Source organism: Onychomys torridus, chromosome 2 (genome assembly GCF_903995425.1).
Source record: "Onychomys torridus chromosome 2, mOncTor1.1, whole genome shotgun sequence".
Lineage (NCBI taxonomy): Eukaryota > Metazoa > Chordata > Mammalia > Rodentia > Cricetidae > Onychomys > Onychomys torridus.
Genome location: NC_050444.1, coordinates 16687784 through 16815373, shown reverse-complemented (window position 1 = coordinate 16815373; position 127590 = coordinate 16687784). Strand labels below are relative to the sequence as shown.

Below are 127590 nucleotides of genomic sequence, written 5' to 3'. Positions count from 1 at the left end.
TTAGCAGTAAAAATTAAGTACTGGTGTGTGCTTTTACATGGATGAGCACTGCAAATGTTATTCTTGGAAGCCAGTCATATGATTTCATCTATATACAGTATTAAAAATAAGCAAATCTTTATTGAAAAATAGAAGATTAGGCTGGGTTATGGTTGGCTTTCAATATATGACCACAATTTTATTTTTCTCACCTGCCATCAAGAGATAGAATGTGGGATGAAGTGCCAAATGGTCTTATTAAGTAAAAAATCATGGAGCCAGAAATAGGGGTTAAAGCTGAGAGGTCAGAGGAATAGGACAAGTCACAAGCCAACCTTACCACACCAACCTTCAGTCTCCAAAGAGACCCACTTCCTGTATACCCATGCCTGTGTGCCTTTCTGTTCTGCAATCTCATTTCCTCTCCACCCAACTACATCACTTCCTCTTCTAGCCCAGCTCTGTCACTTCCTGTCTGTACAGACCTCCAGACCTCTATGGTTAACTAGTGTTGGAATTTAAGGCATGTGCCACCACACCTAGCTCTCTTCCCAGTATGGCCTTGAGCTCACAGAGATCCAGACAGATCCCTGCCTCCCAAGTGATAGTATTAAAGGCGTGTGCTACCATGCCTGACTTCTGTGTTTACTGTAGTAGATGGCTATTTCCTCTGATCCTCAGATAAACTTCATTGGGGGACACAGATAAAACATCACATTTTCCCTTTTTTTGTCTAAATAAAAAAGTATAAGAAAAACTACAGTAACTATATACAATATATACAATTAATACATACATCAACAATGTCTAGTCCATTTGCATTTGACAAATTAAGTGAAAATATTCTATTCTCCATCCTATTTTGGTGAGTCCAAAATGTACCTAATTCACTTTCTATACTATCTTGTATTACCAACAGAAAACTATCTTATAATGTCTTTCAAATTTATACACTTTACATCTCTTTAGTGAGTTTCTTTTCTGAATTTTGTAACAAGAAAAACAATAACTATCTAATCTTCAACTCAGAGACCTGAGAAGGAAATAATATTACCTAATGAAACAGGAAGTACAAATAAGGGACTTCCAAAAATGTGAGTTATGACAGAAACAGCCAGCTGCCTGGACAGGCATCTGAGGTTTCTCTGCAACTTTGGGGTATCATCTTCAGCCTACAGGCTTAGGATATCTGACAGATTCATTTGTGAAGCAGGATGTATGCCTACAGCTCAACCCCACATTTGATGTGAGTATTCCATGTACCAGATAAACTTGAATTTCGACAGTGTCATGTCATTATTCAGGATTTTAAATTTTGGAAATAGCTGGTGTTTTTGGAATTTGGCTTCCCATGCTTCTCGGCTTGTGGGTGGTTTCATCTCCTTTATTAAATGCCAGTCTACCATTGAAAGGTTAGATTCTATCATCCTAGTTACTTCTTTAAGAAAAACTGCTCCAGCTACTGTTTCACTGCACACCAGGGGCAATGGGCCCATTGCATGCTCAGCTGCCTTCGAAGGAAGGGGAACTACACCTTTTCCAGATTGCAAAGCCACTTTAACGATGGTTCCATATTGCTCTGGCCTCAGAGGACGCCTGTTGCCAAACCTGCAACCACAGTTGTCTTGGCAAGGACCAGCAATCCTTTGTTTTGTGTCCAGCTTGTCCATTTTGGATAGCATACTATGAACAGTTGATGTGAGGGCACTTTGTTGCCCAGTGGCTAACTTTGGCCACAATGAATGTTAACTCCATGTGGAGGTTCTCCAATGCCCATATCTTCTCTGAAGTACATTGGTACTGCCAGGAGCAGATATGTCTCAAAAAAGAAAAAAAATCTGTGTTATTAAAACATCTTAAATGTCATATTCTGATGAGTGGTGGTGGTGCATGACTTTAATCCCAGCACTCGGGAGGCAGAGCCAAACAGATCTCTGTGAGTTCGAGCCAACCTGGTCTACAGAGTGAGATCCAGGACAGGCACCAAAACTACACAGAGAAACCCTGTTTTGAAAACAAAACAAACAAAAAAGCCATATTTTGTAGATCTCTGAAGGGTTTGAAGATGACCTATCTAATTCTGCTTGACCTTTAAAACATACCTACTATGACTACAAGTTTGATTGTAATGACTAACTACTAACTTTCATTTCTTTTAATATCCTAATAGTTGATAATAATAACTTTCAAGGAATAACAAATTGCATTACATTGTTAAGTGAACTGTATTGGTACAGTATCTTGAACAAGATTAGAAATATACAAAATTTTCTAACAAGCATTCTCAAATTTGTATCAGTATACATAATTTGTATACAATATACAAAAATCCAATCCAATGTACAATATTTAAAACTAGTAGTTGCTTTCTAAAAGTGGATTCAATAATCTACCTTTTTGTCTTATATCTATATGAATCAATACAAATTTGCATCATTATACATAAATTCGTATACAATATACAAAAATCCAATCCAATGTAAAATATTTAAAACTAGTAGATTCAATAATCTACCCTTTATTCTACCATTTCTATACCTCTTTTTTTCTGAGTAGATCCAATCTACCTCTAATTATATCCTCTTTTTTCTTTTTTCTTCAAACAAGAACCTTAAATCTAATCTCCTTTGTTTAGCCTTTTTCCTGACCATTAACAAAAATAACCTGTAACCAACCATCCTAAACAATGACAATTACCCCAAACCCCAAATCCATTGAAAGACCAAAAACCATCCACCTCACCTCTTGGGAATGTGGATATCATGTTCTTAAAATTACTTCCTGATGTTTGGTGGCAAAGGCATCTTTAGGGGAATACTAAAAGAAAAATTTTTAGTTAATTGTCAAGTCCTGGGAGAGGTAGCTGTACCTTTTACCATTCAGTCTTTGCATAATGCAAAAGTGCAGGGCTTATCTCAAGTCCTTGTTTGAGTAGTCTGTGAGGCTGGATCATCTCAGCTAGCCATCTTGAAATTGTCCTGAGCAGTTTGTAGTCAGTTTGTCAGCTTAGTGGTATTACTTGTCCATGTGGGATCATCTTTTTGGGGCCCCATCATCATTCTGGAGACTTCCAATTTGTTATTAGGCATGGTCATGATTCCCTGCAGAAAAGAGACTTAAACACAAAAACATGTACAGATAGCCAGATGAAGCCCCTCCTCCCTTTTTTATAATTAGTTATTACTCTATATGACCATTAATATCATGATAAAAGTATATATATATATATATATATAAATCTTCTAAATTTTGATATAAAATTTATACCTTAGAAAAGTTTAAATCAAAATAGAACCAAGGAATTAAGAGATTAGTGGCAATAGAATAGTCTCTTAATTTTGATTTTCTTTTGTCCCATATCAGATGGGTCTTCTGACATGATACAGAGATTTTGTGTTTTCTGTTCACATGTTTGGGTTTAGAGAAGGAGAGAGCCATTCTCCAACTACAAAGCCAGCTTTAATTTTTAACTGAACTGGGACTACATAAAGAGCATTTGTGTTATGTGTCTGTAGAGAAGAGCAGAAACAAACACTTAGGAGGACTTACGAAATTTTACATGTGGTTTATCAATAGGCCAATTTACTCTTTTTCTTGGGACATTTTTTCTTCTGGATGACATTGGTGCAGGGAACTAAACTCAGGTCTTGACTATTGAGCCTTCTCTTCAGCCCTCAGAGTAAGACTTTTTAAAGAAAGGCCCCCGCAGACATCTTGTTTAGAGTCTTACTAGTTTATCTTATAAAACTAAGGTTGAAAGAAAAAAGGTAGTGCTTAAGTACCTGGAAAAGGTTTTATATATACTAGCAACTGGAAGTCACTCATGGCCAGCTTGTCTTATGATGATAGTGACATTTGTTATACTGTTGTTAGGTTAGTGTTCCTGTTTCAGAACTGTGGTATCTGCTGTACTCATGTTGGAAACTTATCATCGCCTCAATATCACTTCCCAGTGAGGCCTTCCTCTATTGTCTATATTTAAAATTGTAAATGCCCTCTTACTTATTTCTTTTTCTTCTTTTCTTTTTTGCCCATAGGAACTATGCCCATGTACTAGACTAGACTAGATAGCTTTACATCATTATAATTAGTTTTCTATAATTATACTTTCTTTGAGAACAGAGCCTTTTAACTTTCTCATTCACTCCCCCCCCCCCTTGTTTTTCTGTGTAGCCCTGTCTGCTTTGGAATTAGCTCTGTAGACCAGGCTGGCCTTGAACTTAGAGATCTGCCAGCCTCTGCCTATGGAGTGCTGGGATTAAAGGTATTCACTACCACTGGCTGCCTCTCATTATTTGTTTATAGTCAGCTCTTTCACTAGAGTTGTGTTCTGAAAATTTTGAGGGCAGAGTATCATAATGTTTAAATATTTGAAAATCATAATCCAAGTTTGCAAAATATCTAACTCAAGTACCTCCAAGCATCCTTATATCTAGGTACAGTTGGGGTTCTAATGATCAGAGGTCACTGACTATACCTTTCTCTTCTTTCTGTCATCTTGAACATATCCCCCCAAACAATGAGTTCCCTATAAAGAATCCCCTGTGTACCTGTTCCTCGGCATCAATAATTACCAACATTTTGTCCATCTTGTTTCTTTCCTTGCCTCCTCTATCCCTAGACTATTTTAACAATTTCATCTGATAATTTCAGTGTGCATTTCTAAATGTTGGATACATGTAAAACAAGTCCTACTCTTAATACCATACAATTTTATATACAAGAAGACCAAGGATTACTATCATAATCCCCATCAATACATTCTCTGATTGATTCCTGTTTTTACTGAAATCAAGATTCTGTCCAGGTGCACAGATTGCAGTTTGGCTTTTATTTAACACTTATTTTTAGAATAGTGTCCTTTTGTAATTATGCATTTGCTGAATCATCATTTTATTTATTTTGCCCTTATAGAGCAGTGGTTCTCAACTTGTGTGTCACAACCCCTTTGGCAAACCTCTATCACCAAAAATATTTACACTATAATTCATAACAGTTGCAAAACTACAGTTATGAAGTAGTAATGAAAATAATCTTATGGATGGAGATCACCACAACATAGTTGCAGGGTCATATGGTTCCTAAGGGTTGCAGGCTTAGGAAGGTGAGAACCACTGTATTAAAGGGTCACAGTGTTAGGAAGGCTGAGAACCACTGCTCTAGAACTTGCCTTTTTTTTGTTGTTGTTGTTTGTTTTTTTAATCTTTGGCACAGTGGCTGTGCCTTAATCTATTGCTATCTCAGCTAGCAATTGCAACTCCAAAGATAACCAGCCTGCTTCTCTAGCAGCAGCCTGGTGAGAATTCTGCTCCTGCAGGCATCAGCCCTGTTGTTGTGGCTAAAGCTAGCTTTAACTAACTCTCATTGTTCTAGTTGTCAATAAGACTCAAGTTTCAAAGGCTGGGGTGAAAACCTGTGAGCTCAGAGAGGCTGAGTAGCAACTATCTAACCCTATCTTCTTTCTAGCATCCATGGAAGACCCATGCTTCTGCTTCACCAAACCAGAAAAAGCTGTGCTACTCCAACTCCACCTTACTATTTCCTGTGTCTCCCTAGCTTTCCCAGATGCCCTCTGAGGCTTTATGATTATTCTCTGACAACTAGTTGCTAACTCAGCCTCCTCACCCAAGGTTAATTTTATTTAATTAATGCAAATGCAAACTTGGGGTTCATAGTGTGATCAAATAACCCCAAACATTTCTCCCTTTTTGTCTAATAAAAAATGTTTTAATTTTAACAGAGTAAAACTATATAAAAGAGGAACAATTAGCATGTATTGTTTAAATAAAAAGAAAAGGCTTTAAATTTAACACAATAAAACTATATACAGTAAAAACAATTGTCAAGTAAGGTTTACATTCACAATGGCCAGTCCCTTTGTATTTAGCAAATTCAGAGAAACTACTCTATTAGCTATCCTCTCTTGGTGAGTCCAAAGTTTTGTACCTAATTCACTTTCTAGTCTAACTTGTATTACCAGCCCAAAATTATCTTTTTAGATCTCAAAACATTTACTTAAATAAATTAGGGGTTGGGGATTTAGCTCAGTGGTAGAGCACTTCCCTAGCAAGCACAAAGCCCTGGGTTTGATCCTCAGCATCCCCCCAAAGAAACAATTTAAGCTTTTATATCTCTCAACCTTATAAACTTTACATCTCTTATGTAAGTTTCTTTTCTGAATTTGAACAAGGAAAACTGTAACTATAATTATCTCATTTTCAACTTCATTAGAGATAAGAGAATATATAATATTTCCTGAGTAAACAGGAAGTGCAGAGCAAGCAACTTCCAAAACTATAGAAATGACAAAAGCAGCTGGCTGCCTGAACAGTCATCCAAGGTTCCTCTGCACCATTGGGTCATCCATCTTTGGCCTACCAGCATAGAATATCTGATAGACTTCCGAGAAGAAGGAACTTTAAAGGACTGTCTGCTGTGGAATGTTGTTCTGTATGCTGTGAATGTGTGTTGCTCTAATTAGTTGATAAATAAAATGCTAATTGGCCAGTAGCCAGGAAGGAAGTATAAGCTGGATAAGCAGACAAGGAGAATTCTGGGAAGAGGAGGGCTGAGTCAAGAATCGCCAGCCAGACACAGAGGGAGCAGGATGACAAGGCAGAACTCAGAAAAGGTACCAAGCCACATGGCTAAACACAGATAAGAATTATGGGTTAATTTCAGTGTAGGAGCTAGTCAGTAATAAGCCTGAGCTAGTGGCCAATCAGTTATAATTAATATAAGCCTGTGTGTGTTTACTTGTGGGATGCAAGTGGAGAGATTTATCTCTACCTCTGGCCTGCTGTGACACAGGAAAACTTCCAACTACATTTGGTGCCCAATGTGGGGTGAGAGTTTTCACATAAATCCTCAGAAAGCTTTAAAAAATTATTCTAAAATGGAGCTAAAATCAGTTTTTTAGTTGTGTCTTTCAGGCAAGCTATGAGCTACAGTATGGTGGGTTCACAGTTTATGGACTTGACCTGCAGCATGATGGATTCCTGCCATGGTACCCAGTGGCATCTGCAAGTCACACAGCATGGTGTGTAGTGGATTTAGCTTTTCCTAGAAAGAAGAAGGAAGAAGAAGAGGAGGAGGAGGAGGAGGAGGAGGAGGAGGAGGAGGAGGTGGTGGTGGTTGAGGAGGTTTTTGGGCTACATGCTGCTTGATAGAGGCTTCCCATAGTCAGCAGAGAGCATGGCTCCCAGAGCTGGTGGTGAATTACCTCCACCATATTGGGAAGCTGAGGTGGCAGGAGTCAGCAGCTTCTAGCCACGTTGCAATTTAAAGCAGTAGATTCACAATAAGATAGACTCAGACAGAATAAACTTCTAAATAGTTTACAATGTGTGTAAAAATGTAGGTAGGCCTGGAAGAGAGAAGAAAATGGATATAGACAGTTATATAAAGAAATAGTTTTAAAAATAAAGTCTTTAAAGAGACAGTAAAGGTAATATAAAAAATAAGCCATGTAAAGATGGATATTACACAGAGAGTCTGGATTATATTGTCTTTGGGATTTTTAACTGCAGAAAAACATTTGACTCACAAGGCTACTCAGTTAAACCAGTATGTATATTTTAAAGGTATCTTGACTTCAAAACTTGGGTCTAAGGTTATGTTACTTTGGATAGGAGGTTCTGCTTTTGTTTCCACAGAAGATGAGAACCTATGGATTGCTTCCAGTCTAATATGGTTTGATCGAGGAAGACCCCCTGAGAGGTCTCCAGATGATCCAACATCTACAACAGCTTCAAGGCAACTGATTCAGAGAATACAGTGTCACAGACTATTCCAGTCAGGACTTGACCATAATTCTTAATTTTCTCATGATCCCCATAAAAATACAGTGCCCTGAATTAGCAGGAAGAATCCTAGAACACATGCCCACATTGCCAAAATAATGGGTTATAGATATTTGTCTTTGTTAGAGATTAGTTACAAATTGTGATTGGTCATAGTCAATATATTTCTAAAAGAAAAAAGGGGGATATGATGTAGATATGATAGGATGGAAGGGCAGATTATTGAATCTACTTTTACAGAGCATCAACTTGTTTTAAAATGTTTTACATTGCTATGGATTTTAGTTTTAAATTTAAAGTTAATTTTGTTATACTATATGTATATTTCTACTCTTTTTAAAGGTATAATGTTTATACAACTCATTTAAAATTGTAATGTATCATTTAGAAATATAGATTAATAGTTAATAATTTATGATAATCAAACTTGTAGTCATGTTAGTTAAGTTTTCTAGATATACATAGATATATTTCAATTGTGTAGGTAATCTTCAAACACTTCAAAGACCTACAGAATATGGTATTTAAAATGTTTAATAACTTTGACTTTCTGGACATTGAGACATGTCTGCTCCTGGCAGCACCAATCTCCTTCAGAGAAGATAATGGACATGGAAGAAACTCATTATGGAGTTTTCTTTTTGTGTGTGTGTGTGGCAAAAGCCACTGGTTAAAAACAAAAAGTGCCCTTGCATCGACTGCTTGGCAGTATGTTGTATAAAATGGACATGCAGGACCCATAGGAAGGTGACCACTAAACTTTGCAAGATGAGATGTTTCTTCAGGTTCATGCTTCACAGAGAAGATTGCCAAATATTCTACAGGACACAGGGAGAAGCAACTAAAGAATTCTAGACCTATTGCCTGAAGATGGATGCCTCAACATTACAGAGGAACTTTAGGTGACTGTCTAGGCTGCCAGCTGTGTCTGTCATTCTAGATTTTTGGAAGTTGCTTACAATGCTCTTCCTGTTTACTTAGGTAATATTATATCCTTCTGAGGTCTTTGATGTAGTTGAAGACTAGATAGTTATAATTTTCCTTGGTTATAATAAAAGATAAATTAGATATGAAATTTTAGACTCACAAATACAGCATAAATATAATATTTTCTTTAATTTTGCAAAATACAAATAGACTAGATATTCTAACTGTAATTCTTGCTTGATAACTATTCTAGTATATGTAATTTTACTATGTTAAAGTTAAAATCTTCATTTTTGATTAGACAGAAAAGGGGAAGTACTGTAGAATGTCATTCTGTATGCTGTGAACATGTGTTGCTCTGATTGTTTGATAAATAAAATGCTAATTGGCCAGTAGCCAGGAAGGAAGTATAGGCAGGATAAGCAGACAAGGATTCTGGGAAGAGGAGGGCTGACTCAGGATTCACCAGCCAGACACAGAGGGATCAAGATGACAAGGCAGAACTCAGAAAAGGTACTAAGCCATGTGGCTAAACATAGATGCTAATTATGGGTTAATTTTGGTGTAAGAGTTAGTAATAACCCTGAGCTAGTGGCCAAGCAGTTATATTTAATATAGGCCTCTGTGTGTTTATTTGGGGGATGTGAGTGGGAGAAATTTATCCCTATCTCTGGCCAGCCAGGACACAGAAAAACTTCTAACTACAACTGTCCCACCTTGTCTTGGCAAAGTTTGGTAATCTTTTTCCTTTATGTCCTGCTTGTCCAGTTTGTACAGTATTCTGTCAGCAGTCAAAGCAAGGGCAGTTTCTTGCCCAAATGGCTATGTTTGCCACAATGAAAGCAAACTCCATATGGAAGTTCTTCAACACCCATCACCCTTTTATGAAGTAGATTGGTACTACCAGGAGCAGATGTGTCGGACTGTTATAAAAAACCTTAGGTTATTAAACATTTAAATGCCATATTATGTAGGTCTCTGAAGCATTTGAAGATCTATCTAAAATATCTGTTTAACCTTGAAAACATACCTATCATGAGTAAAGTTTGATTGTTATAGATGACTACTAACCTGCATTTTTTAATTATCCTAAATAGTTTGTAATAATAGCTTTCAAGGACTAAAACTTTATATTTCATTTTTAAATGAACTGCATAGGTATAGTATTTTAAACGAGTAGAAACATATATGGTATAATAAAATCACTTTAGATTTGTATCAATATACAAAAATCCATACCAGTGTAAAGTATTTGAGATGAATAGTTGTTTTTTTAGCTTAAAGTAGATCTACCCTTTTATCGTATCCTTTCCATATCCCCCTTCTCTCTTTTTTTAATTCAGAAGGAGATTATTAAATTAAACCTCCCTTGCTTAGTGTCCTCCCTTACCATGAACAGTAACAATTTGCAACCAACCCTTGTAAACACTCACAAACATTCATAACCCAGGAACAACCAGAAACCACCCACCCTATCTTTTGGGAATGCAGGCTTCATATTCTTAAAGTTACTTCCTGTTGTCTGGGGCCCCTGAGAATGTTGAGATAATGGTCAAGTCCTAGGAGAGCTGGCTGTATTATTTTTGTTCAGTCTCTGTGTGATGGGAAGTGTAGGTTTATCTGAAGTCTTGGCTGGATGGTCTGTGAGGCGGGAGCATCTCAGCTAACCATCTTAAAATTGTCCTGAGCAGTTTGTAGTTCAAAGCTGATCATGGGGTGTGTGTGTGTGTGTGTGTGTGTGTGTGTGTGTGTGTGTGTGTTTGCCAGCTTAATCCAATTATCACAATCCAGATGGAATTGTCATTGTGGGGCCCCATCCTCCTTTTGGAGACTACAAAGTTCACTGTTAGAAATGGTCACGATTCACTACAGAAAACTTAAAAATTTAAATGTCACATGCAGCAGATCCCAAAGAGATTAAAGGATCACAATCTATTAAGTGTATTTGGGTACACAAACTTAGTTCCTACTTATCTGATTGAGACTCAAGCTCAGAATCATGTACAGGGAGTTAGATGAAGCCTACTTCGAAAATTAGTTAGTATTCTATATGACCACTAATACTATGACAGAAAGTTTAAATATATGTTAATTTTATAAATTTAGAAGTAATATTTATACCTTAATGACAATAGTCACTTAAATTTGGTTTTCTTCTGTGGTTTTCTATCAGGTGGTTCTTCTGAGATAAGACAGATTTTGGATTTTCCTTTAACAAGCACGCTTGGACTTAGAGAAGGAGAGAGCCATGCTCCAACTCCAAAGCCAGCTTTGATTTTTAATTGAATTGGGGCCACAAAAAGATTTTTTGCTTTTCATGTTTGTAAAGAGCAGCAGAAACAAATATTTGGGAATATTTATGAAATTTTATCCTCTTAGAAATGTGCTATGCCATTAGGCCAATTCTCCTGTTTGTCTTGGGACATTTTTTTTCTGGATGATTCATCCTCCTTCAGAGAAGGAGACCTCCTTATTTGTCCAGGGGTCTTCAGATTCCTTAGTTGGATGATTTCATTCTCCTGGAAAAACAAAACCAAAACCCTTCCCCAGTCCTAACTTTGGAGAATTCTTTTTTTTGTCAGGCTATATCTTTGTTAACACAAAATGTTTTGGACAACAGAAAAAGTATTATCTTTTAATAATAAAAAATTATTTTTTCTTACCTGATCAAATGAAAGGCATTTGTTTGTTTTATGTTACTTTGGATTGAGTGACCAAGCTGTTTGATGAACTATCTCCCATTGTGAGGTCTCTCCTGTTTGATTCTAATCTTTATCAATCTTGATGGTGTCCATAGCTTTTCTTCTCCTGTGGAAACAAAAACAAACTTCTTCCCCAATGTAACACGTATCTTGGTTTCCATTTTGAGGTAAACACATCTTTAAAGTATACAGGTTGATTTAATTCAGCAGTTTTTTTTTTTTTTTCTATTATCCAGTATCTCTCCACAGGCATTGTTCCTTCTTCATTGGCATTTAAAAATTTAAGGTCAGTAAAGCACTGTGTAATCTATCTCTGAGTCTGTTTATTAAACATGTCTTTTAAAGTGTGATTAGATCTTTCTATAGCTGCTTGTCCTGTAGAGCTGTGTGGGATACCTGTAATATGCTTTATGTTGTAATATGAAAAAAAAAAAAAAAACCAAAAAACAAAAAACAAAAAAAACCCCACCTGTTTCATTTTACTAGAGACATGCTGGATCATTGTCAGTCTTAATTTGTACAGGTATCCCCATAATGGCTATGACTTCTAATAAATATGTATTACAGAATCAACCTTTCCAGAACTTAAAGTAGTTGAAATCCTGAATATGTACCTATGCTATAGTGTACATATTTTAATTTTCCAAACTCTGCAGATGAAACATATCCATTTGCCAAATTTCATTATTTGGAGTACCTTTTGGGTTACTTCCTGCTGGTAGTGAAGTTAGTTATACAAAGAACAAGTAGGGCATTCCTTTATAATTTCCTTGGCTTGTTCCCAAGTGATAGAACAATCTTTCTTCTAACCTTTGCTGTTAACATGATGTTTCTTATGAAATTCTGAGGCTTCTAGTACATTTACCAATAGTTGATCAATCTCATCATGACCTAGTACTAGAAGAACTTGTAGACCTGTATGAAATCTGGTATGTGTTATATAAAAAGGATAATTTCTATTTCTGATTACTTGTTGTAGTTGAATAAATAATAAAGTTATTTCTGAATTATCTGAAATAAATTCAGCAGGTTTTTTTTTTTCAAGATAAAATTTCTCTGTGTAGTTTTGGTGCCTGTCCTGGATCTCGCTTTGTAGACCAGGCTGGCCTTGAATTCAAAGAGATCCACCTGGCTCTGCCTCCTGAGTGCTGGAAGTAAATGCATACCCCACTACCACCCAGCAATTTTCCTGACTTATAACCTGCCATTTCTGATTTATTTGTGTCAGTATAGAATGTAGGACTCCAGAAATTGGTGTTACCTTTGTTGTATAAGGTAGAATCCAATTAGTTCTTTTTATAAACTGAAGTCTCTTGCTTTTGGGATGTTTGTTGTTAAACTCTCCCAGGAAATTACTGAAAGCTCTTTGCCAATGTTCATTTGCTGTCCATAATAATGCAATTTCAGCATTAGTAAAAGGTACCACAGTTTCTGTGGGATCTATTCCTGCTAAATTATGAACCCACAATTTTCCTTTCAGAATCAATTCAGAAACTCTTTCTACATAGGTTTTTAATTTTTTTACTCACTTTTTTTGTAAAAATACCAATTCTAATATATTATCTTCTCTCTGCATAAGAATTCCTGTAGGAGAATGAGTAGAAGGGACCATAACCAGAATACAATCAAGCTCTGGGTCTAAGTGCTCTCCATGTGCATCCTGTAATTTCTTTACTACCAGAGTCAATTCTCTCTCAGCCTTAGCTGATACTTGGACTATTTAAGTTCCTATCATCTTGTAAGGATTGGACTAAATTGCTTAGTTCTTGAGTTTTTAATTCAATTGTGGTCCATAGAATCTTCTCTTTGTATTTTTCAGGAGCAATTTGTAATCCTAACAAGGCAAAATTCTCCTTACCTCATTGAATACTTTTTCTAAATTATCTGTGGCTGAATCAGCCAATAAGACATCATCCACATTATGGTAAATTGTAGATTGAGGAAACTTTATGAATCAGTTCTAATGGCTGTTGTACAAAATATTGACATAAGGTTGGGCTGTTTAACATTCCTTGTGGAAGGACTTCCTTTTTTTAAAGATTTATTTATTTATTTATCTATCTATCTATCTATCTATCTATTTATTTATTGTTGAGCTGAGGCTCAAACCCAGGCCTTGTGCTTGCCAGGCATGCACTCTACCACTGAGCCAAATCCCCAACCTAAGATTTATTTATTTATTATGTATATAGTGTTCTGCCTGCACGCATCCCTGCAGGTCCAAAGAGGGCACCAGATCTCATTACAGATGGTTGTGAGCCACTATGTGCTTGCTGGGAATTGAATTCAGGACCTTTGGAAGAGCAGCCAGTGCTCTTAACCTCTGAGCCATCTCTCCAGCCCCGTGGAAGGACTTTCTAATAGTACTTTTTAACATGGTGGGAGTTATTATAAGTAGGCGTTCTGGAAGCAAATTTTTTCTGTATCCTGTTCTTTTAAAGGTATAGTGAAAAAGTAGTCTTTTAAGTCAATTAATCAATATAACAGACCATTCCTTATATAATAAAAAGACAATGGAATTTTAGGTTGTAAAGAGCCTGTTGACTGAATCACATTATTTGTGGTTCTTAGACCTGTTATCATTTTCCATTTTCCAGATTTCTTTTTTAATAACAAATATGGAATTACAAGGACTGATCAGTTTTTTAATATGATGAGCATTTAACTCCTTCTGTTCCAGCTGTTCTCATGCCTATAATTTTTCTGATGTCAAAGGTTCCATCCATACATTTTTTCATTTAACCATTTTAAATGGGGCTTTGATACCTTTGAAAGATCAGCAGCTGTTATGCCCTGCTTATGTACAATAGTAACAATCAGTGAATGCCCTTGATAATGGTTTTTAATATTTTTCTCAGAAGCATACATTTACAGTTTGTCTCTGAGATTTGAGGAATGTAAATTTGTATATTCCATTGCTTTAACAATTCATGTCCCCATAAATTTATTGCTAAGTTAGCTGCATATGGTTTTAATTTTTCTATCTGTCCTTCTGACTCTATACCCTTGACCCATCTTGCACTTTGTTTTACCTGTGATCAAGTTCCAATCTCTAGAAGTTGGGCATTTGCCTTTTTTTTTTCAAGACAGTTTCTCTGTGTAGTTTTGGTGCCTATCCTGGATCTCACTCTGTAGACCTTGAACTCACATAGCTCTGCCTGGGTCTGCCTCCTGAGTGCTGGGATTAAAGGTGTGCACCACCACCGCCCAGCTACATTTGCCTCTTGAAGAGGTCAAATGCCAAGATTTGGGGGAAATAATTGTTATATCTGCAACTGTGTCTACAAAATCCTCAATTCCAATGCCATTTATTTGTAATTTTAGCTTTGGTCTTTGCTCATTTATAGGTGTTTGCTAAAATACTTGTTTTGTGGTTTCTCCTGAAAATTTTTATCTACTGATACTGTTCTGTCATCCAAAGCAGTATGGTTTTGAACAACATGCCTTAAGTCTTTTAATTTCTCTGTGGAGGGATTTCCCCAGTGCTGATTGGGAATGATTGAACCAAATTTGATATTGGGGCCTGTGAGAGCCCCCCTAATGGCAAAGGGTTACCTTGCCTGTCCCTGTTGTTCTGCATTCATTAGTTCAATGCTGGTGTTTGTCACATTTTCTGCATGCTCCAGAAGGCTGTGTATTTCTGTTAGGATCATCCTTAGGAAAAAAACATTGTTTCTAGGAGCACCTCATCTACAATAACTTCTCAGATGTCATAGTTTACCACAATTAAAATAGCTGGCCTTTTTTTTTTTTTTTTTAACAATTTTTAGAAATCACTTCTCCCATCGAAGTACCATCATAAGACTGAGACCAAGTATAAGCTGTATTTCAGATCAGTTCATCTGTGGGTACTGATCTTGCCCTTAATGGGCCCCTAATCACCCTTTTACATTATGAATTAGCATTTTCAAAAGCCAAAGTTTCAATTAATATTTGTCTATCATCTAAATCTGTTATTATTATATTTACAGCTGATGTCAATCTTAATAAAAAAATCAAAGAAGGCTGTTTTTTGGCCTTCCATAATTTCAGTAAATGACTCAGTCCTCTCTCCTGATTCTTCACCTCTGTCCCGAGCATTCAAAATGACTATACATCATAGACTCAAGGTGTTATCATCAAATATAGATTGACTTTGTAAATCAGCATACTGGCCCTCAGTGAGAAGCTGGTCTTGGGATATCTCATGACCTGTAGCTCTACCTTGTTGTTCTAGGACTCTAGCCTCCTCTCTCCACCATGTTCTCCATTGTAACTGAGGACCAGCTTCCAATACTGGTTCAAATAATCTTCTCAGTCTTGTGGGATAATTCTGTTCCTAATGGCCCATGAATTTAATATCTGTTTCACAAATGGTGAATGTATACCATATGAAATGATTGCTTCCTTAAATCTATTCAAATCTAACATTTCTACAGGATTCTAATTAACTTCTGCATAGCCATCTGGTGGTTATTCTTGTATGGTAACTAGATAAGTCAAAGTTAGTGTTCTATTGACCTTTGGCCTCTTTTGTTCAGTTTCATAATGCAGTGGTGTGGTAGGTTCTGCTCCACATTCCTCTGTCTGTGTCTGAGTATTTTTCTTATTTTCATTAGTATGTCTTCCTAAAGCTTGTATCTTTTCAGTCAAATTATCATATTTGGCAGTTATCAAGCTACTTTTTAAAGGAGAAAATATTAATTACTAAACTAATAGTAATTATAATTGATATTATGTCACTCCCAGCAAAATAATTTATCCCCTCAGTTAAATTTTCCATTTTTAAACTATCTGTAGTAGCACTATACAGGATCCTAGAACTCTACCTTGTGATGTTCCTCTTTTTTAATGTGGGAAAAAATTTTCTTTTTAATATTATTCAACTCTCTGGTAAAAGCCTTCCCAGGTATCTCACCCAATCCTCTGACTTCTCAGTAGTTTGTCTTAGGTAAACTCAAGTCCCTCCTACAATTTCTGCTTTCTGGAGTTCTGGCAAGTGGCAGCTGACTGCTGTGGATGCTTGCATGAAAAGGCCCAAGGCAACTGTGGCAAATCTGGCTGGTGTGACTTCTCTGTCCATGTGGTCATCCCACAAGTTGGAGCACCAAATATTGTTTTGACATCAACACAGTTGCTGTGCCTTAATATATTACTAGCTCAGCTAGCATTTTCAACTTCTCAGTTACTGGCCTGCTTTTCTAGCAGTGGTCTAGCCTAAGGCCACAGCCTTGTGACAATTCTGCTTCCACATGCACCAGCCCTGTTGCTGCCATTAGAGATATCTATAACTAAATTTCTATGGTCTAATTATGAATAAGACTCAAGATTCAAAGGCTGGGATGAAAACCTGTGAGCTCAGAGGCCGAGTAGCCCTTTCTCCTTGCTGGCACCTGTGGCACATACGTGCTTCTGCTTCTCCAAGCCAGAAAAAGCTGTGCTACTCCAAACCCCACCCTACTACTTCCTGTGTCTCTCTATCTCTCCTGGATGCCCTCTGAGGCTCTATGATTACTTTCTGTCAACTGGTTGCTAACTCAGCCTCCTGAACCAAGGTTAATTTTATTTAATTAATGTAAATGCAAACACTGTACTTCCCATGTTCTTGGTTTGGCTGAATGATTCCCTGAGGGTCACTTCAGCTTGTTCCTCACTTTCTGTAGGTATTGGTTAGACCACAAAGCCTTGGTTTGCTGTGGATATCGCTCTGTGTAAATAAAGTTCTGATTGGCCAGTGGCCAGGCAGGAAGTATAGGCGGGACAAGAGAGAAGAGAATTCTGGGAAGTAGAAGGCTGGGGAGAGACACCGCCAGCCTCCGCCATGAGAAGCAACATGTAAAGACACTGGTAAACCACAAGCCATGTGGCAAAGTATAAACTAATAGAAATGGGTTAATTTAAACAGAAGAAGTAGATAACAAGAAGCCTGCCACAGCCAAGCAGTTTGTAAACAATGTAAGTTTCTGTGTGTTTACTTGGTTGGTTCTGAGCGTTTATGGGCCTGGCAGGTGACAGGGATTTGTCCTGACTGGGCCAGGCAGGAAAACTCCAACTACATTGGTTAGATGTGTGTTTTGTTTTATGCATAAACATTTCATCTGTACTCTCTGCTGCATCCCATAGGTGCTTTCATTCCACGTGGTGGTTTCAGTTTTAAATGGCTACAATTGATTAATGGCATTATTAAACTCATTCCTGTCAACCTAGCAGTCAAATATAATTTTTATAGGTTCTGTATTTCATTAGAACTTGGAGAAATGATGAATTTTCTAATACTTTTTTCATTTATTAGCTTCAATTTACATGTGAATGAAAACTATGAACTGTTTGAATATACTAACATGTACTTTGTACTGGAATAATGCTTGATTCATTTCCCCTTTATTAGTTTCCAGATTGAGCTGACGTCCCACTCACTCCAAGTATCATTAATGAGTTTTCCTTTCCTTTTGAAAAATGTTGTTACAAACTCCAAGGCTTCACTGTTAGGAAGTGTTTCAGTTCCCTCTAGATACTTCCTCCCTCCCTGGATGTTTAGTGTTCCTCCTCTCAAACTAGTGGAAAACTCCCATAGCTGGTCTTGGGGCCTGGTGTGATCTTAGTACTTGATAATTTCCGTGTCTGACATAAGAGACACAAGCCCTGTCTCGTATATTTTCTGGTCCAACCTACAGTGGCTGTTTCCTCTCTCTACCTAGAAAATCATATGATACCTCCTACCTTCATCATAATGGGGAGTGGTTTTGCTTTTGTGACATAACAATTATGCAATTAGATGCTCTGAAGATATATAATAAGGAACTCTCCTCCGTAATGGTCACCTCTTCAAAAAAAAATCATGAGTGAGAGATTGTTGCTAACAGCACTGAAGGGTGGTAATAACACTAAGATCATTACTTTGAATGGGAAGAAGATGAAAAAAATGCCCTCAGCACTATCAAAGTTGCCTGGCCTGAGGACTCTAGACCTTCAAAATAATCTCATCTGCAAAGTGTGCCCAGAGCTAAGCACCTTGACCCAGGTGAGGAACCTCAGCTCTTCTTGGGGTTCAGGATGGAAAATAGATGAAAGTGATGAGTGACAGAGCAATGACACTTTGATCTCTGGAGACTTAGCTCTCTGGAGACAACATGGAGTGCTATTGGATGGGCATGAGTAGCTGTTCTCGCTTAAGGCATTACATGTGGTAGGAAAGATGTTGCAATTTACTTCTGTGCCCTTTGGCCCACATCTGGAATCAGAGTTAGATCTTTGCTATGCTCATCTTCCTTTAGGCTGTCATCTGGAAAGAGGTTGGAAGCCTGGGTCTGGTAGTCTGTCTACCTTGGGGCTCACATCTGGAAGTAGGCTTTGAGGTTCCAGGCGAGACTGGGCCTACCCCCCTGGGGGTGCTATCCTGAAGTCTTTACATATGGAATTAAGACACATTTAGCATGCTAGGGAGGGAGTTACTTTTTCATTTCCTAGAACTGGCTGGAACTTCAAGTGCAGGGCTGATAGGAGTAGGAAAGAAAGGGATTTCTCTTCCCTAAACAGCCTTTATAAGTTGGTTAATATTTAAAATAAGGAATACCTTCTTAAAGAGAAGCAGTTGACATGGATGAGTCCCAGATGCTTATGGTAAACATTTCTGCCTGGTAATGTCTGACACCAGCTGCTAAAAATCTTAAGATTAAGAGAAGGCAAACCATGCAGTTTTCCTTCTGCTAGTTTCTTCACAGTCATCAACACAGAAAGAACCTATAAACAACTGTCATTGCAACTTATTAACAGAGTAAATCTATCACCTCTACAGTGCCTCCTTTACCTTTTATCAGGTCACTTACGCTTGTAGTCTTAACTATATCCTGTGAAGAAATGGGCTAATATTCAATAGTAATAGTTACTAGTAGCTTCAAAAAGTGTGGTTCTAGCTATAAGACAAAGACTCAGACTTTTCTAATGGGACAGATGAGTTTAAAAGAATGTAAGCTTTCACTAGAAATCATGAACTGATTTGTGTTCCTGTTTGAATTTCTTTCTATTAAAGCAGCTCTTCATGTTACAAGAAAACCATTGTTTAAAAGTGCATACTAAATTACCTTTTGTGACACTTTCAGTCCCAGTCCTCACTTCCATGTACAATTACTCTCAATTATAATTTATTCTCTTTCTTGGCTTGTCCATTTTGATTACTAGTCTTCAAATTCCAATTGCATGCACATGGTAAGCTTAGTTTCTGCAGTTATCTTTTCAACCTGGTGTGATGACACATTTATATCTTTCAATAGTAGCCCCAGCCTCACCCTGCTCCCACTGTGTAAACAGCCATTACCATCATGCACTCCACTCTGGCCTTGCTTTGGTGGCCTTATCACCTTTTATAAGTTTTATAGAATTTACATCTTGTTCAATTATAACCGTGTTTAGTTATAAGCCTTTTTCTTTGCCTCTCAGGGAATTCTACAATGTGCATTGTTAATGAGTGTCATTCAGAGAGAATCAGTTAATATATTTTTGTTCCCTTGTTCCTTCTCATGGTTTTTTCTTTATACTTAAAAATTAGATCATTTTATTTTATACTGCCATATTTAATCCTTTAATTCTTGCATCTTTGCATTATCATGGCTTCATTTTATTTCGAAATGATGCTATATAATTTTCAAATGCACCTGTTCTCTGTGATACGTTCCTCCAGGAACCTCCATTCTTCTGCCCTTAACTAAGCTGACTGCCCTCTGGTTTTGCTGGATGCTGTCAGTCCAGGACATCCCTGACTGTCATCCTCGACTCAACTGTTTTCTGTAACCTGTATTTTCCTCCTCACTCTCCTTCCGTCATTGCCTCTGCTGGATTGTTAGAATTAGAACCATGTGCCTGCATGACCAGCAGGTCATCATTCTTTTTCAGTACAGTAAGTCTCCATATACCATCCTGGTCTCGGTATGTTGTAGTGTCTTGCATTTCTGAAAATGTCTGTATTATGTCTCCATATTTGAGTAATAGTTGTATAGTTAAAAAGTCATGATGTAAAACATGCTCCTCAGGAAAGGTTCCTCCAGAACTAGATACTACGCCGCTGTCTTCTTTCTGTGGTGCTGCTATTCCTGTCTTATTCTTCTACCAGCAGAGACTCTATGTTTTGACTTCATTTCCCTTCAATTTCAACTTTCAGTAGGAAACTGGCTTAGCTTAAAGGTGTTTGTGTTTAAGAAGAAGCCATTCTATTTTGAAGCCAACTGACTAGGTTCTTGTCTATCTTTAGAGCACATTGTATGTGTTTCAGGCTAATGGCTTTATGTAATTTTGCTGTTCACAAAGTAACAGTGCTTCTTATATAAGGTTAGGAAATTAACAAAATCTATTTCTCCTTTGTATGAGGAGCGATAGAAGCAAGCAAAATGTGCAAGAAACTTTCAAAGAATGAGTATAGATGAACAGTTTAAGATCTGCTCACTCATTCTCACAGTTGTTAATAGAAAGGACAAATGAAAGTGAGGGAAGAGTAAAGGGAGAGAGGAGAGGGAGTGGAGGGGGAAGCATGGAGAGGGAGTGGAGAGGGAGTGGAGGGGGAAAAGCATGGAGAGGGAGTGGAAAGGGAGGGGAGAGGGAGTGGAGGGGGAGAAGCATGGAGAGGGAGTGGAGGGGAAGGAAGGGAAGGTAGAGTGGGAAGGAAGCAGGAAATGAGAGAGTGAAGGAGAGAGAGAGGGAGAGAGAGAGAGAGAGAGAGAGAGAGAGAGAGAGAGAGGGAGAGAGAGAGAGAGAGAGAGAAAGCTGACCCTGATGTGAGTCTAGGACTGTTGTCAAGCTCTTACCAGGTAAAAGTAAAGCACTTGGTCTTCAGTGCTCACCAACCTAAATGAATAGAAGATGGCCATCCAAAGATGTGTACATTTGTTTGGAAATGGAAGAATATTGAAAGGGGAATACAGTAAACTACTCAAAAGGGTCAGTCAATGGGAAGTAGTTTTGTTTTATTTTTTTCCTTTTGTTTTTGAAGTTATAATGATATAATTTCTCCCCTTTCTTAATTCCAAACCCTCTCATATTACCTGCCTTGCTCTCTTTCAAATTCATGATCTCTTTTTTTTTCATTGATTGCTGTTACATGCTTGTATGTATATGTGTATACATATATGTTCCTAAATAAAACTAACAGTGAAATAATGAAGATTTTGTAAATTACTGTGATTAAAAAATCCTTGGCTTAACAAAAAGGGTTTAAAAAAGGTTTGGTGTCCATCAAATTTGAACCAATTACTGAACAGTTGTCCTTGCAGAAATATTCTTTGTGTAAAGTTGTTATGGCTTTTTTGTAAGCTTGTGATTAGAATAAGATTTTCTGTTTTAAGTAAGTGAATATGTACTGTCTAATCTCCTAGTAAAGCTCTGAGTAAACATTTCTCAAAATAGATACACAGGGTTAAGAATGTCTATGAAACCATTCTGAACACCATTAATAATCAGGGAAATGCAAACCAAAGCCAAAATGAGATGTCACTTACATATGTTAGAATGACCATAGTTAAATGAAATCTGGTAAGTGCTGGTGAGGATGTGAAGATGGGGGATTGTCTTTGTATATAGTGGGACTCTTATTTTGTGTAGTCATTGTGGAAAACACTCCAGAGTTTCCTCAAGAAATGAAAATGTGAACTAGTTTATGATCCAACAGCCCTACTCTAGGTCCATGTACAGAATTAATGGTATGAATGATGAGGCGAGACATTTCCATTACATGCTCATTGTGGCATTATTCATAGCATCCAAAACAGAAAACCATCTGCAACTTCTATCAATGTATAAAAAGAAAAGGTGTGTATGTATTTACAATGAAATGCCATTCAGCCTTAGAAAGGAGGGAATTCTACTTTGACAGTAAATGAACCCTATAGACATACTAAGTGAAATGAGTGGATATCAAAAGGAATGTTACATAATAACTGGGTGTTATGTAATTTTAGCACTTGCGAAGTAAAAGGGCAGGAAGATCCATATTAAAAGTCATTCTCTGAAACAGTCAGTTCTAAGCCAGCCTGGGATACAAGAGACCTTATTTCTAATATGTATGTATGTATGTATGTATGTATGTATGTATGTATGTATGTATGTAGATAGAACCACAACATCTTTACTAAAACAACATCCACTCTAAACCCCTAACCACATGTTGCATAAATCACTTTTTATGACATCTGAAACTTAAACTCATGGAAATGGATGTAGAATGGTAGTTACAAGGGTTTGGTGGTGGTGGTGGTGGGGGAGATGATAGGAGATAGACCAAAGGGCAGAAATTTGTTATGTAATACAAACAAGTTCTGGAGATTGAATATGCAACAACAGAACTGCAGTTACTGTTATATACTTGAAACCTTCTAAGAGCAGATTTAATGCCATTATGTGTGTGTGTGTGTGTGTGTGTGTGTGTGTGTGTGTGTGTGTGTGAGAGAGAGAGAGAGAGAGAGAGAGAGAGAGAGAGAGAGAGAAGAAAATGTTTATATATCCTTGGTAGATACCATCTAGCCAGTTGAGATGGTACTTGGCTCTGATGGATTGTTGTCCCATCAAACTTGTATATTTAAAGTGTTAAAAGTATTTAACTTTAAAAAAAGTATTGTAGCTGGGCGGTGGTGGCGCATGCCTGTAATCTCAGCACTTGGGAGGCAGAGGCAGGTGGATCTCTGAGTTTGAGGCCAACCTGGTGTCCAAAGCAAGTTCCAGGAAAGGTGCAAAGCTACACAGAGAAACCCTGTCTTGAAAAACAAAACAAAACAAACAAAAGTATTGTATCTATTAGCCAAATACAGCTTGTATGTTTTAATTCAGTAGCTGGATTCCATTGCTTTGTAAGTGTTAAAGCATGCAAGAATGTTCCTCTACAGCACTGTCCCCTTTGGAGGTGGAATGACCTTTTCCAAAGGTCGCATATCAGATCTCCTGCATATCAGATATTTACTTTATGACTCATAACAGTAGCAAAATTACAGTTATGAAGTAGCAATGAAATGACTTTCATAGTGTGTGTGGGGGGTCACCACAACATGAGGAATTATATTAAAGGATTGCAGCATTGGGAAGGTTGAGAACCAGTGCTCTAAAGTATTCCATTTCAAAAATGTTTAAGTATCTATTAGTTTCAATAAGATATTTGTCTTTTTAAAACTGTGTTTTATAAAACATTGTGACTTTGTTAATTTGGCCAAACATTAAGAGAAAACAGGACAGCTTTTATTAAACTGTGTCCCAGTTACTTTCTCTAGACTGTGGCTGGAGTTGTATGAGTAAGCTGACGGTGGAATTTTAAGTGCCCACAAGAATGCCTGTGTCCTGGAACGCATAGCTGATCTGGACAGGAGAATAGTGTGGATGCTTCCGAGCCCTTATACATAGGGCTCCTGTTGTTAACTCTCATGGGGAATGAATATGTAATTGTAGGTTAATCACACTTTTAATCTAATTAAACTCCGTGTCCCAATCTCTTGTAAAAGAGTGGCTGTGATTACAGAAATATGTGAAAAGATGAGTTAGAGTTATAAATTGTTAAGACAATGAATAAATTTAAAAACAGTCATTGAACTCTCAACTTGTATGTATGTATTTATTAATCACCTGCTGACATTTTAGTACTGTGCACTGTCTTCTGGGCCTGAACAATTATAGTTAATGTTAAATAATTGCTGTCATTTGCCAAGCATCTTATTGTACTATCTTTAAACACAACTTCAAGAAGAATAATAGACATCATTATTGCCATTTTTAAAAGAAATAGAGGCTTAGAAATTTGAGTGACTTGCCCTAGATCACAAAGAGCCCAAGAGACCCACTTGTTCTCACACTCAAGAATCCCATACAATACTGAATTGGAAGCCATAATATAAACTCAGAGGACCTGGTGCCCTGGTGCAGACCCGTGCAATCCTTTTGCTGTTTTCCTGACTCTGTAAGTTCATATGAGCCTTGCTCACACTAATTTAGAGGGCCTTGGTTGATTTTTTTTTGTGTGTGTGTGTGTTATCTCTGCTGGGTCTTACTCTTCCCACCTCCTCTTCCAAGGGGTTCTCTGAGCTCTGAAAGGAGGAAGTTTATGGCAACATCTTATCTATCTATCTATCTATCTATCTATCTATCTATCTATCTCTATCTATCTATCTATCTATCTATCTATTTATCTATCTATCTATCTATTTATCTCTATTTATTTATCTTTATCTATCTATCTATTTATCTATCTATCTATTTATTTATTTATTTATTTAGTTTTTTGAGACAGGGTTTCTCTGTGTAGCTTTGTGCCTCTTCTGGAACTCACTCTGTAGCCCAGGCTGGTCTCTAACTCACACTTCCGCCTGGCTCTGCCTCCCAAGTGCTGGCTGGGATTAAAGGCGTGTGCCACCACCAGCTGGCTGAGACATCCCATTTAGGGCTGAGTATTCTAAGGTCTCTCTCTGCATAATGTCTGGGTCTCTGGAAACATAGCATTTGATGGGCAGATCTTCATGGACTGATTATTCAAACAGTTGTTCAGACATCATCTAGTAGGATTAGAAAGAAGGACTTAAGTAATGTTATAGCACGTTTGTTGTAAATTCAGCTGTACTATTTTAGAGGCAGCCAGTGAGTAAGTGTAGGTACTAACAGAGTGGTTGGAATGGAATGTGAGACTTGCACCTACGAGAAATTTTGATGTTAAGATTTGATTACTGACTGAATTCAGAGAAAGGAGAAAAAGAAGTTCCAGCTGATCCTATACTTTGGCCCCACAGGATTATAATAATGGTAGGTATATTATCAAAAGTAGGGAAGGGAAAAGCTGACCTACTTTGTTTATGGGGATCACCACATTGTAGAATCTGACCTAAGCATGATCCATGGGAGATGTCTTAGGAGCCAAAACCAACAAGATGCAGTTTTTACAGGGAAAAATGTAAATTCCTGCATTTAGATTAAGACAGGGGTTCATTGCACAAGCTCAGGATGTGGTTTATATGCTTGACAGTTAGCATAGGTTTGTTGTTGTTCTTGGCCATGGGGTGTAGTTTATGCACAAGTAATGTGCCTCATTGCCAGTAATGTATGACATGTTAGACTACATTAATGAAAGTATACTCTTCTGCCCAAAGATTCCACCATCCCCAGCGTTTGTGTCATGGATTAATTGTCTTTGTCACCCTAGGCACTGTGTTTTCTGAAAGGAGCATTCACAGTGATTAGAAAGTGGCCAGTATGGTCAAAGGGTCTGGAAACTATGTCCTAAGGAAAATAAATGGTTAAGGAAAAGATGGATCAAATTTAAAGAGTACAATAACAATTCTTCAAAAAAATTAAATACTATGTAAGAGGAGTGGGAATAAAACTATTGTTTATGGTTGCTGTGGGAAGAACTGGGTAAGGGGTACAGAGAGCTAGAGCTTAATCATAAAAAAATAACAGATGGGCCAGAGACATGGTTCAGCAAGTGAAGGTGCTTGCCTCTAAGTCTGAAAGCCCGTTTGATCCCTGAGATTCATGTAGTAGAAGGAGAGAAATGACTCCAGCTAGTTCTCCTCTGACTTCCACAATGACTCTGTGGCATGTGCACCCTCCCCTGATTAATTAAGTATACTACACAATTAAAAAATAATGGATGGAAGGTAGATATTAATGGCAAAGAGCTAGTTGTTGCATGTTGTGATCACTGGGAAGGTATATATTTTCCCTTGCATGTATGGTAGACTAGGTGACTTACACAAGTTCTTTCTAATTGTTAGATGCACTAATTTCCACACAATGTGCTAACAAGAAATAGGAAATTGGCAATGCTATCACTTGGGGATTGGAACCAGATCGGACTGCAGAGAGAATACCAGTAGAACGTCCTTCTGGAGATAATATTGAAGTAGTATAAACCGAAGAACATACAATTGTTTGCCTAAAATGCTTCTTTAGGAACCATATGTAGGATCAGCTTTGTTAATGGACCCCTAATTTTCCACTTCACACAACTCCTTTACAAAGAAACCTCTCCCCATGACCCTAGTCCAACTCCAAGTTAGTCAGCATCATGTTGCCCTGTTTTCTTTTTTAGCAGTTAATATGAAGAGAAATGAATTAGGTTCCCTCCCTCCCCTCCCCCCCTCCCCCCCCCCCAGACAGGGTTTCTCTGTAGCTTTGTAGATCCACCTGCCTCTGCCTCCCGAGTGCTGGGATTACAGGCGTGTGCCACCATGCCCGGCTAGTTTTTTTTTTTTTTTTTTTAACTTGTGATCTGGCCTACAACATTAGATTATAAGAATTCTTGAGTATCTTTTTTTTTTTTTTTTTTTTAATTTATTTATTACGTATGCACTGTTCTGCCTGCATGTACCCCTGCAGGACAGAAGAGGGCACCAGATCTCATTATAGATGGTTGTGAGCTGCCATGTGGTTGCTGGGAATTGAACTCAGGACCTCTGAAAGAGCAGTCAGTGCTCTTAACCTCTGAGCCATCTCTCCAGCCTGAGTATCTTATTCATGACAACACGGCTAGCATCCAAGAGAGTAACAAAGAGCAAATAAGTCCAAAGTAAATACAAGTGAACTAATGAAACAGCTAGGCGGTGAGGCATTTTTCAACCATAGTTCAATCCTTGACTTAGTCTTTAGAATTTTATATATAATTTTAATTATGCTGAACCTTAGCATATCTTCATGGAGACAGAGCATGTTTGTTGCTGCCTGACATCTAGGAGATGGTTACAAATTTAAAAGCAGCTAATGTCATCCTTTTGGGATGGTGGTGCACACATGTAATCCCAGACATGGGAAGCTGAAGCAGGTGTTACAATGATTGGAGACCAGCCTGGTCTACATTTTTATAGGTCAGTCGGCTACAGAATGAAATTTTCACAAAAAATGAAACAACAAAACTTGCTTTTTTTTAAAAAAAAAAAAAATCTATTTTTGAGGTCATAAATTATTTCTCCTCTTTCCTCCCTCCAACCCCACCCACCCAACCCCCTTACTGTCTCTCATATTCATGGCCTCTTTTTTTGGTTAGTAAAATCACACACACACACACACACACACACACACACACACACACACACAAACACACAGAGTGCATGTGTAGAAGGCAACTTGGGGGAGTCCTCTCCCCTACCACCTTGTGGACTTGGAAATTGAGCTCAGCTTGGCATACTTTTCAGCAAGTGTCTTTACCCAGGACCATCTCATTGGTCCTTGTTAATAATAGTGAAATTGTCTCAAAAGGTGTCTATTAGTCATTGTTTTTGCTCTTTTGTTTTCTCCACAGGTCACTCCTACAGACTTTATTTCCCAGGACTCCCCCTGCTATCACAGTCACTAATGAATTTTGTGTTGCTACATCCAGTAGTTATTTCTTATGCTTTGATTTCATTTCACCTTCCCCTGGGATTTGACTCACACCTTTCTTTTCAGAAGAGTTTTCATTTTCCCCATGAATTTATTTTTGAAAGCCTTAGACACAGATGTCTGTAATTTACTAAGGCAGTTCTCTTGGGGGAATACACATATGTATGTATGTATGTATGTATGTATGTAGATGGAGGGAATGGAGCTGCTAAGTCAAGGAAGAGTCCAGGGCAAAGGTGTGTGGTGAGAATGAGTTATGCTAGTAATATAAAATTAACACAACTGCAGACTCTCTATCACATCTTTCCCCTCAAATTGCTAATATATTTTAACCCTAACTTCAAAATAAGTTGGCTAATATGTCAACAATATTCTCAATAATATTCCTGCAACTTGTACTCATGATCACATTCAAAAGATTCTACACTATGGCCAAGTTGGTTTTATCCCAGGAATGCAAGATTGGTTCAGAAATTATCCAAATCAGTAAATAAATATAGCACAACACATAAACATAGAAATCACATGACCATCTTAATAGATGCAAGAAAGGCCTTTGACAAAGTTCAGTATCCTTTCGTGATAAATGCTCTGAACAATCCAGGACTACAAGGAACATATCTTAACATATTAAGAGTTATATACAAAAAACTATATCTGCTATTATGAACAGAGAAATGGAATTTCTTCTAAATTCAGGAGTGAGACAAGGACATTTACTTTTATTCTTATTCAATATAGTGCTCAAATACTTTTTAAAATTATTATTGTTATCTCACAGTGTGGCCCTGACTGGTCTGGAACTCACTGTGTAGATCAGGCTAGCCTCAAACTCACAGTAATCCACCTGCCTTAGCTTCCCAAGTGCTGGGATTAAGGGAGGTAAGCCACCATTCTTGGCCTAGTGCTTGAAATCTCAACAGAGCAATAAACAAGAGAAAGAAATCAAAGAGATACAAAAAGAAGAGGAAAAAGTGAAAGTATTATTATTTTTATGACATGATCCTATCCTTTAAATATCCTTAATGACTGACTCCTCCAAAACCTTCTTAGGAACTGATAAACACTTGCAGTGAAGGAAATAATTATCAGTGAAGATATATAGGTTACTATAAAATTTCTTCTCTAACTACATCAAACATAGGATAACATCTAAAGCACATAAAGAACTGTAAAATCAAACACCAAAACACCAAGTCTAACCAGTAAGTGACTGATAAACTGAACAGACACTTCTCAAAAGAATAAACACAAATGGTCAATAAATATTTGGAAAATCTTTAGAAGTATGGAAATAAAGGCTGCTCCATGAGTTCAGCTCACCTCATTCTGAATGGCTATCACTAAGAAAACAAGACCGAACGCTGGCAAAGATGTGGGAGTACTGATTCACTGTTGGTGGGAGTATAAAATGGTGTAGCCAGTATGGAAACGAGTATAGAGGGTTTTCAAAAAAGTGAAAACAAATAGCTCATGTCTCTGCTGTATCACTACTTGATATATACCCGCCAAGACTGTAAGTAAACACAGCACGGAGGAATTGCACATCTATGGTGATTGCTGCATTATTGACAAGAGTTTTAAAAATGGAACTATCAGTCATTAACTGATAAATGGATAAACAAAATGTGTTGCATACACAATGGAGTTTTATTTATCCATAAAGAAACAAGGAATCATGACATTTTCAGAGGTATAAGTGAAACTAGAGATTATTATTTAAGTGAAGGAGGCAGCCTAAGAACACAATTTCTCTCATATGCAGAATCTAGGTTTGTGTGTGTGTGTGTGTGTGTGTGTGTGTGTGTGTGTGTGTGTGTGTGACTGAGAGAAGACTATGAGAGAAGAGCAAGTTGTAAGGAAGGAGCAGCTGGGTTGGGGAGAAGGTAATAAAATACATGTGAAATAGAAGAGGGGGACAGATGTGCCAGAACCGGAAATAACAAAGGAGGGCTGGAGAAGGCTGAGGGCTGTGGGGAAGAGGGATGAATAAGAATAATTAATGTGATGTACATGCTTGAAATGTCATAATGATATTACTTTGTGTGCTAGCCTAAGAAAATGGATAAAAATAATGTCTTTATGTTGTCTTAGGTTCTATAGATCTCAGCAGAGTCTTAACTTACTGCCTTTCCCATTTAGAGGTTGATAATGTACAAATAACTTAAATCTCTATGTTGACAGTTGACATTACTAAATCTGGGAAACAACCAGTTAGAAGAAGTTCCCGAAGAGATGAAATACCTTATGTCCCTGAAGAAGCTTCATTTATTTGGAAACAGGATTTGTAGATTTGCTCCTGGAGCCTGTGGTAAGTTAGTTAAGGAATGCTATAGCATTGCATTTAACTCCTTGAGTTTAATAATTTGACACAGAAATGAAAAAGAATCCCATCCACTGTACAGAGATTAAGGAATTTCTGAAGCAAAACTTTTCAATGTTTTTAAAAAAATACACTTTTCGAAATTCTCATACATGAATACAATGCGCTTTGATCAAATCCATCCTCCATGTTTTCTCCTCCAGCCCCTTGTGTTTTATAACCATATCCCCACTGGGCAGCATAGATAGATTCACCAAGGTCACAAGCCTGTCCTAAAGCTAAGTCAACTGTAAGCTTTTTTTAGGATTATGATAGACAAAATGGCTTTTTTTTTTTTTTTTGAGAAAAACCACATGACATGAGACAAAACCGATTCACAGGATATCCAGTTCATGAATAAACTGTTTGTCTTCTGTTAGTATTTTTTAATATTTTGAATTGGGTGCCATAATTTTCAAGTTGGAGCATCGGGAAAAGCAGTCTAGATCTCTGGCCCTTTGTTTGTTTCAAATAAAGATTAAGCCAAAATGTTTCATTCCTAAATGGGACCAATTTCCAGGAACTGGTTGCATGGTGGTAGCCCTGGATGATGAAACTTAGAGAAATCATGATTAATGGAGGAACCTGTCAGTGAGAACTTTGTCATGCTAGTGGCAGTAGTTGTAGGGTGACTATACTTGACTGGAAAATAGAGCCAGTTGGTTCAAAAGAAAGGTTGTGGCAAGACAGAGACAGAAAGGCTGTAGGTGTGAAAGCTGAGGGAAGCTTTGGTGAGAAAGTGGACTACATCCCGGATCTGCCTTTTAGTTCTCAGGTCCAGTTTGTGGTGAGCTTGCTTCTATTCTTTGTCCTCAGATGCTGTGGCTTTGGTTTGTAACATGGGATACATTTTCTCTTTTTGCCTTAGCTAGAAAGCATCTGTCTTCAGCAACCAACAGAACCATGGCCAAGGCAAGAATCCAAAAGGAACTCAAAGGTGTATAAAAAGACTAAAACTTTTTCCTGCCAGATGGCTAAATGACATATTATTTTCTAACAGATGGCTTACAAGAGTTGATTCTGCTTAATCTGAATTACAATCAACTTAAGAGTCTTCCTGAAGAAATTGGCAGGTAATTTATTTATAGTGAGGCTTGGTTAAACATTACATCTCTTTCCTTACCCAAACTCCATCCCATTCCTTTGATGGTGTTAGGCCTAGCATCAAGTAGTCAGGGGTAGAGGTGGTTACAAATAGCAGAGGAAGATTAGAAGTATGAAGTAAGCCACAGAAGTTTTTTTCTTTTTCTTTGGTGTGTATATGGCGTATGCATGTGTGGGCACGTGTATGGTAGTATGCGTAGAGACTACAGTCTGGCATCAGGATATCTTCCTCAGTCTCTTTCCTCTTTATTTATTGACATAGGGTCTCTCACTGGACCTGGAGCTCATCCTTTGTGTTTAACTGGGTGGCAGCAAGTCCCAGGGATCTGCCTATCTCTGACTGCTAGCTCTGGGATTACAGACATGTGTCACCATGCCAGGATGGAGGAGGTCCACACTCAGGTCATCATGCTTGCAGAACTAGCATTTTACCAAAAATAACCATCGCCCAATAACTAAGTTTAAGCAAATAATTCTTGAGCTACTTTGAGAAATGAGAAATAGTGGGTGATATAAGAGTAAAGTTGGAGTATAAAACAGAAGACTTTAAGGTGATGCTATTGATAGGCCAGCTCAGTTCTTGGAGCTTGCTCCATCACAGATTGGGGACATTAAATTTTATTTCACCAATGTCATAAACCATTTTGAGTTTGATGGGAAAAGCTCATATAAAAGCAAAGGATTTAAAATTACGATGTCATTTTCATTAAATAAAAACCAGCACATTTTATTATTATTAGCAACAACCAAAACATGTCACTTTCCCTTATCCTGCACATCTGCGCAGACAGATCATTATAGTGTTTCTGCAGCCAGCTGAAGGCCTTGTCCTTCTGAGCTCGTGGGCACTCTTGAGCTGTTTCTCTGACAGATGGAGAGAGCTCTGCTCAGGTTGACGTTGGAGATTCTTCATTGCATATTGAACAGGAACATATGCACTACAAAGTAAGAGCAACTAGAGGCTTCAGAGAAAAAGTGACCCTGCTAGCAGTCCTCAGCACAGGACTGTCTGTCCACAAAGTCTAATGTGTTCCCATTCACTTGTCTATACTTCTTTCCAAATCCTTTTAGAGGGGCCAGTACTTTAAGTAGAATAAATAGAAAAAAATGAACAGGGGCTGGAGAGATGGCTCAGGGGTTAAGAGCACTGGCTATCTTCCAGAGGACCTGAGTTCAATTCCCAGCAATCACATGGTGGCACTCAACCATCTATAATAGGATCTGATTCCCTCTTCTGGCTTGCAGGTATACATTCAGAGCACTCATACATAAGATATAAATAAATGAGATTAGAAAAAAATGAACAATCTCATGTCTGTAGAAGAGAAATACGTATGATAACTAAAATGCCAGTAGTTGCTTGCTTTTCCATGGTTTTAACTTACCAATCAATTGATGTATGTACTGACATTGATACAGTGAACAGAAAAAGATATATTGAAGAGAACTGGTAACTCAGGTTCAGAATATAACTTTGCAACTAGCCTTGTGACCATGGACTAGCTAGCTAGTTAACTGCCCTAGATCTCACTTTCCGCCCCTTGTGATGTGAGATTTTGAGTAGCTGAACTTGAAAGCCCTTGCGTCGGCGATATGACTCCACAGTTTGAGAAGCTGTGTTTGGAGCTGGGTGCACACCATTTGGAGATGCATGCAGATGAAAGGTTATATACGGAAAATGAAAGGATGGCTTTCATTAGAAAAAGTGGGCTCCTAAACCTGTGGGCCATGTGGTTCTTATAGCTAGCTCTAGCTGGGAAACCTATTTCAAGGTGCTGGTAGGTGCTATATCTGCTACGAACTCACTTCTTTTTTATTATTATTATATTTGTGTTTTAATTTTACATATCAGCCATGGGTTCCTCTCTCCTCCCCTCTCCTGCCCCCGCCTTCCCCCCAGCCCTTCTCCCCCATTCCCATCTCCTCCAGGGCCAAGACTCCCCTGGGGATTCATTTAAACCTGGTGGATTCAGTACAGGCAGGTCCAGTCCCCTCCTTCCAGGCTGAGCAAAGTGTCCCTGTGTAAGCGCAAGGTTCCAAACAGCCAGCTCATGCACTAAGGACAGGTCAGGGTCCCACTGCCTGGGTGCTTCCCAAACAGATCAAGCTATTCAATTGTCTCACTTATCCAGAGGGCCTGCTCCAGTTGGGGGTTCCACAGCTTTTGGTTCAAAATTCAAGCTGGATAACAGACGAACTCACTTCTTGATTCATAGAATGGTTCTTTTTTTCCCTGTGTGACCTCGCAAGGTAGAATAAGTAAGATAATTTTGGGGGACTTCTTTGATTAAGGTGATAATTTCATTTAAGAAGACGCCACCCACAAGACCTCCGAAAAGTCCAGTTTCACAGTTCTATGTAGGAACTGGTTAGGGCAGGAGGGCCCAAACAGGTCCCAGCACTGTCATTCCCCAGAACCAGACACTGTGGCTGTGCACATTGAATCAAGTAATGTGACTTCCTTTGTTCAGTGCTTTGTTCCTTTTAATCAGAATTTTTGGCTGTTTGATTCTTTAAATTTCTAAATTTTGAAATTTTAAATTCTTAACTTCTACACAAAAAAGAAGCTGTCTTTTTGAATCTACATGTCTTTATCAGTACTACAAACATTTTTTTCTTCACATGAGTATGATATAATTCTTTTAATTAGAGCCTCTTACATGTTTTCAGGTCTCCTGTGTCTTTTGTTAAACATTTTCTTATTTTATATATGTTTTTATTATTATGTCATCATAAATGACATTTATTAAGTCTTTTCCATCCAATTATTTATGGCTACATGTAGAGATTATAATAGGTTTTTGTACTCAATACTATTTTGTACAAAATTTTGTATGTGTTCTCTCTCTAATTTTAGTACCTTAAAAGTTTTAAAATGTGATTTTATTCTTGAAGGGGCCAGTGTTTTTATATTTTTTATTAGATTACAGTGAATTAGGTTTCATTATGGAAGTTTCTCAAGCAAAATTTGGTTTTGTTAGTTTTCCCTGCATTTCCCTGTCTCTTACACGCCTTTCCACATTTTCTGTCTCTCCCTACTGTCTCCTAAACTGTTTTGTCCAGCAGGGCAGACTTAGTGGTCAATCCATCTTTGCATCTTCTGCAACAATTTAGCATTACACTCATTTCCACTCCCCTCTCTTTCTTTCCTTTACTTTGTAGTTGTTGTTGAGACATCAGTGTAGCCTTGGCTGGCCTGGAATTCACCATGTAGACCAGGCTGGCCTTGAGCTAACAGGGGCCCACTTCCCTCTTCCTCCCTAGTTGTTGGGAATACAGACATGAACCACCACATCTGGCAGAATTCTCTTTTGATTAAATCTAGATATTACATAAGTTTCTGATTACAATTTATTTTTAAAAATTAGGTTACTCCAAAGACCTTTATTTTCAGTAGGTTCCAAACACTTGATAGGATTCAGAGGGGTTCCAAGAAAAAAAATGACATTTAATAAGTGGCACTTTTACAATGGACTTTCTTTGTCCAGTGAGGTTGAGTCACACTCTTCACTTGTTTTTTGTTTTAGGCTGAGGAATCTTACCTACCTAAGCATCAATCATAACCAGCTCACCATGATCCCTACAGAGCTTTGCTCCCTTGCACATCTTTCTGGATTGCATCTTAACTACAATCAGCTCACGTGCATCCCTGAAGAGATTAAGCTTTTGTGCAATCTTCAGCAGCTTTTTCTGGTCAAGAATAACATTGAAGTTTTGCCAGAGGTAAAGAAAAGAAGGCCACTCGTTTTATTATTGTTGCTGTTGGCAAAGAACTCGTTTAACGTGACGGGAACTGGTTATATACCATTGTTCGTTTTAGCCTGCATTATAAATGATAACGCACTTAAAAGTTCATTTGTTTTGATAAAGAAAGAGGCATGAATCATTTTCTAATACATTATGAATTATGTGTCTGTGTACACATGTGTATGAATGTATATTTTCTGTTTATATTTGTGTTACATTCCTCTTAGGCTCTATTTTAATTTCTCTAAAGAGGTTTGGGGGATATGAAAAGAACCCTTTGAATTAAGAGATGGATCTAGCTGGGCGGCGGTGGCACATGCCTTTAATCCCAGCACTTGGGAGGCAGAGGCAGGCGGATCTCTGTGAGTTCAAGGCCAGCCTGGGCTACAGAGTGAGTTCCAGGAAAGGTGCAAAGTTACACTGAGACACCCTGGGTTGAAAAACCAGAGAGAGAGAGAGAGAGAGACAGAGAGAAAGAGAGAGAGAGAGAGAGAGAGAGAGAGAGAGAGGAGAGATGGACTTAGGACTTCTGAAGTGTAGTCTTAACATAAAACTGTCACTGCTTTTGTGATAGTTGAAGTAAAAATAGTCTCTGGATTTGAGTGTGTGTATGGATAAACAGTTAAATGAACAGAAACAGCATGAGACAGCTTTGAGTTTTGTAAAGAAAGCTTCTTTTTACTTTTAAAAGATTGCTTTCATGAAATTGATTCAATGGGTGGAAGTAGATATTGGGACAATTACTACTTAGAAAAACATTTGAATCATAGACTTATTAAATATAGATGGATATTTCTTGCTGTTACAGAAAGAAGACCATTAGGTCTGTGAGCTGGTCATAATGACATCAGCATTTAAAAATCCAACAAAGAATTTCAGAATTCATAAAAGAAGGCATACATTTAAGAAGTGGAGTGGCCAGGCAGTGGTGGCTCACGCCTTTAGTCCCAGCACTCAGGAGGCAGTACCAGGTGGATCTCTATGAGTTCAAGGCCAGCCTGGGCTACCAAATGAGTTCCAGGAAAGGTGCAAAGCTACACAGAGAAACCCTGTCTCAAAAAACCAAAAAAAAAAAAAAAAAAAAAAAAAAAGAAGAAGAAGGGGAGTGAGAGTGCTAGCATATGAACTAATGTGTCACTTCTCAAAGCATTCTACTGAAAGCCTAAGTCCCCATATTCCTTTGTGGCTTTATGTGGCCTAAGATGCTCATGTACTGAGTGAGTGATTCATAACTTTAGTGTGATGGAACGGGAAGTGGCAGCATTGTGAGGAAATTAGGTCATGAGAGTGCATTCCTCATGAATGAAACTATCATCCTTATTAAAGAGGTTCCAAAATTAAATATGCTAGTACACACCTGCAAACCAATAGTCAGGATCAAAAATTCTGAAGCATCCTCAGTTACATGATGAGATGGAGGCCAGCCTGCTGGCGTACATAAGACTGTATCGTAAGCAACCAAACAAAGCCAAACCAAATCGAACCAAAACAAAGCATCTTGAGAGACTTCGTAGGGACAAAGAGCTCTTTCCATCATGTGATGGCATAGCAAAAAGTTGGCAGTTTCCAACCAAAAAAGAGCACATCATAGTTCTGCTGTGCTGACACCCTGACCTTAGTCTTTTTCAGGTGAGACTACATTGCTATTGTTTGTAAGGTTTGCTATCAGTAGTTTTCTGTTATAGAAGACCAACTTATCTCCCCTCCTGGAAATTTACAAAATATATTCACATATTAAAAGTACAAGTCCAAAATAGCCAAACGAATGGAAGCACATGAATTATGAACTAAAGGCTGTGGAGCCCCCAACTGGATCAGGCCCTCTGGATAAGTGAGACAATTGAATAGCTTGAACTGTTTGGGAGGCCCCCAGGCAGTGGGATCCAGACCTATCCTTAGTGCATGAGCTGGCTGTTTGGGACCTTGGGCTTACACAGGGACACATGCTCAGCCTGGAAGGAGGGGACTGGACCTGCCTGTACTGAATCTATCAGGTTTAAATGAATCCTCAGGGGAGTCTTGGCCCTGGAGGAGATGGGAATGGAGGGGAGGGGCTGGGGGGGAAGGTGGGGGTGGGAGGGGGGAGTACAGGGGAACCCATGGCTGATATGTAAAATTAAAACACAAATATAATAATAATAATAAATGCCCCACCCCCCCAAAAAAGTACAAGTCCAGAAGCCAAGCTTCTTAACTTTGTTAAAATTTCCTGAAACAATGCCTTGGCATTTGCGTTGGTCCTAGTGGGCAAATGAAAATTGTTAAAAATTTCAGTGTAATTCAGATTCTCCTTAGTCATGAAGAATGCCAACCTTTAGCTTGGTGCCTACTGTATAGTTTGGCTGTGTTTGCTTTTCTCTGTCTAGCATCTTTTTCTTTTTGTTTTTATACTGGTATTGTGCTACAGACTTGTAAATTCCTTCCCCTGTAAGTCTTTGAGGCTTGCTTAGTATTGTCCCGTCCCACTATTCAGGTCATCTAGCCAAATGAGAATAGTCCTTCACACTGGACGTTGTGATTTGCCGGTGAAAGACATAAGACTTAAACTAGATAAATGGGACAAGTTTGGTGTTTTGTTTTTGGATAAATGTAGTCTTTCTTCCTGCAAAACAGGAAGAATGAAAATCCACATCTAGGGACTAGAGAGATGGCTCAGTGGTTCAGAGCACTTGATGTTCTTACAGAGGACCCAGGTTCAATTTCCAGCACACACGTAGTAGTTCACAACCATGCATAACTCCATTTATAGGGGATCTGATGCCCTTTTCTGGTCTCTGTGGATAGTAAAAACATACATACACACACACACACACACACACACACACACACACACACACATATATATATATATACACACACACACACATACATACATGCACACACACATATATATATACACACACATACATACATACACACACATATATATATATATATACACACATACATACATACACACACACACACACATATATATATACACACATATATATATACACACATATATACATACATACACACACACATATACATATATATATATGTATATATGTTCTGAAAGAATTAAAAAAGAATTTTATATATTATCCCCTTCACCAGTCTTTTTTGGTCCTTTTCTGTTGTTTTAAAACTCTTCTCCTACAGTTCCATCCCAGAAACAGTGTTCTCTTTATGGAACAATTTCTGCCCAAGTCTGTTTCTTGACCTGGCATTTACAAAGATAGGAATCTAAAGTACATTCAGAACTGCAGACTCAGCATCTATTCCCAGAGACTGTAACTTGTGTTAGCATGCAATTAGAGATGAGGACTATTGGATATGGCTAGCAGATATACCATTTCCCTAGGGAGAGACTCTGCCACCAAAATAACAGCATTGCAGATCCGTGCCTGCCATCACTGAAGTCATTTAATAAATGATACCCTTCTTTTTCAATTTAAAACATTTTTCATGTTTTTAAGTTTTAAAACCCAAGTTTTCATTTGCTTGTTAATAGAAATACTAGAAATAAGATGTCCTATAACAACCATGTGGCTACTGTGGTAATACACAGTTGTGTTGACCATGTAGGTATAATCATGGGCTTTATTTCTTTTATGAGGAAAGGGCTGTGTTATCCTAGTATTAAGCAAAAGATAGATGTGCTATAAATTTTGGTGAAATTATTATTACAGAAAATATTTCAGGATTATAGCTGTTTTCTGTTTCACAGGGTCCTACTTTGATAATAGGTAGTGTCTAAGAGTCCTCACTGAATATTTAGGTTATTTGAGTTTGGTAACTCAGTTAATCTGCTTAACAATCACATTTATATATCATTTCTGTTTAGAAGAGGAGGAGAAATTAAAATCCAAAAAAAATCCAAAAAGATGCTTAGGAACTTGCCTATGACTACACTTAGTAAGAGTGAGACTTGGTTAAGACCTAGAAACAGTTAATTTAGAATATGGTATGTTGCTCTGCAGTGCTCAGAAGAAGTGAGGATTTGTAGATATTTGACATTCCATAGAGATGTCCTTGGGAAAGACTGTCTTGATGGAGGGATACCTCAATCAACTCTGAACTAAATGTTAATACTTGCAATTTTATATTAAAAACTCTCTTTTGTCTTTTGACACAGGGACTTTGTCATCTTAAAAAACTAAGAATCCTGGACATAGCTGGAAATTTTATTCAGATATTTCCAGCAGGTGTAAGTATAGTCAATTTTTACAACAATTAAAAATCATCCTGTTTGTACTATTGGGAATTGAAAATACAAGCAGCCAGTAAAAGCTGTGGTAATTGGAGCCTTGATTTGTACAATGACTCAAAGATTTTCTTTGTTTTAGAATTTCAAAACCCATTCTTTCTCATCCTTTTCCTTGTGCCTGCTGAGCTTGCTTGAACTAAATGAATGCTGATTGTTATCATAAATATTTAATCTATCAGTTATGATTAAATTCTTTGGTTGTTACATACTACTTTTGGTCACCTCTGAGTTTTTGAAGAGATTTCTTTCCTGGACAAAGAACTTTATCCTGTGTGGTTTACCCAGAGGTGACCTATAAAAATGCACTGAATTTTGACTGTGTTTTATTTTAAATAAAAGAGACAGTGCGTTTTGGTAATTTCCAACTTTGGGTAAAGAAGTAGTTATTTTTCATATTGCATTTTTATATCCAAATGAACATGCTGGAGCATTTAAGGAAACAATTGCAAGTCCGGTAATCTAGAAAGTATTCAGTAAATATCTGTGGATCCACTATCTTTTTTCTTATTGATTGACTCAAAGTGTAGTTTTCAGACATTTTAATGTAACAAAAATAATTTATACTGAAAAGGATAAAAATATGAAATAGTGAGTTCAAAATATGCTTTAGAAAAATACATGCTATATTCTGATTGTGGTAAAATACATATTATAAATTCCTTATCTTTTTAAAATTAATTTATTAGTTAATTATTTTGTAGTCCAAACAGTTTCCTGTCCATCCCTTCTTTCATCCATCCCTTCTCTCATCTCAGTCCCCTCTCCCCAATCCACTTTTCTTCCTTACTCTTCAGAAAAGGGCAGAAAGCCTTATGTTTTAATGGGCCACCATCGTCACAGTCCGTTGATATGGTCCATTACCACCACTTACCTCCAGAACTTACTCTGTTACCTTACCAATTAAAGGGTATCATTAGATAAATTCCCAATTAGAAAAGTTTCTAATTCTCTTGTTAGCATCTACCACGGCATTTCAGAATGAGACATTTCTCTTTCTTTTGGAAACACCATTCTACTTTCTGTCTCTGTGAATTTGATTACTTTGTGCATTCCACAGAGGTAGAATTAGCTGATATTTGTCCTTTTGTTTATTTTGCTTGTTTTATTTAGCACGGTATCCCTCCAGTTCACCCCTGCTATAAAGAGTTGGGTTATTACTGGGGGTGTTTCAGTCTCTTTCTTACTGTGAGCAGGGCTGCTGCGAACATTGCACGAGCTTTTGTTCACTAAGTTCTGGTTTGTCCTTTCAAGACTGAGTTATACAGTCCTTCCCTAAACTCTTCTCTGTTGCTGTGTCACACTTCCAGCATTTCCACAGACTAATCCAGTCTAAGTAACCCTACACAGGCATGCCTCAAAGCTTGCTTTTTGGGTGATTCTAGAGCCTATAAATTGGTAATAAATGTTAACCACCACATCTCACATTTTTATTTTTTAAAGATGTACTATGTTATAACAAATTTATGGTTTCAAATTATAGGAAAGACTTGGTAAAGACTCCATGATTTTCTTCCTACTGTGGGTCTTGAGTTAACTCTGTGCACAGTGTGATACAAGCCTAACTGCCAGAGCACCCTTCTGGTGTCACTTCTGTCGTGGTGCCACTGTAGCACAGACCATGTAAAGGAATAACTCTTTTCAAGTCTACCTTGATGTTACAATGTGAACTTCACTATCAGACAAATCTTGAGTTTCAACGTAGTCTTATTTATTAAATGAACAATACTAAATTATGTTTTTCAACTACAGTCCGCATCCACCTTGGTATTGCCATTAATTCACAGTTTCTTCTAAAAAGAGACTCTATATCAACAATTTTGTTTGAACATCCTTGCTTCCAATAATTTTAGCATGACTTTGATATTATGTATGCCAGATTCACTTTCAGAAATTTCTGTAAACTCTCTGAAATAAGATGGTATACAAAACTTGTCTGAGTTTTGTTCCCAATTATTTGCTTCAGAATTTTCAAAATGATTTTCCTTTCTAAATCAGTAATGATTTTCTACAAATTATTGGTGCAAAATCAGTTTTCTGTGTTAAAGAGGTGGGGCAAACTGATGGAACACATGGCAAATGCAGAGCTAAATCACTGGCTGTCGTATAGTTCCAAGTGTTGCAGAGTTCAGTTTCAAAGTAAGGCAAGTGAACGTGACCAACAACTAAGACTGAGTAGTGTAAGCATGATGGATATGGACTTTGTTTGGAGTCATGTGTACATTATCTTAAATCCCTAAGTTCCTATTTACAAAACTGTGATTTCAGACAAGTCGTTAAGTTGCCACTTAAAACCACTCACCTCATGAGCATATTAAATTGGTAAATGATTATAAACTGTTTTATAAATAGTGTCAAAAGAATAGAGATTACTTTGACAATGAATTATATGTGAAACATGGTAATATTGAAGTAGTGGTTGGTAATGCACAGTACAGCAATTATAGTGATCATTCACAATCTACAGATGATAATAGGAAGCAGTAACTTTTTGAAGGATGTGCTTTAAAACATGTTTTGCTATAAAATATTGGAAGACAGGAAAAATGGAAGAGCAAAGTGAAAGTCATGTGTCTGCTATTTTGAAGTACACTGAACTCCAGCAATACTGGAATTGTATCCTGTAGAATAGATTTAAATAATTTATTTTACTGCTTTTCTTTTAAAGATAATCTTCATTTGAGCTTTATGCTGTTTCATGCTATAAAATTTGGTGTGCAACTTAGAAAATGCTGTTATTTTACAGTGGTGTATGATTTTTATTGAGTAGCTTTTAAATATTTGAAGCTGATTTTTTTAGATTTACCTATTTTATGTCTATGAGTATTTCGCCTGCATGTCTCTCTCTGTGGACTGTGTGTGTATCTGGTGCCTTTGGTGGTCAGAAGAGGGTGTCAGACCCCATAGAACTGGAGTTATGAAGATCTGTGAGAAGCCATGTGGGTGCTGGGAATTGATCCCGGGTTCTCTGTAAGAACAAGTACTGTTAACTGCTGATCTATCTCTCCAGTCCCTCACTCCCCCAAAGCTGTTATTTTAAATCAGGCATTATTATACAAATAAGAATGTTAACGGGAAACCTGATTACAAGTGTGTGCTGCTGTAACCTGCTTAGCATTTTTCTGGTTATAGGAGTAATTTGGGACTGAGGATGTAGTAGAGTTGGTGCTCATAGCATGCATGAAGCCTTGGTTTGATTCCCAGCACTTCCTAAACCTGTATGTTGGAACATGCCTGTCATGCTAGTGGAGCTAGGACAATCAAACATTTGAGGTCATCCTTAGCTGCAAAGTAAGCTTAGGCCAGCCTGGAATTCAGGAGATCTTGTCAAACAAAAGCAAAAAGAAAAAAAAAGTAAAGCAATAATAAAAGCAATCATCATTTAAAAGGTATATATATATATATATGTGTGTGTGTGTGTGCATGTGCGTGTGTGTGTGTGTGTGTGTGTGTGCGTGTGTGTATGTGTGTGTGAGTGTGTGTGTGTGTGTGTGTGTGTGTGTGTGTGTGTGTGTGTGTAGCAACAATCACTGAAAACAGGCTATGCATTTGAAAGAGAGCAGGAGTGGTGTATGGGAAGGTTTGGAGGAAGGGCAGGGAAGGGGAAAATGTGTAATCATAGTATAACCTCAAAAGATAAAACAAATAATTTTTGAAAGTTATATAAGATCATAAATTATAAAATGTATGGTGCCTTTAAGTTTATCTTTCAGTGACAATATGTTATTTTCTTCTAGTATTTAATTTTGACATATTTACTTTGGAATAAAATTAAAATTGTATGTCATGGAAGAGTGTATCTTTTTAACTTAACATTATATATTTGAATACTTCCCCTCAAATACTGTATTTAAGATAATTGATTTTAATTATTGGATAATTTTTATATACTTTTATTTATTGGAATAGATTGGAATGAGTAAGCCTCTGATTAAAGATTATCTGAAATTGGGCGTCTTTTATTTTAATCTTTCTTTGAGAGAGTGAGATTTCCAGAATGTGGCCCATGATGCACAGTGGACAACCTGTGGAACACTGGCAATTATAGGAATGGCTGGTTTAGTAGTTTCCTGTGCTTACCATAACTTGAACTAAAGGTCACATGTGTCTATTGTTTCTTCTTAGCAGCGTACAAGTCCTTGGACTTTTGTCCACCCTGATTCAGTATGACTTCATCCTAGCTAATTACATCTTCAAAACTCTGAGACATGCTGTTTCTGGGGTGAATGCTACTATTGGAACCAGTATACTTTTGTAGAACATAAAACTTAATATTGGTCTGTAACAGATCTGTCCTGTGTGAGGAGAGTTTAGTTTAGCTAGCCTTTGTTGAGTGTCTCCTCTGAGATTCTTCTCATCAGAGGGTTTCCAGCACCCATGTTTGGCAATTCTGGTGTTGCTGGTCTCTGGCAGCCTCTGTACTAGTATGTGTATATCCCTGAACATATACATAATTAAAAATGAAATCATTTTTGAACTGATTTTATTGCCTGATTATTTTAAATTTATTTAGTGTTTGTACATGAGCCACCCACGTGTGAAGGCCAGGGACAACTTTGGGAGTTGCTGCTCTCTTTCAACTGTGTGGGTTCCTAGGATCTAATTCAGGTCATCAGACTTGGCAAGTGAGTATGTTACTCACTGAACAATTTTGCTGGCCCCCTCATAATAAAATAAATCTTAAAATGGAATTCCCACCTTCATAAAGTTCTAGGGAGACAAATGAACAATGATGCATATTGTTTGTATGGAATTTGGTCTTCATGTTGGGTCTTGGAGAGCTCATAAAAGCAAGAAATACAGACATTTAAAGATAGAAATAATGAAGAAGTGGACATTAGCTTGAAAAGAGAAAGTGGGCCAGGTAGGTAGTAATTCATTACAACTTCAAAATAATGAAGGAAAAAATGGCCAGATGCACTTAAAACTTTTGAGAATGAGGAAGGAAAAATATTGTTACTGATAACTTTGGATAGGGTATCAATGGGACTGGTAAGAGGTAAGAGCTACCAATATCTCTTTCCATATTCTAAAAGAAATAGAAAACCCTGTCTCTAAAGCAGTTGTGGCTCAGTCCTTTCAATGAGGAGAGAAGTGAATTCTTGAGATTTTTATTTCTTTTCGAATAATTTTTTCTTGTATTTTTTCTTTTTTAAAATTTGTTGTATTTGTGTTTTAATTTTACACATCAACCATGGGTTCCCCTGTCCTCCCCTCTCCTGCCCCCCGTCCCCATCTTCCCCCAGCCCCTCCCCTCCATTCTCATCTCCTCCAGGGCCAAGACTCCCCTGGGGACTCATTTAAACCTGGTGGATTCAGTACAGGCAGGTCCAGTCCCCTCTATCCAGGCTGAGCAAAGTATCTCTGTGTAAGCCCAAGGTTCCAAACAGCCAGCTCATGCACTAAGGACAGGTCCAGGTCCCACTGCCTGGGTGCCTCCCAAACAGTTCAAGCTATTCAATTGTCTCACTTATCCAGAGGGCCTGATCCAGCTTGGGGTTCCACAGCCTTTGGTTCATAATTCATGTGCTTCCATTTGTTTGGCTATTTGTCCCTGTGCTTTTCCAATCTTAGTCTCAACAATTCACCCTCTTACAGTCCCTCCTCTTTCTCGACAATTGGACTCCTGGAGCTCTACCTGGGGCCTGGGCGAGGATTTCTGCATCCACTTCCATCAGTTATTGGATGAGAGTTCCAGCATGACAGTATCACCAGATTAGGTCAGATCAGGCTTTCTCTCGACCATTGCCAGCAGTCTACAGAGGATGTATCATTGTGGATTTCTGGGGACCTCTCCAGCACTCTGCCTATTCCTATTCTCATGTGGTCATCATTTATCATGGCCTGTTATTCCTTGTTCTCCCTTTCTGTTCTTGATCCAGCTGGGATCTCCTGCTTCCCTAAGCTGTCTTTCCCTTGAACCTTGTCCTTCATTAATCCTAATGTCATCCAGGTTGTTCATGTAGATCTCATCCATTTCTCTGTCATTGGGAGATCCCTGTGTCTTTCCTAGGGTCCCATTTTCTAGGTAGCCTCCCTGGAGTTGTGTAGCAGTCTAGTCATCTTTGTTTTACATCTAGTATCCTACTATGAGTGAGTACATACCATGTTCATCCTTCTGAGTCTGGGTTACCTCACTCAGGATGATTTTTTTTCTAGATCCATCCATTTGCCTACAAACCTCATGATGTCATTATTTTTCTCTGCTGAGTAGTACTCCATTGTACCATATTTTCTTTATCCATTCTTCAGTTGAAGGGCATCTAGGTTGTTTCCAGGTTCTGGCTATTACAAACAATACTGATATGAACATAGCTGAGCAAATGCCCCTGTGGTATGATTGAGCATTCCTTGGGTATATGCCCAAGAGTGCTACAGCTGGGTCTCGGGGGAGATGAGTTCCCAGTTCTCTAAGGAAGTGCCATATTGATTTCCAAAATGGCAATACAAACTTGCATTCCCACCAGCAGTGGAGGATAGTTCTCCTTGCTCCACATCCTCTCCAGCATAATCTGTCTTCTGTGTTTTTGATCTTAGCCATTCTGACAGGTGTAAGGTGGTATCTCAGAGTCGTTTTGATTTGCATTTCCTGGATAGTTAGGGATGTTGAGCAATTCCTTAAATGTCTTTCAGCCATTTGAGCTTCCTCTGTTGAGAATTATCAGTTTAGTTCTATAGCCCATTTCTTAATTGGACTGTTGGACATTTTGTTGTATATACTTCTGCTTTGACGTCTGCCCATCTCCTTATAGATTTGTTCTTGGTCTTATCAGTGCACTCGGTCCAGACAGAGCTGACAGATTTAGGGAGCCTCTCTCTGGTCCAGATGGAAGCTCTGGGCCGGATGGGAGCTCTGGTTCAGATGAGAGTGCTGGCCAGATGGGAGCTGGGGGCTGGACTCTGAGTGTCAGGAAGTCCCTGGGATCTCCTTATCTTGTCCAGATGGGAGCTCCTCTTGTCCAGATGGGAGTTCTAGGGTAGGATGGTAGCTGGGGGCTCTAGTTCAGATGGGAGTTCCGGGGCAGGATGGAAGCTCTGGACCAGATGGGAGTTCGGGGTGGATGGGAGCTGGGGCTGGTCTCTGAGTCCCAGGAAGTGGCTGGGGTCTCGGGAAGATGGGTGTGGGTGCAGGGTGTGGAGACTGCAGGGTCTGCCTGCAGTCTTGGAAAAGGGGAGCCTTCCCGCAGGGCCCCACCAAATGGCCAGAAACTGGGGCCAACTCTTTTGAAATAATTTTACAAGACCCTTTTTATGTGCATCTTCTTTCTCTAGCTCCTTTTCCTCCCAAACTGCAGTATTGTAGCATGAATCTTAAAGGTACTTGTTAATAAAAACAAACCTGAGGCCAGTTATTGGGGTGAATGCTAGGAAATCAGAGAAGCAGAACGAGCCACATCTTCCTCACCTCACCAGTTCCTCAGCTGGTTTTGTTTCCTCAGACTGGAAGCCTCTGAGTCCTCATCTGAATGGGTCTCAGCTGAACTGTGTTGCTCCAAAGCCTGAACACTTAACCAACCAAATGCTTAACTAACTACATGCTTTACTCCTTTAGTTCCTGGTCCTCACACCTTATATACCTTTCTCTTTCTGTCCCCACTCCCTAGGATTAAAGGTTGGGTTTCTGGGGTAAAAGGCGTGGGTCACCATGCTTAGCTGTTTCTAAAGTGGCCTTGAACTCAGAGATCCGGCTAGCTCTGCCTCCCAAGTGCTGGGATTAACTGTGTGTACCACCACCGCCCAACTTCTGTTATGGCTTACTCTTCCCATTTTCTAGCCACCATTTTTGGCTTTGTTCTAGTGGCTGTCTGTTCTCTGACCACAGATAAATTTATTAGGGTGCACAATATTGTGGGGAACACAATACCTACCACACAGTATCTTAATCAAAAGATGCAGGAAGCATCATTAGGTCTGTCATGATGTGAATTTTAGAACAAAATCTCATCTGCTGAACATTGAAGAACCAGCAGGAAGCTTCATTAGCTTCATTCATCACTCTTCTCAAGCTCCATTAAAAATTCTTCTACTCATCTGAAATATTATGACACTTCAGACCAAGAAATAACAGGAAAAGTTAATTCTCTCCATCAACACTTTAGAATTGTTTAGTAATTTACAAGTGCTTGTAGCTATTTTTCATGCAATAAAATCTAATGTGTGCGAGGCAGTGGTGCAGCACATGCGTTTAATCTCAGCACTTGGGAGGTAGAGGCAGGTGAATCTCTGAGTTCAAAGTCAACCTAGTCTACAGAGCAAGTTTCAGGGCAGCCATGGCTACATGGAGAAATCTTGTCTCAAAAAACAAAACCAAACAAACAAAAAATATCTGATGTTGCAAATCCTCTGGAGAAGCATATTGGGCATCATATTTATTTAGAACTAAATGTGTTGAGATTTAGGGATGTGTTTGCAGACTTTCAAAAACATATGATTAAATGCTGGGTTGTAGCTTGATGATGGAGAGCTTGCCTAACAAATCCAGGGCCCCAGGTTCAATCACCAGTAGTACAGTGACAATAAAAACTCAAATGATTCCAATTTACATATATTGGGTTCTTCATTGCTCTGTACCCAAGTGGCATAAGGTCCACCTTAGTGGCACACACCACATCCTAGTCTCCATGACTGATGCCTGAATAACTATGTTCTCTGAAGATATATGTGCAATTTTCTGGTATAATTTGGCTCTGTAATAAAATAGAAACAATCAACTATGCCTCTGAAAGAGCCCCATTCTCAGGATCTTGACCCCTAATTATATTGGTTTCTGTAAGTTACTTTCCACTCTCCAATGGAACACTAGATTTCTAATTGCCAGACTTTCTGAAAATAGGGTCCTATGGCACTGAACTCCATTTCCTTAGACCTTTCTCAGACTGTTAGGAACTAGTTATTTTGATGTCTCTCTGTGTTTTCAAAAGTGGCTTCTCTACCTAACAGCCAATACTGACCCTAGGTTGTCCTGGACCCTAAATTTTGGCTTGATTGCTAGATACCGAGGATTATTTACTTTAATGTACACCCGACACCTGTCTGATTCATGAAGCATTTAGGCTTCCAACATCTTTAGTTATTTGATACTTTTGTGTTTATACAAGGTAAAGAAATCCACCTTATTAATTAATGCATTTGCGTATGTGTGTGCACATGTGTGCATTTGTACCCCTGTGCATACATGTGTGTGGAGGCCAGAGTTTGAAGTCAGATGTCTTCTTCTGTGATACCAACCTTATATATTGAGTCAAGGTGTGTCATCTGAATCAAGAGCTCCCACAAATTTGGCTAGTCTAGCCAGCCAGCATGCTCTAAAGAGCCCTGGTCTCCACCCTCTACGTGGTGACATGACAGGTAGGCTTGTGTGTGGTGCTGCAGGTCCTAACTCTGATTATAACCCTTGTGCTACAAGTTCTTTACCTGCTGAGCTGTCTTCAATACTCCCCTCCATTCTATTTTTGAGTCATTTTTATCACTTCAAAACAAGCTTACATGACTTCAACAGAGTCATTTCATTATATGATCAATTATAAACAAATATGTTCATGAACACACATGCATTCCTAGGAAGACCATTTAATTTTAGTTTATAAGTTTATAAGGAACTGTGAACTGGAGTGCTTTGAGAATGGCTGTTATATTACAAATATTTCCATGTCCATGATCAAACATGTCTTTAAGTAGTCTAGAAAACATAACCGAGTTATGGAAAAGAGACTTATTAGAGAGTAAATTGTTTACTTCATATCCAAGCTCCTATCTGAAGCTTAAAAACATTTTCAAAAAAGGATTTAAAAATAGCCTTAGTACATAAAAAAGAAATGTAAGGTTGTGGTCAGGAATACCTCCCGCTATGCCCATGATGTGGCCGTTTGCACAGTGGCCTCCAGTTTGTGCTGGGCTGAGAGATCCCTGGTCATGCTCCTGTCCTCTCGCTCTCTGCCTCTCGGCAACAGCAGCAGGGATACACTTGGTATTTGGCCTCCATTCTGAGAGTTTATTTACTTATTATTTTTGCCTCTTTATATATTAAAGAAAGATATATTCTGTCCTTGAATCTCTCCAAGTGCCCTTCTAAAATTTGGCTTTGATTTGAAAATAACGTATTTTTCTTGGTTGTCAGTGCTCTCTCCCATGGCTGAATTTATTAGGAGATATACATTTAAAACAACATTCTGTGACCTTTGAAAAAATGGGACGTGAGCCAGTGCTTTACTAGAGCAGAGCCTCATGGGATCTGGTTTTATGAGTGATGTAAGCTTAGCTAAGTGATGTAAGACCCGTGAGCTCCAAAGCTTGACTGGATTCTTTCCTGCCACTGCTTTTTATGAGGCTGAGCTCATGTTCTGCTGTTCCTTGTGTGGGGGTGGGTGAAGAGGAGTGTGCTGAATTACATGCTGTTGCTCCTTTTACTATTCCAATTCTAAACTTTCATGATAGTCTTTTTGGGATGAAAGCATAGAGAAAATTCATAAAACATTACTCTGGAGGCAATGACCATTTTGTTAAAACTCAGGTTTAAACATTGAGTGCCCAATTAAATTTAGTGGTATAACTTTTTTTCCTCTGCTTTAGCTAAGCTTAATAATCTGGGTTCTGACCTTTTATATCTGTATGTTATTTTATTGGAATTAAAGACAGGCTGGTACTGGATGCCTATAAAATGGAAATCTGTGAACGGGACATGGTGGTGGAAGGGCCATGTTTATCTACCAGTAGTTAAACTCTTCAGAATTTGAGTTTTCTCACTAGGTTGTAATAATCTGACTCAGGAGAGTAAAAAGATGTCTTGATTATCTAAAAAAATGGAGATTCCAACATTTAGATAACTACTGTCTCCTTGTTCAGGGATGAAGATGGCGCCATCTACTTAGAAAATCAAAGCTGCTTCTTTTGGGTTGCCATAAAAGTGAAATTTGATGATTGAAAATCAGGATCAGTATGCTTTGGGGACTAACCCTGATCATAAATAAGAAGTATTTTAAAGAGAGGCTCTGAGACCCGGAGGTGTCCAGTGGAAGGAAAAGTACTAGCTCAGGACCTACAAGACCAAGTGCTCAGCACAAAGGAGATTTATTTGCCTTAGATGAACAAAGGACAGGGGATAAGAGACAAAGACAGGAGACAGAGGATGAGGGAGAAGGAAAAAAGAACAGGGTGGGGGCAGTATTTGTCCTGAAGGGACAAAGGACTGCCTCTGGATAGAGGCACAGAGGAAAATGGCAGTTTATAATGGTACAGGGGAAAACCCGAGTTAGGATGAGGGGTTCGCTTTTAATTGGGCATGTTAATTAGTTAAGCCAAAGGGGGCTTTTGGTTGCTAGACTTCAGTAGTCAGCCTCAGGAAGAGGGATTGGCCAAATAAGAGAACAGACCTTGGTGGCCAGCTTTAGGAATGTAGTGTAATGGTTTGTAGCAAGGCAGAGGGAATCAGGGAGAAGGGCAAGGCCTGCCAGAGCCATGCTTACTGTGCTCGGGCTGGCCAGAGTACCTTCATTTAGCTCAGTTACAGAGTGCTTTCCTCACATTAAATGTCCCCGGGTTTGATCCCCAGCATAGCATACAATAAGGAAACAAAATCCTGCAAAGAAAGGCTCTGCTTCAGATCCAGTAAGTGGTTCTCCTGAACCCTTATTACTCTTCATTAGGTGGTGAACTCTCTCTACCTGTCTGTCAGCACCTTGTCAAAAGACTCGCAATGATTAAAAGCATAGTTTACCTCATCAATGACGTATTTCCAACACCTAGAACAGTCCCTGACACATAATAGACAATCAATAAAACCTGGCTGGAGATAGTTTTGTTTGCACAAATACAGGAATTGTACCATTGGCATCTTGGGCTAGAGGCCAGAGATACTGCTCAACATTTTGAAGAACATCGGACAGCCCCCCCAATGTTATCTGGCTGCACTGTCCATGTTGAAGTTGAGAATTCCTGGTTGAAGGGATTTGTGATTTATTTATTCATTTCTGTTGTCCAAACTTTTATCCTAGTAATTAATAAATCTATGTTTTATAAATGGTGTGATTATCAAATAGATTCCAGAGTTCAAAAGAATAACCGAAGATGACCGCTCAGATTCTCATGTCTCAGCCTCATGCTCACAAACCCCGAGTCACAGACTAACGCTCGGTGTTTCTGCCGTTCCCACCGTTGCATTAGTTTTGTTTGGGTTCATGTTTGCACGATGTGCTTGTTTTCATTCCTCTCAAACTTTCTATACCCTTACAACTTATACACTTATTGTATATATTATATAATTCCATCTTCAAAACAACCATTATGAAAACGCGTCTTTTAAGTTGTAGCATTTAATTTATCTTAATGTATTGTTTAATTAATTTGGGCTGAATCAGCGTCTTACTATGGATTTCTATTCCTCTGCACTCCTTTCCCACTTTTCTTTGTTTCTTTTTTAAAATCTGAAGATTTTTATAATTCCATTTTGACAATTGTAATAAAAAGTTTAATAAAATTTTACTGTTATAACTGATTAAACATTAACAATTTGCTTGCTTTATGGGGATTATTAATTTGCACTTCTTGGGAGTATAAGAACCTCAAGTTTGTTTTTCCACCATCATTTCAGAATGTTTTGTTATGAATCCTAACTGCTTCTGTACCTCTCAGGTTTTATTACTCCGTTACACAAATAGGTAGAATTCATTCTGATTTCATCGCTACCATTTTGTCCCTGATCTCTGGTCTTTAAGAGAATCCTATTTACTTCCTGCTCAAAATACCTTCCTGCCTTTCCTTTGCAATGAGTTTATATTATCCCAGCTTTAACTTCAATCCTAGATTTACTCTTGAATAATTTTTACTGTGTGTAGGATCCAAATTAGCATGATGGCTTTCACCCACTTCAGCATTTCACATTCTCCCTACTGCTTGCTGGCTTTCACTGCTGCTTTGAGAGGCTGCTTGCTTGGCCCAGGCTCAAAGCATGGGCCTGCTGCTTCTCCTCAGGAGCAAAGCACACCTGCTTTTCTTTTCCTGACAACTTCTACGATTTTTCTCATAGTCTCATTATTAATTTCAATTATGATGTTTCTATCTGATTATTTCATTCTATTTTTCGTGCCTGGAATTTATTAGGCTGCTTAAATGTGTGGATGAATGTTGTGCTAGTTACATTTTATCAACTTGATACAAACTAGAATCATCCAGGAAGAGGGAGCGTCACTTGAGGAGTTGTCTCCATCACATTGTACTGACCCACAGGCTAGTCTGTGGGGGCATTTTGTTGATTGATAAAGGAGGACTGCAAACACTGTAGGCAGCACCATCTCTGGACAGGTGGCGCTGGGTTGCATAAGGTCATGCATGGAGAGTGAGCAAGTAAGCAGTGTGCTGTCTCCAGGTCTTAGGGCTCCTACAGTGGCTTCCCTTGATGATGGACTATACCCTGTAAGCCAAATGAGCCCTTTCCTACCCCAGCTGCTTTTGGTCATGGTCTTTATCAAAGCAAAGAAATCCAACTAGACAAATATGCTTTTAATTATTCTGAAAAATTCTTAGTCATTTTCTTTCCAATATAGCTTTTCTCTTTTCTCCCCCTGTAATTTAATTTCATATATCTTACAACTTTTCATTGTTTCTACTTTGCATCTTATACCATTCTGTGTTTCATTCTTTTCCACTCTGTGTTTCATTCTACATTTTCCTCATATTTTTATAATTCTATAATTTAATTTACCTTTTAGCTATACTTAAATATTTTTAAACTTTTTTCTCCCAAACTTTATTCAGTGTGCAATTTCTGGTTTGTTCTTTTTCAAATCTACTGTGGCACTATATACATTTTAAACATTTAATTTGCTAAACATGGCAATTAAAGCAACTTTAATGTCTAAGCCTAGTAAATGCAATAATGGAGGAGAATATTTGTGGTACATAATGGCTATGTTTGGCTCACCTCTTGTTAGTGCAGGCTCATTCACCCCTGTCAGTCATGGCTAGCCATAAAAGTGCTATCCAACTCAGTCAGTTAGCTTTGATTATATAGTGAAAATTATATTTGAATAGCTATTTTTGAAAATGCCTAAATGTCTCAGATGAGCTCAAGTTTTAGATATATTTCCATTTACTTTCCGCAAGCAAAACAATATGGTATCTTATTAATTCAAATGAAGTGTTAATTATAAGTTTCATTGCCTAAGGATTATCAAGAAAACTTTATGTTTGTGGGACTGGATGGTTTATTGTTATTATTAGGTTAAAAACATGCATACTGATCAGTTTTTTTTTTTGTCAAGTTGACATAAGCTGGAGTCAACTAGGATGAGGAAATGTCGACTGAGAAATTCCCTCCATCAAAAGCTTGCATACTGGTAATTATAACTAGGTTGATGTGAATTTAATCAGTTCTGGAAAAACCTTTTTTCATTGAGGATTATTTGGAAAATAAACATAAATGAAGAAGGAAAACAAAATTACCTGTAATCTGAACAGCATGATGGAGCAGGACCTATATCAGCAATGCTTTATTTCTTTACTATTCTTTCAGTTAAAAAATGTGTTACCATAAGCAGGTTGTATAACATCCACAGTTAGGTATGGAATTTTCATAGGTCACGTATGTTATGAGAATTATTCATAAATATTGCTGTATTCCTAATACATGTTTTAAAATATGCATTTAATTTAAAAATTAAACATTTTCTCTTGATTTAATTTTCAACATAATTATTTATAATATTTGTGTATGTATATAATTAAAGAGTCTCCAAGATTTTGCCATGGGTATTTCAGACTTCTTCCTTAATAAGAATATTTCCACTTGTTCTCACACAGTATGTGTTTGTACATACAATTTTCTAGTTCCCTACAAAGACTTCTGGTTGTTAAAGTTCTTGATTCAAAAATTATACACATTTGCAAGTATTATATCATTGTCCTATTGTTTTCTTTGGCATGAATTTTTCTGTTTTCTCTAATGGTTTTGGCATTCAGTGATAATCAGGTAACTTCATTTTTAAGAAGTTGCTTATTTAATTTGGAGCACTTGAGAGTTTCCGTAAAATCCGCAGCTTTCTCTTTTTCAACCCACTGTATTGGAGAGGACAAAATTCTGACTCAAAGTAAAATAAGCTAGCTAGTGTAATGAATTCTGAGGCCTCCTTGAGGTTGCCAGCCACTAGGGCAAAATCATTTCCTTCTCTTCCTGGTAAAACACAGTTTCCTGGGCTATTAAGACTATGAAAATAGTCTTTGGTGGTCGGGGGAAGAGAGTGAGGTGCAGGGAGGTGGTGGGTACAGCAGGGTGCAGTGTGGGTCCTTGAATCCACAATGGTGCCTCTTGAGCATACTGCAGTGACTTCCATTGCCTTCTTCAATGAAGGCTCAACTGCCTCTCTACGTTGAATTTCTTCAACTGATTTTGGATGGTAGTTCTTCCCCTACCTTCCACTTTTATTTTGATGCTGCCTTCTTTGCTCCAGAGTGTCCATACATGGTTTCTATTCTCGTGAGATTTTCCCTCTGCATCTTTAAGCAGTTAATTATTTACTGTTGTTTATCATGGAATCATGTCTAGTATTTGGAGTGAGGAGGGAGTCTACTAAATGTGCTCAGTCTTTCCATTGAAACCTGAAGCACCTTTTACGCACACATCTGAAGTGTAGGAAATTACTTTCACCCCTCTCTGGGGGAGATTTATTAGGGAAGTCAGTGTTCATAGCGGGAGATCCCAGCTGGATCAAGAACATAGAGGGAGAACAAGGAATAACAGACCATGATAAATGAAGACCCCATGGGAAAAGGAAGAAGAAAATTACTAGAGAGGTCCCCAGAAATCCACTAAGATACCTCCACAATAGACTACTGGCAATGGTCAAGAGAAAGCCTGATCTGACCTAGTCTGGTGATCAGATGGCCAAACACCCTAACTGTCATGGTAGAACTCTCATCCAATAACTGATGGAAGTGGATGCAGAGATCCTTGGCCAGACCCCAGGTGGAGCTCCGGGAGTCCAATTGTCGAGAAAGAGGAGGGACTGTATGAGCGAGAGTTGTTGAGACCAAGATTGGAAAAAGCACAGGGACAAATAACCAAACTAGTGGTAACACATGAACTATGAACCAATAGCTGAGGAGCCCCCAACTGGATCAGGCCCTCTGGATAAGTGAGGCAGTTGATTAGCTTGAACTGTTTGGGAGGCCCCCAGGCAGTGGGACCCGGACCTGTCTTTAGTGCATGAGCTGGCTGTTTGGAACCTTGGGTTTATGCACAGACATTTTACTCAGCCTGGAAGGAGGGGACTGGACCTGCCTGTACTGAATCCACCAGGTTTAAATGAATCTGCCCTGGAGGAGATGGGAATGGGGCATGGGTTGGGGGAGTGGGGGGGGGGGGGGGCGGCAGGAGGAGAGAGGACAGGGGAATCCTTGGCTGATATGTAAAATTAAATTAAATTATAAAAGAAAAAAGAAAGAAAGAAAAAAAAGTAATAAATAAATAAATAAAAGCCCTGACATAACTGAGACAAAGAACCTGCGAAGACAGCACTGAGTTCTTTTTGTTTTGGCCATCTGCTGCGGGCGTGGGTTCTGTCTTAAGAGCAGTTTGTTTCCCCACTGGCATCCATTGAAAAAAACAAAATTTTCAGTTGCCAGTGGTTATGATAGGAAGTGGCTGTTGTGTTAGGAATGGGCGCCTGTGTCCACCTCTCTTAGAGAAGGGACTCCCTCTGGTGCAGCCCTGTGCATTGCTGTGTGTGCTGCCAAAGTCTGTTAGTCCCTATGTGCATCAGCCATAGAACTAACATAGAACCCTTGGGCTCTTACGTTCTTTCTACCTCCTCCTTCACAGGGGTTTTTGTGTCCTGAGGGAGGGGATTTGGTGGAGGTATTCCATTTAGGGCTGAGTGTTCCAAGGTCTCTCACTCGCTGAGCTGTGGCTGTGGGGAGCTTCATTTGCTCCCATTACTGCAAGAAGACACTTCTTTGAAGCAGGACACTTAAGAGTACAGCAGAATGTCATTAAGGAGTCATTTTATTGCTATGTTCCTCTAGCACAACAGACCCCAGACATGAACTGTGAACCAATAGCTGAGGAGCCCCCAACTGGCTTCTCCTAGGCCCTTGGCCTATCTGATCTCATGTTCTTGGCCACCAGAGACATGTCAAGGATGGGTTCCATACCATGGAGTGGAACTTAAATCCAGTCACTTATTGACTGATGAGTTCCACAAGCTTTATGTCACTATTACACTAGCAAATCTTGCAGGCAGGATATCATTGTAGGTCAAAGCACTTGTGGCTGGGGTGGTGTTTATCTTTCTCTTTTGGGAGCATACAGAGTACTTTCCAGTACCAAAGAACACCTCTTGGTAGGGGTGAAGGCTCTATGGTGCCAGCTTCACTTTTCCATGTTCAATGAATTGTGTGTTCAATATGGGTGTTTCTTCAGCAATGAGGCCTTACTGTTAGTATCTGGAGAGCAACCAATAACCTTGGCAATAGCCTGGGTTGTTTGGGGGTCCCCATAGGACCCTCTTGGTCAAAACTCGATTAGATGTAACCCATGCCCAGTATTGGAAGCTTCATTTGGTGAAGAGAGATGTCCATTTGGGGCTGCCCCTCCTCCATTATTGGACAATTTCATTTAGATTCCCTTCATATATATTTTTTATTTTGGAAGATTCTACTATATTGTTTCCATACTACCCCTCAAATAGCCCTTAATTTTAGCTGTCTCTCCCCATATTTCCTCTTTCACCTCTTACCTCTCCTTTGCCATTTCATCCTCCTGTTGCAGTTGCTGCCCCCTCCTGCCCCCTTGTCTACCCTAACTATCTATTCTATTACCTTTTCCTAGGGAGATCCATCCCTACCCCCTAGTCCCTTACTATCTACCTAATCTTGTGATAATATGGATCGTAGCTTGCTTGTCTAAGACCTATCAACTAGCGTCCAGATATAAGTGAATGCATACTTATTTCTCTTTCTGGGTCTGGGTTACATCATTCTAGATGATATTTTTCTAGCTCTATCCATTTACCTGCAAACTTCATGATTTAATTTTTTTAATGGCAGAGTAGTATTCCACTGTGTAAAATGTACTACATTTTCTTTATTCTTTTGCTGATGGATATCTAGGCTCTTTCCAATTTCTGGCTGTTATGAATAGATCAACAGTGAACATGGCTGAGCAAGTGTCTCTATAGTAGGATGTAGAGTCGTTAGGGTATGTGCCCAAGAGTGATTTGGCTAGATCTTGAGGTAGATCTATTTTCAGTTTCCTGAGGAACCAACACAGATTTCCATACCAGTTTTCACTACCACCAAGCTTTACTCCACATCCTCATCAGCATGAACTATGAACTATCATTTGTTTTATTGATAATGGCCATTCTAACTTGTGTAAGATGAAATCTCGAAGCAGTTTTGATTTGCACTTCTCTAATAGCTAAGGACATTGAACATTTCTTTCAGTGTTTCTCAGCCAATTATGTTTTTTTGTTCAATAATTCTGTTTAGATCTGTACCCCATTTGTTAATTGAGTTGTTTGTTTTCTTGATCAGTTTTTTGTGTTCTTTATATATTTTAAATATTTGCCCTTGCTCAGATGTGTAGTTGGCAAAAATCTTTTCCCATTCTGTAGGCTGCTTTTTTGTCTGAATGATGGTATCCTTTGCCTTGCAGAAGTTTTTCAGTTTCCTGAGGTCCCATTTCTTTAGATACTTGTTTGTTTTCTTTACTTTGTTTTTGATTTTATTGAAAGTAGCTTTTATTTCTCACACAATGTATTCTGACTATAGCTTCCCTTACCCTCTCCTAGTTCTTACCAATGTTCCCTCTGATCTACTTTCTTTATGGCTCCCATTAGAAAACAGACTTTCTAAGGAATAATAATACAATAAAATAAGATAAAACAAAAACTAATACATTGAAATAGGATAAAACAAACAAATAGAAAGAAAAGATCCCAAGAAAAGGCACACGAAATGTATAGAGACCCACCCATTAACACACCCAGGAATCCTATAAAAACATTAAAGTGGCCGGGTGGTGGCGCACACCTTTAATCCTAGCACTTGGGAGGCAGAGCCAGGTGGATCTCTGTGAGTTTGAGGCCAGCCTGGGCTACCAAGTGAGTTCCAAAAAAGGTGCAAAGCTACACAGAGAAACCCTGTCTTGAAAAAAACAAAACAAAACAAAACAAAACAACAACAATAACAACAACAACAAAAAAAACACACAAAAAAAACCCCAAACCAAACAATTAAACTGGAAGCCATAATATATATGCAATGGACCTGTAAATTAAAGAGAAAAATATGTATGCATAAATAATAATAAAAATAAAAAGAAAACATATGTTGAATTTTAAAAAAATGCCCTGATACAACTTTATAGGACAAAGAACCCTCAAAGATGCCCTTGAGTGTGTTTTCTGTGGGCCATCTCCTACTGGGTATGCAGCACCCCACTTAAGATTAATTTCTTTCTAAATTAGGGGTGGTACCTGTTGAAGAATGCTTGACAATTCTCATCACCAAGTTCATAGCAATAAGGCATGACAAAGGAGCTATCCAAATAATACCCTTTCTAGCAGCTCTGGGTATAACTGCAGGTATAGCCACTGGAATAGTGGAACTGACTCCTTCCCTAGCTATTTACCATCAGCTTTCCTCACAATTCACCCAGCTTTCCAACGAGTAGCTCAGACCGTCCTTATTCTTCAGGAACAAATAGACTCACTGGCTACTGTAGTACTACAAAATTGGAGAGGATTCGATTTTTTAACAGCAGAAAGAGGTGGTCTTTATCTCTTTCTTGAGGAAGAATGTTGCATTTATGTCAATCAATCAGGGATAGAAAAGTTAAGATCCAACAACTCCAGATGGATCTTCAAATTCAGAAACAGCTTGATGCCCCCAGACAGTGGAGCACTAATAATCAGATATGGAAATGGATGTTACCTTTCTTATCTCCTCTTTTCTTCCTTTTCCTAGCCCTACTAATTGGACCTGCCTCATAAACTTCTTGGCTAGATTTCTTCAACAGATCCAAAATATTTCTGACCAAACTCTGAACCAGTCAATATTACAGGATTACCAGCCCCTATCAACAAAGCCAGAGATCTGCAGAACCTGGTTACATCCTGAGGAAGAAGGTCAAGATTGTCCCAAGAACCTCAATGCCCTAATCCAGCAGGAAGTAGTCTAATGATAACTTTGCCCCCTTTCCAACCCCCAGCTACTTGTTATCCTTCTCAAACCTCAGATGCTTATTACCCTTTCTAATCCCCAGCTTCATTTTACTAAACAAAACGGGGGAATGTAGGGAAAAGGGAGCTGGCTAAAGAAACCCACCCAGACCCTGGAGCCCAGAATTAGGAAAGGATGGCTCAGATAAGACCAGTGAGAGAAACACAGTTTAGCTCAGATCAGAGCCATCTTTGCCCCTGTCCAACTGACTTTTGAAACCAACCAATCACAGAGCAGGACAGCATAATCCTGGCCCTAGGGCCTAGGACCAGGGAAAGAAACACAGCTTGTGTTTGGGACCTGAGCCAGAGAAATGAACACTTTATTCCCAAACCCAGAACCTAGGAAATATGCCCTGACTCTGAAATTAGTACCAAAGTAACACTCTTGGTCCCTAGAATCAGAGTCAGTGAAAGAAATGTGTCCTGGCCTTAGAAGTAGTGTCAAAAAGCCAAAGGCCAGTGAAAGAAACACAGTTTGGCCCTGAAATCAGGGCCATCTCTGCCCCTTTCCCACAAAACTGGCCAGCCCCTGGGCAGAAAAAACTAACTAGTCACAGTTGACACTGCCCCCTAGGCATCCTATATAAACTGCCCCGCCTGGTCAATTGTGAGCTGTTCTCTCCACCCTGGTAGAGGGAGCTACTCTCCTGAACACCTCCTTCCCAAATAAATCTCTTTCTCAAAAGAGTTTAAGGTGAAGACCTTCATTCACTGGTGCACAGAAGAATCTTGCTGGGACATCCCATAGTGGACTGAGCAAGAGAAAGCTGGTAACACTGAGTCAGAGATTGTGGCTCTTCAGGATTGCTGTGTCCTTTGGGGAGACCATCCCCCATCACACCAGGTATATCCTGACTTTCCTGAAGAGTCAAGATATCCTTCCTTGCTGAAGCAATTCTAGACCTGACTCTCCCAAGAAGTCAGAAAAAATTTCTTTCCAAGGTTGGGCTGTTTCTTTGCAATCCCAGCCATCAGAGCTATGCTAAACAGCTTCAGGTGTCTGGGACACCTTCAGGGCAGAGCTCTTATTCTGAGTAGTTTGAGGTGTCTGGGATACCTCGCCCTCCAGGGTTGAACTGTCTCCTTGCAGTTTCAGCCATCAATTTACTAACAGTGACTCCCTTGGAGAAAACTAAGTTTCCTTTTGCATGTTTCTAGGTTAGGGATGGGAAATGCATCCACTTCTCCTTTCAGGTCTAGGACCCTCTCTGGGGCAAAGCCACATAGGCCCTGTGAATGCTGCCTCGGTCTCTGTGAGTTCATATGTTGATCATGTTGATTTAGAGGGCCTCGTTTTCTAAGTGTCCTCTATCCCTTCTGGCTCTTACAGTCTTTCTGCCTCCTCTTCTGAGGGGTTCCCTGAACTCTGAGGGGAGGGATTTGATGGAGACATCTCATTTAGGGCTGAGTGTATAAAGATTGCTCCTTCTCTGTGTAATGTCTGGCTCTGGGTCTCTGTATTTATTCTCATCTGCTTCAGGAGGAAGCTTCTCTGATGATGGCTGAGCAAGGCCTGGTCAATAAGTATAGGGAATGTCATTAAGAGTCATTTTATCACAACATTTCATTTTCATTTTTTAGAGCAATATTATTTGGTTTTACCCTAGATCCCTGGTCTATCTAGTCTCAGGTTCTTGGTCACCCAAACAATGTTGGATATGTTTTCCTTCTTGTAGAGTCGGTCTTCAGTCAAGTCAGATAGTAGTTGGTTACTCCCATAAATTTTGTGCCACCATTGCGCTAGCAGCATATCATTTAGGTAGGCACCATTGTAGACCAAGGGTTTGTGACTGGGCTGGTGTTAATGTTTCTTCTTTGACAGTTTGCAGACTACCTTGTACAAAAGACATTGGCACATAGGGGTCAAAGGCTCTATGTAGGCACAGGCTCAACTTCATGTTTAGTAAGTTGTGTAGGTATTGTCTTCAGCAATGGGGCTTTACTGTCAGGTTGTGGAGAACAACCTTTAGTCTTGGCAATAGCTGGATTGTTTGGGGGTTCTCATGAAACCCCTTTGGCCAACAACTACTCTATTGGATGCAACCCATCCTGGTACTAGAAGCTTCATTTGGTGAAGAGAGATGTCTAGTTGGACCTCTGTCTCCCCCATTATTTGGCAATTTCATTTAGATCCTCTTCATATATGTATCTATTTTAGGAAGTTTCTACTGTATTGAGTTTCCATACTACCCTCAAATGGCATTAATTTTAGTTGTGTCTACCCATATTCGCTCCATAATCTCCTTCTCCTCTCTCACCCTGACCCTCCTTTCCAGGTCCCCTCCCTGGTCTGTCCATGACTGTGTATTCTATTTCCTTTTCCTAATGAGATCTATCCCCATATTTTGAGTCCCTTATTTTATGCCTAACCTCTGTGAATTATAGCTTGGTTATCATTTACTCAACAGCTAATATCTACATATAAGTGAATACATACTATATTTGTCTTTCTGGGTTTGTGTTACCTCACTCAGGATGATTTCTTTCTAGTTCTACCCATTTACCTGCAAATTTCATGATAGCATTTTTTTTTCAACAGCTGAGTACTATTCCATGTAAATGTACAACATTTTCTTTATCCACTCATCTGTTGAGGAACATCTAGGTTGTTTCCATTTTCTTGCTATTATGAATTATTAGAGCAGTAGTAAATATGGTTGAGCAAGAGTCCCTGTGGCAGGATTAAGTGATCTTTGTATATATACCTAAGAGTGATATAGATGTATTTTGAGGTACATTGATTCCCATCTTCCTGCAGAACTGCCATATTGATTTCTATAATGTCTTTACCAGTTTGCATTCCCACCAGCAATGAACAAACATTCTCCTTAATCCACATCCTTGCCAGCATGAGCTGTCACTTGTTATATATGATCCTATTCTTTCTGATGGGTATAAAATGAAATCTCAGAGTAGTTTTGACTTGCATTTCCCTGATGACTTGCAATGTTGAATATTAATTTAAATGTTTCTCAGCCAATTTTGTTTCCTCTTTTGAGAATTCTGCTTAGATCTGTACCCCATTTTTAAATTGGGTTATTTGTTCTCATGATATCTAGCTTCTTGAGTTTTTTAAAAATATATTTTGGTTGTTAGCCTTCTATTGGATGTGGAGTTGATAGACATCTTTTCCCATTTTGTTGGCTGTGGTATTGAATGATGGTGTCCTTTACTTCACAGAAGCCTTTCAGTTTCATGAGGTCCCATTTATTGATTGTTGTTCTTAGTGCCTGTGCTAATAGTGTTCTGTTCAAAAAGTCTTTCTTGTGCCAATGAGTTCAAGGCTATTCCCCATTTTCTCTGCTGTCAGATTCAGTATATCTGATTTTATGCTGATGTCTTTGACTCATTTGAAACTGAATTTTGTGTAGGGTGATAAATATGGATTTATTTGGGTTATTCTACATGCAGCAATCCTGTTTGACTACTACCCAAGATGCTGTACTTTTTTTTCCAGTATGTATTTCTGGCTTCTTTATCAAAATTTAGGTGTCCATAGGTATGTGAATATGTCTTTGCTTTGATTTCACTGATTGACATGTCTTTTTAAAATTTTTATTTTTTGCCAGTACCATGCTGTTTTTGTTACTATAGTGCTGTATTACAATTTGATATCAGGCATGGTGATATCACTAGCAGTTTTTTAAAGTTATTATTCTTTAGCGTTTTAGCTATATTCTTTTTCTTTTTTTGTGTGTGTTTCTATATGAAGCTGTATATTCTTTTAAAATCTGTAAGGAATTGTGTTGGAATTTTGATGGGATTGCATTGAATCTACAGATTGCTTTTGGTAGGATGACCATTTTTACTATACTAACCCTACCAATCAATGAGCATAGAAGAGTCTTCCATCTTCTGATGTCTTCTTTAATTTATTTCTTCAGTGTCTTAATGATTTTATCATATAATTCTTTTACTTGCTTGGTTAGTTACCCCAACATATTTTATATTATTTGAGGCTATTGTGAAAAGTGCTGTTTCCCTGATTTCTTTCTTAGTCCATTTGTCTTTTGTATATAGGAAGAGTGCCAGTATTTTTGAATTAATTTTGTATTCATCTACTTTCCTGAATATGTTTATCAGCTGTAGCAGTTTTCTGGTGGAATTTCTAGGATGTATACTATTATAACATCTCCAAATTATGATAATTTGACTTCTCCCTCTCCAATTTGTATCCACTTGATCTCCTTTGATTGTCTTATTGCTCTAGCTAAGACTTCAAGCACTGCATTCAATAGTCATGGAAAGAGTGGACCACCTTGTTTTGTTCCTGATTTTAGTGGAATTGCTTTGAGTTTCTTTCTATTGAAGTTGATTTTGGTTATGGAATTGCTGAAAACTAAGGGTGTTATGTTTATTACATGATATATCCTTTATATCCTTACTCTTTCTAGGATTTTTATCATGAAGGGGTATTGGGTTTTATCAAAGTCCTTCTCTGTATCTAATGAGATGATTGAATGGTTATTATCTTTGTTTGCTTACATGGTGGGTTACATTTAATGATTTTTGTATACTAAACCATCCTGGTATCTCTGGGATAAAACCTGTTTGATCTTGGTGGATCTTTTTGATTTATTCTTGGATTTGATTTGCAAGTATTTTATTGATAATTTTTGCATCTATGTTCATAAGGGAAATTGGTCTGTAATTCTCTTTCTTTTCTTTTTTTTAATAGAAGTAGTTTTTATTTGTTTCCATGTTTCTTAAATTAAGCTGGCTGAGTTGGTTGTTTTGAGGGGATTAGTCCAACAGCCTTCCCTCGAGGGGACATGCAGATTTGCTACATGTGCTTGGAGCCCACACTGTCTGCTCCCACAATGAAGCATTCTGGGTAATCATCCAAAGGTTGAATGATCTTAAGGAAGTAGTCGGACTTCCAGGTCACCCTGTCTTCCCTGGGCATCATGGCGGTGCGTCAGAGATTGCCATGCAGGGTTTAAAGATGATGTCACTCTAATGAAGATGCCTGGTAAGAGCTGTAATGCTCTTTCTTTGTTGGTTCTTAATGTGGTTTGGGTGTCAGGGTAATTGTGACCTTGTAAAATGAATTGGGCAATATTCCTTCTGTTTCTATTTTGATGAATAATTTGAGGAGTATTGGCATTAATTCTCTTTGAAAGTCTGGTAGAATTCTGCACTAAAACTATCTGGCCTGGTTTTTTTGTTTTTGTTTTTTGTTTGGAGAATTTTAATTACTACGTCTACTTCACCAGGTGTTATAGGTCTGTTTAAATTGTTTATCTGATTTTGATTTAACTTTGCTAACTGGTTAACTGGTACCTATCTAGAAAATTATCTTTTTTAAAATTATTTATTTATTTTTTTTAGATTTTTTTTGATTTGGTGGAGTACAGGTTTTTAAAGTGTGTCCTTATGATTCTCTGGATTTTCTTGGAGTCTGTGGTTATGTCCCCTTTTCATTTCTAATTTTGTTAATTTAGATATTCTCTTTCTGGCTTTAGTTAGTTTGGATAAGGGTTTGTCAATCTTATTGATTTTCTCAAAGAATCAACTCTTTGTTTCATTGATTCTTTGTATTGTTTTTGTTTGTTTGTTTCTATTTTATTGATTTCAGCCCTGAGTTTAATTACTTCTTGCTGTCTACTCCTTTTAGTTGTGGCTTCTTTTTGTTCTAGAGCTTTCAGGTGTGCTGTTATGTTACTAGTATGAGATCTCTCCATTTTTTTTTTTTTTCAAGTAGGCACTTAGTGCTATGAGCTTGTCTGTTAGAACTTCTTTCATTGTATTTGGATATGCTGTGTATTCATTTCCCTTAAATAGTAGAAAGTCTTCCATTTACTTCTGAATTTTTGTCTGGACTCCTTTTTTTCATTCACTAGTGAGTTCTTCAGTCTCCATGAGTCTGTAGGCTTTCTTTTGTTTCTGTTTTGTTGATATTCAGCTTTAATGCATTCATAGTAGTCAGATTGTATGCAGAGTGTTATTTCAGTTTTCTTGTATATGTTGAGGCTTGCTTTGTGGCTGAGTATGTGGTCAATTTTGGGGAAAGTTCCATGAGGTTCAGAGGAGACCATGTATTCTTTTGTTTGAGTGAGTGAAATATTCTGTAAATATCTGTTAGTTTCCTTTGTTTTGTAATGTCAGTTAGCTTCAGCATTTCTCTGTTTGGTTTTTATCTAGTTAATCTGCTTTTGGCAAGAGTCTCCCATTATCAGTGTGTGAGTGATAATATATGATTTAAGCTGTAGCAGTGTTTCTTTTATGAACTTGGGTGTCCTTGTGTTTTGTGCAAAACTGTTAAGAATTCCAATGTCCTCTTGGTGGATTTTTTCTTTGTGTATGTAATGCCTTTTCCTATTTTTTCTCATTCATTTTTGTTTGGAATCTATTTTTGTCAGATATTAAAATGGTTATAACAGCTTGTTTCTTAGGTCCAGTTGCTTGGAATGTCTTTTCCCATCATTTCACCCAGAGGTGATGTTTATCCTTGATGTTAAGGTGCGTTTCTTGGATGCAGCAAAAGGATGGATCCTGTTTTTGCGTCTGTTCTCTTAGTCTATATGTTTACTGGGGAATGGAGACCACTGAAGTTAAATAGATCGATGAGCAATGTTTGTGGATGCCTGTTATTTTGTGCATGCCCCCCTTCTCTTCTCTTTTGAATTGCTGGCCTGGTATTATTTATTTATTTCCTGTATTTTTTTTTTTTTTAGGTGTGGTTCACCTCTTTAGGTTGGAGTTTTCTTTCTAGCACATTATGTAAGGCTGGGTTTGTTTAAGCTGTTGCTCTTTTTTTTTTTTTTTCCATTATGGAATTTCTTATCTTCTCCATCTGTTGTGATCAAAATTTTGCTGGGTATAGTATTCTGGGCTGGCATCTGTGATCTCTTAGAGTTTATAGAACATCTATTCAGGCCCTTCTGGCTTTTAGAGTCTCCACTGAGAAATCAGGTGTTACTCTAATATATTACTTAGTCTTTTTCCTTGTAGCTTTTAATATTCTTTATATATTACTTAGTCTTTATATATTACTTAGTCTTTTCCCTTGTAGCTTTTAATATTCTTTTTTGATGTGTATGTTTAGTGTTTTGATTATTGTGTGCTGAGGGAACTTTCTTTTCTGAACTAAAGATGAAGAAGAGAGGCAGGAGAGTGAAAATCTGAAGCTCAACTCCATGCTTCACTGACCCATTTTCTTCTCTGGCCTTCTTGGCTAGAGAGTTCCCAGGGAATACCTTCTGAAGTTGGGGGCTGGGTTAACAGGATGAGTTGGGAGGATGGTTGGATATCTGTGTAAGCCTCTGTAGATGGGGACAGAGAGGAGCAAGTGGGTCTGCTGCAGGTGGTCTGCTACAGAGTTGAGGGTGAGACTAGGGGATTGGATTTAGAGAAGCGGGAGTGGTGAAGATCTGTAGTTAGGGTAGCTGTTTCCTGGGGCAGGGTGACACAGGGAGTGCCTTCTGGATTTGGGGGCTGGGATCATGGCATGAATGGGAAAGGAGTTTGGATGATAAGTGTGATTCACTGGAAATGGCGTGGAGAGGAAGGAGAGGCTTCAGAGTTGGGGATGAAACTGGAGGAATGGATTTTGAGGAGAGGAGGAAGAGTTGAAGTTCTGGAATCGGCCTACCTGATTCCTGGTCAGAGTGAAGTCACTTGTTTGTTTTCGAAGGACAGACAGGAAGGTGTGGAATCTGATGTGACTGGAGGTGGGGAGGATTTTGGAGGAGTTGGAGGAGTTGGGGGAGGGGAAACTGTAGTCAGATTATATTGTATGAAAAAAAATTCTTTTTTTGGGGGGGTGGGTTGAAGATATACACATTTAAAAAACTTATTCTTCTTTCATCTAATACTTCCCAACCATAGCCTCCTCTCACTCCCTTTCCTCCCCCCACTCCATTCCTCCCAATATTTCCCCACCTCCCCTCTTCCCCTGATCCACTGTTCCTCCATTTCCCTTCAAAAAAGAGCAGGCCTCCCAGTGATATCAACCAAATGTGGTATAACAACATACAATAAAACTAGGCACAAACCTTCATATTAAGGCTGGATGAGACAACTCAGTAGGAGGAAAAGGTTCTAAGAGCAGGTGAAAGAGTCAGAGACACCACTTCTCACACTATGTGGAGTCTCACAAAAACCCCAAACTAAAGAACCACAGAATGCATGTAGGGTACCTAGTGCAGACCCATTCAGACTCTGGCTGCCGCTTCAGTCTCTATGGGCCTTTGTGAGCCCTGCTTAGTTGATTCTGTGGGCCATGATCTCCTAGCGTCCTCCACCCCTCTGGCTCCTACAATCCTTCCTCCCCCTCTTCTGCAGGATTCCTTGAGTTCTGCCTAATGTTTGGGTGTGGGTCTCTGCATCTGCTCCCATCAGTTGCCAGAGGAAGCCTCTCTGATAAAAACAAAACAAAACAAAACAAAACAAAACAAAACAAAACTAGATAGATAGATAGATAGATAGATAGATAGATAGATAGATAGATAAAATGAATGAAAAGGAAATCTCATGAGGATTTGACTTGGAAATATGATGAGGCCAGCCAGAGCTCAGGTTTCCTGGAGTTAAGAAGTAGTTCTTAGTTTAAAGAGGATTGGGAATTCTCAGTTGTGTTCATTTGTTATGTTAGTGATATATGTAGGCATATTCTAAATTCTTCTATTGTGTATAGTTTTTGTTTCCTTATTGTTTAATGTGCACATAGCTCACTGTAGACTGTCTAGTTCCTGACATAAGAGCTTTTCTATGCCAGCTTCCAGAACTAAATGGAAAATTATTTTCATATTTCTTTGTTGAAATTCTTAAAAATATATATGTTTAGGTGAGGCCTTTTGACTCTAAAGGACCAAATCAGAGTTTGTAACCGGGCTAGGATTGATTTCATTTGGCTTAAGAATCAAAGTCTTGTTGGGTCAGTTCAGGCTGCAGGTGGAGGAGTGGAGTGGTGTAACCCTAGGGAAGCATCTGAGTTTAGAAGTTGGGAGGAGGTGAGAGGAATTTGGCTTCAGGAGATTGGCTAAGGGTATAACTAATTTATTTTTATTTTCTTTTGAGTAAGGCCACATGTATCCCACATTGATCTTGAATTAATTATAGAGCTGAGTTTGACCTTGAACTCCTGCTTCTGCCTTGGGACTGTTGGATTAAAAGCATCTGCCTGAAGACAGCACAGCTTCCTAGGCCTTTACAATTGATACATGAAAAAAAAAAATACCATGAGATAATCATGTCCTAAGGAGAATCACAAAATGTTAAGGAGTTATACACAAAAGCTCAGAGCACATTCATCAATTGTGCTGGATAAAAAGAAGATACACAGACATGTGACTAGTGTTTATCTCCAAAGAACATCTAGAGTCCTTTAGAGTGTATCAGATCACATGCTACAAGCCTCTGCTCAAAGGACTCCAGTGGTATTATGCCATACTCAGAATATGGGTTTACTCTTAAAGATATTTAAAAGTCAAAAGAAAAAACAAACAAACAAACCATGGGTAGGGTAGATACTTCAAATGTCAGCTTCTACCCACCTTCCTTTTCTTTTCAGTGTTTGACAGCAGTGAGCAAGGGCAGCAGGCCAGTGGAAGCATCAACAAGTGGCAGCCTCCATTGCAGTGCCCATGATGGCATCCTGTATTGATACCCTTGCTCTTTGGCAGTAACTAATGTCACAGCTCCCATCTGGAGGACTGAGCCCATTAGGCATGAAGCCTTGACAACTCTCTGGGACTCTTTTGGCAGCCAGGGCCTGCAGACTCTCTTCTCTGGCTCCCTTTAGCCCTTTGTCAGCTTGCTCCCCACCCTCCTTCTTCCCTGTTCTCAGCTGCCCAGCTGCTTCTTCGACATCCACAGTTTAGTGGCTGCTGCAGGGGAAAGATTTACAGTATTAGTTGGGATGTCTGATGTTGCATAGGAGTTTTAACACTTGCAGACTGCTCAGAAACTCTGTGTTGTGCTTGACTGGAATCACTGAGGCCAAAGTCCTGGCTGTGGTGATATTGTGTTCCCCAATATATTGTGCATCCTAATAAACTTATCTGGGGTCAGAGGACAGAACAGCCACTAGATAGACATATAGGCTAGAAAATGGTGGCATACACACCTTGGGAGGCAGAGATCCATCCAGATCTCTGTGAGTTCAAAGCCACCCTGGAAACAGCAGGCATGGTGACTCATGCCTTTAATCCCAGGAAGTGATGGTAGAAAGCAGAATGGTATATAAGGTATGAAAACCAGGGACTAGGGCTAGTTAAGCTTCTAGGCTTTTGAGCAGCAGTTCAGCTGAGATCCATTCGGATGAGGACACAGAGGAAATATGATCAGCCGAGGAACTGGCAAGGTGAGGTGGCTGAGGCTTGTTCTGCTTCTCTGATCTTCCAGCATTCACCCCAACACCCAGCTCCAGGTTTGTTTTTATTAATAAGTACCTTTAGGATTCATGCTACAACTGGCTGCTGGGCAGGATTGCCAGCTATCAAGCAGCAGTGCCTCCAATCAATACTTGGGACTCAGAAAGCAAACATGAGCAACAGTGCTGGGCCGTTTGGAAGCCCGCGGTTGAATATCCTAGGCTGGATTCCAATCTCTTAAGCAGAGCTTGTCTGCAGCTTTCTAAGGTGTCAAGCACTGATAAAGACCAGTGGTTTCTGTTTTGTCTTGTTTTGTGGTGGGGAGGTTGAGGGTAAAGATCCAGCAGCTTGCCACTGGCTAGTTATTTTTGCTATCACTGTCTACTGTCTCTGTTGCTTCTGCCTTCCTAGTACCAGCTCAAACCAGAATTGTGCAAGTGAGCCAGGAACAACCACTTGAAGCTGGATGTTGCAGCATGATGGGGAACTCAGCACAGGACAGTGTCTCTCAGGCAACTAAGTAAGCAGCTTACTTATCTGGGTAGATGTTTAGACAAATGGCAGGTATTCATTTTAGACCAACTACAGCCACTTACTTGGTCTAGTCATATCTTTGATCTCTTAGCTGCAGTCATTGCCATTATCATGTGTTTTGGACCAATCATGATCTTGTCTCTTACATTCAGTCACTGTAGTCCCTTGCTAAGTGACTACTTAGCAAGAAGGGGAAGAGCCACCCTTCTTGCTAAGGTGGAATTCATTTACCAAGACTTGTGATAACAAAGAGCCTTGTACAAACCATTTCAAACAGCACAGGCTGAGGCTGTGCTTCAGGAGCCAAGGCAACCAACTGTAATCTTTGTTTAGGTTTCTCAAGGTATCCATGAAATATTTGAGATGGCTGCTATTGGCATCATGGTAATCCAGCTGGCTTTTAGGCTGATAGTATTTTGCTCAAGGCAGTTTGAGCAGCAAGAGAGTGTTCAATAGTTGCTAATTAAGGAGTTAAAATGACTCCATCCCTAACCTCCTCATTCATTTATAGGAAATTGAACAACCTAAAGAATGTGTACAAGAACTTATCATTTACAAATAGCATTCTAAACCAGTGTTAGCAATGCTCTAACAACGCTTAATTTTGTCAAGTATTGAGAGCCAGGTGAATTTTCTTGTTCTTCTCATTTTTTTTTCTGCATCTGGTTTCAGACACCATTCTTCTCCATGTAATTCCTAATTTGATAAGGTTCTCCAGAGACAAAGTTCATATCTATCTATCTATCTATCTATCTATCTATCTATCTATCTATCTATCTTTTGATCGATCTATCCATCTATCATCTATCTATCTATCTGACTGCTGTTTGATAAGAGAGGCTGAGAAGTCCCTTTACTTGCCACCCAGGCAAGTTTCAGTTGGGCCCACAAGAGCTAAGAAACAGTGCAGTCAATGTGGTGGAGTTTGAGCCAGGTATATGAAAAGACCTATGTGCTAGTTCACACAGGCAGACAGGTCATTCCTTCTTCTCTGCTTTGTTCTGTTTTGCCTTTGGTGGATTACATAATGCCCATCTATACTGGTATTGGTTGGGACAATGTGCTCCACTCAATTCTCCAACTCAAATGCCAGTTCCATCAAGAAACACCCTTACAGTCCTCATAATTTAATATGCAAAAATTGTTCCCACCATGAAATAATGTTTAGACAAATACTAAAGTACCTCATGGCCCAATCAAATCGTCATAGAAAATTAGCCATTACACTAAATAAAGTTAAATATACTTGCAATATTATATTGTCCTTTTAACTTGTTTATATGTTTTTATTTGTGTACACAGTCATTTTATTAAGTGCTTGTCAGGTATTTTGGGGAGTGGCATCAGATCTGAAATATTTTATTTATATATTTAATATCCTTTAATCAAGAAAGAAATTTCTAGTGTCCTAGATGACAGTTGTGAATGGCTAGTAGGTGTATCATATATATATATATATATATATATATATATATATATATATATACACTACATGTTCATGTGCCATATGAAGATGGATATATACTATATGAGGATGGATAAATACTATATGAACACCAGCTCATTTAAGAGTTATAAAATGGATAGGCATTAGCAAGTTTTTAGACGACTATTTTGGTATTCTATTAAATTATTTGTGACAAAGTTGGTGTATTAAAGTCTAACCAAAATTATCCTTCTCTTTCATTGTTCTTGCTTCTTAGAGAGAATCTCTGATAACACTCTATTGACTTTTCAAAGTTAATTGGCACAAGTATGGCAGGAACCAACTATACTTATTGAGATACACTTAGTAAGAGTTGTCTTAAGACAATTACCTAAATTATTTAAACTTCTTGTGTTAAATTCATTTTAATTTAGTAAGCAATCATAGCTCTTGATGTCAGTGCTATTATGGTCATGCATAGACATGTTAGTCATGCTTATGAAACATTGCTTGGTCCAGTACTTAAGTTAACAATCCAGCTGGGATATTTAAGTTTTCTTTACAGAATCATACACTGCAGGCTTTGCTGTCTTCTAACGTGAAAGGTTTTTTTGTTTCCCATCCCCCTTCTTTGTACCATGGTGTCATTATGTTTCTGTGATGTAACAAAAAAGTGAGGAAGTGTAATGGCTGGAGGAGTAAAATGGGCTTAAAAGAGTTCAGGACTAGGGACCTATTTTATTTCTGTTTGCAAGCTGAAAGGTCACAAGAAACCAATGACCCCTCCTTTCTCCAGGCCACTTCAATTAAACAGGCTTGGTAGCCACTGACTTGCTCTATCTGGGTTATTTTTGTTCTCTCTAACTTAGATGGCTTTCTGTCTAATAGAAGGACAGAATTTTAGGTCGGTGCAACAAAAAGAAAGTGTTTCTGATTTTGCTGACTACAGAGTTAACAGAGATGTTGCTCAACTTACAATGGGGTTGCACCATGATCAACTCACCATGGGACCAAGTAGCAGAAGTCAAAACTGCATTTATTATCCCAAACTACCAAACATTGTATTTTTAAATAGCCTATCAGAGATGTATTTAAAACACGAATTTAAGCCTACAGATGGTCAACTTATATATCACAAAACCTTTTTTTTTTTTTTTTTTTTCGAGACAGGGTTTCTCTGTGCAGCTTTGCGCCTTTTCTGGAACTCACTTGGTAGCCCAGGCTGGCCTCAAATTCACAGAGATCCACCTCGCTCTGCCTCCCGAGTGCTGGGATTAAAGGCGTGCGCCACCACTGCAGGCCACAAAACCTATTTTATAATTTAAAATAAATCATATAATTGATTTAATATTGTTCTAAAAATGTAAAACAGAATGGCTATGGTGTGCTTTTATACCATTATACATTGAAAAAAATCTTAATTTGAACCACTGTTAAGTCATGGGCCATCTGTCTATAAAACTGAGGAAAATATTTTGGAAAGTAGAGAACTAGCCTTTTGTTTCTCTGTCATTTGCATGATAAGACTGGGACTGGGGTGGGTGCTCAATATTTAGATATTCTTAGTAGAGATAATATCAATCCCTGAAAAAATGTTTACCAACAATATCTTCAGAATTCACTTTCACATTTTATGGAACATTTAGAAAACTGGTAAGATAAATGTTTTCAGACATTTGAGATTGGATAGTTAAGCCACTTCACATTATATAAGGTTAATCCAGAACCAAATACCTCAGTAGACGTTTTCCTAATGGAGACTGGTAGAAACCAAGGCCATTCCAGAGTAGTTTTGAGATGCAATCTCTGGGGTTAGAGATAACTACAATTTCAGATATCTATAAGAGCACAATTTTCATTCCTTAGGATATTTTTTCTTTACTTGTTTTTAAGATTCAGATGAAGCACTTTCCCATATAAATGTAGAGCTTTTGTGGTCCATGTGGATCTCATATCCAGTACCTGTACATAGAATCTAGTCATATTTTCCTTGAGGATCAAGAAATCTAGGATTAGAACCTGGGTCTACTCCACTCCAAGATACTGTCCCAAAGCACAGTGCTTCACTGCTCACAGTGTGTTGAATCTTTACACTCTTTTCTACCTTGATTCTCTCCTTTGTCTAGCAAGTATACTTCCTTAGGTATTGCATTCTGCTTTGATTCTTTTTTTGTTTTTGCCTCTAGACATTCACTGCTATTATTATTGACAAATACTATATTTTGGCAACTGTTTTTTGGCCAATATGTTTTGAATACATCTTACGCTTGAACTTCTGCTATATCTGGAGTTATTATAATTAGAATTTTTTAAAATTGAATTTTAAAATTAAAAATTGTAAACTTTCTTCTTTTATACATTTTAATTAAAATAGAATTACATCTCTTTTCTCCTTCCCTTTCCTCCCTTCAGTCCCTCCTATGTGTCACCCACTATCAAACTGATAACTATGTTTCTTTGTTTACTATTGTTAAATACACACACACACACACACACACACACACACACACACACACAGAGGCGAATGTATGTACAAATATATGAACACAGCCTGTTGAGTCTGTTTTGGTTGTTTGTATGTGTATAGGTTCAGGGTGGACACTTTGTACTGGGTAACTAATAAGGAGTTTCAGTCCTTGGAGAGGCTATTCTCAATCTTCCAGCAGTTGATAGCTGCTTGTGTTCTTTGGTTAGGGGTGAGAATCCACACCATTTTCTCCCTTTCATGTTAACATGCCCATTGCTATTGCCTATTTTTCCAGTCCTGTTCATGCAGCCATTTCTAGGAGAGACTGTTTCACAGCAGACTTCCTGGAATTCTGGCTTTTCCTTCTGTTCCCTCTTCTGTAATATTCCTTGAACCACAGATGGTGGGAGCTGTGATGTTGGTGTATCTACTGGGGCTGGATCCGTTTATCTCAGCATTGTATCCAGTTGTGTTTTTTTGTGATAATCTCCATTTGCTGTAAAGAAAAACTTCTTTGATGAGAGGTGGTAGATACACTTATCTGTGGGTATACAGATAAGATTTAGAATGTAGTAAGGGATTATGTTGGTCTAGCAAACTAGTGGTAGGGGACTCTTTTCTAAGGGTCATGATATCACTAGCCCCAAGTAAGTTTGCTAGCTTTCTGTACCGAGCATGATTCCCTCCTGTTGAGAGGGTCTTAAGTTCAATAAGACAGCTGTTGGTTACTACCAGCATTTGAATGCCACTTACTCTACCTTAAGGTCACTGTTTGGGTTCATAGGTTTTTTTCGACTGCCTCGACCAGCAAGGATGATGCAACACTGGAGTTCTTCTTTAAGCAGTTTATTCAGGACCTTGTTAGTAGCGATGTCTCTACCTGGGCAAGCCTCTCCCAGCCCTTAAGTAGGTCTGGGCTACCAACCCCAGACATCCACATGGGCACTATCCATAGGTCCACGCATATGCAAGTGGCACACAAATCCAGCCATAGCCAAATAAGGAGCTGTTTACCACAAAGAGTACTTGCCATCAGGAAGGCAGAGGGTGGAAGCCAGCGCCATCTTTAAGGTGCGGCTACATGCAGCTCTCTACAGTTCCCCCTTTTTGTTTTGCAGAGCAACAGGCAAGAGTAGAGGTCTGATCTTTGCTAAAATGGAACATGTACTAATGTTTGTCCAGGGGTTGTCCACCCAGAGAACACTAGACCCATCCGATACCCTTTTCACAGAGGTGGGAGTTAGGGTACCAACCCACATGCAATCAGACTTGCTCTTCTTGAGGTCAGCGTATCTTAGCCTCAAGTGCAGTGCGCAGGCCTTGCATCCTGTGCCTAAATATCTTTTAAAGTAGCCAGCCAGGCTTGGGGGGACTGTCTTGCTTCAATGGCCATAAAGGCTTGGATAATCATGGCCGCATGGCGACGCTGTGAGATCCTAATGCGACAAATGCACCACAAGCATGCTAGGGAGGTGAGCACCAGTAAGCCTACTAGGGCTCCTATTCCCGCCCACTCCTTCAGGTGATCCATGGCTGTAGCAATCCAGGAAGATAATCCCTCTGCCAGTCCAGTATCCATTCGGGTCGAATTCACCGTGACAATAGCCACCCTCAGCTGGTCCATCAGGTTATCAAACTCTCTGGTCCAATTGCCTAAAAGATAACTAGACAACCTTTTAGATAAATCTGCAGCATGGGTAAAATTATTATATTGGACACTAGTCACACATAACCCTTCATACTTCCATTGGCAGCCGAGTTGGGCAATCTGCCAGAGGGTATCAATTTGCTCTTGAACCAGGTCAATTCTCTGGTTGACCACCATCAGTCCTCCTCATATTTGAGCATTGATGCCCTTTTGCACATCTAGAGCATGTGCCACATTGGCAGAAAGATTATTCAAGGTCTGTGCCGTCTGTACAGTATGACTCATGGCAATGGCGGCTGTAGTGGCTCCAACAGCCGCCAAGGAAATAGCTGTAACAATGGTGGCAGTAATGCCAGAATCTCTTTTTTGTCTAAATAGGGTCATACATAGCATTAGGAGCATCAACTGGCATAGGCACCCAGCGAGGCATATGGGTAATTATGGCATAATCATATTTAGAAGCATTCCAGCATTGAGTATAAAAACAGGTATTATTATGGCAAGATACAGGCCTCCCTTTGCTCACTATAAACAAGAATGGAGGATACACACAAACTGGAGTAGGATTATAAGTAATATTAGCCAGTGGCTCAACTCCGTCATACACACAGCCTGCATCAGTTCTGGCAGTGATGTCTGTGGATAACAGGCTAGGCACAGAATCCCAGGAGCCCCAAGGCTTGGAGCTACTCCATGAAAACTGACTAATCCCATGCACTCCCCCAGCTATCATAACTAGGGGCTCTAAATTCATGCAACTTCCATTAATGCCACACAATAGCCAATTATCAAAAGGATTAGAAATATACAACTGAGAAGGATTTTGCTCACTATAATTACTACCTGCAAAAGTCTGATTAAAGTCTGTGCTTATTCCAGGAGAAAAAGTGAAACTATTCCCTTGATTGGCCCAGATCACAGGATGAGACTGACAACCTGTCCAGGTCCAGACGTTCCCTCCATCTTGACCCCAACAAAAGGGGGCCCATTTTGGTTGACTAGGTGTATCATTTCCCAACACTTTAGCAGGCCACCATCCAGATGCCCAAGAGGCATTGGCTGAAAAACAAGGGCCTGGTCCAGGCAAATCAAACCATCTAGCCGTCTGGTTATATATCAAAACACATGGGGAAACATTTGATCTGTTTCTGACAATTTGGAAACAAAGAGTTCCGTTCAAATCAAAAGACCTATTTTCTCCTATAGGAGCTTCCTCTGGGTCCATAGGGAGGTATGGAACATCCATATTTTTATTACTACTGAATAGCCGTGGGAATAATATTGCATCATGACGGACTGGCATTGGTCTCGGGAACACTGACAGTATCCCCCATCTTAGGTCCGTCATTCCCAGCCAAATCATCATTAGCGTGAACAGGGAGATCACTGTCTGCACAGACATGTTCTTCTTGGCAATGGACTCTTCTCATGAGGCGCTCAGGAACCCACACCGGGTCTTGCTGATCTTGTGGGAAAACACAAACAGAACTTTGTGCCCATGTCAGCACAGGATTGGGTCCATGCCAAACACCTGTCAAGGCATCTTTCCATTTCACCATTCCTTTAGAAGGACTGTGCTGACAATGATGCCTGTCCGCAGCAGAACAATTGGAAGTATCCAAATTCAAAAAATTCAGGGTAAATAATGCAAGAGAGAGTCTGTCCTTAGGGGTATGGCCATAGCCTATTCCCCCTTTTTGTTTTTGAAGCAATTCCATCAAGGAGCGATGAGCACGCTCCACAATGCCTTGACCTTGTGGATTATATGGTAGGCCATGTACAAGTTGCACATTCATCTGTTGACAGAAGGAAGTGAACTTCTGTCTGGTATATGCAGGACCATTGTCTGTTTTTAACTGTTGAGGCTTACCCCATGCTGCCCAAGCTTCTAAGCAATGAGCAATAATATGAGATGCTTTCTCTCCTGCCATTGGGGTGGCGTGAATGATTCCAGAGCAGGTATCAACAGATACATGTACGTATTTGACACGTCCAAATTCAGAGATGTGTGTAACATCCATTTGCCATATTTTTAGGGGGAGCAGACCACGAGGTTTAACTCCTAATCTAGAAGGATGATGAAAAATGACACATTGGGGACAATCTAGTACCACCTTTCCTGCATCAGCACGTGAGATAGAAAACTTTTGTTGTAATGTCCTTGCATTAACATGAAATTCTTTGTGGAAAGCATGTGCTTGTTGTATGGCAGAAGCCACAAACATCCATTCCTGTCTAGTACACTGGTCCACTATATCATTGCCTTTAGCCAATGGACCTGGCAGACTGGTATGTGCGCGGATGTGTTGCACAAAAAAGGGATTCTTACGTTGCCAGATCAGTTTCTGTAATTGGCCAAACAATGAGCTAACAGGGCTAGAAGATTTGATGGGCCCTGCACATTCAAGGTTTTTCAAGGCATTAACAACGTAACTAGAATCTGACACTAAATTAAATGCAAATGGACAAACCTTAAAAACTTCAAGAACTATTGAAAGCTCCACCTGTTGGGGTGCACCTGGCAAGAATTGATGCTTTACGGGTTCAGTACAATCCACCATATAAGCACCACAGCCTGTCTTAGACCCATCTGTAAATATAACACTGGCTCCTGGAATGGGCTGGGAAGCAGTTACCTTAGGGAAAACTATAGGATGTTCTTTAAAGAAAGTTAATAGTGGATGTTTAGGATAATGGCAATCTATGTGTCCTGGATAGGTACAATGCAGTATTGCCCAATCATTTATGGCAGCATATAATATCTTGACTTGAGTAGAATCATAAGGAACAACTAGCGTTTGTGGTAATGTTCCAAAATATTGTAAACACTGCTGAATACCCTGCTGTGCAAGTAATGCTACAGCAGTAGGATAATACTCAATTGATTTTGCAGGTGAGATTTTAGCATAAATCCATAATAAGGTCCTTTTTGCCATAAAATCCCCGTAGGTTGTAACTGGGTAGGTGGAATGCACAGGGTAATATCATCATTATTTTGCACTCTTTGAAGAAAAGCCCTTTGTAACCTATCCTCTAATTTTGTTAAGGCTTCTCGGGCTTCATTGGTTAGTTGCCTCGGTGAATCCAAGGCTGCATCTCCAATTAGAATATCATATAATGGTTTTAATTCATAATTGGCCATTCCTAAACTTCCTCTTATCCAATTTATATCTCCTAATAATTTCTGAAAATCATTCAATGTGCAAAGAGACTGTCCCAGGGTCAAGGGGGCCTTGAAAATCAGACTCCACTACTTGCACCCCCATTTGTGGGGTTAATATGAGTCTGGTGGTGGCATAGAGGTCCAATCCTGCTGAATCTACAGTGGCTCGCCGCGGTGTTTGGGATGTCTGAGGTTCGGCCACTGCTCTTGATTCCCTTCCTGTCTCTGATCCTCCATTGCCCCATATATTTGCGGGCCCTGAGGCCAGGGGCCCCGCTGTCCGTTTTTTGGAGGAGTATTATTCCTCAGAGGCTGTCCATTAATGTCCATTGATTGACCTGCATTCACTTGCCCAATGTTTTCCTTTCTTACACTTAGGACACCGTCCCGGGACAGGGCGTTGGTCACTTCCTGGTCTCTGGTTACTTCCCCCTTGATTACTTCCTCCTTGGGGGCAGCTACGTCTCATATGCCCCATTTTACCACATCGGAAGCAGGTCCCAGTGCTGCCTGCCCTCTTCTGACTAATTTGTAAAACTGCAGCAGCCAGCCCAGCATTGGTTAGTGGTCCCCCTAATTCCCTGCACACTTTCATCCAAACCTCCAATCCTTTAGTTTTGTAAGGTGTAATGGCAGCTCTACATTCCTTAGTGCACTGCTCATAAACCAACTGCTTAATTAATGGCATGGCTGTATCAGGATCACCAAATATCTTTCCAGCTGCATCCACTAGGCAAACTACAAAGTCTGAGAAGGGTTCCATGGGTCCTTGGACAATTTTAGTGAGATTAGCACTAACTTCTCCTCTATTGGGTAATGCCTTCCAAGCTCTGGTAGCAGTGTTGTTAATTTGCTCATAAACCTGGATAGGATACCCATTTTGCTGATTTGAAAATCTACCTTGCCCAAGCAACATATCTATATCCCAAGCAGCTTGGCCTCCACCAGCAGCCCTGTTAGCTGTAGTCTGTTCACTAGCGAACTCTATCAGAAAGGCTTTCCAATCTAAATACTGACCAGAACTTAAACAGGCTCATGCAAGGTTCATCCAGTCTGACGGAGTCATAGCATATCTATGCAGAGCTTCCAACTGAGCTACTGTAAAGGAAGCTGTAATACCATATGTCCAGACAGATTATGCTAATGATTTAATAATCTTGAAATCTAGAGGTTCATGATATCTCTGATTCTGAGGATTCTGAAATACTGGGAATGCAACTTGCATTTCTGTTCTAACTTCTGTCCATACTCTAGGATTAAAAGACACTCTGCCCTCTGGCCCCATTGCTCCAGGATACAAAGGGGGGGCAGAAGGGACCACGCTCTCATGGCCCTTTTCTAACTGTTTGGATCCTCTTCTCTCTTTTCTTTTCTTTCTAACCTTCATTCGTTGCAATGACTCACAAACAGATTCAACATCCTCATCATCCAAGACAGAGTTGGAGAGATCGGAAGCACCCGAGTCTTCCAACACAGAAAGGCTAGGATATAATCTTGTATGTTTTTTCTCATCTTTTGCCTCTATTTTTTTTATTGACCCTGCCTTTTCTGGTACTGCTTTCTCTGAGGTTGCCTTTTCTGATCTCTCTTCCTGCAGTATTTCCAGAGCAGTTTGGCCATTCTCAACTGCCTCACTGCATCTCTGATCTTCTAAACACCCTCTTATTAATTTCCAGACTGGTCTAACCCCATGCTTAAGTGTGCCTTGCTCTGCGGTGAAGTCTAAGTCTCTTCCCAATTTCTCCCAGGAAGACACTGTAAGACTTCCTGAAATTGCAAACCAAGGAGCAACAATATCACACTCTTCCAGAAATCTTTCTAGGGTGCTTTTCCTTATCTTCAATTTCTTAAAGAGAAGCAGCTCATTAAGAGCCAGAAAAATTGGGTGCGAGGAGGAAGCGCCCATCTTGGCATATCCTTTCTTCCTCAATTTGAGAGGTTTCTCAGAACCTTTACCAAACAGCCTCAGCCTTTCGGTTTCACTTGCTTATTTTGTTTTTCTGATTACCCATCCGCTATGGTCACGGCTCTACTGTCCCGCTCCCCCTTTATCTACAGGTGAGAGCAAAAAACCTGCTTTTATCATGGATCCCCAATTTACCTGAGGACTTACCGGTATACCCCCTGACTGCAGAAAGTTCTGAGCCCCACAGAGAGACGTGGTAGTTCCCCGTACGGGCCACCACTTGTTGCGACCGCCTCGACCAGCAAGGATGACGCAACACCGGAGCTCTTCTTTAAGCAGTTTATTCAGGACCTTGTTAGTAGCGATGTCTCTCCCTGGGCAAGCCTCTCCCAGCCCTTAAGTAGGTCTGGGCTACCAACCCCAGACAGCCACATGGGCACTATCCATAGGTCCACACATATGCAAGCGGCACACAAATCCAGCCATAGCCAAATAAGGAGCTGTTTACCACAAAGAGTACTTGCCATCAGAAAGGCAGAGGGTGGAAGCCAGCGCCATCTTTAAGGTGCGGCTACACGCAGCTCTCTACAATAGGTATTGTAGCTGTGAAGGACTTTTGTTTCCTTACCTTGGAAGCTTGCAATACTACATCTAGTACCATGGAAGCTAGACAGCAGGAAAGAGGTTTCCAGATTAGATAAAGCTTGACTCATCTGAGACCTGTGTCCTAAGTGTGCTGTATCTTCAGCAACAGAGGCTTGTCTTTAGCCTCTGAGAGGCAACTAAGGGCTACATCAATAGTCTATATTGTTTTGGAAGCTACTTGGACTATTCTGATCAACTACTTGAAATGAAGTTTCTCATGTCTGATACTGGGGTTTTTGTAAGTCTATGGTCAGGCCAAGGTTGTTGTTTGTCCCTCATCCCTTTCTCTTCTTCAGCAGAGGAAGCTCTCTCTCTGGGTTTACACATTACCTCTATCCTATTATTTCCCTTTCAAGCATACCACATGTTTTCCGTGGTTATTCTGTGCTGTACACTCACATCTGAAGACTTGGAGCTAGGAACTTTAGATGAGAGAGGACATGCAGTGTTTATCTTTCTGGGACTGGGTTATCCTACTTAATATAATCTTTTCTAGATCCATCCATTTACCTGCAAATTTTATAATTTAATTTTTATTTACAAATCAATAGTACTCTATTGTGTATATGTACCACATTTTTAGTATCTATTCCTCTATTGAAGGACATCTAGATTGTTTCCATTTCTTGAGTATTGTGAATAAATATCTATAGAGTAGGATGGCAAATGCTTGGGTGGTATACCTAGGTATTGGTTACATTTATTATTTTTTTTTGAAGATTCTCCATACTGATTTCCAGAGTGGCTGTACCAATTTACATTCCCACTAACAGTGAACGAGGGCTCCTCTTTCCCTAGAACCTCGCCAGTGTTTGTTGTCAGTTGTTCTGTTGATCTTTTCCATTCTGACTGTGGGGAGATGAAATCTCAAAGTTGTTTTAATTTATATTTCCTTAATTTCTAGGGATGATGAGGTAATATTAAAATGTAATTTGTGACATTACAATGCCATGTGTTCAGTGAAGTTCCAGATCTTCACACTGTGTTAGGTCTGACTCAGCAGTAAGCTGTGGAAAGCAGAACTCAGTCTTCAATGTCATTCTACTTTACAATGATTTTTTTTTTTAACATAGAGCCCTATTCTTCATAGATGTTGGGAATTATCAGTATGTTTGTTGATTTGCTTAGTAAAAAGACACTCTTTATATTAGGTATCTGTAACTGTGAGATGATGTACCAGAAGATGTAGCTGCTTAAAGCTGCACAAGTGGAGTATTTCACCCAAGGTCTGTTGATCACAAAGTTGAGAGGATCAGCTGTTTGTTTCTAAGTTGTTTCCCATGAGCTGGAATCAAGTCATCTGGACTGCAGTCATCTCAAGGCTTGCTTGGGGCTAGAGGATCTGTTTCCAAGATGGTGCACTCACAAGGCTTTACCATGTGTACTGCCTAAGTGTCCTTACTTCATGGCAGTTGACTTCCTTCAGAGTAAGTGATGTAAGAATGAGAAGCCTAGGAGGAAATGAAATGGTTTAATGTCTGAAGTTGTCCATGTTGCTGATGCGATTTTTTAAAAAAAAATTTTCCTTTTTTTATTATATTTGTGTTTTAATTTTGCACATCAGCCATGGGTTCCCCTGTCCTCCCGCCTCCATCCCCTGCCACCACCTTCCCCTTATCCCCTCCCCCCCAATCCCATCTCCTCCAGGGCCAAGACACCCCTGGGGACTCATTTAAACCTGGTGGAGTCAGTACAGGCAGGTCCAGTCCCCTCCTTCCAGGCTGAGCAAAGTGTCCCTGTGTAAGCCCAAGGTTCCAAACAGCCAGCTCATGCACTAAGGACAGGTCAGGGTCCCACTGCCTGGATGCCTCCCAAACAGTTCAAGCTATTCAACTGTCTCTCTTATCCAGCTTATCTTATCAGGCCTGCCTGATCCAGCTGGGGGCTCCACAGCCTTTGGTTCATAATTGATGTGCTTCCATTCATTTGGTTATTTGTCCCTGTGCCTCTCCAATCTTGGTCTCAACAATTCATGCTCTTACAGTCCCTCATTTTTCTCTACTCCTGGAGCTCCACCTGGGGCCTGGCTGAGGATCTCTGCATCCACTTCCATCAGTTATTGGATGAGAGTTCCAGCATGACCGTTAGGGTGTTTGGCCATCTGATCACCAGACTAGGTCAGATCAGGCTTTCTCTTGACCGCTGGATCAAGAACAGAAAGGGAGAACAAGGAATAACAGACCATGATAAACGATGACCACATGAGAACAGGAATAGGCAGAGTGCTGGAGAGGTCCCCAGAAATCCACAATGATACATTCTTTGTAGACTACTGGCAATGGTCGAGAGAATGATGCAATATTTTATTCATTAGAAGCAAGCCATGTCCAGTACTTAGTGAAGGGAGGAGGATTAGAAGCTCTTAGATTAGAATCTCTTAACGCAGGAATAGGAAAGAGTGGATATACCCTCAAACTCTCTACATGGCATTGACAGCACAGAGTGTGTTCTCGCATGTTTTGTGAGCTTTATAGACTGATGAAGCAAACAAATATGGGAAGTGAAGGAAAGGGAGAACAGTAAGAAGTGGGAGAATGTAATATGTTTAGAAGTAAGAGTTTTTAACAAAAGTAAGAATGTCCATAGCTGGTAGATGCTTTGTGCTGATGTTTTAATAATCAGAGAGACCAAAGAGTTTTATATTGGAGGATGATATTGCAGAAATGATAAGGGGATAAAAGAGGAAAAGAGAAAAAACAAATGGTATTTTGAAGATCTTTGTGTCAAAAGCAGGAGGAAAAGAAAAGGAAAGAAAGGAAAATACCCCCAAGAACATACTTGAAACCGAACAGTTGGTTGCCAAGTTATGAATGAAATAAACTCACTAGGAAGCAGGAATACGAATATTTTCAAAGTCTTAGTGGTATAATATCAGAATATGATTGTTATGAGGCATTTTTATAGTGATTCAAGTGCTGAATAGAATGAGTTAAGATGAAAGACTAAGCAATTTTTGATTGCACAGCTGGAGAAAAGCAATTGCTAGGTTTTTTAGATGAACTAGTCAGAAAAAAAGAAGTTTGTAGGAACAAAGTATATAACTAAAGAGTCATCACTGATCAAATTATGTACAAAATGAAGCTTTTCAAAAGTAGAATATAAACAATTAATACAAAGAACACAGAGTTGAAGTGGTCTCTCTCTCCCTTTACTATTTAAGTCCCTTTTCTAGAATAAATACATAGAGACATTTCATCATAGTCTGTTATGTATACATACCAGAGACACAGTCGCAGGTAAAGGTGACATAATAGACGTGTAAACTAAGTGATAAGGTGGGTATGTTGCTTTAGCTGTGTAGGTCAGAACAGTTACAGAGAAAGACTACATATCAAATATGGCTATTTTACCAGGCAGAGGTTAAAGGGTTGACTCACTCTAACAGGGCATGTAGACAGTATAGTACCTAGATAATGCAAAGACTGAACAGGAAGAGGACTGCTATAAGGAGATCAGTAGAAGAAAGAAGTCAGTGAGAGGAACCATGTGTCAAATTAGCTGTTAACAGTGCAGAAGGGAAATTAAAAAAATACAACTAGCTTGTGAAAGGCAGAATGTAGACTTTATAGAAAGTTAGTGGAGGCCCTGAATAGGAATCTTGCTTTACTCTCCAGTTTTAACTTAAAGAATACTGATGGCTTTTCATAAAAAAAAAAAACAAAAAAAAAACAAAGCAAACAACCCCCCAAACTCAAAAACCAAAACCAAAAATCAAACAAAACAAAACAAAAATGAGAGTTTACAGAGGAAGTTTATTTCTTCATCCCAACAGGCCCATTTTTGGTCTAAATTCTAACATGAAAATGAAGAAGGAACGATTTCTTTTGATTATAAAAATAATGCATTGAAACATTTGGGAAATGTAGGACAATGTAAAATCATGTAAGGAACTATGTGGCTGAGGATACAGCTCAGTGGGAGGGTTCTTACCTATTATGTGCATGGTCCTCAGTTCAGTCCTCAGATAACCCAAAACCACAACACAAATACCAAATAACTACAAAACTGTACCGTTACAATGAACATTTTAACACATTTATGCTTTAACATTTATGAGATACCTTTAAATAGATCCTTTTAAAAATAGTTTTGCATACTGCTCCCCTTATTGAATATTATAGCATAACTTTTATGTCATTAAAGATCCTTTGTGAGCATCATTAAATTTATTAGCTTGGATTTTGTATAAGTTTTAAGGAGTATTGATATTTAGTATAAATATCTACTACATTTTATTATAATACAAATGTAAAATAGATAATACATACTGAAATTTTTTTTCTGAGACAAGGTTTCTCTGTGTAGTTTTGGTGACTGTCCTAGATCTCTCTCTGTAGACCTAATAGTTAAAATGTTTGCTAACTACCTTACTATGCTTGTTTATTCTATCACAGAAATGGTTCTAAGTGCTTTGCATAGATTATATTATCTAATAATCACACTTACCATATAAGTTTATTTTATTTATCCATTGATAAATAGCACAAGTTCTCCTAGGTACTAAATATGGAACTGGAATTCAAACAAGGCAATTGACTCCCAAGTCTCCCTTCTTTAATTCACACATTTTACATTATATGTCAAGTCATGTACTGGTAAAGAAGCAGCCTGGGTCTCTGCTCCCTCTAAGCCATAATGTGGCAATGAAACAGAAATTAACCAAACAACTAATATCATGACCCTATAAACCGAAACCAGTGTATTCCCAGACAAAGACACAGGTCTGTCAGGGGCTGACTAAACAGGTTAGGTAAGGCTTCCTAGAAGTGGTGACACAAACTGAGACTGAAGATTGGTGGAAGGGAAAGAGAAGTTCTAGACAGAGGAAACAGCCTGGGGCAAGGCCTTAGAGGCTGAGAGGACTGGACATACTCTGGCACTAAATGGAATTCTGTGTACTGGATTGACTGAAGCTGTGGCAAAGTCTGCATGGTATGTTGGGTATTTTTTTTTTTTTACCTCAAGGACAACAGAAATCTCAAAGGATTTTAAACAGGAGGAGATGTAATAGATTTGTACTTCATAAAAATGTTCCTTCTTCCATGTGGCAGATGCACTAGATGGAGTCAGGAGGCATATGAGGTAGAATTTTTGAAGACTTTAATGAATCCAGAAAGCAATGATAGCTTGTTCAAATGTGGCACAGTAGGGGTAGAAAGATCTGCCATATGCAGTAACTGTTTAATAGGTAAAGTTGGAAATGCTGATTGTATTATTTACTTTTCTATTACTGAAACAAAATACCATGACCATAGCAACTTACAGAAGGAAGAGTTTATTTAGGGCTTCCAGTTTGAGAGGGGTAAGAGTCCATCACCATCATGGTCGGGGAGCATGGCAGTAGGCAGGCAGACCTGCAGATAGATAACTGGGACAGCAGAGGGCCTACTTGAAATGTCTTTTGAAACCTCAAAGCCCACCCTCAAAGTATGGAGCAACATACTTCCTCCAGCAAGGCCACACCTTTTTATTCTCCCCAAACAGCTACCAACTGGTTATCAAATATTCAGATGCCCGAGACTTATAGGGGAATCTTATTTAAATTACCATAGTGATGTAACTCATGATGTGAGATTCCTGTGAGTGAAGACAGCATCATAAGAAGACCCACACAAAAAAGGCCATGTTTTCTATCTGGGACTGGTGAATTAATGCATACCTAATGACTGTTTGAGTGCACAGTTGGCTGTAAGATGTAGAGCCACAGTCATTTCCATTAGACAGTTCTAGGTGTGGATGAAATTACCCTGGGTGAAGATCAAGCAGAAAGAGAACATGGCTCTGGGGAGAAGTAGGTCATAGTTGGGAAAAGAATCATGAGTCATTAAAGTTAGTGTTGTTTAGGGCGTGTTGGCTGCAGTAAGCTTTCCAGAGACCACTAAGGGCACCTGCAAGGTGGCAATGATGAATTTATGGGGAATCTGTGAGCTCTGAGGGACAGCTCTGCAAAGGACACCTGTTCAGTTGTGTTAGAGACAGGGAAGGCTGACAGCCTGGTTGACCCCTGCTTAGCTTTTCAAGGCAGATGAAGCAGAGAGCTGGAAGATTTGGATATATGATGTAAGCTACCATACTATGTTAATATAGAAGATGCTTTTGAAATCTGAGATGTACATTTTACTCATACACATCTGTTCTCATTCCTAGTGTTTCTTTTGGATGACCTCCTGGAAGAGCTGTTCTGTCGCTATAAGAACTTTTAGGCTTTTTTTTTTTCTGACACTTAACTCTTTTCAAAGAGATTCCCTAATTTTTTTTTTTTTTTCAGTATAGCAGTGGAGTCTCTCAGTTTTTTCTTTCCATTTTGACAAGAAAGAGAATGCATCCTTTCAGTTCTTACAATGCATTACTCTTTCAGCTGCTCTATCTCTTGAATAATTTTCCTTGGATAAGATCCATAGAAGATGCCTTTGTTCTTTGCGAGATTAGTGAGATCTTGTTTTGTTTTCCCACTTGGCGACAAAAAGAGACTTCCTCTTGCAAAGCACTAAGACCTTATTCCATATGTTCTTATCTCAAAGGAGTGGATGGCTTTGGGGTCAAAGTATCACAAGAAGAGGGAAATGCTACTGAGTGGAGGGAGAGAGAATTAAGGCAAGTGTAAAAGCAAACACAGAACATGAGGGCTGAGGATCCACAGCCAGAAAGCCATATGAGTGGTCTCTAGTGACATGAGTGACTGCCGGATAGTTCAGAGCAAGGAGTAGTGATCTGAGTATCTTTGTGAGTGCATAGGACAGAGAGGGAGAAGAGCTATTGGTTCTCAGGTAGTTCAAAAGTGGGGTCTAATGCAGGCATGTGATGAGGACTGGGGGTGATGGAAAAAGCCCTTCCATATCAGTTATTGCTACAGTGATGTTTGGAGAGATTGCTGAAAACACTGTGGAGTGTCTGAGGTTTCACATGGACTCAAAGATAGGATTGATAAACACTTGATGTTAAATTACTATGAGCCCTTTAAGGCCCAGGATATTGAAGGCCAGGGAGGAACTGGGCTTAGGCACTTTGAGCAGCATCTCTCTGGTTTCAAAAAAGGCTTCTCCCTCATCTCTGTGTGTTTATAGCCTGCAAATCCAGATGTCTCCTTTCTGCCAGGCTTGGCTCTTAGCCTCCTCCCTTTATTCCCTCTCAGGATTTTCTCTTGTAGTATATATTTGGCAAATATGAAGAATTAAGACTTTATATTACTCTCTGCTAGTAATTTTCTCTTCTACTAGTTATGGAGGGTGTGCGAGAGAAATTTCTAGCATAGAGTTTTTTGGAGGGATTCTTATGTACAAATGATGTTTTCTGCTAAATCACCCCACAATTTTGATTATATATATAGGTGTATCATTCTGTGTTTATTTCCCATTAGCTGCTAAATCTTACCCATTCTTTAAAAAATAATTGTTCCTTGGGTTTAATTTTTGGATATCATTGTTCCTGCACTAAAATTTTATCCTTCTCTAAACTGGGTCTATTTAGAAATCCAATTTTTATTACAAGGTAGTCCCATGAGCTGTGAGATGGTCTGAAGAGTACATATTAATTTACTGTAGATTACTTATCAATTCTATCTTTGAGTCCGTGTGAAACTTCAGCTTTCTTTTCTCCCATTTCCACTGAGGCTATTTCTGCGCGCTCCCCCGCTGAGCTCCCAGTGACTTCAGGCTAGTCTGATGTGACAATAGGACTTGGTGAACATTCATAGTGTTGCTGCAGCATGTGGCTTTGTGTGAATCCTGGTATCAATTTACCAAGTCTGGGGAAGGACTTTGTAAATCTTGAAAGCCTGGGTAGAGCTGTATTTCTCTGATGTTTGTTTATTTATTGGCTGTTTATTTATTTTTGTTTTATGTATGTATGTATGTATGTATGTATGTATGTATGTATGTATGTATGTATACATGTATGTATGTATTTATTTTTGGTTTTTCAAGGCAGGGTTTCTCTGTGTAGCTTTGTGCCTTTCCTGGAACTCGCTTTGTAGACCAGGCTGGCCTTGAACTCACAGATTAAAGGGGTGTGCCACCAACGCCTGGCTTTATTTATTGGCTGTTTAATGAGTATCAGTAATCAATTACCATATAATCAATAATTACTGTGTATTTGGTACTGACTTTAGAGCTTGCAATAGGTAGTTATTTAAGACACAGTTCTTAAAGGCAAAGTTTTCAACAGTGATTGTTCCTGCTCTTTATAGGATTGATTTATACATAGGGCAAGGACACATAGTGAAGGCTGGGGGAACACAGATAGGTGATGTTTTAGACTTAGACAGATGGTCCATATTTAAATTAGAACATACAACTTAGAGTCATATAAAATAAGACAGAGCTGGTGTGAAATCTCCAAAAGCCTCAGTATTAGGAGTGCTCACCAGGTTACTTTTGAGAAGTAGACTGAAGAGAGCCAAATATGACATGTTAGGACTTTTGAATAAATAAAAGGGAATCATGAACATTGTAACTAGGGTTGTATAATAATTATATTTTAATTTTAAAAACATGCTTAGGAACAAAAGCTTGTCCTAATTCCAGACTACTTTTCTAATAATCTACACCAGCGGAAACATCCTTCAAGGCTGAGGTCTAGAGAGTAGCTGGGTCAGGGAGGAGGATGAGGTTATTTAGAGATAGTGAGGGAGTTCAGAGAAAGGATAGAATTCCCAAGTATTGGGAAGCATCCATTTATAGGACACAGCGACACATTTGATGTGGGTTAAGATGAAAGGGAAAAGCAAAGTTTAGGAGAAGAATGAGCTAGGCTTCATGTGTTCATGAGACTTTCATCTACATATCTCAGAGAAGCAGATGCATGAGACCACTGCTGAAGGTAGTTGATAGAAACATCGTAAAGTTCCTTGAATCCCTGTGTGGTGGTTTGAATAAGAATGGCCCCCCATAGGCTCATGAATTTGAATGCTTGGTCACTAGAGATTGACACTGTTTGAAAGGATTAGGAGGTGTGGCCTTGTTGGAGGAAGTGTGTCACTGGAGTTGGGCTTTTAGGTTTTTAAAAGTCAAAGCCTGGCCCAGTGGCTTTCTCTTCCTGCAGATTCACATGTAGAACTCTCAGCTAGTTTTTCATTCCTTCAATCTCTTCCAAGTTTTGCCTTCACTCTTAGCCTGGCCATATTTGGGGAGCTGACACTGAGTATAAAGTCTGACTGTTGTTCTTTTGTGTTCAGGCTTTTCCTTTTTGTATGTGGATGTTTTCATTGAGGACACTGAAATTTGCTGTCTGCATCCTTCTTTCTCCTTTTGCTCATAGTCCAGTAGAATTGTTTCTTTCTCTGACCAGTCTAGACCACATAAGACCAGTTCTAGCCTTTATTTTTTAGAACATTCAATATTGTCATTCCCCTATTTTCTGGTACTTCCTACCATAAATTCCTAATGTGTACTAGGGATGGCAGTGCTAAAAATAAGTGCACAGCTCTGCATACATAGGCCACCACTACTGTGTGGATTCAGAGTATCTCTTTGCAATCCTGGATAATATGTTTGCATGTTTCTACATGGTTCCTCTCTCCAAACCTGCAAGTTCCAGCCTTCATCACTTTCTTCTGACCTCCTTTCTTATTGATATTGGCAGGTGATATTATACTTTATTTCAAATAGAAAAGTGAAGAGATTATGTCTGGGTCCTTTGACTATGCAGTGTGTGTCCTGAAATATTTATAAATGCTGTTACTCATTTTTTCATCTGACCATGAAGGAGAACATAAGAAAAGATAACAACATTCAATAGCCATTCTATATTCTTCTGATCATTTCCCTTTCAACTCTTTTCCCCTCAATATTAATCTATTTTCCTTATCCATAGATGTGTATGTATGTGAAAAATGTATGTGTTCATGTCATTGTGTGTATCTGTTTGTGGGTCCATATCTGTAAATGCACATATATGCAAGTGTGCATAGAAGCCTGATGTTGGCATTTTTTTTTTTTTTTTAAATGATGGAACAAAAGTATACCTAAAACGAAGCTTCTGGAAAAAAAACCAAAAAAATAAAAAAAACATTTGTTCTTCCCTGTCTTGTATCTTTCCTCAAACTTGACCTTGGCCTCCTGCCTGGCCTTGTGTTTCAGGGCTGGGTCTCTAAAGACATCCTTGCTGACAACAGTTTTGTCCAAGGGGATGACCACAGAGAACCTTGTGGGCATGAGGTGATTGTAGTTATAAACTTTCACAAAGGACTTGATCTTTGACCTCTTGGTGATTTTCTTCTTGCCCATGGCAGCTGTCACTTTTCAGGGATAGCGGTCAATTCCAGCCACCAAGGCATGGCTGCAAGGGTGGTCTGAGGTGCCATCATCAATGTTCTTCATGATGACGGCTTTGCATCTGGAGTAGCGTCCAGCCATGACCAGCACCACTTTCCTGAGTTTCATGAACTTGCACATTTTGACAGCAAGGAGCCAGTACTCAGCAGAGTGGGTGCCTTCCTTAATCTCTCTCACCTTGTTTTTTTGAGACATGGTCTCTCACTGAACCCAGAGCTTACCAATCTAGGCTGGCTGGCCAGTGAGCTTGAGAGGGATGCCTACCTCTGTTTCTGAGCACTGGGTTTAGAGATGCATACCATCAACCTGGCTGCAGATCCAAAGTTAGGTTCCCATGCCTGCATAGTGGGCAGTTTACTGATAGAGCCGTTCCCTGCAGCCACCACATTTCCTCTGTTTACTTAATTTTTAAAATATGTGTATATATGTGTGGAAATGTACATGTGAGTCCAGGTGCCCTCATAGTGCAGAAGAGGCTGTCAGATCCCTAGGGCTCAAGTTTAATGCAGTTGTGAGCTGCTTGACATTGGTGCTGGGAGCTGAACTCAGGTTTCTGCAAAATACATGCTCTTAACTACAGGGCCATCTCTCCAGGCCTCAAACCTTCTTATTAAAAATGTAAAAATCCTTACTTTCCTAGTGGAGTAACTGTGGTAGCCAAAGATTTAGTTCTCTGAAGAAGCATGGCTGAAGACACTTAATAATTATAAATAAAGAGGCTCTAAAGGAGTTTATTTGGAAGAATACTTAATGTACATTGAGAGATTGTATGACTCTAGGTTAGTAAAACTTTCCTCTTATAATGCACATGCTATTAAATTTTCTTTGTATTAAAACAACTTCTTTCTAGTCAGGCCTAGTGGTGTATACTCTTTGTGCCAGCACTCAGAGGGCAGAGGAAGGAGGGTCTCTGTGAGTGGTCGATCTGTCATATGTCATGGGACAACAAATTGGAGAACCTGTTATCACTTTTGATCGACAGTGACAAGATTGAAACAAGTATATAGCCTCTGAACTGTGTAAATTAAATGTAAAATGTTTACCTATATTAGTGATATTTGCATATATATTCATGTTTGAATCATGTTTTCTTCTCATGTGTGTATGTTATGCATGTGTGTATTTATACATGTGTGCATGTGAAAGTCAGAGGTCAGCAATGGGTATTCTCAATGCTCTCTACCTTATCTTTTGAGAGAGGATTTGTCACTAAACCAGGAGTTTACTAACTCAGACTAGACCAACTGATCTGTGCGCTGAAGGGTTTTCCCATCTCTGTTTGCCCTTTTCTGAGATTACAGATGTATACTTCTGTGGGTGCTTTTTTGTGCAGGTGCTGAGAATCAAAACACAGGTCCTCATGCTTATATGGCAAGTACTTAGCATATGGAGCCTTTTCCTAGCACCTCTTTAAAAGTTATTAAAGTTTAAGTACAATTAGAGATTGCTATTTATTAGGACAGTAAGAAATAAAACACAATGGTTGTGTAGAAAATTAGGTCCAATACATTCTCTTTCTCATTTTCTCACATTCAACACTGATTTATGACTAACATTAGCTCCAACTATCAAGGTAGCTCCTTTGAAATGGATAAGTTTTGAAACTGAGTAGAGGTTGGAATGTCTGTTGTATGGCTAGGATTAGGTATGATACAAAATGGCCTTGAGTTCTTCATTTAAAATGTCATATATGTTATATAAGCTTTACTGTAAATTTCAAAATCTAGTAACATAATGCCCCAGAAATATGTCTTAAATCAATTATTTTTAATTTGGCTAATCATTGCTATCTTTCAAATCCTTGGCTGAAATGACAGAAACCTCTCATTCTTCCATAAATTTCATGAAACGCTGTGGTGTGACTAGGCCAGCTTATTGTGGCTCACCAGAGTTGATTTTTCATTTTTCCTGTCTTTCTGACTCTACAGTCAGTGAATTGAATGGGCCATGGCAGGAGTGTTGATGCTTTAGAATCACACACATTGTTAATCATGGCTCTTCTCCCCCACTCACATCCTTTCCTTTTCTCTGGGCTCAGCACTCCCTCCTTTTCCCTCCTCTCTTCTCCCACATTCCTCTGCCTTTCCATTTACAAGGATATCTCTTAAGATATGCTCATATTTTCCTGTCTTTTTTCCCTAAGAATTGAGTCTCAGAGAAGTAGTTCCTTATGTGGTGATTTCAGCTATCTCAGAAGCTTTATAGGTTCTAGCAGAGGCATGCTAAGCATAATATTTGTTATTTTCTGTTTAAGTGGTAGATCCCAGTAGGATTTGGATTTTCATCATAGATTAAGTATCCCTGTGAACTGTCCATTTTCCCACTGCTTCATGTTGTTTAATTTTATTTTGTTCAGTCTCAGAATTTTGCACACACTAGGCAATCCTGTGCTACTGAGCCACAGCCACAGCCATCTATTTTCATTTTTCTTGTTCTTAGTAATTTATAAGGAAAATTTTGAGGTTTCAATGTTTCTCTCATGTTCATTAAACATGAACTGATTTTCAGGCAATCACTGATATTTTTAGTATGGCATGTTTTAAAATTGTTTTCATTATGCTTAGTTTCTTATACATACTTACAAATGTTTCCAGAATTTGACTTAGTTAACCTTATTTTGCTACTGACTCTGTGACTCTAAACAGACTTCCTTAGCTATTTAGTATGGGAGATACGACCAGTGTCTTCTAAGGTCATGGCTGTTCATACCATCATTAAAACTCTGAATGTCCCTAACAAGTAGAATATCTCTTATCCTTAAAGTACTAATATAGAATATCCACCCTAAATTATGATCAGTCTTTAGAAGTAAAGTATATTGTCTTGTTTGCAATAAAGATCTTTTCTTTTACCAGTTTCAGAATCTAAAGCTGAGGGAGTTCTACTGTGAGGGAAATCCACTCTTCCTGATGCGGCCAATTACTGCTAAACAACCTAAAGACATCTGGACTCTACGGGTGAAGGTTTAGCTAATAAGCATGGGCCTTCACATTAAATCCATGGTTTAAGATGTGAAGCATTCTTGACAATTCAGCAAATATGTAACACTGGTCCATTAAGAATGTGAATGCTTCATGTATTTTTTGTCTTGCTCACAGAACTCATTGTAATCTGTCTGATTTTCAGACTGACTCAACACAGAGAAGTGAACATTTTTCGTTGGATGAAAAGAAAAGAGAAATTTATTATTTATTTATTTTTAAATTATATTTGTGTTTTAATTTTACATATCAGCCATGGGTTCCCCTGTCCTCCCTTCTCCCGCCCCCACCCCCACCTTCCCCCCCATCCCCTCCATTCCCATCTCCTCCAGGGGCAATTTAAACCTGGTGGATTCAGTACAGGCAGGTCCAGTCCCCTCCTTCCAGGCTGAGCAAAGTGTCCCTGTGTAAGCCCAAGGTTCCAAACAGCCAGCTCATGCACTAAGGACAGGTCCCGGTCCCACTCCCTGGATGCCTCCCAAACAGTTCAAGCTATTCAACTGTCTCTCTTATCCAGAGGGCCTGATCCAGCTGGGGGCTCCACAGCCTTTGGTTCATAATTCATGTGCTTCCATTAGTTTGGCTATTTGTCCCTGTGCCTCTTTGATCTGACCTAGTCTGGTGATCAGATGGCCAAACACCCTAACTGTCGTGCTGGAACTCTCATCCAATAACTGATGGAAGTGGATGCAGAGATCCTCAGCCAGGCCCCAGGTGGAGCTCCAGGAGTCTAATTGTCGAGAAAGAGGAGGGACTGTAAGAGCATGAATTGTTGAGAAATTTATTTTTACGTTAGCCTTCTAAGTATCTTTTTGCTGCTAGTGGGCTCTTCATTGCTTTTGTTCCATTGTCACTTGTCTCCTTTGCAAGTGAGTGCATGAGTATAATCTGGAGTTCATTGTATCCAATTTGGTGAAACTAGTTAATGATATCAAAAGAAGCACTAGGGAAGCACACTGAAGGACCCTTTACTACCAGAAACAGAAGAACCACAGGTCCTCCCAGAGTTAGCATGATTCTCAATCATGAACTTTGATTTACCAGATTCATTTGGATCTAAGGGTGAACATACAAGAGTGCTTCAGATAGAAATTAGTTATAATGCTTTTAAAATTGTTTTCTTATCACGAAAGCAATATAGATGCATGTATAAGACTAGGAAAAAGCCAATGACAGTTAGTGAAAAGAACTCAGAAATCTAATTAGTGAAGTATTACTACCCTCCTCTCTGACATTTGTGCATTTAGAAGATACTTTAAATTTAAGGTGAATTAGTACTCTATATATTACTTAGAGACTCATATTTTTACTCCAATTATTGTGTCTTTCTTAATCAGATTAAAAACATTAAGATTTCTTTTTAGATGGGTATATGCTGTTCTATTACATCATAATATTTTAACTATTTTCTTACTGTTAGATGTTTATATCATTAATATTTTGTTTTTACAAATGAGGCTGAACTGACCATATTCACAGTAAATTTTTCTCATGTTCATATGATCTCAATGAATAAAATTGTAGGGGACAAGAACTGCTTCCTTTGAAGACCAGCTCTTTTCAAATTCCTTTCTGGAAACTGTTTTCATAAACAGCATTATTTCCTGCTCTCCTATGGGAAAGTTGTATTTGAAACTTAAATTCATTAAATTAATAATTTAAAACTGCTGTATTTCATTTAAGCCTCTATAACTTGTTCTTTTTTGCTACTGCATCAAGCATGCCAGAGTAATAGTCCTAAATACTTAGTTTAAGGTTTTTGTGGACAGGTACTGTGGTTATGAACACAGTAGTTGTTTGATTACCATCAAGAGGTAGGTATCTTTATTGTACCCCTTTTATAGATAGAGAAACTAAGAACCAGAGAGGCTAACTAACTTGTTCACAATAGCGCAGAGTTCATGTTGGGGCTGGGTGTTGATACCATCTTCTACAGTTGGCCTCCAAGACCCTGTACTGCAATGTTGTTAAGTAATAGTGTGCAGAAAGGTAAACAGATTGTTTTGGGATTGAGGACATGAGATTCTAAAGGAGGCTGGATGAACAGTTAATCTGATGTGGTAGCTTAAGAGGAATGGAACATTTCTTTCTTTTAATTTTTGAAATTGTAAGGTCCAGGAGCTCAGAGTTAATTTTATGTATATATTCATAATGAATATATTAATGGGTGATATATAAAATAGATTATGTAGTAGAAATTATTAGTTTTACTTATAATATATAAATGATTTAGGCCATTTTGAAACTACTTCTATGAATCTTTCTCAGAATGGTGGCTCAAACTGACAGTGTATTTGTATTCAAAGTCATTTCTAGTGGGCATTTGGTTAACATTAATTAAATTCCTTTGGGTTTCAGTGGTTCACAGGGCTTTGAAACTTTATCTGCCTTAGTAGAGAATCTCTAAAAGACATACTTGGTTGTTTAGGTCTGAAATTCTAGCCACATGGAAGGCTGAGGCAGAAGCACCACAAGTTCAAGGCTTGAGGTACCATGGGACTTCTAAGCCAATTTGCTATGTTGAAATTAAAAGTAAAGTGAGGGTTGGGGATATAGCTCAGATGACAGTGCCAACAAATAGTTTAAGAACCTTCTTCATCTTAGAAATTTATTAACTAGAATCTGATCCTGGTAATCAGTACATCAGCAGATGCAAGCCAAATGGTTTGCTACTATTAGCTCAGCTCTATAAACTCTGGCTCAGGACTAGAAAACCTCTCATTTTACAGATGAGAAATAAGGCCATGCAGTCAATACCTTATTGAACTAGTGTGCGAAACTCTGCACATGATGGACCCAGAACCCTTGCTTATGAGGCTGTGTGTTCTGCCTCCTGCATTCACAGTAGCAGCTCATCACAGAGTCATTTCCAAGTCTACCTTTCTTTCTAAGGATTCGTAGTTCTTTCTAAGTTTTATAATTTTTTATACTTTTGTGAATATATATTATAATTCAAATGACCATATGTAAGAAAATTTAAGAATGCACATTATTTACTTTTAACTTATAGGGGATTAGAAATAGGAATACCATATGATCTACATAAAATATTTAAACAAAATAGCATGCAAGTGATTAAAAATAAACAACTTATTTATTTTAAAACATTTATTAGACTTAAAACAACACTATAATGATGTTGTAATTAAATGGTGTAATTTCAGAAAATTTATAAAATATGTCTCTAAGATGTGTCCTAAAAGATACTATTAGCCAGGCAGTGGTGGTACGTACCATTAGTACTTGAGAGTCTAAGGCAGGTGGATCTTTGAGTTTGAGGCCAGCCTGGTCTACAGAGTGAGTTCCAGGATGACAAGGGCTATACAGAGAAACCCTGTCTCAGAAAAAAACAAAAACAAAAACAAAAAAACCTAAAAAAAAGTTGTACTATTGGTCATGTCAACAGTATCTTGTTTTGTGTATACTCACATTACTCTCATTTCCAAGAAAAGAACTTTACATTTTAATGATGCACATTATTCTTCCAAATTATATTTTGGTTTCAAGGAGAATATAAATAATAACATGTATTAGTTGTCAAGGGATATATTGAAATCAAGACACATGTTGGGTCCAGAAAATCATAAATGGTAAAAGTAATCCATATGACTTATAGGTTTGTATATCCAAGAAAATTCTCCTGTTTCTGTTTGGAAAGTTAATCCTGTCTACGTGTTTTCTGTATACTAGAACTAGCCACACAATTTGTCTAATTAGCTAGTGACATCCCTTTAAAATAAGCATTTCATTTTGAATCACAAATTATGCTCTGTGGAAGCAGTCAGAGAGAAGACAATAGTAGGAATCTTAGGGTTGGAGTCATGATAGAATTAGTGCTATCAGATTTAGTCCCTCTCCTGACCATGGCCATTTCCCCACTCAGAAGATTATGCTGGTGAGGGATTAGTCCCACAAGGAGCACATGCCCAAGGTGCTTTGCTGTGTGATGGTGGTCTTCCAAGATGCTTGGACTGGAAAACATGGGCATAGCAAGGAACAGGCCTATAGCAATTCATAGGAATTCCTTGTTATTGAAGTTTTTAAAGACTTAAGAGAGTATGAATTAGGGAAAGATTTTTATATACATACTGATAAATGACTAACAGAGCCTGATATGGACTATTAGAAAACCCTTCATTTGGGGCAGGAAAATATGTCCAAAATAAACTGTCCCCATACATTCTTTACATTTCAAGCAGTGCTTGTGTAACCTGGATTTCTATGCTATATAAACACACATTGCTTCATAAACACAAGCATTGTTTATGCCATGCTGGCACACTGGATGTGGGTGCTTTTGGGGAGTTAGGCAAATGCTTGTTTCTTTTCCTGGGTCAGTGAAGATTAAGTTGTATTTATCATATTCTTTGTTTTACTTTAAGATGATGATGTTGATGGTACTGGTGAAAGGCAATTTCTTTTTCTTCATTACTTTTTAAATTATTTATTATTTTGTTGGGAAAAGGCCAGTGTTCTGTATCTCAGCATGGCTGAGTTTAACATAGATTGAAAGTAGGGATTGTCTCCTGGATGCTAATGCTCCTTAAGGAATGCAGAGTAGACTGAGCTGTGAGCTGTAGTTCAGATACCAAGAACTAAGATCCTGGTGAATATGACTGAATCTTCCTGAGTCCAGTTTGCATGTGTGTAGTCCTTGCTTATTGTAACGAAAGGTACAAAACCTGAGTAAAATGACATCTAATTTTACTAAACAGATAATGCAAATTCATTATGACTTGGAATCCTAAATAAATGTAAGGGATATAAATATGGTAGAAGGTACCCACTTTTCCTATATAGTGAAAGACAGATTTTTTTTTTACAATGGTAATCACATGCAATGTAAGCCATTATATATAATGTAGGATCTTAGACTAATAAACAATAAAGAAATAGACATGATTTTTGAACTAATGAAATAGGAATTAATATATAAATTTTGAATTAATTTGAAGAACTATTTTTTCAATTTAGGAAATAGCAGCAAGATTTATCCTGTGTCAGTTAGAAGAAGACAATGATTTGATTGTGAATGCCATAGAGTATTATCCAGAGACCAAAGACAAACTCTCCAAGGCAAAAAAATGTGCACTGTGCAGCAAACCCTTTTTATCCGAATGGCTGGAATGTGTTCAGTTTGTTTCCCCATCAAAGGTAAACAGTGCTCTTTGTGGAAATATGATGAGTATAAGAGCTCCTTTTTTGTCCTTACTAATGAGATTTGGACTAATTTAGACTTCTTTGACAGTATTTATGATAAACAAATTCAGATAACTGTGTTATAATCATTATTCCTTCTTCCATTGGAATTTAAAGTCTTTATCACATTACATACATTCCATCCAAATTTCATAAGTACTGGGCATGGCCTCATGTATCTGTTATTCAGCATATGGGATGCATAAGTTGAAAATCCACTTGTTCAGCTTTCAGTTTCAGTGGAAATTTTAGAAATCTTACCATTCTTAATTGTCACTGCTCTAGAGGCAGTGGGAACTGAGAGAATGAAGCCAATAAATAAGATGGACTAGTCTCAGGCAATGGCCAACTTTATTCATAGCCTCAGACATGTTTATACTGAGGGTTAAGAAAGGACACATGAGTAAAGTTCTCATGAGTTCAAATACTATATAATCACAAGGACAAGCTGCCTGTGGCTGTGGCAAAAACATGTTTTTCCATACAGACATATAAAGGATAGTTTAAACATTTAATTAATTAAAAACAGCAAGCAATAATGATTAATCAGCAATAAACTCACTCCTATCTGCTACACCTTGTAGGAGCAGGAAAACACATTCCAAGAACAATTCTATGTTCTGAAGAAACTGAGGACATGAGACTCTTGTTTTGTTGTATGTTCTCATAAGCACTCAGAATTCCCCTCAAATGACTCCATTCCTGGACCATGTCACCTGAGGCAGTTGTCTCTGGGCAAGTCACAAAGCTCATGAAGCAAGTTTTACACAAGGCTTAGAAGACTTCTTTCACTACAGATGACCAAATAGCAAATGAGTTAGGCTGTGTAGTCTGTATCACAATCGTGTGACAATTTTGTAGCAGGAAGACATCTGTAGGCAATATGTAAATGAGTGAGTACCTAATATTTAAATTTAGCATAATGTTCTCAGGTTGTGCAATGTATTTTTTCAACCACTTAAAAGTATTAAAGCATTTGTAGTTCATATGTCATGAGAACAGAATGTGGAACAGGCAGTGCCTGGGGAAACCTCAGTTTGCCTACATCTCTTCAGGCCTCCCAGAATTTGTGCTTGATACTATAATGTCTTGTCTGGTGTTAGTAAGCAGTTGGCCATTCCTGGGATGGCAGAGTCTAACACTTAATGATCATATTCAATAGATGGCAGACGGAGTCCCTGCTCTTCTATAGATGACCATGTGGCGAAAGGGTAAAACAAAAAACAAACCAAAGGAACACACATGTAACTGTAAATCATACTGTATTATGAAGTAAAAGGGTAAGACATTAGCTTGTTGGGATTATGTGACAGTACTACTGAGTAATGCAAACAGAATTTTATTGTCTTGTAGCTCTGGAAACTAGGGGCTCCAATGTCAAGTTGGCAGGACCAGGTTTTTTGTGGATTGTGGCATATTCTGTTGTACTCTACTCCTATTGCCTATAGTTTTAATTGCCAACTTGGACCCAGGATTATGCAGAAGATAAGCCTCCAGACAAACCCTTGAGGAATTATTTTAGCCTCTGGCCATGCCTGTGGGGTTTTTGTTGACTGGATTAATTGAATTGGAAGGCACTTCAAAGGTGGCCATCATCATTTCTCAGCTTGTGTCATAGAATGTGCTGTAGAAAATAAAAATCTCTATGAGTATTGGTGAAATTATTAAGGCCACTCCATGTAGTTAAAAGGGAGGTTTATTTTGTGGGGTAACTTACAAGTGAAGGGATAGTTTACAGGGTCTGGGAAAGGTGTGACGCAGTCCAGCAGTGTTCTCTGGAGAACTCTGCTTGGTCTACCTCCAGCGTCCAGGGTCCAGGAACCAAGAGAGCCAGCGCATCTGGGTCCCGGGTCTTCAGGGTCCTCCCTTCACCCGCCTTGTAGATGTGACAGTTACCAAAGCCTCAATGGGGGTTGGAACCTCCAGATCAAAGCTGGAATGGCTACCCACTATATCTCCCCATTTTGTCTAAATAAGAAGGTTCTAACCTAATACAAAACTATACACAAAGGAATGATTATCACATATTGTCCAAGAGTAATAAGGGATAATGACCTAATTAAGATGGAACTACAACCATTGCAAACAATATCAAACAAGAAACACATATTAAAATCCAGAGAAGTCAAGAGTGTAGGTAAATGGCATATTACAAAGATCATTCCAAAAGGTGACCTATCCTTAAGAACCTGAATCTAATACTTACTATGTTCTATCTAAGATATATATATATATATATATACTAAGTTGTAACTATAACTGCTAGTCTTCAATTCCATCAAAGACCTCAGAAGGAATATAATGGTACCTGAGAAATGGAAGATGGATGCAAGCAACTTTCAGGGATCTTGCAAGAGTAGACAGAGACAGCTGGCAGCCTGGACAGTCACCTAATGTTTCTCAGCATTGTTGGTGCATTCAAATTGGCTACAGGCCTAGAGTATCTTACAGACCATTTTCAAAAGCAAGAATTCTGAAAGACCATCTTACCCTGTCTTGGCAGAGTTCAGAAGTCACTTTTCTTTCTGTCCCACTTGTCCAGAAAGGACAGCATTCGTATTGTCAGCAGTTGAGGCAAGGGCAGTTCTTTGCCCAGTAGGTCATTTTGTGGCAAGAAGACAAACTTCCAAATGGAAATGTCTTAGAAGCCCAACATTCTCTCAGGATCAAATTAGTGTTGCCGGAGCAATTGTGTCTCACGTCAACAGAATTCTAAGTTATTCAAATGCCATATTCTCTAGGTCTATGAAGTGTTTGAAGATTACCTGTCCATTCGACCTATATATCTGTAAAATCTGGATAACCTAACTAATATAACTATAGAGATGACAAGCATAGGTGACTATAAATTTATAAGTCTTATTTACCTAAATAACTTAAGGACTAAGGCTTCATGTAAACAAGGTAAACAGTCTATAAGAAAATGTATGGTAAAGGATAATGACTTTGAAATTGTGATGAAACACAAGATATTTATAACAGAGGTAGAAATGTATAGTGCAATATGCAATATGATAATATTCTTTTTTTCTTTTTTTAAATATTTTTTCTTTATTATTATGTGTTTTAAATTTTATACATCAGCCATGGGTTCCCCTGTCCTCCCCCCTCCCACCCCCACCTTCCCCCAAGCCCCTCCCCTACAGCCCCTCCCCTCCATTCCCATGTCCTCCAGGATCAAGGCACCCCTGGGGATTCATTTAAACCTGGTGGATTCAGTACAGGCAGGTCCTGTCACCTCCTTCTAGACTGAGCAAAGTGTCCCTGTGTAAGCCCAAGGTTTCAAACAGCCAGCTCATGCACTAAGGACAGATCCTGGTCCCACAGACTGGGTGCCTCCCAAACAGATCAAGCTATTCAATGGTCTCACTTATCCAGAGGGCCTGATCCAGCTGGGGGCTCCACAGCCTTTGGTTCATAATTCATGTGCTTCCACTCGTTTGGCTATTTGTCCCTTTGCTTTTTGCTATCTTGGATTCAACAATTCACGCTCTTGCAGACCCTCCTCTTTCTCGACAGTTGGACACCTGGAGCTCCACCTGGGGCCTGGCTGAGGATCTCTGCATCCACTTCCATCAGTTATTGGATGAGAGTTCCAAGACGATACTGTTAAATATATATCAATATACAGAATATCCTAAACAGAAGTAGAACATACATACAGTATGACAGATATAAATTTACATTTGTATCAATATACAAATATTTTAAATAAGAGTAGAAATATATGTACATTTTAACAAATATAGATCTGTATTTGTTATGAAAATTATATAATATACAAATTATCTTAAACAGGAATATAAAAATAGTTTATATTTGTGTCAACATATAAGAATTCACAACAGTGCAAATTATCTAAGGCTGCTATTTTATTAAATTTGTTTACTAGTGTATACAATCATCTACCATAATATCTTATATCTATCCATTCCATTTCTTCTTTTCCTTTTTTTGAGACATTTTTTCTTTTCTTAAGGAGAATACTGAGTTTAATAGTTTCTTCCACCCCTAACCCTATAACCATCATCCATAACCCTGAGAAATATGAAACCTTAGGGAGAAGGGGCGTCGTTTTCTTAGAATTGCTTCCTGTTGTTTTGGGGGTGATGGTATCTCTGTTGGGTACTGTATGAAAGCTCAGATAGTTAAATCCCAGTTAGACTAACTGTATATTCCACAGCAAATCTCAGAGTAATGGGTAAGATTGTCTGAAATTCTGGCAAGAAGTGTAGTATGATGATGATTATCATGGCATCATTCTGGATTGGGTAGAGTTGTTGTTGTTGGGGACCCATCTTCCTTCTGGAGACTTCAGAGATTGCTATTGGAAAAACTTACTTTTTTTTGATCAAAATGGAAAGGTTGGATTTAAAGATGACATGACATATAAGAAAGGATTCTGAGAAATCAAGAGTAGGAATGGAGAGAATTACAATCTTAAAGACAGTGGTCCCTTTTTATTGGTTTCCTTCTACCCCACACCAGGGGGCTCTTCTGATATGGGACTGAAGAATCTCTCAACCTTTTCTTTTATCAATATGCTTGGGTTTAGAGAAGGAGTGAGCCAATTCCATCTCCAAAGCTAGCTTGGTTTATAATTGAATTGGAACCACAACTATTCTAGATTGATAGAGATATAGATGTTAGACAGTGAGATTTTACCCTGTGTAGATTGGTATCAATAGATTCTTTCTTTCTGCTGTAAACATCCAGATATCCAAGGCCTTATGATTTCTGGAAGATAGATATTTCCATTATCATGGAAAGACAAAAACAGAACCCTACCCCAACCTTTGATTGTTAAAGTTTTCTGACAACTTGTAGAGATGTCACATTGGTGGATGAGCTTTTACTTCTCCTCATCAAGGGGTTTCTTCTGTTTGAATCGAATTTTTATTAATCTTGTTGGTATCCATGGCTTTTCTTTTCCCATGGAAAGAAAAGCAAAACCCCCTTCCCCAACGTAGGACATATCCAGGTTTCCATTCTGAAGTTAACACATCTTTGAAATGTTTAGCTCAGGAGTTTTGTCTGTCATCCATTATCTCTCCACAGTTGTTGTTCCTTTCTCATCAGCATTGAGAAAATTCAAGGTTAATAAAGCACTATGCAATCGATTTCTAGGAGTCATTGTTACCTGTTGCTGTTTATTTAGCATAATCTTTAAAGTTCGATTGGATCTTTCTATGACTGCTTGGCCTGTGGGATTGTGTGGTATACCTGTAACATGTAATAAGCAAAGAACTGTCTCATTTTATTGGAGACATATGCTGGGGCATTGCCTGTCTTAATTTGTACAGATATTCCCATGATGGTCATAACTTCTAATAGGTGTGTAATCACAGAATCAGCCTTTTCAGAACTCATAGGAATTGCCCACTGAAATCCTGAATAGGTGTCAATGGTATGGTGTACATACTTTCCAAATTCTGCAAAATGAAACACAGCCATCTGCCAAATTTCATTTCTTTGTATACCTTTTGGATTGTCCCCTGCAGGTAATGGAGTTTGGTTATAGAAGGAACAAGTAGGATATTTTTTCACAATATCCTTAGCTTGTTGCTAAGTGATGGAGAAATCCTTCTTCAAACCTTTGCTATTTACATGGTGTTTCTTATGAAATTCTGAGGCTTGTAGCACATTACCTATTAGTAACTTATCAATCTCATCATTACCTTGTGCTAGAGGTCCTGGCACACTTGTATGGGATCTGATATGTGTTTATATATATGTGTGTATATATATAAAAGGGATCATATATATATGATCGCTTTTTCTGATGATTTCCTGCAGTTGTATGAATAATGAAGTTAATTCTGTAATATTAGCAATAAATTCAGCATTTCAATATGTAAAACAACTTTCTCTGCATATTGAGAGTCAGTGACTATATTGAGGGGTTCTGTGAAGTCCATCAGTACCATAAGAACGGCATACAGTAATGCCTTTTGTCCAGAGTTGTATGGACTTTGTACCACTTTACTTAAGTCTTCTGATTTGTATCCTGCTTTCACTGATTTATTTGCATCAGTATAGAATGTGAAGACTCCAGAAATTGGCTTTTGTCATACAATGTGAGGAAGGACCCATTCAATCTTTTTTATGAATTCTATTTTCTTGCTTTTGGGATAATGGTTATTAATCTCTCCCAAAAAGTTACTGCAGGCTCTCTGCCAGTATTCATTATCTTTCCATAATGATGACATTTTGTCATTAGTTAAAGGTACTACAATTTCTGCTGGGTCCATTCCTGTCAACTGGCGAAGTCTTAATTTACCTTTTTGAATCAAATCAGAGATCGTTTCTATATAAGTCTTTAATTTCTTATTTGGTTTGCGTGGTAGGAATAACCATTCCAATATAATATCTTCCCTCTGCATCAAAATAGATGAGAACAAGCATTTACCCTTCTCTGCTGGTTGATGATGAGTGCAATATGATATGGCCCTCACCCCATGATGGACTGTAATTTTGACATTTGATCCAATGTAAACCTGTTCTCTTTTAGGCTGCTTTTGTTGTGTATTTTATTGTAGCAACAATAAAAATAACCAAGACAACAGTTGACGCCCTATATCCCTAGGTGTTGCCTTCATTTTTCATGGATCTATAATAAAATCTCCCTTTTGAGCATGACCATCAAATCAGGTTGAGACCTGAAGTAATGACCTCATATTTAATCGATCACCTTGGAAAACACTTTTATCCCAATAAGATCACTTTTGGAGGCACTGAAGGCTTACTCATGTAAATTTGAGTGAGTTGCAGTTCAATCCACAATTCCATAAATGAAAGCAACAGGAAAGCTCATTGGACCAGGCTTCTATTTTTAAGTTGTCATCCAGCTACCAATCATGACAGGGAGATGTATTATTAGTTCTGAATGTTCAGCCTTATTTTAATTTGTTTCTCTTCATCCACACATTTTTTTAATACCTTTTTTTTTTCCTTTGTATGGCCTACTCTGTCTAGCAGGCCAGCAGCTGCTTGGCTGCTTGGCTCTGGGACTCTCCCTTTCTTTCTCCTGTATTCTCTCCACTCGTTCTCTCTTAAACCTAGTTACTCCTTATTTTCTCTGGCTGCCATCCCTGCCTAACCCTCTCTTGTCTAGCTATTGGCCATTCAGCTTTTTATTAGACCACTTCATGTGCCTTAGGCAGGCAAGGTGAAACAAATGCAACACATCCTTTACAGTGAAACAAATATAGCACAAACAAATGTAACCAATCCCTACACCAGTCAACAAATGCCTCATAAGCAAATGAAACACATCCAAGTGATATTCCACAGCATAAACAAATGTAACACATATTTACATAGTTACAAGAGTATTCCACAACAGCTCATGTTTTGAAATCTGAATTGAAGGAAGTCCTCACTGAGGAAAGGTTGTTTTGACTGCTGGTTAAATGACCAGAAGGAATTGGTTAGGTAAAGAGTTAGAGAATACATGTTAAGACTTGGTGAATGGAAATTCCTTTATGACTTGAGGGATGGAAAATAGTTCAGTCTATACAGTATTCATTGCTAGGCAAGGCTGATTTCATCAGGAATTGGATTGAGATGTATTACACAGTCCTAGTTAATGGGTTTGATTTTTATGTAGTGAATGATGAGACACCATTTAGGCTTTTCAGGGAAAGAATGACATATCCTGATTTGTATTTTAAAAGGTAACTTCTGAATGGAAAATGGATTCGAGGTAGTCAAAGAAGTAAGGCAATGAGCCAGGTGGCTGTTATGTCAAAATCAGGTGAGGGATAATCGTCAGGTAAATGATGATGTTGGTGGTGACTACAGACAAAAATGGATGCATTTGAGATGTCTCTGGAGGATGTCTGTAAGTGGGTAGCCATTCTAGCTTTGATCAAAGTATGGCAGCATGTCCACCAACACCTCCCCGGCTACCAAGCCAGAGCCAACCATTGAGCAGCACTCTGCTCCACAGTTGCCGTAACTTACAAGTGAAGGGATAGGTAACAGGGTCTGGGAAAGGTGTAGTGCAGTCTTCTGGTGTTCTCTGGAGAACTCTGCTCAGTCTACCTCCAGTGTCCAGGGTCCAGGAACCAAGAGAGGCACGCATGTGACAGTTACCGAAGCCTCAGTGGGGGTTGGAACTTCCAGATCAAAACTGGAATGGCTACCCACTACAGATGACATAGAAAGACTTTCAGTTTTTTGACTTAAATCATTACATGGTGTTCTATTATTATTGTTATTATTTTTACCTAAAATTGGGATGGTTGCAGGAGAAACAGTTCTTTGGGCCTGATACAGTTCTGTTTGGCCAGGGTAACTGTGGCATTCCTATAAGGAAGTATGAACACAAAGCTCCTGCATCCTCTCCAGGCTGTTAGGAATGCTTAGGAGTCTAGAATCTAGAATTTAGTGTTGTGGGCATGTAACTTTGAGTATTTGTGTATATGCCTTTGTATCCATAGGAGGATAAGATTTTGTTAGACAAATAAAACTTCTAATAGCGTTTTTACATCTTCAGAGACTGGTTCCAAATTCCATACTTCTGGTTATTAAGGGTGTCATTCAACTCAACTGATCTTGTGTCAATAAACTGTCAGACTTGAAACTGTTTGCAAGTGTTTGCAATGGGTTGACTCACCAACTACTCACTGAATTTACCCAGTAAGCTTTAAGAAAGTATATCTGTCCCACTTCATACTTAGAATTTGTGTGTGTGGAGGTAGGGACCTGGAAATCCACATTTTTACAATTTTCCAGCTGATTTTCATGGCTGGAAATCTCTGCCCTGCCTGTCTGGGGCAATGATAACACCATAGGACAATAGCCCTTGTCTTTACTGAGAGAACCTTCCATATGGTGAAGAGTCCAAAATTACTGGTTAAATATGTTAATTAATAACCTATCTTTAGCAACCACAATGAAGGAGTAATTCTCAGATAAATGATGACTTATAGTTCCATATATCCTCATCCTGGAACTTGAGAGAATCCTTAGTAAGCCTGAATTAGAGCACACTGCAGTTTCTATAAGTATGTCTTAGAATCGATGTGCTGTAGGTCTTCCAATTTATTCTGTTAAAAGTAGAACAAAGGCTCTTGCACACAGGATGCCATGTTGGTGAATCCCACAGGGCCAAGGTCAAGTATCTAACAGTCATGGCTTCCCCAAGAACAAGGGAGCCTGTGTTGACAGTGGATGTTTATCTGTGCCATCATTTCCTCATAGCTTTACATTTCTCTTTGATGGGTGAGGTCATTGCTACTTTATGTGGTTCATGCACAAGTTCTGCTAAGTTCATGCTTAAGTGCTGTTCATGATTAAGTTTACTCTGGACTACATTTTCCCTCCCACCAACCCCCCCCCCCCAATTTTAAAAAGTTCAAAAGTAACACAAAGGTGAGTAAACAGTATAGTGAACATTTGCATGCTAGAACACTAGCTAAAGTTTTTGTTTTTAGCATTCTATTTTATTGACTTTATTTCTTATTTTTTGCCTTTAAAATTCCATGTTGTATAAAGCAATTTTAATACTGATTAAAAAAAATAAAAAATGAGAAAATGACTTCTCTGGGTAGATTGTATCACTTTTCAGGATTAAAAAAATAGTAGATGCCAATTGAAAAAACAACAAATATAGTTTGTTGCATTTCCTTTGCATCAACTACAGCTTTATCTATGGTAACCATAGATGGCAAAGTACTTTCTGTTGAGAAAATAAGTAGTTATTTAAAATATACTTACTTGTGCTTACCCTGCAGAAGTTCCTGATAGCTCTCTGCTAATGTTTAGGAGGCACAGCCTGGATTTCCCCTGGGCCACTTTAAGTTGGTCACTTCTAGCCCTGTAGCATGAAATCAGAGCACTGTTACTGGCAATTGCATAACACTGATATGCCTACTTGTTGATGCAGAAGACCACTGAGATTGCTAATGAGTCAGAGCTCTAAATCAACTACACTTGTGGTATAGAATGTCTTAAACTTTTTCTCATGTTGTCCTCTAGTCACTTTTCTATTGCTTTGAAGAGATAGCATGACCAAGGCAACTCTTACCAAAAAAAAGCATTTAATTGGGGGCTTGTGTGGTGGTTTGAAAGAAAATGGCTCCAAAGGGAGTGGCACTATTAGGAGGTGTGGCTTTGTTGGAGAAAGGGTATCACTGTTGGGGGTAGGCTTTGAGGTCTCCTATGTTCAAGCTACTCTTGGTGAGACAGTCCACTTCCTGTTGCCTTCTAATCAAGACATAGCCAGATCCATGTCTGCCTGCATGCCACCGTGATGATAATGGACTGAACCTCTGAAATGGAAGCTGCCATCTCCATTGCATGTTTTCCTTTATAAGAGTGGCTGTGGTCATGGTGTCTCTTCACAGCAATAAATCCCTAACTAAGAGAGCTTGCTTACAGTTTAAGATGTTTAGTACATTATCATCATGGCAGCGATCATGGCAGTAAGTAGGAGAGTGCTGGAGCAGTAGCTGAGAGATACATCTCGATACACAGGTGGAGGGAGCCAGTGAGTATTGGAATTGGCATGGGCTTTTGAAACTTCAAAGCCCACCTCTGGTGACACACATCCTCCAACAAGACCACATCTCCAAGTCCTTATAATCCTTTCCAATAGTACCAATCCCTGGAGACTAAGCAGTCAAATATGCAAAACTATGGGGATCCATTCTTATTCAAACCACCACACATATCTTTTGCTAGTTTTTGACACTAGAAAATATTTGATATTGTTACACATGGCCACTGCTTTCTTTAGAAATAACATTTCTCACACCACAAATGTGTGAAGACACATATTCAGGAAGATCTCCTTCCTTATCTAAATTGTTTCTAAGAAATTCAAACTACTGCCATCAAGAAATTTTCTAGAAGGTGTTAAAAAGACTTTTGGGGGAGTAATTTGGGGCAAGTGGGATAATATTTTCCTTTTTAGTCTGTGAACAAATTGTACTCATACTAAGTATATCCATTTATACTTATGAAAAACACATAAAAGAAAATGTTCACTTAGAGACAGCACCCTCAATCCATTTATATTTTTATTGTGCTCTACTATGCCTATAAACTATCCATGCTTTCAAAACTCTGTGAATTGGTAGCATCCAGTACAGTTTGTCCAGTGAAGTCAGTATTTGTACTAGAATGTTTTAGAGTCTTCGTGGCATTTAGAAATTTTGAAGTTATTTATTTGCTTGATGTTTGCTGTCTATTTGTACCACCAAACAAATTCAAAATGTTTTCTCTATTTACTATTATGGAGAAAGTACAAAGCATAGTGCCTGATACATATTTTATTTTTACTGAATCAGAAAGTCTGGGTTTGAATATTAATTTCTCTTATTCCTTTTATTGATTATTAATAAATTTACATTAAATGTATCATGAGATAAATATGCCTGTGTTGCTGCCAACACCTAACCCTGGTGCAAATTTATGTAGGCAAGAAAAGAACATTGAAATAATTGCTAGAAAAAATTAAAAGCCCAAAGAAGCCTTATGTTTTAGACACTAAGAGAAAAAAGATATCTCTCATAATTGGGAAAATGAGGATGGAAATATATCCTGTTGCTTGAGATGGGAGTAATAGTCTGATCATGTCTGTAACCTATTTGGAGGAGTCCACAGTCCGTCTGAAATGGATCATTGCAGTCCAAAGAACTATAAAGAGTAAAACTTGCCAAATTACTAAGCAAAAGTTGCCAAGACAGCCTGCTTTCCTCTGGCTGTGTTCAGAACACCTGGGACAACTTGCCATGTTCATTTTTTACTTGGACAGATTCCTTTGCAAAATCATCCGATGAACTGCTACTTTCATTTCAAGTCTTTCTTGGAGAAATTGCCAGCTAATAAAAATAACCACAGCCAACTCTCTGCTGTCACCTGGAATACCAGTTAATGTCTAAAACACCCCAGGACACTGATGAGAAATCCTAAGCTTAAAACAGTTAGGTAACTTTGCCAAGTTCTCAAAGCTTCCAACTGGAGACTAGGGGGAGAGACTTGCGTGTGTCATTCTTTGCTCTCAGCCCGACACGATGAAGTACCTAGTCCAACCTAGCCAGTGCTCATTCCTTCATTTGACTTTAAGACATTCACATTGAAGAGCCTTTGCTCATAGTTTATTTCTCTGCTCAAATTCATTTTTCTCTATAGTATTCCAGATCTTCCATTAGCAGCTGGGAATGTAGAACCCTGGACCTAAAAGAATTCATGTATTTCAAGGAATATCAGAAACTCACAATCTAGATTTGATGATGAGCATCAAAGCCTATTGTCTTTGTCATATTAATTTCCTCTTTAAGACTAGGCTTATTTGTTAAGAGACAATAATAACAGCTCCTGTCTTACAGGGCTGTGGAGGATTCAAGAGGCTGTGAAGCTATTGCTTAACATAACAAGTGCATAATAATTGAGTTATGTAGTAAATGGTTAAGATAAGACAGGATAGTTACATTCTTATAAGTAAAGGGGTAGGGTTCTATGAGGAGATCTCAATTAAGTTCTTTTTCCAATTTTGGAGGGCCTAGCACAGTGTTTGTGTTTGGGATGTGGAAAATTAATATAATAATAAAGATTGAACTCAGCTTAAGTTGTGCTACTTGAAAATGTGCGTTGATGAACAAAGAGGCATTAGAATTGGACTGGTGGGCAACTGCTTGACCAATGGTGAAATTCTTCAGATAATTAGCTTACAGTATACTGCAAACTCACAAGGTAAGATATGAAAGATGCAGTTGAGGAGAAGTAGCATGAGATTCCAGGCTCTTGTGTATGAAGTTTGAACTTAATTTTGCAAGCTATTGTATTAGTTCTCTATGGGTATTGTCAAAAAAAAAAAAAAAAAAAAAAAAAAGGAAAAAGAAAAAGACAAAAGAAGAGAAAAGCCCCCCACAGACCTGGGGACTTGGAAAACAGCAGTTTATTGTCTGAGACTACTGGATGCTAGAAATCTGGGGTCAGTGTATCAGAGGCTTGACTCTTTAACTTGTAATAGGCTGGGCTAAGGCATGGCTCAGTTAAAAATAATGAGAAAGAAAAACTAGAGACAGAATCAGGTTTGACAGCACATTTTTCCAGCTGTAATGCACAGCTGTGCACTGAGCAGGTCTTTCCTGGTTGTTCTTCACTATTATAGTTTTATTTCTGTTGCTATGACAAATGCTCAGATGAAAAAAAATAAAAACACAGGAGAGATGGGGCTTATTTGGCTTATAGTTCCAGGTTACAATCCATCACTGAGGGGAAAGGGGCTGGCTAAAGAAACCCACCCTGAGCCTGGAGCCCAGAGCTAGGGAAAGATGGCACAGATACGGCCAGTGAAAGACACACAGTTTGGCTCAGTCAGATCAGAGCCATCTCTGCCCTTGGCCAACTGACTTGTGAAACCAACCAATCGCAGAGCAGGACAGTAGAACCCTAGGCCCCAAGTCAACCCCTGGTTGACTCCACCCCCAAGACATCTTGTATAAACTGCCCTGACTGGTCAGTTAAAAAAAAAAAGGCTGTTCTCTCCACCCTGGTAGAGGCAGCTACTCTCCTGGATACTTCCTTCCCAAATAAATCTCTTTCTCGAAAGAGTATTGGCTGTGAAGATCTTCATTCACCGGCACAGAGAAAATCTTTGTTGAGGCGTCCCTCAGTGGACAAAACATGGGAGAGTGGAAAGAGCAGAGCAAGGAAGAGCTGAAAAGAAGATCTTTGCTGAGATGTCCCTCAGTGAACAGAGCCAGGGAGAGCTGGAAAAAGTAACACTTTGCTCCTGAGCAGGAGATTGCTACAATTCTGCAGGGGTTTCCCCTTTTGCAGAGTGAAGCAAAAGAAGCAACATCTTAGACCAGAGAAGTAGAGCTCTGCTAGGAAGACCCCTTAGGTGGGGGCTGAACAAAGCTCAGCTGTAGCAGCTCTCCAAGAGAGGAGCAGGATTGCTATAGCCTGCCGGGAGGCCATCCCTCATCACACCAGGTCAGGATACCCTTCCCTGCTGAAGCAGTTCCAGGCCTGACTTTCCCAGGAAGTCAGAAAATTTCCCTTCCAGGGTTGGGCTGCTTCTTTGCAGTTCCAGCTGTCAGAGCTGTGCTAAACAGCTTCAGGTGTCCATGATACCTTCAGGGCAGAGCTGTTCTGAGCAGTTTGAGGTGTCCAGGATGCCTCGCCCTCTAGGGCTGAACTGTCTCCTTGCAGTTCCAGCCATCAGGGCTATTCTAAGCAGCTCAAGGTGTTGCCTGACTCCCCAGGTAGTCAGGACGCCTTTCCCCAGAGTTGTTGCAACAAATTTATTTACATTGTTAGTGAAGAAACCTGGGACCAAACCCATAGAGTTGCAACCAATTTACTTACAAAAATCAAGGCAGAAATTTTAATAGCTTTGCACATTACATCCATGTCAAGAGCAAAGAGAAACAAACGCACACATCTTCAATTGCTTACTTGCTGACTGCTCAGTTAGATTTCTCTTAAACAGCCCAGAAACACCTGCCCAGGGGATGGTGTCACCCAGAGTGGGCTGACTCTTCCCATATCAACCATCCCAACACAGAACATCGCTCACAGGTATGCCTATAGGTCAAACATACAGACAATCCTTTATTAAGATTCTCTTTCTAGGTGATTTAAGTTTGTGACAGGTTGACAGACTACCACATGAGTGTTCATTTGGGTGCCTATTCTGTTGGAAAACTTATTTAGTTAATCACAGGTTGGCCTATGTAACAATTTAGAATATTCTCATTCAATTATTTTAGACTTTATCTTACCTAGTATTCCTTTCCCCCTAACCTGATACACAGAATCATGGTCCTAGGAAGCGAGAAAAGAAGGTTCTGCCAACATTTTTTGTTTTACATGGGTATCCTCTTAGGATCTAGACCTCCTTTATATTCACAACTTGATGGTATTTGCTGAGAGTTCGCTTTTCCATTGATCTTTGGGGCTCTATCCATTTTTCTTTTGTGTTCTTGATCTGACACTAGTATTTGGTTTGCTAGTCTTCCTTGTTTCCTTTCCATTTTGTTTTTAAGGAAGCACTTAATTTGCGGTTTGCCTCCAGCCTCACAGGGTTAGCCTATCATCACCATGTCAGGGAGCATGGAGGCAGGCAAGTGGTCTTGGTTCTGGAGAAGTAACTGAGAACTTACATCCTGTTCCTCAGGTAGGCAGAGATCTGGCTTGGGCTTCTAAAACCTCAAAACCCACCCTCAGTGACACACCTCCTCCAACAAGGTGCTGGTCCTTTTCAACTATTACACTATTTTCTGAATGTGAAAAATTGAATTGTTTTTTATTCTCATTTCAGCTCAAGAGCAAGATTACTAAAGGTTTCAAGTTGAGAGAACAAATGGGTATGAAAATAGCAAAGAAGAGCATTCCAATTCCCACACTTGCTTTGCTATTTGTTTTCACTGTCTTTCACAGCTGTTATAACAAGGCCAAGCAAAGTCAGATAGCTTTCTTTGAAGTTAGTAATTTGTCAAATAAGAGAATTAAGACTTCAGCATACCTGATTTCTCCTATCACCTTCAGGTTTGTTTTTGCTGCATGACAGCATGCACATTGATTGATGGTGATATAGTTAGTTCCCGTGACTGTCTACATATCAGAACACAAGAATGTGAAAGAGAGAGAAGGCTTACCTTTTTCTGCTTTCTCTCTCTCCTCTCTCCTCTACTTATTGGAAGTGCTGACGATCAAAGCCAGGGCCTCCCTTATGTTCCTCTGTCACTTGAGGTGGACATTAGGGTTTCAAATGCACAAGCCAGGCCCAGTGTCTGTCTCTTCTTACTGCCTGCCAATCTAGATGTAGAACTATCAGCTACTTCTCCAGTACCATGTCTGCCTGCATGCCACTGTCTCTCACCATAATGATACTGGACTAAACCTCTGAAAATGTAAGCCACTCTCAATTAAATGTTTTCCTTTAGAAGAGTTGCTGTGGTCGTGGTGTCTCTTTACAGCAATAAAATATTGACTAAGACAGTGAACAATTGCTCTCAGATAGTCTCTGAGTTTCTGCTGCTTTTCCACTTAAGTGGAATGATATTCTATATAACCTAGTTTGCCTAGGAGCCTTTTCTTGAGACAGGGTTTCTCTGTGTAGTCCTGGTTGTCCTGGAATTCGCTCTGTAGATCAGGCTGTCCTCAAACTCACGAGATCCATCTACTTCTGACTCCCGAGTGCTGGGATTAAAGGAGTGTGTCACCACCATACTGCTTAAAACAGAACACTTTAATTATCTACTCAGGAACTAATCTTGGGGAGTGCTGAGCTTTGTAGTAAATACTTCCTGAAGACTGGAGAACCCATTTGATAAGGCTGGTATCTGGGCACTGTCATGCTGCACAGAATGTTTAGCTTCAAACAGGGTTTGCATCCAAAGGATGGAGACATGGAATGGAAAGATGAGTCTTTATTCTTGACATAAAACAGAAAAGGAAAAACCAAAGAAATGCAAAATATCAAATTGAAATGGCTTCTATTCTGGTGAATATGGAGTTATGCCTCGCTTGCCTCTGAAATAGTGAGATGACAAACTGAAAGCAGTGGAGAGTCACTTGACCTCCAGTGCTAAACTGCTCAACTCACACTTTTGCTTTTTTCAAAGTTCATCTGAATTTTTAGCCCTTAGAAATAAATTCCAACTTAATTGTTATTTCAGCAGGAATCTTTGAAACAGTAACAAAAAATAATTCCTTTTAGTTACTACTAATGTGAGCCACATTTGATCAAGTAACCTAAATATTATTTCCAAACTCTTGAGTGATTCTGTACCCAAAATATGCATATGAGGGTTTTCATTTTGTACAGTTTTGTTACTTGAACTTAACATTTCCCCAGATTCCTTTAAAGTTGAAGAGTTTAGGGCAGGAATGGGTGGAACATGAACTCTCAGCCCTGCATTGAATGATGTAATGTAATTTAAACTATCCTCAGAAGAGATTAGCACGAGGGGTCTCAGCATAAATGAGTGAAAACGCTCTTCTACTTTATGAAAATAAATGAAACTTTTTAACCTTAATTCCTTTTTATGACAACTTGCCAGTAATGAGACATAATATAAAATTACATTTAATAACTTTACTCATTACTTATGGAGTAATATCTTACTTTGCTATAAAAAGTTATTACTGTTAAGATACCACTGACATTCATTTATGAAGCTGATCATTTCAGCTAGTCAGCTCTGAAAATGAATGTGGATTTTAATACATCTATGCAGTAGTTAGTCAATTTAATGTACATTAGGCACCAAGAAGATCAGAAAGCAACCCATTTCAAATTTTAAATGGTCATGAAAGTAATATGTATTTATTGTTCAGGAAAATGGGAAAGATAATGCATATTCTGTATTATTTTAGTCACAAAATAGCAGAACACAGTTGCATATAAGCGGATCCACACTGTGCTTTGGTCCCTCCTGTTCCTGAGACACTGAGTCAGTCCTTCTTTCCCTTCCAGAGACTTCTCCCTTTTGCTCTTAAACTGCTGGCACAGACTTAAAATTACATTTGTATCTTTGATTTGTTTCTTGTAAAAGGTCTGAAGTTGTGATCAAATTTAGTTTACTCATACAAAGCTGTCCAAAATGTCTTAAAGCAGAACACCCAACCGTAAAAAGTGTCATCAAAGAAAGACGATTTTGAGAGTAAAAATGAGCATTGTTAATAGTGGGAAAAATTAGCAGGAAGCTACATCTGTCCTTGGCATATGATGACCTGTCCTTGGCATGTGCTTACCTGTCCTTGGCATGTGCAGACCTGTCCTGGGCATGTGCTGACCTGTTTTTGGCATGTGTGGATGGTCCCAGGATGGGCTGGTGAACTTGAGAATAGTACACAAAGCTGGTGCTGTTAGTACTGGTTTTGAGGAGTTGCCATTCTGAATAGACATCTTGGATTTTAGAAACTATATTTAATTCCTCCATAAATATTTGCAAACGTACTTAAGCAGGAAGTTCCTGGTGCTATATGTAATGAAGCTTTACAGTGGACCTGTTCAGTCCCAAATGGTTTAAAATTTGAGTTTAAATTCTAAAGTTGTAACAAGCCCTAACACTGAATCTAAATATTACATGAGGAATAGAGATCAATCATGTAAAAGTTTTAATGTGGATGCTAAAATCACTTCATGCTGTCCGTCCTAGGAAGTGTCCTGAATGCCTGGTCTTAAATTAGGTAGAATTCAGATAGATGATCAAGGAAGCAGGGAGGGGCACTTAGGACAAGAGAAAAACACAGAGGAGTAAGGGTAAGGCAATAAGGTTAATTTGTAGATGTGGGTGGAGGAACCATTATAAAGAATTGGTCTAAATATCACAAACCTGCCAAAGGGTAGAATGAGAACAATAGACTTGACTCTGTCTGTGAGTGGAGTCTAGTGCATAGGTTAGTACAAGTCAGTGGTAAAAAATAAGGTATGTTATAGGATCATTTGGCAGTGGGTGTTGGATTAATTGAAGCTAAAGAGGAGAGGTGCTAAAAAAAAAGTGATTGTCTTGTACCGGGATAAGAGGTAGCTATGGAAATACAAAGAGGTGGAAAACATCTGGGGAAAGGAAAGATAGCAGAAGTCGGCCATTGTGCATGGAGAATGTCTAAGAGCGATACAAAGGAGAAAGATTCATCCAGAAGAAAGCCTATTCTGGAAACACAGCTCAAATTAGATCACAGGTCAAATTTCAGATGATACCTACATAGTTTAAATGAATATGTTTCATCTTAGACATGTTGAATGCCAAGTGATGTCAAGATAATTCGGGCGAGTACACTTAACCACAAGTTGGTACCGGCATTTCAACAGCCTTCATCTGTCCACTTCTCCAACTGTTTATGCCATCAGACTATTCTGCATGGGTCTTCAAAACTACTTGTTAGTGAAAGATGCTTGGAGACATACTATGACTAACACAAATCTACAATTTAGTGGTCTTGGATTCTAGTCCTCAGTCTGAAGTGATGAGCCTTCCCTAAGTAGTTTACCTTCCCACTGTATGAACTGGTTTCTCTTCTGGTCAAATAAAGGATTAAAGCAAAGTATCTTCTAGCTTCAAAGTATATGGATTCCATAGGGAGATGGAGACTTTATGCTTTTGCAAGTCCTGTTAAATTGGAACATGAGACCACTATTGGTTTCTGTTCTGTATCAGTTTACCATGAACTTGGCAGCTTAACAACAAAATGGATTGTTTTATAGTCCAGTATATTAGAAACCAAATATGGGTCTCATTGAGCTAAAATCAAGGCTATGTGGCTCAGAAAGAATGTCTGCTGCTTTGCTCTTTTTAACTTGAAGAGGATCTTCACATTTCATGGATCATGGCTCTTCCTACTTCTTCAAGCCAATGTTGGTATATCTTGTCATTTTAAGTTACATCATTTGGGCCTTATCTCTTGCCTCCCTCTTCTACTTAAAATTTTTGTTGAGAATTTCATATTTAAGTACTGTATTTGCATCATTTGGACCTTCTCTCTTGCCTCTTCCAACTCCTCCCATGTCTCCCCTACTCCTTCTCAATCTCATGACATCATTTAACTATTATTGCTAGATCTACCCGTCATCCGTCTATCACCTATCATCTATCTATCTATCTATCTATCTATCTATCTATCTATCTACCTACTATCATCTGTCTATCCACATGTGCTCTTGTGTGCATGTTTGTGCGAATGCACGCATGTGTGCACGTGTGTGTGCACGCACGTGCGCACACACATATAACAACCTGCTAAGTTAATTTAGTGTATCTCAGATGTACATGTATTTAGGGCTGACCACTGTGATTGGAATAACCTATCTGGGTACTTGTTCCTAGAGAAAACTGATGACATTGAGCCCATCTGGTTAGTCCAGGAGAAACTGCTTACCTTAAGATCCTTAACCACATCTACAAGTTCATTTTTCATGAAAAGTAATGCATTTTGGTGATTCACAAGAGGATCCACAAACCATAACATGAACCTGGGTCAGGCTGCTGACCTGTGCCATTCATGAGGAAACCTGACTACAGTGGGCAGATGAGCCTATTCCTGCAAAAAAAAAAAAAAAACCTCAAACTGAAAAGAAGAGCGTTTTACAAGTTGATGTAAAAGACAAAAGACTGAGGCTTGAGTCTACATATTGAGCACAACTGCAACTCTAAGAGAATGCCAGCTATTCTGAGATCTGTGCATTTTGAACTAGGAGGTGCTAAGAAAAGAAAGGGCCAAGTAATCTAGTTCTGTAGGAAAAAATGAAGGCATGACCTGTAGGCCAGCCTACTTGGCACACTACACTTCTTACTTCTAAGTAAGAAGTGTACTACACCGTGCTTCAGAAGTCAGAACACTGAATACTGGAGTAATAAGAATAGCCTGTAGCTGTCCGAAGATGAGTCTGCACTCTCCACATCTCCTTTAATGAGCCTCTTCCACATGGAGCCCCTCCCTGGTGGTGTGAGCACTCACTAACCAATCGGAGGAAATGTGCTTAACTATTCACATCTGATAATCTGAGGAAACGAGCTAACCATTCACAGTTGATAGGCTTCCATTATATAAGTGGTTGTTCATGTAAAATAAAGCAGACATTGTTCCCTGAAACTGTCTCCAGAGTGGTTTATCTCCATGCCTGTTACTGACCCACAGGAATTGCTGACTTGTGGGGGAATGCCTTGGTAACAAAGGCACAGATTTAAGCCAATTTTGTTGTGAAGACAAATGTCTTAGAGTTGCTCCTACTGTGATGAAACACCAGGACCAAAAAGAAAATTGTGGAAGAAAGAGTTTATTTGACTTCCATTTCCATATTGCTATTCATCATTGAAGGAAGTCAGGACAGGAACTCAAACAGGACAGGAATCTGGCGGCAGGAGCTGATGCAGAGACCATGGAGGGGTGCTGTTTACTGGCTTACTTCCCATGGCTTCCTTATAGAATCCATCCCAGAGATGGGTCCACCCACAATGGACTAGGCCCTCCTCCATCTGTCACTAACTAAGGAAATTCCTTACAGCTGGATCTTATAGAAGCATCTTTTACATTGAGGTTCTCTCTTTTCAGATAACTCTAGTTTGTGTGTCAAGTTGATGTAAGACTAGCCAGCACAAAAATACAATCAACAAAATTATGAGCTTATAGTAAAAGTGAAGAGGTTCTAGCAATTTGACTGTGCATGAGTTGGTCATACCTGCAGAGATACTTTCGTTTTGAGAATATGAGAGGTGATTTTTACTCTTTTTTTGTATTTAAACCTGAACTTAACTTGATACTTATTTTATAGTTGTGTATGTCATTAGACTTGGAGTTCCTAAAGTTTAAAATATAGCAGTGATTATCACTCTCCCACATGTTGAATGATTCTTAAGTATAACCAGTACTATCATTTAATGAACATAGAGCTTAAGTAGAAAACTAACTTTTTCTAAAACAGGAAGATGTTATAATTATGTTTATTTGCTCTAGGAAATAACACTTTTCATTATAAATATTGAAGACTGGGACATTAGGTATCACAACATTTTACTGTTCTGCTAGAATGATTTCCTTTCAAAATAAAATCGTGTCTAATCATAAACTTTCCTCTGACTTGGGGTTGGCAAAACAGTAGATTTTGTTTTTTGTGTTATTTTATTTATATTTAGTTTCTTTTTAAATTATTTTTCGTACAATATAGTTTGATGTTTTATCTTTTCCTTCACCTCCAAGGTTCTCTCCACATCCCAACCTACTCAACTTCATGTTCTTTCTCAAAAATAAGCAAACAAAAATTAAAACAAACAACCAAAAAAAAAAAAAAAAAAAAAACTAAGACAAAACATTCCAAAACAAAACAAACAAAATGAAACAAAAATCTCACCAGAAAACCATGGGATTTGTTTTGTGTTGGCTGCTCTTGGGCATGTGGCCTGCCCTGGAGTGTGGTTGATTTACCCAGTGACACTCACTGGAGAAAACTGACTTTCTCTTTCCCAGTGGATATCAGTTGCATTGGGTTCTTGGTTAGCAGAAGGACCCAGTGTCCTTTCTGACTGTCAACTCTAGGGATCCATCTATTTTGAACTTGTGTAAGTCCTAGGCATACGTCTGAGGAACTTATGTGCATACATCCTGTTGCTTTGGAAGACACTGTATCCCTGACATCATCCACCACCTCTAGCTCTTATATGCTTTCTGCCTCCTTTTCTACAAGATCTCTAAGCCTGGAGGGAAGGGGTTTGATGAAGACCTCCTCTTTAGGACTGAGTGCTCCAAAGTCTGTCTGAACACTGTTTAATTGTGGGTCTCTATGCTAATTCCCATCCTCTGCTAGAAGAAGCTTCTCTGATAAGGGTTGAGTGAAGGACTGATATTTGGGTATTTCAGTATGTCATTAAGAGTCACTTCATTGCTTTATTCCTTTAGCAGAATATAGCAGTAAGTTTTTCACTAGGCTCAGGATCTATCTTGTCAGCAGTGTCAGGTATGGGTTCCTATCTAAAAGTGGCTGGTTACTTATAACATATCTTACAGGCAGGTCACTACTGTAGGTCACATGTTTTGCTAGGTAATATTGATGATTTCTTAACATCTGGTAGTATGCGGAATTACTCCTAGCACCATGAATACTAGTCAGTAGGGGAACATCTTCTAGTTAGGCACCAGCACTAACTGTTCATGTTCAATGACATAAGTAAGTGTTGTCTTCAGCAACAGGGCCTTATCATCAGGTTGTGGAGAGAAACAGTATCCTTGGAGGTAGCCTGTGATATTTGGAGGAACTATGGGACCTCTTTGGCCTATGATACAACAGATGTTGCCTGTTCCTGCCACTGGAGGTTTTACTTGGTGGCCTAGGTTGTCTAGTAGGAGTTGTCTCCCTTATATGGTAATATTTTGTGTTTTAATTTTTATCAGCTATACACCAACGTGGTAATTGTTTTTGACAGTTATAAGGTTTCTTAATTTACATTTGTGAAAAGGGGTGCCTTCTAGGAAGGCATATATACCGTCGTTCCTTTGTAACATGGTCACTTCCGATGGCATATATCATACCTGTAAAAATAGCTGCTGTGATGCTACAAATGGAGGTAGAAATTTAAATGAGCATTCATTGGAAGCATACGGAGAATTCTTTTTTTTTTCACAAAACAATATAGAAGATGATGGCTGTATACAAAACAACCACAATTCCAAGAAATTATGTCAACTCATTTTTCTTAGTATAATTTCCAGAAACCAATTCATATTCCTGAGAATTTTTACATCACAAATAGAAATGACTATAGAATAATACACAGTAAAGTTCATGTTTGCTGCAAAACTAACAATGGCATTTTCACAATAAACTTATAAATAATTCATTTTATTATCAATGAATAAACAAAATCATTCCCCTGAGAAGGGGTAAAGAAAGTTTGCATTCCTGCTTTTGGCAAGAGCCAACCCAAACTCTTCCCAGGCAGTTTCCTAATGACATGAGGGAGAAGGCAAAACCCACAGCAGAAATAGGAAATACCATTAAGAATTTCTATGAGAAACTTTTTACTTCACGGAGAAACTTCAACGAAACATGTTAGTTAGCTTCACAGTATATCTTCCTTGATTTATGTTGTTTCTCTGATAATCTCTTGGTTCATGGATCTATTAGTTATTTTGGCATATCAAATAAGTGCTGATTAAAATAGATGTGACATTGGTTTATTTTTAATATAACGGAGCAGAAAATAACTGTTTCCTCTAGATTGGAGGCTCATCTACTTTATGAAAGGCACATTTAGTTTGACTTTTGCTATTAGATCTCACACCATCATTTCGGCATTGCGCTAACAGAATCTAAAGTGATATAATCTCAGAGTAGAATTAAAGTCTTCTACACATTTATCATTATAAAAATAGCAGTCCATTTTATTTCTGCTCTAATGTATTTAATATTGATATCACACATGCCAATAGTTTATGATTCATTTATTGTTTTCCTTGTTTTGTTTCCCAAATATACTAAGTACATTTTAAATGTCTGTCACAAAGCTCACCCTTTTAGAAATGTCCTCTTGTCTCCTCTGCAGTGAGCCACAGCCTCAGTAATCCTTCTGACACCAGGTCACCTTCCCTGAGTGCTGTAAACTCTTCCTTAATATGCAACCTGGAGTGGTGGTTCCTTCCTCTTTGTTCTTATAGTACTTACTACTTGGCTTAGCTATATGTTTTTAGTTATTCTATGTCTGTTTATTTCTTATTTTTCCAACTAAATCCCCAGGAAATTCTTGGAGGCAGAGATTATTTGCTACATATTTTTATATTCCTAGCACTTTGCCTAATTTCATGTGAATTCTAGATTACTTATAATTTATCTGTATTCTTGGTTGCAAGTTACAGAAAGGAAGCTCACATATTAATTTAAGTAGTAAAGGTTGGATCTGGCTAAATAGTTACCTATGCCTAGATCAGGACCCTAAATTTGTCATCTATTGATTATTATCTGTTATTTTATATTTATTACTTTCGATTATTCTTCATCTTGCCTTTATATTCATGTAGGAACTTCCTAAATAGTGCCGTTCGAGAGAGGGAGTGCTGCTTTTTCAGTGGTCCTGAAGTCCAGAGCTGATGTTCTCTGGCTGGTTCTGTGCTATGTGCTTATACACTAATCACAGTTGTCAGAAAGTTCATTGATGCTGGCTGAGCAAGCCAGTGGGATGGATGGCTCTCTCCCAATGTATAGACCAAGGTTGGAGAAGAAAGAACTAATTGTCCAAAGAAAATAAATGAGTTCTTGTGCCACCCATGTGGGAAATAAGCACCAAACAGGCAAAATAGAGATGCTCACCAGGGAGTTCAATAAATACCTACTCATTGATTAACATGTGGGAAAATATTAGCCTACATCCAAAATACTGTATAAGCAGGATAGCACTTCCCAGTCACTGTTAGTGTGGGCTGATGGTATGACCCACTCATTAGAAGGCTGTCACTCTTGAGAGTGGATGATATGTTTTCAAGTATCCAAATAGGATTTCAAAGTTCTTCTGTGGAAGAGTGTACACAAGAACAATCACATCTCTCATTTGGTTTGTGATGATGTTGGCTAGAGGATTTTATGGTGAAAGCAATAAATATCTTTAACCAATTAAATATCAAGTCATATGTCTCTGCTTTGGATTTCTTCAATGAGAGCTATGTTGACTTTAGAGGTTTTTCTGCCTCCCCTTTTAGTCAAGGTGGGGATCAAATAAGGCCTTGAAGAGGCCAAGGCTGTGATTGAGATACGTACACTAAGTTGGCAGGCAGTTTTTGGTTACCTGTTTTGTGCATGGAAAAGTAAGATGAGAGATGCTTGAAGACTCCTTAAGTCATGTCTTGAATAGCTTGATTGAGACTCAGCCATGATGATCCAGCGAACATTACAGAAAATGAACAAATAAATGAGAATTTTCATATAAGAAGTGTGTGCAAGACTGGCAAAATCAAGAAGTTATTCAGTAATTACTTGCTGGTTGGTGATGGAAACCCCTTTCAAGCCAGAGTCAAGTTCGTGCAGAGTGTATGATTTTTATTGGCATCCCTATCACTGTACGGTCAGACTATGTTCTAGTGTTTTGATAAAAGCACATATAAATTTTTATCATTTAAATTTTGTTTAGTGTTAAATATGCCTATGTCAGATGGTTAACCTTTTTTGTTTAAGTGTGGTAAAAGAACAAATTAGCTGTAAGTGGTGTAGTGTGTCATTTACAGGTCAATGCTCTGGAACTTCTGATAAAATGAATATTTTACTCAAAAATACTAGACAAATCAGGATCACTGATGCTTGCTTTAGGAGGTAAGCAAAGTAATCCACTCCTAACTGTACTTCTTGGGAATATCTTAATTTGACTGCTCATCTTTCTTTTCAGAACTGGAGGATAAGCAGAAACCTACAGCTGATACCTCTCCGGATATTACTTTGTTCCTACCACTGCTTCAACCAGCGTGGTCCTAATCTCTTCGGAATTGCTGCAGAGTAGAGCAGGTGAGACACTCCTTCCCAGCCTCACCAAGCCAGTTGTCTGTTCTGCACAAGGTCAGCCCATGCTCCCCTTAGGATGCCGGCCCCTGTCGAGTTCCTTTCAGTTCATTAAGCAAAGGGAAATGCATCACTCAGTTACAAAACTAGCAAAATAAACACTGCAGTCTGCCTCTAGATGGTCTGCTTCTAGATGCTCCTTTCTTCCCATTGGCTTAAAACAAATTCTAAACTGGGAAAAAGTAATCTGCATGGCACATGGATGTTGATCTTTTCCATACCTTTATCAGTTCTACCTCCCTTTTCTAGAACATTTTAAGAGAATTTAATGGAGAAGCATGTTTCATTGATGAGCATTTCACAATTAAAAGAGAAGTACTCATTAGTGCCAGGCAGCTACATTGTATTTGCAGAATTTCATTTGAGGCACTAATATCTGTTGATAAGGTTAGAATCTTCATTCCTCTTAAAAATGATTAGAAGGCTGGAAAGTCAAGGGTAGGAACTGCTAACACAATTACTGTCTACAGAGTTTTGATTTTATTTTATTTTTAAATTTTTGCTCGAGAAATTTATCTATGTGAAGAAAACTGCTGAAATGATAATTTAGCTCATTTTCTTTGAGGAAAGAGAGAAAACTAGGGAAAGAGGTTATGAAAATATATGTTACATTTTGCCTAGATCAATTGTTCTTAAAGTGTGATTTACACTCAACACCATCTGTCCAATTCTCTGGCTCTACCATAGGACCACTGAACCATTCTGTGGCCATCTCCTTTTGGGTGATTTGTCTGTGTGGTTAATTTTGAGAACCACAAATTAGTTGAGTTTGTAAGAAAGCTAATCCTAATTTCATGTTTAAACTTTCCTAAAGATAGCATTACTTCATGTGACTGTCTGATGGTTCACATGCTGGAAGGCAGAGTGGAGCCTCCTCTATGCTTACCACTGTCACCTTCCTTGGGAGGCCATGATAAGTTCAATTCAGGGCACACTCTTAGATGCATCAAGGTTACCTCTGGCATATTTGGCAAGTGGGATCTGTGGAACATAGCAAAGGCTCAGATCCAAACAAAAAGTACCAGGCCCCACTCAAACAAAGTTATTTCAAGGTAACATTTAAAAGGCTCCATTACACAAGAATGTACCTTAAACAAAAATAAACAACTGGGAACAACCCAGGGTTCACTAAACACACTATACGTGCTTCTTGAGAGAAAAATCACTCAGGAAATTGTATTTGATTAGGGGAGTATACTGTTTAAACATGGTTTGCTTATCATTCCAGTCCTATGACTTCAGCCACAATCTATTCCTCATCTTGGTCCTGAATAGAAAATTCTATCTACCCACCCATCTATGTACTTGTTCATTCAACAAGTGGTCTGGGTGTTTTCTTGACGTTTAGGTGACATATGGGTGGATGTGGCTTCATTCTTTCCACTCTTTGGTGCCCACTTCCTTCTGATCTCCCTGCTTCTCTCAGAGGTGGTTCCTCCCTTCAGATTTGGGCTCCACTAAGCACCTGTCTTCATGGCGTTACAGCCTTAGGAAATTCCTCTTCCCTATCCATGTAACTGAATTCTTTTTGGTGCTTTTCATTAAAAACCAGTGTTCTGTGAAATTCTTAACCAGGTCTTATTCCCTCCAGGCACCTTCTGTTTATTGAATGAATCCTCTCACTCCTACCCTTTCA

The 127590-nt window shown here is 38.8% G+C and overlaps 1 protein-coding gene and 1 pseudogene across 1 annotated transcript; one reads left to right on the top strand and one right to left on the bottom strand.

The window, feature by feature from the left end:
* The first annotated feature begins 18227 nt into the window (after positions 1-18227).
* Lrrc69 (leucine rich repeat containing 69) lies at positions 18228-125895 on the top strand. Its single transcript, XM_036179696.1, has 8 exons — positions 18228-18410; positions 29906-30032; positions 31084-31156; positions 34715-34910; positions 39055-39126; positions 94631-94732; positions 99731-99910; positions 125785-125895. The coding sequence occupies exons 1-8, from the start codon at positions 18228-18230 to the stop codon at positions 125893-125895; spliced, it is 1044 nt and encodes a 347-aa protein (XP_036035589.1).
* LOC118577355 lies at positions 87345-91895 on the bottom strand (annotated as a pseudogene).
* Positions 125896-127590: the final 1695 nt, after the last annotated feature.

Excerpts from the sequence above, each read along its gene's own strand:
- Lrrc69 (XM_036179696.1), top strand. The coding sequence starts at position 18,228 with ATGAGTGAGAGATTGTTGCTAACAGCACTGAAGGGTGGTAATAACACT. Across the intron at positions 34,911-39,054 it reads ACATTGAAGTTTTGCCAGAG|GGACTTTGTCATCTTAAAAA; the intron begins GTAAAGAAAAGA and ends CTTTTGACACAG. Across the intron at positions 99,911-125,784 it reads AGTTTGTTTCCCCATCAAAG|AACTGGAGGATAAGCAGAAA; the intron begins GTAAACAGTGCT and ends CTTTCTTTTCAG.